The sequence below is a fragment of the Corvus moneduloides genome, chromosome 6 (assembly GCF_009650955.1).
Source record: "Corvus moneduloides isolate bCorMon1 chromosome 6, bCorMon1.pri, whole genome shotgun sequence".
Classification (NCBI taxonomy): domain Eukaryota; kingdom Metazoa; phylum Chordata; class Aves; order Passeriformes; family Corvidae; genus Corvus; species Corvus moneduloides.
The window spans coordinates 47,347,321-47,474,739 of record NC_045481.1 but is presented as its reverse complement, the minus strand read 5'-3'; the positions used below and the strand labels follow the sequence as shown (position 1 = coordinate 47,474,739).

Here is a 127,419-nt window from a genome sequence, read left to right as displayed (position 1 = left end):
CTCAGTATCAGAGACCATTTCAAGCCACATAGGACCTCTTGAAATCATCCAGTCCCATGTCCTGTTTGAAGAAGCGCCAGCTAAGAAGAGTTTGTTCTAGACCTTATCCATTCAGGTTTGGAATATCCCCAAGGATATCAATCCCACAACATCTGTGGGCTCCTACTCATGTGTTCCACAAGCCTTGAAATGACAGGCATCTTTTTTCCTAATCTCTAACAGAAATGGCTGTTTCTGGAAATTGTGTCCACTGCCAACCTTATCACTGTCCATCTCTGAATCAAACAGCCTGGCTTCCAGGCTCCTTTTGGGTACCTCTAACAGGTACAATGCTCACACAGCAATTTCAGTCTCAAATTTGGACTTTGACTGGGAAATGAGAGCAGTTCTTCCACATCAGCAAAGGAAAGCCAAATGCTAGAAGCTCAATGCAAAAGAATTCCTACCTGAAAGTTAGTGAAGTAACTGGGAGTCTTCCTATCACAGTCAATAAGCCTGGAGTTAAATCCGGGAAGTGGACAGATAGCACAGTGAGAGAAGGTTTGGAGATGCATTTTCTTAATGGCTTAAGGCAAACTGGTTTTAAAATTTGTCCCTGCATGCATGGATTGCGTATCAGATCCCTTTTTAATTCCTACTTGCAAAAGCAACAAATAAAAAAATTTCTCACAAAATTCTCATTTGGTACTCAAAGAATGCTTGGCATAAGTTGGAGAGGATATGGTATAATTTTTCATGAGTAATAAATGTTTAAGTCATGCTTGAAGTGCAAAATTCAATTCAACTTTAATTAGAGAGGCGTCACTAAAGCTCTTATTATGATTTTATAGGCCACAGAGGAGATCAGATCAAATTCTCGAGTTACGCTGAACAGGGCAGAAAAGGCAAAGAAGAGATCACACGCAGGACGATTCAGCTCATCCACACTCTGCTCTTTGTGTGTTACTATTATAATCTACCTGATCCAGAGACAACTACTTTTTAAGGATCCTTAGTAATGCTACTACACAGGAGGGCTTCAAAAGCATTGTTCCCTGGCCTACACCATGCCAGGGACTGAATCTTTGGGAGGAGCTAGGGCATGCTGAGCAAACTCTGCTCAGCATTAACCAAGTATGATCAGAAACCTTTCCAGCTGCAGCAGCATCAGCATTGCCATAGTCTAAAGCTGTTGGCATATGTCTCTATTTTTTCTTCCTCTCCTCAAAATAAAAAGGACACACCTGCAGAGCAAAACCAAAAATAATTGAGATGGTCCTCCAATGTGCAGAGTTGGAACCCCAGCAGCTGCTGTCAAGGGAAAGATATGGAAAATATATCACAATGCACTATCTGGATTGTTTGCTGAGATTGGGAGATAATATTTCTGTTTAAAAATGAAGAGCTGGGAGCACAGGGACACAGCTTCAGGTATGACATCTCTGGTGGCCCCCAGTACACGTGTGTTAGAGGGAAGTAAGGTTCCACCATTTTTTCTTTTCTTCTGCCACTTAAGGCAATAATTAATCTCTTAGCACTGGCTGAAGACACATGATTTTATGGGAAACACAAATCAAGACAGACACTACAGGTTTTAAAGGCTGACAGGATTACTTTTTTTTTTAAATATTAAATAATTTTATTTTGAAAAGATTTGCAGCAAAACGGCCATGTAGCCATGTCAAGTCCTGCAATAATTTTTGTTTACTTTTTTGCCTGTGTTGCAAGAATAGCTGGAATATAGGGGGAAAAGAAAAAAAAAGAAAAAGAAACCAGAGAAACATACAGTAAATCATAGAAAACAGCAGAAAAATTATGATACAGAAAATACACCGGTAGGTGTAACTGTGATCCAGTCAGGCCAGATATGATAAGAAACTATACCTTGGACAGGTCCCATTAAAAACAGACAGGTTCATGTTGCACAGGCCTATTCTGCAATTCTTGAGAAGTCAAGCAGCAAAGTTGGCTCTCCCTGGCTCCTGAGCTCTGACAACATGTAATAGGACAGGGGAAACAAAACAAAGATTGAAGGAAGGGAAAAATGAAGAAAAAAAAAGAGAAAAAGCCACACACTCTTTGCTATTGAAGCATTACAAGACACTACATTAAGAGGTGGAATTGTCCACAGGTAAAATCAGGGAATGACAGATTAAAATCTTTCCCTTTATGATAAGGGCAGACTCCTGGGAGCAGCAATAGTACCATAGCCACGGAGTCTAGAGAGCAAGGTGTGGAAGGGGATACAAATAACTTATTTTGCATATAGGTCCAACCTGCATGATTATGTCCACCATCTTGACCTTGAAGAAGCCATCTACAATAAGAAGACACTGAAGAGGCATTACCATACCAGGAAGGATGTTTCCTTTCAGTTATTCTTCTTTCTCATCATGTGCCTTTGCAGTTAAATGTTTGCTCAGTGGCAGAATTCCTAGCAAGTAAGTACTGACATCAAATGTAGATCAGGAAGGTTATTTCCACAAAGATTTACCTTGAAAGAAGGTGGCCCCCATGCCGGAGTTGCCTTGTCCCATTCCACACACAGAAGGAGGTATGCATGTTCTGCACATTTCCTTGGCAAACTACGATCTGCAAATTTTGCCACCAAAACAGGTGCTAAGGCACCTGATTTTATCAAGCACCAGAGCCAGGAGGAGAACTCAGTGCTTGGATCCATCTCACCCATCTAGATCCCCCCACAACTTACCACACTTCGTGGTGCCTTCCTTCTCCCACCACACATCCCATTTTCCTCTCATTTAAGTGCTGTGCTCCTACATCCCCTCTCTGTTGCTTAGATGAGAACCAGTTAGTTAAAGCAATGCACTGAAACAATTAGGCAACTTGCTCACCTAATCCAGGAGAGCTAGCTAGTAAAAGAGAACTACTGAAAACTTTGCAAACAGGCAGATATGTAAAAAAGATCAGTGTTTTTTACCCAATCTTTCTCCTCAGATCAGAGAGTACGGTTGTGAAATATATCAGAATTCTGTTTTCTTCTTTCCTTTCCTAAGTTTGTGTCTGAGGGCTTAATTTTTATTGGGATGGTGTTGCAAACAAGCCAGCCAGGGGCTTCAGAAAATGTCTCTATCCCTGATCCTTCGCGAGTGCAAACATTCTTCAGATGGTCTTTGGAAATTATCTGAAGCAAAGGGGCTCTAACTCTGATGTGGACATGGTTAAAAGCTGTAAGAAGCTCCCTGGGCTGGAATGGCACCTACAGGCTTAACGTATTTACATTAATCAAGATTCAATCAAAGGCTTATTGGCACTCTCAGTCTGTGTGCCTGCATTACAAATAGCAATACAGATTTCTGGGAAGGTTTAGTCAAGGCCTTAGCATAACTTGCAGCTACAGTACAAAAATACATAAACCATATAAGGTTACACAGTTCATTAAATGTTAGCAATATGCTTAAAACTAAAACTAAGGCATGCACTTTATATACAATTTTGATTGTCTCTAATCCATGTCAACACAGCTGTGCTACAGACCTCCTAAGTCACTGTTAGTAAGTCCATCTGCCTCACTGAACTGTGTCTACTTTTCAAATAATGGCAATTTCTTTAACATTTTATGATTCCTGACTGTGAAAACTGCCTCTTGCGTGAGCCCATGTCAAAATCTGACTAATGTTGCAAACTGTGTGGTGCAATGAGATTTTGTTGGCAGTTGGAGAAACATAAAAATGTTAAGACACTTTGCAAAAGTTTCACAAAGGAGTCACTGAATAAATCTTTTAATCTCAAGTAGCACGTACTTCATTACATCAGCATTTTTCAAGGAATGTTCCTATTGTCAATGAAAATTAGCTCCAAGAATCTGAAAGCAGGAGGACTTAACAAGGGAACCAGAATCCCAGAATTACGGCTTGTGTGTCAAGCAGTCTGTAAAAAACAGACTTCTGAAAAGCTGGCTCTTCCACTTTACAAACACAGGCCTTTACTACCCCAGTCAGACCAAAGCAGATAATCTTTACAGGAAGATTTCTGACAGATCTCAGTTAGAAAAATGTCATCATTCCCATCTGTTTTGCTGTGCATTACATCCACGGAAACTTCCCATCACTGGTGACAGGTACCTTAACTCCCAGGCCAGATTCCCTACACGCTCTACAAGAGTGAGTGTTTATAATGGTGCTCAGGTTTTTTGTCTTCTTCTCAACAGTAGCCACTATCCAAGTTATTGAGGAGATTTAACTATGCAAAAACTTTGAACAGCTGGTGATAAGTTGTTTCTGAGTAGAATGAACACAAATAACAGATTCCTAAATCAGAATAATTTTTCATAACTTAGTGACCGAAGAGCTATTTTTTTATCTCCCCTGACTTCATTCAAGTATTGTCATTTGCCTTCAGAATGGTCTGGCAAGTCTAAAATCAAACCTGGTTTTCCCAAGGATAGAGAAAAGCTGTAACAGAACATTGCATAGAAGCAGGTTGCAACTTGCCTTGTAGAAAAGTCAGCATTTCCCCCTAACAACAAATAATTCAGTCTTTAAATAATTCAGTAACATAAAACAAGAGGCCACATAGCTGCCACCTCTTAGAAGTACCCTTTATGTGGCAAACAAAACAACAAATCCAACCTATTTGCAGACTCAGCAATGGCTGTGGACGTTTGTTCTGCCTGATGTATGGGCCCTAGTCAGTGCTGTAAGTGTGCTCTCAGAGAAAGTCTGTTGCACATTTACCGTACGCATTTTGGACTTCATCTATTCCTTACAGGAAGCCTAGACGTTTATACCTTCAGCAGACATCTCAAATAAAATGAATAATATCTGCCCAGCTCACTGCTGAAATGAGAGAACCAAGAAAAGTGATGTGAGTGAGTCAGCAGCTATGGCTATTGCTCATATGTGGATATCAAGTATACGCCTGAGCCCCGGGTACCGCACGCATGGAGGGAGGTCTGTGTCTCTGTGCCACGTGCATGGTGGGCCGATCATTACTAAAAAGGCCTTTCTCCTTGCCAAGGACTGCCTTGCAGGGTGACAAAAGTTCTCTTGGTCTGAAGGCCAAGATGATGCTGCAAGAGCTTCACAGCTTGGCAGGAGGTATCATCAGACACAGAGCAACTGTGGGGAGAGGGTGTTTCAGTCACCCCTCCACTCTCTCCCCATTTCCTTGTTCTAAAGAGGAGGACTCCACTGCTTCACCCTTTCATGCAAAACAACTCCCCCCACCTGGCCCTCTACTTTTCTCCTTGGTAAAAGAGGGGCAGAGCAAGCAGAGCAGAGGCCCTCTTCTCTCCAGCACCCACCTGACTCACCAGCCAGGAGACATCCTACCCTTTGAGCTGTGCTGTGACCAGCCTTGTGCTCAGAGCAGGAGAGCAGAGGTACCTATTCACATGCTCCCTTTCTGGCACAGCTGTCAGACATGCCAACTCAGCCCTTCACTACATCTGCTTTGTTGCACCCTGATTTCTTCCCTGAGTGCACACAAAGACAAGCTAGACCATTAAAAAGGGATCATTCGGGGAATAAATTATTTAAATGTCCACCTCTCTTGTGCCCTTCTACTTTCTCTACCCTTCTCCCACAGGAATATAAATCCATCTGTAACTTCCCCTACCCTGACACTTCGGACACCCAAGGGAAACATCTCCTGGAAGATCCCACCCAGCATGACTGGGTGCTGGGACAACATTAAGCACCCAACTCCGTCACAAACCATAAAACCACCTCACCAAAAGGCTTTTGCAGTTCTCAGAAAGGGAACGTACTTGGAGTAACTGGAAAGACCTTGACCTGGATGCAATGGCCCAGTGGTACTGCTCAGGCTGGGATCAGAGAGAGGCAGAGGCAGTGCTCCAAGAGGACTGTGCTGCAAGCCAAGATACTCACTGAGACTTGGGACCTGTTTTAATTATTGTTTCATTTCTTTCACTGCTCAGGAACATGTAACAAGCTGAAATGTGCGTTGTGCCTGTAAACATTTACTTTCTTTCGGTCTTGTGCAATGCTATGTCTCATTCTCTTGGATGGTGCCTGGAATGCAGGAATAGCCATAACAGATCGGCTGAATGACTGTCGACTCAACCGTCCACCTCTGAAAGTGACCAGCACAAGCTGCTTTGAAGGAAGTCACTAGAAACCCCACATCAGGCACTTGTGGATTAAGTTGCCTCCAAGGGAAGTTTCTCCTTTCTGCCACGCGATTCGTGTTTGACTCATGCTCTAAAAAAATCAGGAAAATCTGCCTGCCCATCCAATAACTATTTTTTTCCCATGCCAATTCATGCACTCAGGGTGCTTTCCACTGGTGTGCCTGCCAGCTCCTTTTGGTGGAGCACGACACGGGGTTGTGCAGGTTAATCACGCCCCGTACGCAGAACCACGGACCTCGCACAGTCAGACACGTGGGGCTGCAGTTGCCGTAAGCCTGATGGCTCACAGACACAGAAATCTGAGTCAGTGTCGGCACACTCTCTGCAGATGCACTCTGGCCCTTTGTACTCACAGCCTGGGAGCACGAGGCGTTTGGGGATCCTGCCCCTCTTGCTTGCAGGAACAGTTGTTTTTGAGCGGTGCAAGAGAAGGGGCATGCACGCCATCAACAACTTGTGATCTTCCCCAGGCCTTTGGCAGAGAAATTATCTTGCAATTTGGCAAACCTCAGCAGATGCACAAGAGGCCGGCTGGGGCCACAGCAAAGAGTAGGCCAGTCCGGGAGCGCCAGCCTCCCCCAGCCCTCCGGCAGGACTGTCTGCCTCACACTGAAAAGGAAAAGAACCTTTGCCCCTTCTTCTGGGTCCGAAGGAGCATCTGCAGGACTGAAACCAATCAAAGCCAGCTGTGAAAAATGAAGGGGAGAAGGCAGGGAAACGCTGATTATTATGACTAGGAAAAACGCTATTAAAAAAAAGAAAGAAAAGGGAAAAACTGATCCCATATGGGAGGCAAATGAAATACAAATTCAAAACAGGCCATTACGCAGTGTCTCTCGTGAGGCTGCTGCACTGGGGGCTGCGTTCACGTGTGGAGATGCAGTGCCCCGGGACCTCTGGAGACATTCCTCCATTCTGCAGAAGGATTAGTGTTACCTTGGAGCACCCTGGGCTGTGACTGGCACGGGAATGTCGATTAGACAGCCCCTGCAGACTGACCACAGAGTTATTCAACTCCCCCGCAGACACACACATAGAGTAACCTCAGGTCCAACCATTCCACCAACCCTTGTCTGCCTCAGCTTCATATTCCAGGCAACTTTGCTGCTGGCTCCTTGCTCCTTTTGAGATGAGTTCTTCCCCTCCTCTACTCCCACGGGGTCAACCACACAGCTGCCCTTTTGTCACTCCTCTTCTCATTCCACACTTCCCCTTCCTCAGCAGATCATCTCCATCACCCGCTCCATCTGCCTACCCAACATGTGCCCTTCAAGCTGTTTCTGAGCTACAGCCAAGCCCCTGAAGCCAGGCTCTCAGGGGCAAAACGTCTTCACCAACAAGGAGGCTTTTGGGGTGCAGTCTAAGCTCAATCCCCTTTTACACTGCCAGGAGGGAGGGAAATGCCCACCCTGTACCAGCCATACTGTGAGGCTCATTTACAAATTTACTGGACCAAGGGGGCCAAAAGCCTGCTCTCTTTTTCTTCTCAGGTGTTTCTTCCACTGCTCCTGAAGCACAAGGAGATTCAGCACAATGGGGCTCATTTCTTTTGGTAGTAATGGTGACAATCATTCACCCACAGAAGAAAATCTGGAGAACAGAAACATGACTTCCCATATCTGTGGGCTGTGCTCCTCAGAGATAAGAGTCTCTAGATCTTGAGGGACAGATGGTTAAAGGGTGGGTTGCTCAGTCTGCCCTGCTCTTGTGATGCTGTCAAAGACGTAAAATATTTGGTACTTCTTTTTTTTTTCAAGAGGCTGCTGCTCCTAAGTGAGTCTCAGCATCTATTTAAAAGACAGAGTAATTTCTTGCATACTGAAATGGAGAGAAAACATACAAAAATGTGAACTTCAGAGTTCAAACCACAGAAAGAGAAATGAATCCCTTTAAGAAAATTCATATGAAACCCTCCCACTATAAGTCAATCTCACATTTTTGGAGTCCAGATCAGATGGAGTAAAATCCCTGTGTCTGCTAATACGAGAATAGGATGCACTTCAGCTATTCAGAGACACAGCTCTACAGACCTCCCCAAGCCTGGCTTCTTTGCCCACCCTGTGCCAGGGCCTGAGCAACATGGACCTGCTTTTTGAGAGCCATCTCTCTGGTGTCTGGATCTTGGGGAAAAGCAGGAAAAGAATGGGCCCTGAAAGCACTCTGTTTCTCAGTGCTAGAGTGCTCCACAACATACCCAGGGCCACAGCCAAAGACATTAGACCACAGTACTCCCAGATCCTACTCAAGAGTCTTCATAATTCCTCTTCTCAAGCCAAAAAAAACAGCAAGTAGAAAACAAATAACAGTGGGCAAGCATGAGTATTCGTCCCTTACTACAATGGCCTTAAGCAATCAGAGAGGTAGGGCTGATGAACCTTTAATTACTTGTGCAATAATGACCTCTGTTTCCAGCATTCCTTGGCAGGCAGGAAGTGGCTGGAGCAGTCAGGGACCTGTTATGCTCTCTTCTCCACGGGTTTGAAATTGATACGAAGGCCCCTCACCCAGCTGGTCACAAGTTTCAAGATACACTCCACACAGAGGTTGTTTATAGCTATTAAAAGCAGTGAAAAGAAAATACAAAATAAAACAGCTCTTTTACTGAGGAGTTGTTACTGAACAGCATGGCTCTATAGCTAAGGTGTTCAAAGGTCCCCTGTTATTTTTTCCAGATAGCTAAAAGAGTGAATTAAAAAAAAAACCAAAACAAATTATGAAACCAGCTTTCAACCTCAGTACATCAATATTTTGTGTGGTGTGTCATACTCAACCAAAGAGAGAAAGGAGGGGGCACTTTTCACTAAGGATGCCCAGATATTAGCCAGAAAGACAAGTGGGATCCACTGGAGAGTGATCACCACTACATAATTTCTATGACACAAAATGAAGGCAGAAAGAAATGTTATGGAATTGACGCAAGCTGAGCCAAATACAGTTCGGGAGTTGAGTTCACTTCCTGGTTCCCAGACCACAGAAATGAGCTTTCTTTTAGGGGCAGGGGGAAATCAAGACATTCACAACTGGCAGCTGAAGAATGCAGAAGGGTGCTCTACCTCCCCACAGGGCCTACCACACAACTGGATGTACTGTAGCTGAGACAACTGCCAAGCCTGATGTCTTTCCCAAGCTCCATCTCGGCTGGGATTCTGCAACACAACAGAGGCTGATCCAAAGGTCAGGAAAAGAAACCCTGCAAGAGGCAGCTCACAGACTATTTCATTTCTGAAATAAGTAAGTCTCTTCCTATCTCCATCTCCATCTGCTGGAGTCAGCTTGTGCCTTGACGCACGTGGCACCAACAACTTCCCAAAATTCTTGTTCTTTTAATATTACCATTAGCTCTCTGATATCCTGGTTACCCACAGAAACAGTCAGAGTGTGTCTGCATCCAGCAAAGTTCTTGGCCCTGGTATTTTGTGGCAAAGAATTGCACAACACTAATCTAACCCACTGTTGAGTGAAAACGTTTTATGTCAGTTCCTATCTTGCCTTCTTTTTTGTTTCTCTGACAGGCCCCATTCCCATATATCATAAAGGGAGGTACTTCTGCATAGTCCATCTCTAATTATGTTGCTTCTCATTGCTCCCTCTTCTAGAATTAGTATTTTACAGGCTTTTCAATGTCTTTTCACAAGGGGTCTTTCTCTCTACAGTCACTGCTGGCTCCTTAACTCCCCCTCCTCTTGGAGACAAAGTGGCCAAAACACCATGGAGTGTCCCAGTATTTAAGGGAATCTTTGCAACACAGAAAGATGTCCTGGGATTGCTGAGAAGCTTTTCCATCAATTAAAACAGGGAACATGGAGATAAAAGGAGTCAACTCCTTCTGTCAATTGAAACCTCTCTGTTCTGTGATGTATTAGGGCAATACAGAACTGACTTGGGTTAGAAAATAGCTGCTTTGAACACAAGACTGAGACTATAGGCAGACCCATCAGTCCCTGTCCTCTTTCACCAGCCAAAAAGGATAAGAAAACTCCAAATGGCTGAACACCAATTAGCTCCAAAGTCTGCTCCAGTGGAATTATCCATTGCTTTCGGTAGCCATTCCCTTGCCCTGCCTCACACTGCAGAACTCTGCCTGCCACGTGCCACTGCTCTCATTGCCCAGAACCCAGAATAATGCTCATGCAAAAAATACCCCCAGGGATGCGCCCACCTGTTAATCTAAAGACATTCACCCTGCTTGTGCAGCACCCTTAGTTTCTTTTCTAGTTATTTCAGCACCATAAGACGTGAAGAAGATCCAGCTGGACAAAGCTACCTCATCCACTGAGATGCCAGCAAGCAAAAGTAATACAGATCTCCACTTTCCCTCCTCTGTTGGATCTCCAGTCAGGTCACAATCACTATTAAGCCCATCTGGAGAAACTGAAGCATTCAGAAGTTCACTGAGTCATCAAAAGCAACAAAGAGCAGCTGCAGCGGGCTGCCACACAGCTCTGGAAAAGTCCCCTTCAAAATACTAAATCCCTGGAATGAAGGGCTGCCTTGCCTCATCCAATAGATTATTTTAATGGCATGTTCATGAATTCATCCCACACTTCATTCAGAAGAGTCAATAGGGAGGTGCTGGGAGAGAGGAGCACCATCTCCAGTTTTAAAGCAACCTACCAGGAGAGATCCCATGGGCAGAGTGGGGGACTCCACAGTGTTAGAGCTACTCAGAGTTTCAACATCAAGTCTTAGGGCATCTTTGGCTTCCTCACACTGACCCTGTAGAGATTTGCCTCATCAGCCCATAACAGCAGGACCCATCTTTGAAGTCCAGGGCCCAGCTACATCTGCACAAGCAGTAGCAGCATCAGGCCCAACATCAGGGCAGCATCAGGGCAAAGAAGCATGAGAAACAGTCCACCTCTGTTTCAAAAGGCTCGAAAGTTCCTTCTTCTCTTCCTCTAGCCCCTTCCATAAAAATGTTGCATGCAGAGCAGTGTCTCTTGGGTCCCTCATTCTCTTGAGCAGAGTAAACAGACCTCCCGTGCAGCGACAAATGAACAACAAACAGAGGGAGAAGAAGAAAAAAAAATCTTGCTGCCAACTCGAAGATTTTTTCTTGGCATGCTTAATTTAAAAAAAAAAAAAAAAATGTGCAAGCTATGCCCCAAGGGTGACCCTGCATAAAGGCAGCTCCAGTGTCTGCCATTTTCCCCTCAGATCACCACAGACACCCCATCCCTTCCTGTGCTCTTACCCTGATGCATACGCACACATACAGAGCCCTACAAATCCTGGCATCCAGACAGCTTTTTCTTTTTCAAGCATGCCAAAACAAGCTCAGCTCCTAAATCCCTTTTAGAATTTGGGCTTGTGTGGAAATGTGTTTGCCTCCATCCTATGTTTATTTTCTTTTGTTTTCAGGTTTGTTAGCCCAAGGGCAAATGTTGATCCTAGCACCAGTTTTGGGGTTGGATTTTGTTTTGGTTTTGGTTTTTTTTTTTTTTTGTATTTATCTTTCAATCAAGTGTTCCTCCTTGCAAGGATAAACAGGATGTTTAGAGACTTTGGGTATGATGACCAGTCTTTGACAGCTGTTGTGAGACACCACACACTGGGTTTGCCATGTGTGCAAGCGCTGGCACAGCTCAATCTGCAGCAGGCTCTCTTTGTGACCTAAGAAACCTTCAACAGCTCTGTGTTTTCAGTGCAGGCTCACAAGAAATGCACCACACAGACATGATCCAGAACAACTCCCTGGCTTCTCCCTCCATTTAGGAGCATAACACCTGCCCACCCCCCAGCCATTCCCTTTCTAGTCTGCTCATTTCAGTTGTTTAGCTACACTAAACTATGCTCTGCCTCTGAGAAATTTTTCTTTTCCAGGTGCATACAGACAGACAAGAATCAAAATACTTCTAAATCACAAATCAACAGAGGGAGTTTCCCAAGCCTTTTTTTAGGAACAGAAGTTTTCCAAGCCTTGAATCACTGACATTGGTCTGACTCCTAAAACAAGAACTTTGGAAAATGAAACACAGATAGCACTAAGGGCCAGATCCCAAGCAAGACCTACCTGACTAGAACACCATGTGTGACCTCTCCCACATCCCACTCACCACAGAAGAAAATACACCGCCTAATTCTGCACCGCGCAAATTCTCCAAAATCTTAATCACTTTTTATTTGCAGCATTTTCTAACAGTGGAAGGCAGGAAAGGTTAAGGGACCGATAATTAGTGCTGTAAGAGACTGATAATTAGTCCTGTTTTGTAATTAAAAGCAATTAGTTTCACACCAGGCCCTGATTACTGTGTTCTCAAGCCACAGAATAAGTGACTGTGATATATTTCCCAAATTCTGCAAGCTGGGTGTGTCTGCAACAGCAGCACACACTTTGATAAGCCATACTATACACAAAGAGCTAAATGCTGTCTAAACAGTCATAAATCACTTCAGAAGAAATGGCTCAAACCACTATGTCATCTTATCTAGTCTAAAACCTTTTGCATTTAAAGAAAATAATATTTACAGAAATTACCTCTCTTTTCTACAAACACATGATTCCTGAGCAGCTATGCTCAGTTTTTCCCATTACAACTACTTTGTGTAATTCACAGGACAAATGACAACATGTTGGTGACTTTCATGCCATTTGGGCCCAGCTTATTCAAGGAAAATGACTTGGTCCTGCAATGTTTCATGTTTCAAACTTGAATGTTTCAAGTTCAAGCCTTGAAATCTATTCCAGGTAACATTCAACCACAAGCTTCTGGCCTATGCACAGAAAGTACAGCATGAAATTTTATGGTGTGTGTCATTCAGGAGGTCAAAAGGGATTATCACAATATTCCTTTTTAGCCATGGTACCTACGAGCCTTGGCATAAAAACCGCCCTGGAAAGGCATTCTCAGACAACTGCTTTAAATTGGACTTTGAGCAATCCTTGAACTCTAGCTCAGGAGAAAGCAGCATTGTCAAGATAACGGTTTTACAGCTTTCAGTCCTCCCAGGAAAAATAGTGCTTGCTTTGTGTACCTTTCCCTGTTGCACGCACTGAGCAGACGTCCTCTACCCAACCCTCACCGCTCTCTGCGAGCCGTTCCACAAACACGCCGGGGCTGAAGAAGCAATAGTCTGTCCAACAACCCGAAAATTCAAATAAGTAAAATAGTTCTCCTGAAATAAAAACTCCAACTTTGATGTCATTGGGATAACCTGGAAGGAGCAGGAATTCCCCAGCCATGAAGACATTTTCCACAGCAAATCCACTTTGGATAAAGTAAACCAAATTTTCCTACTGCTTCATTCATTCAGCACTGCTAATGGCAGTGGGTCAAGAGTAGATCAAATCATTTAATACATGTTTCTGTCACCAGATGCATAATTTGGGGGTGCCAGTATGGGAGCAGGTGTCAGAAACTCTGGACTACCCATTCTCAGGCATGTTCAGCCATGACAGCCACGCATCTATGCTCCCTGTGCTTCACCTTTCCTTTGCCCAGAACAAGAATATTTGTTAAAGGGATTAGCACACACCTTTTCTGGAATCTACCACAAAGTTGTACTCACTTCTTTCCTGTAATTTAGCCTTTTCTCTTTTCTCTGACAAACAGGGAATGACGGCCAGGACTGCAAAACAGATGCCACCGGATGTGCAGGTCACACCTAAGCTTTAACACAGTGCTGTCCCTTGGGGGTCTGTACTGGGACCAATTCTGTTCAGCATCTTCATCAGTGACATAAACTGACCAAGTGCACCCATGGCAAGTTTGCAGACAAAACCAAGCTGAGAGATTCATTGACACACCTGAGGGACAGGATGCCATTCAGAGGGACCTGGACAAGATCAAGAAGTGGGCCCATGGGAACCTTGTGAGATTCAGCCAAGCCAGGTGCAAGGTCCTGAGCTGGGGCATGAAGATGACTAGAAGGATGGAACACCTCTCCTGTGAGGAATGGCTGAGAGAGTTGGGGTTGTTCAGCCTGGAGAAGACTCTGTGGAGACCTTATTGCAGTCTTCCAGTACTGAAAGGGGGCCTGTAGGAAAGATGGGGACAGATTTTTTAGCAGGCTCGGGTGCAATAGGACCAAGGATAACAGTTTGAAACTAAAAGAGGGTCAATGTAGATTAGATATGAGGAAGCAGATTTTTACATGTACAGTAAAACACTGGGACAGGTTTCCCAGAGAGATGGTAGACACCCCATTCCTAGAAACATTCAAGGACAGGTTGGACTGGGCTCTGAGCAACCTGATTTAGTTGAAGACGTCCCTGCTCATTGCAAGACTGATGGACTAGATGATTTTTAAAGGTCCCTTCCAATACAAACGATTCTATGATTCTATAATCTGGGTAACACAGAAGATAAAGCTACCACAGCTTTATGTCTAACCACTTACCAGCTGTGCTGCACCCTCTGAGGTCACATAGTAAGGCTCAGGTGATGACAAATGGTTACAAGACTCAGTAATTTTGTTATCTGCAGGAACCTGTCCCTAGTACCCACCAGAGCCCTACCTACAACACAAACCTCATTTCTAAGGTGTAATGTTAGGGGAGTCACTTAGATAGTCACCTCTGCACTGTCTCTGCAATTCATTTTGGTTTGTTTCAAAAAAAACCAGAAGCAACTGTGTGTTCCCTCTGAAGGGTCATGGTATTGCTGGGACAGCGCTCATCATAGCTGGATGGTATTGCTGGGATAGCACTCACTCAGCATAGCCAGATACCTTTCTCCACCAGCCCGGCCAGCGCATCCCACCGCACATCTGCCAGCTGTTCCAGCACTTCACTCTCTTTGGGGGGTTGCACACGTTCAGAGAGGAAAGAAACTGCGTTCAACATCTCCCCTGTACGTCAGAGAAAGCAGCAGCTGCAGAGCTGTGCACGCCAAGTGCAGGACGTGGCTCCTCCTGCACCTCAGTGAACATCACTCTTCAACCAAGTCATTACTCTGGTCCTTGGAGAAGTTATTCACGTGTATATCCACATCCTTGGCCCACAGGTATGGTCCCTGACATGGCCAAGGACAGCTCAACACCTCTGATAGCAGGGCTAGATGTGACTTCATAGGAGCTGCTGATCCTTTACATCACCCGAAACAAACATCAAGATCTGTTGATCTGTGCTGGAAGGAGCACAGTACATTGAACAAAACTCACAAAAAACTCTGAGTCCCTGTCCTAGTTTCAGAACTCATTTGCTGTACTGCTTTCCGGTACCTCTCATACAATCTGCGCTTTCATGTTAAAGAATCATCTCTGTTATCTTTTAGCCCACCTGTACATCTTGGGAGACGGGATTTGGGAAGCACTGAAGCACCAGATCGTATTAACCACTAGCACTTCCTCAGAAACACTGCTCAACAAGGGACTGGGAAAAACTCGAGATCTTTTTAATCCCACTTCCATGGCAATCGGGAGCATTAAAGCAAAATAATGTTGAGTCAGGGACTTGGACTTTTCTTTTTTTTTAACCTTACCTTAACTTCACAGGAACACTGTTTTAGAGGTAGCTGGTAACATCAAGGAATGAGTCCCTACCCAATAACAGTGGCTTGGAACTAGGTGATCTTTTAGGACCCTTCCAACTCAAACCTTTCTACATGATTACACAATTGCTCTCTTACACAGCTTGAGTATCTGCCAGAATTTGGTTACAGCAACTTCATACAGATACAGGTGTATTTGTATCTGTTTCCTCCCTTTTGTGCCACTCTAGACAGAAACCTGCCTTGAACATGAGCTAGGAATTAGTTGCCCATGGAGAAAACAGAGTAGCAATGCATGGTAGACCTACACAGGGGCTTTTGGTACTCACTAAGCCTAGAGCACATTTGGGACTGCAAATAAATTTCACTCATCTGGGGTCCTCAACATCAGTACAGAAGCTGGCAACTCCAACATGTCCTGACCATTAACAGGGAAGGCAGAGGTTGATGGTTAAATCTATCTTTACTGTTACACCTAACGCATCTAATGCTGCTTCATTCATCCAGAACTAACATACCTGACTGTTTGCTTGCTCAAGGCTGACCAACGAGTTAGGAAGACACATGGCAGCCCTAGGTGAGCCCTTTCTATCTTAACCACGGTGAAAAAGATGGAGTTACCTGCATTGGAGATAACCACAAAGGAAAGTGAAGAAAAAATACCAAACTCCATAATATTATATTGAAGGAACAAAGCCCAAGTTGCAATATAGGTCGTCTCCATACTTACCTGTGAGTTTGAGAAACAACTCCTTTAAAACAAAGGAGGGGTGAGGAGGAGGCTGTGTACAGCAGAGACCCTTGCACCCAAATTCAGTCACCCTACTTTAAAACTGCAGGCAGCTCCTGATTTAACCTGGAGTTTTACATGTCACTACAAAACTCCGGAAACGTTGCCTTTGCAGATACGCCAAACATATGAACTGTTTTCAGTGAAGTCAGTATTTTTCCACATCTACTATTGTAACTCTGCTGGCAGGCTGGGAGTAGCAAATCCTCCCTTATCTCCCTCCTCTCTAAGAGCATCTCTCTGTTAAAGTACCAGCTAACTTAGATCATACACGATCCCCCTTGGAAAGTGGACAAAGAGGGGGGTGTAAACAACAAACCACAGAAGGACGTGGACTGTTGTGCACAAGGGAAGTAGCAGGGAGAAAGAGGTGACTAATGAACAGAAGGGGGTACGTAAAATCCTACTTGGATTGACTCTCTGGAGAACAGCTGTTTCCTTGTAAACATCTTGCTAGCTGTCCAAACAAGAAGTTCAGACACAGAACAATAAAGGAGTGCACCCAGGTAGAAGCACTGAAGGCATGGGCTCATTCACTACCCTGCCAATTGCTCCAAGCGGCAGAACTCAAAAGCCAGGGAAACATTAGCGATACATTTAACCCTGAGTGTGCTGAGTTGTAGCAAACAGCCTGCAAAAATACCCTTCTCCATCTGTGAAGTCCTTCCCAGCCCTCCTTTTCCCCCACTATTTCTGACACAACAGCAGAGCACATTACTTGACTAAGGAAAAGAGGAAATATCCTCATCAGAGCAAGGAGAAACAGCCACAGAGCCAAGAAATGAAAACACTGAACGTGGCAGCCCAGGCAGCCTAAAAAAGTTCTACCAATGCCCTGGCATCAGCAACTTGGAAGTAGAGGGAGTTACACCAGAAAAACAGTCTTTTTATTAGTCCTCAGCACAAAACAGGCTACACTGGCAGGAGCATTTCCATGCCAATACAACTGTGTCCACACAGGACACTTGCCAGCACTGCAAGGTAGCTGAGGAGAGGGGAAGGAATACCAGCACAACCATGCCAGTAAACATTCCTACAGCAGGCTGGTCACAGAAGGCAGCTACCTGCACTGCACAACAGCAAGCAGAGACACACACCACCTTTGTCTGTTCCTTGATGCTTAAGGGGATCAAACACATACGTGCCCAGTCACAAATGTGTTCTATAAACCCTGTCCCCAAAATGCCACATGACTGTTACAAGAGTACAATAAGACCACGTGCATTTCTCCAGGAAAGGAGGGGTCACTGCAAGGAAGGCAATAGGATAAGCAGGACAGTAAGTGACAATAAGGGCACCCTACACCCTGAGCCTATAGCCCAGTTGTCTACACTTTCATGTTCACCTCTGACTAACCTATCTTGACTTCATACATTCTAGTCCATACAAACTGCACATATCCTGGGAAATCAAATCCTTCCTATTTCTACTCAAAACAACCCGCAGCAGCACGAAGAACGTAAACATAATGACACTCTCATAGTCAGAAATGACAACAAGGAATTCTACATTTTAGAAACAGTCCACAAGTTCACAGAAAAGACCTGGTGCAGTTAGATTTATTTTACCTTTTTATTTCTTCAGGGCCATTTTGTTGTAGTCAAGCACAAACAGCCAGAAAAAAGACATGCTAGCAAGGGCTGCACAAGACTAAACATTCAGTCATTACGAGAAGGGAAGAGTGCAAGTTGTGCTAATCAAAATCCCTCTGAGCCTAAAGAAAGGCAGCTGGCTTGTTGCATCAAAGTCCAAACCAATCAGGGACTCCACCTCGTCTGGGGTCACCTTCCTGCTTCTGCTTCTCTTTCTCCATATATTTATCCCTGAAGTCATCCAAAGAGCGAGTTTCTGGGTCTTGTTCTTTCTCTGGAAATAGGTTGGGAAACTGAAAGGTTTGTCCTTGGCCCTAAAGAGAAAACAAATGGTCAGAGAGACATTCCAGCCTTTCTGCAGTAGCTATGATGCATACACTTACAGTGAAAGACCACCCTGAATTTCCAGCTAGTGCAAAATGGTACCTCGTGACCTCCCAAAATCCCTTTCCACCCATGTCCCCAAGATACATGTACATCCCTTCTCCTCAAAAGCTAACTTTCAGCCTCTCCTCTTCTGTGTGCTACTTAAGATACTGACATGTTGGTTTTTTTTACAGATGAATGATCAGGAGATGGACATCTCTTCAAAGACTTTGAACCAGCTCAGAGATGTTGTGTGAGTCATACAGTAAAAACAAGATGAGCAAAATAAGGGATTTTGTTAAAGTAACAGCACCAGGGAATACACAGTGGAGCAGGCATTCATTATGTTAACACTCAGGATATGAGTAGTGGTTGTAGTTGTTTTGATCTCAGCTAAGGATAAGAGAGAGCCTAGCAGCTGTTATTGTAGGGTGTAATGTGGGAATACAGAATAACAGATATCAGAGGTCTCTTATCAACAGACATAAAGACTATGGTGTAAAACAATTACAGTGGGAACAATCTGTCTAATATATCACTAATGAGATTAAAGTGATTACATCTGCATCAGTCATTCTGCCTAACAGACAAGTCATTTTAGTGAAACATCATCATCAGATCTACGTCTCCCACTCGGAAAATAAACATTTGCTTGGTCTCTGGTTTTTATCTAACAGCAGGAAACCATTTTTCTGTGGAAATGTACTATTCTATTAACATTACCTACTTATTTTTAGTGGCGTTTGCTCTAAGCAGAGCTTCATTAAACTCAACAATATCAGCCCTTCCATTCTATATGGGACCTTGCATAATAAAACTTGTAACTGGTCACCCATAACTCTGAAATTACTCTCCAAAACACTTACAAACATTACCATGCATTAACTTCTTTGGCAGCTTTCTGCATACAGAAATCTCAAGAAAAGCATTTAACTGCTTCAGATGAAAACAGGTGGGTTTGGCTTTTTTTCAGATCAGTCAGTCTTTAAATTTATGCAGTAAATATAACCAAACAAGAGGCTCAGTTATGAAATGGTTCCACAAAGGACATGAAAGGAGCCTTCCCTGACATAACTACCTACACTGCATTTTGGGATCAGAAATATGACATAAATAAATCCAAGAGAACCATCACCACATCCCTGACCCAGCTGAATGTGTGCTATGTTTCATTTAATCATATACAGTCAACCTGGCAAATAACAGGTGTGAAAAAATCTAAACCTCATATGCTTTGGAGAGAAAAAAGCATGACTTATCCCAGATGAGATTATCCAGACTGGAATCTACAAAATACCAACTCTACACAGCAATGCTCCAGTTGTTTTTGTAGCGCATACTTCTTGGGGGTTTCCTAAGAGCCTGACCATACTACAAAAACAACAAGGGAGCTGCTGTGTACATTGCTTTTTCCTTGATTCTAGCCTGGATAAGCTCAACTGGAACATATCAAGGTTTTCCTTTCCACTGGTGTACTCTGGGGTTTCAGCTCTTTTGTACCTTATAATTACCAACAGGTATCCTTCTAACAGCTGTCCTTTGACAGCTAAAGCACAGTCCCATTTCGTGGCACAGAAAGAAACTGGCCTTACCAGGGTCCTTGAGCAAGCCCAAAGCTGCAGCCTACTAAACCTCTTCCTGTAGCAGGATCAGCAACAAGCACCCTTGAGGCCAAGCGCTGCCCAGGATTTTAGCACACTGAAGCATTTGGAAAAGAATTTGGTAGTATTACAAAAAATTGCTGTGTTTTAACTGTGCTGTGGGCAGGTCACTCAGCCCTGTGGTACCTACAGAACAGACAGGGCCCATACTAAAGACCTGCCTGCCCTGGAGAGGAAGCCATTTTAGTTAAACAAGTCAGAAAACAACTCGGGCTAACATGGTAGGCACACCACCTCCACTGAAAATCTGAGAACTATTTATACCGGTAACAGTGTAGTAAGGGACTGCTCTTGTTATCCAGCACTTTCATTCTGGTATGCTTCCAGGACCAATGCATTTCCCTTATTGGAGAATGAAGGAAAGCTGTCCCTAAAGCATACTAACAACATCCATGGTAATTCGCTAAGCATTGCAAAACAGTTATTATTTTAAAAAGAGGGAAGAAAACAAAAAAAGATACACACAGAGGCTGTAGCAAAACCAGACAAACCTTTAAGCTGTTTATCAAAGTGCTCACAGTTCCCATTTCAAGGCTGGTGAAAGTCAAATATTGAGCTGAAAATGTCAATCTGTATCTGGAGTCTTTTAATAAATCAAATCAGCACAGACAAGTTGGCTCTTTCCAGCTCTTGTTTTGTGAAGAAATTCTGATTTTGGCTGGCAGCCAAACACGATTTGAAACAGCCAAGACATTACACCCTGAGAACTGAAGGTTGATAAATCTTAAGTAACAATACTCTGCAGTAATACTGCACTGTAAGGCTCTGGAGTGATGAAAACTGTATGAAAAATAGCTGTTGTGCATGCTCAGTAGCTAGTTTTCAGAAGAAGCCTGTATCTTGGGTATTTCAAAATTTAAAAAATACCAAAAGGCATCAACTTACATAAAGGATTGTTAGGCTGTCCAGGCATATTTACACTCAGTGCATCTTCCACACAATGCCAGAGGCTACTGAGGTTCAAGCTCATATGCCAACTCCTCAAAAAAATGCCTACCAAAGGAACAGAGGGATTGTCACTCCTTTACACAGTGCTGCTTTTTCTTACACTTTTTCTTTGCAAAAGTTTTCCCTATTGCTATACAGCAACCATTTGACAACCATATGATAGATGCATCCTCAGAATGAAATCCTCATTGGAATAAAGCAAACGATTTTTACCAAGTTCATCAGGGTTTATCTGGTTTACAAACTGCTAGAACATGAAGTGCTGGCATATCCAACCGGAAAGGAAGATTCTGGCTTACTTGAAAACCTTGCATTTGTTAACCGATTTACCTTTTGCAAGCTATTTATCCTTTTAATTGCTGAATTACTGAAATTCTCATGAGCTGAAGTAACCTCTAAAAAGGCCAGAACTTGCTTCTACTTTAGGACTTCTGCCAGCATAATTACCTTAGAAGCACAGAGAAAGGGGGAGAAGATAACACCACTTTTCTACTCAACATAGCTGTGCTAAAAGAAAATCCTGTAAAAAAGACAAGACACTGGAAAAAAAGTAATTTTGCTCAGATAACTCAGTCTGTCTTGGAACTGGGTGGTGCACTGACAGCAAAAGATCTTTTTCATCAATGTGAAGTGATCCCCTAATACTCTGGAATTTGTTAGGATAAGCTCTACCACAATGTGCTCACCTCACTCTCAAGTGAAGCCTTATAATTCTAAAAACAAAAGATCAAAGACCCCCAAACAAAGCAAATCAGAGAGGTGGCATCGAACACCTAAAAAAATAAAGGCCACATGATGATTTTACACATTGCTCTTCTCAGTTTGGGGTCTTCCCAGAGACCTCCCTTTTTCCTACAAATTCTAAAGTTATGCACAAGTGAGATGCGTGGTCCAGTGCTCAGATAACAGAAACGGGACCCACTAAACTTCCACTCTTGCACAACTCTAATTCTCAATTCAGCATTACCTGAATGTAGAAGTGAGTTACATACAAGGCCTTATGAGGATTCATTTGTTAAATGCTAATAACATCCTTCACAATAAAAAGTGATCATAGCATCAAACATTTTTTTCCCTTTAGATTTCAAGCCTTCATCTTTAGAAAGGGTAAAAACACACCTTGTTCTTTGAGTCTGTCTAAGGAGTTATCACATGGAGTGGTACGAATTGCCTCCATTCATTTTAATGAGAGGTTAAGTGACCATAATTAGGCCTATGAAGTCAAGTGCTGGCCTTTCCACTGCTGAGCCTCATGTCAGAAAACTGCTGGGAGGATTATCCAGCACAAATTCACTTATACTTCTCTGACCTTTGCGTCCCCTGAAAAGTTTAGAAATGGAAGGTCAGCACAGATATTATTGTGCAGTAATGATGCAGCAAACACCGATCCTGTAAACAACTCTGAGATCTTCTGGTTATTTGAATAACTGAAGCACTTATTACTGTCCTTCAGAATTAGCAGAAAAGTGATGTTTATCGTATCACTAACTACAAAAATGTTGGACTCCCAAAAGCACGGGATTCAGTCCAGCAGTAGCAGCAAACGCAGCTAAGTTTAATAATCCAGTGCATTTGAACAATTCTCCTGCTATTGCAGTGGTAACATCTGATGGCAAACAAATGGCAAAACAGCACAGAAAGCAACTTCAAAAATCCTCTCAGGAACAACACTGCATATGGATCATCCAAGTTTCCTTGAATTCAAAAGACAACTGCTGTCACATCTGATGTGCAAATAGGTTAATTACTGTGCATGTACAGGATACTCTAAACGGGGGTTGAGGAGAAAGCATTTGCAAAAATGTTCCCACCAGTGCCATCATTCAAGCAGCTAAATAGGTGTTAGTCCTAACACTGACAAGGTCAGACTCCTTTTTACAGCCATCTCCACTAGATTTCTCAAAACAGGTTTAATTAAAAATAGGTCTAGAATCCAGAGGCTTGTCTACAGCTGTGCTCCCACGGGTACTAACACCTGTTAAGCTAAACCAGTGAGAACACTGAAGGAGGAGAAGGAGGGGATGTTGTTGTTTTTTTTTAATTTCCCTGCTGTTAATGCAACTGCAAAGTTTCCCACCGGCTTTCTTTTCTTCTTTTTTTTTCTTTTCGTTATGATAATTATAGCGGTATTGGAGTAAGGAGAAATGCTGCTGTATTACAGTTATTTTATCTAGTTTGCAAAGATATAAAACTTGGATTTAATTTTAAAAATAGAACAGTGTAGAAAAGTAGCATTTGATACACAGGGCCGTAAGTCTCTAACTTAAACCCTTCTCACTACATTCCAAAAGGGGGAAAAAGGCAAGCAGGCTCTGGAATGGCAAGATATTGTTGATCCACAGCCTTCTATGATTTGAGGTATTTTTTTAGTGTGAAAATATTATGCTTGGACACATCACATATTTGTCCAGTTACCGCCTGAGAATAAAGCAAACAGCTCTGAATCTCCAAGAAATAGTATTTGGAAAAGAAAGGACAACAATTCTTACATGTGGAACAGCTGGGGCACTAGTCTGACACCTAAGGGCATGTTGACTATGACTTCATATACCTTCCTCCTTTGAGACTCTTGCAGAAAGTCAATGGGTATGTGTGTTGCACAGGGAAACATAGGGTGATGCTTTATGAAGCAGGGAAACATAACCAGTCATGAGAATAAACTCAATTTCATTCAGGTAAACTGCACCACAGCCGCCACCAAGTCACACTGGAAAGAGCAATACTTCCACCTAGTGGGCAACAGAAAGATCAACCCAAGACCTTCCAAAAACACATCCATATTTTTCCAGTCATAAGCAGTTTTAACTTGAAACTGGATTAATGAGAGAAAACACAGCTGGTAAAAATGGTGGGAAAGCCCAGCTACTCTGACTCACAGCAGATGCAAACTAATTCTCATGAAAATAAGGATTTTACAGTGGTTAGCAAAGACTTTCCTAAATTAGGCAGATATTAACAATGGACTGCATGGGGCCTGTAATGGCCTGATCACACCATGAATGAGAACGAAGGCAAACCCTTTAGATTCAGAAATGACACTGGGTTTCTGGCTTCACCCACTGTTTAAAGTTGGTGTGAACACAGAGCTGGGAGCTCATTGTGTGAGACATCAGAGCCAGTGATGAAAAGCAACAAACAAAAGGAAAAAGAGAAAGGGGGAGGAATAAAGAAACCTAAATGTTAATGGAATTAACAGACCACAAAAACAATAGGAAAAAAAAGAGACCAGAGAGCAGGAATGAGGTGAGGAAAAAACACAGAGACCAAGCTTCACTGGCAAGAGTTTAGCAAATGGTCAGGATTCCCTCCCTTGACATGAAAAACACCACCAAAAACTGGTCCCCGACCCTGCTCATGGGAGAGATGGAAAACACGGCATTCCTCAAGAACTTATTATGGCAACTGCAGTATAAGGCAATAAGGGACTCTTGCTGTCCCACGTACTAAGAGCCCTCAGCCACAGTGTAGCAGGGCTCCATGCATCGCCCAGGGGACAAAACGGGAGGCTGGAGGAACGAACAAACTACTCCTGCCTCCAATACTAAGTTAGTTTAGGTAAATCTCCACACCTCTGCCAAGCAACCCTGAAGGTAATGGCTGCTATTCTAGGCTGAGAGGCTGAATGTGAAATAAATGCACAAAGGCACTGCCTTAAATGAGTGTCTTGCTGCAACACAGCAAAAGCATTCTGTTTGCCACTCCTTCCCCGAGTATACCAAAGCAGAGACTCTTCCTTGAAAAAGGAATGTGCGTTTTAGCCATCGTAATGTAAAATCCTCACAGAGATGAGGCTGCCTCTAACTTCAGCAGAATAAAACAAAGTTAGTCCTCATCTAAATACAACTGTTACTTCCTAGTAACATTACGCTGTTCTTTTAAATTAGGTAAGGGCTGTCTAGAAAAACACACCGTCCTCACTTTTCTTTCTATTCCCCTTCCCAGAAGGGGCTTAGGAAAAAAGCTTCAAAGCGTATTTAAACTTTGAAATATTAAAAATCAGATTTCCCATTGTTTTTGCCTCTTGAGTTTGACCCCAAGTCCATATGAAGTCTTAGCCAGTCTTTAAGATAACAGAGTGTTCCCCCAACACTGAATCCTTGTCCCAAGACAGATTTTGAGCTTATGGTGTTACAACCATAAATAGCATCTCTTTAACGTAATTTTGGTATGTGAAGGGTTTTTTTGTCACTGGTTGCACTTCTTTTTTGCATAAAGACAGGTAAGCCCAAGAGAAGTCTAAACTATAATGTGCTCCTGTTATGAAAGAAATTTCTAAGAACATGAAGCTCCTTTTCCACTGGGCAACCAATGTATGTTTCAGAGCCCAGTTCAGCCACAAAGCACGCTTGTTTAGACATGACTAAAGGCTCTCCAAGGAATAAGCCTTAGTCTTCTCTGAAATTCAAAGACCTTTAATAAGAAGTTCCCTGCCCTCACAATATATTCTTTCACTTACTGGACATTTCAGCAATCAACCACACAAGTCGTGAACCTTCCAGCACACAGAGTACAGGGTCAGCATGAAACTCTCTGGCAAAGCAGCACCCGATGACATCAGACCACAACCTACAGACAGACCTCAAACCAACATGGGGCTTGAAAAACTAACCATTTGCTTGAAATTCATCTTTAGACCAAGTCGTTTAAACCTCTTTACATTGTGGAATGTGTTAAAGAAACTGTCATTATTAGAGGATTGGCAGAAATACTCAGCCAACCAGGACAACTCACTGGCCATTACTTTCAGCTTGGCTGGTTAACAGTCCCTTTCTCTTCCCTCACAAGCATCCATGTTAACTCACCAGCTGTACATAGGCGACCTTGTAATCTGGCTTCTTCACTCTCTGATTCCTGTGATTCCTCTTGTTGTTTGCACCTGCAGAAATGAAGAGAATCCCACCTTTTACTTCCCAGGACTTCCAAGTTCTCCAAAGCAAGGCCAAACTGAAGAGGGGACTTGCTGAGTTCTGATTTATTGTTAAGAGAAATACTCTTCCTTCACTGCCAGCACAACACCACAGTTATTAAAACGTCCTGAAACTCTGGACAATGCTCTCCTCGTTTACAAGCAGAGAACCAAGGCACCACCAGCCTGCTGCCATCGTGCCTTCACGCCACACACAAAGTCTGCAAAGAAGCAAGGAGAAAAGTCTCCCAGGCAGGGGCCAGGGGTGATAAATTGTCCTCCCAACATCCAAAGCTTCAGGAAGACAAGGAGAAAATGACCACTAAACAGCCTTAAACTTGACAATTTTTACTATTCAGCTGATGAGCTGGATCTACTGTTTATACACCAGGAAATTATACTCCACATCCCAACAAACCAATGCACCTCAACCGTCTCCAAGGATGCTGGTCACAACTGAAGTGGGATGTACAACTTATCCACTTCAGATTAGGCAGACATTAAAGCTCTCAATTTATTAGGCATTCTAACCCTCTTTTATTCCTGACTATTCCTTTTATTCCCTTAAAATCAGCAGTGAGGGACAAAATGGTTATAAGGACAAGCATGAATATTTTTCAGTGCTGTTTGGAACTATATGTGTTTGGTATTTATGACTTAATTTAATTCTGTTTTTCACACAAGCATATTACAGATGATACTTCCAGGTTTTTTCTTCCTTTATAGGTTCTGAGTTTTACAACCTTATTTTGAAGCTTTTTCTTTCATCCTCCATTTTTCACTCCTACAGGTCTTTTTTCCTATTCTTTCTAAAATCATCCTTAACCTTACCATTATAAACACGTAAGTCCTTTCTTAGAGTCACTGCATGAAAAAATGAAAAACCCAGCTATCAAAGATGTCCTAAGCAAGTTACTCTCCACTCAATAATTACACTGCCTGGTGATCAAAAATGTAAATTAACATGAAAAAAAATGAAAAATATTCCTGACTGCACCCAAACTGCTGTCAGAGAAGCTCTGGGGAAGGAAGCATTCATAGGTAAAGGTGACATTATCTAAATTTGGCCTATTTCAGTTAGAAGTTCGTCCCTCTGCTCCAACGCAAGAGCTCAGCATAAGTTAAACTAGGAACGTTTTTCCTTTTTCTCTTGGGTTAGTTTTTTGTTGGGTTTTTGGTGGGTTTTGATGGGGATCTGGGCAGTTTGTTGTTGTTGTTGTTGTTTCGAGGGGTTGTACAAGAGAAAAAACAGAAGAGGAAATATTCAAGTCTGTAGCAGAAATCTGGTAACAACAGGTGATAAAAACCTGAAAACTTGTCAAGATGTTTTTCTGACACTATCTACTGGTCCAACAAAGTATTTTTCTTTGCTCTACAAACTTTGCCTATTGTTAGACCATAACACCTCCTGCAAGCTAATCTCAGCTCATTTTTTAAATGCAGGCTACAGCTGAAATTGTTTAATTACTACTTTCATTCAAACACGTGAAGCAGTTCCTTCTGAAGGGAGACACCCACTGGTCTTCAAGGAGAAACAGTACCAACTACAAAAGCACAAGCTAGAGAACTGTCAGGATGATTAGCCTTTTTAAATTCAGATTCTTCTTTTTAGAGTGAAACTTACACCATAATTTCATCAAAGCGTTCCAATATGAAGTGGTGTACATTCATTTGAAGGGATGAATAAACAACTAAGCTAACAGACATCACCAGCTAAGCACCTAGAAACACTGGAACCAAAGCCTGTTGAAATCTAACAGACTTTTTGAAAGGTAAAGTCTACTCTGTCTGTGCAGGGATGCTGTATTCATCCCTTTAGATTACTCTGCTGCACTTACCATACTGTATCCTGGTCCTCACAGCAGCTACTGGCACATTGTATATTCTTTCAAGGTAATTCCTGATATCCAATTTTGTCATTCTAGGCAATGAAAAATCATTTTGGGGAAAGAAAGAGAGAAAAAAAAAGTGTAAATATTTAAATATAATAAACTAGAGACTGTTTAATACCGTGGAATAAATGTCTTCTTGTTTTAACCAAGACAGATTTACTACATGGAAGTATAAACTCAGCCTAGACCACACACTGCTATAGCGATTTATGATCCATAAACTGCAACAATTGTCAAATATTTTATCCTCTGTAGCCTCAACATTCAAAATGCCAAGTATATGCTGTGTTCAGCAGGCTTTCTCACTGCCCAACCTGAGACACCTTTCTTTATTCTGAGTAGGAGCTGCTGATCTTACCAAAACCTCCTACAGGCTTGTGGGCTCTAATGGGTGCCAGCAGACTGGTCAGGCTGAAAGAGTCCTGACAAGTAACTGGATACCACCTTGCTTACTCTGGATCAAATTCATAAGCACTTCCTCCTTCCTTAGCCCGTCCCTGGGAAGGCTGAGCCTCACTAACACTCGGGGAGAGGAGCCACGCAAAGCTGGTCATTAAATCAATGCCCTCGCCGCCCTCTGCAAGGTCTCCCTGATGCAAAAGCCCCTTCCCTGTCCCGGCACACGGCCCTCCCAGCCCTCAGCCCACAAGCCCAGCTGCCGTGCCCGCACTCACTCCATGGAGACGCGGAACTGGACGGTGTCCTCGGGCTGGGGCACGCCGGGCCGCACCGCCAGCATGAAGAAGTTGGGACGGAAGATCCGCAGCTGCGGGCCGCCCCTCTGGAACAGCGGGTACCTGCGGGGACACGCCTCCGCTCACTGACCGGCCGGCCCCCCACCCCGCTGCCCCGACCGAGCCCCGCCGCACGCCGCCGGCCCCCATCCCAGCGCCCCGCCGCCCGCCCCGCTCACACGGCCCTCCTGCCGCCCGCCGCCATGGCCGAGCCCCGCGGAAGCGGCGGCGCCAGAGCGGCCCCGCCGGGGCGGCGGCGGCGGCTGCGCCCCCTGCTGGCGCGGAGGAGCGCGGCGCGGCAGTGTGAGGAGCGCGGGGAGGGGCGCAGGACGCGAAGGGGACACGGGGGGAGGAGGGACCCTCGGAGGAGCCGCGGGGTGCTGTGCCCAGCCCTGGTCTCCTCAGCACAGGAAAGACAAGGAGCTACCAGAGACGGTCCAGCAGAAGGTCATGCAGAGGAGGAGGGGTCTAGAGCATCCCTCTGAGGAGACACGGTGGGAGCTGGGCCTGTTTAGTCTGGAGATGAGGAGACTCACAGGGGATCCCATTATTGCAGACAAGTATCTCAAAGGAGGGTGCCAAGACTCTTTTCAGTGCTGCCCAGCGACAGGACAAGGAGCAATGGCCATAAACTAAAACACAAGAAGTTCCACCTCAGCATGAGGAAGAACATCTTTACACTGAGGGTGGCAGAGCACTGGAACAGGCCGGCTGGGGAGAATGTAGAATCTCACTCCCTGGAGATACTGAAACCCACCTGGACACATTCCTGTGTCACCTGCTCCGGGTGACTCTGCCTTGGCACGGGGGTTGGACCGAACAATCTCCAGAGGTCCCTTCCAACCCTAACAAGTCTGTGATTATGTGAAAATACCACCTCTGTGGGGTGCTGCAGTGCTGTTTGCCTTTGCTGGGGTCTTGTCCTGACTCTCCTCCTGTCCTCCACGCTGGTGAGACCCCAGCACAACAGGCACAGGGCTGTTGGATCAGGTCCAGAGGAGGCCACAGAGAGGCTGGAAGGGCTGGGACACCTCCCTTGTGAGGACAGGCAGAGAGCTGGGGTTGTGCAGCCAGGAGAAGGGCAGGCTGGGGGGAGACCTGATTGTGACCTTTCAGTATGTAAGGGGGCTTATAAGAAAGTCAGAGACTTTTTACCAAGGTATATTGTGACAGAACAAGAGGAAAATGTTGTAAACTGAGAGAGGGTAAGTTTAGATTATATGTTGGGAAGAAATTCTTTACTGTGAGGGTGTCGAGGCACTGGAACAGGTTGCCCAGAGAAGCTGTGGCTGCCGCATCTCTGGTGGTGTTCAAGGCCAGGCTGAATGGGGTTGTGAGGAACCTGGTCTAGTGAGAGGCATCCCTGCCCATGGCAGGGGAGTTGTAACTGGATAATCTTTATGGCCTCTTCATACCTAAACCACTCATGACTCCATGACACCTCAGCATATGCCAACAGAGAGCCGGAGTGGGCACACAGGGACAAGAAACAGAAGTTTGGAAACATGAGAGAGGCTCTGATGGACTTCTCCCCACCAGGGCAGTTCAAGGGTTGGCAAAGACAAGAGGCCTTACAGAACAGCTCACACCTCAAATTTAGTAACAGCCACTTATGCTTTGACATCTACACAATTAACCAAGTAATTCACACTTCAGTATTGGGCTTTAATATTGTATGCAGGCTAACGGCCTCAATAAATATTATAATGTAATATTTGAATGAATCATTCTCCATTGCACTTGTCTGCATGTAATAAAAGCAATGTGCTGAAAACTACCACTTCTGGAGATTTGTTCCTTTATTCCCGATTCTTTGATTCACTTCATCACTCGAACTTTGAAGTCAATTTCAACTACATTTGGCAGCCAGATTACGAGCTCTGTGAGAACAGTCGGCTACGATGGCTTAAAACAGGCCCCCAATCCTGAGTCTTTGCTGATGATACTGAGCCTATTCCCCATTGTAGAGACAGATCAAATTATATTAAGTAAGGGTTTGGACCAGCTCCCAAATCCTTGGAAAATGGGAATGCATTAAATAAAATACAAAACACCATTCCAGAGGGCTGACATTGGAGTAGGTACTGGTTGTGCTTTATTTACAAAATCCAGAGATTTGTACACAGCAATCTACAGGACAGCATAGGGCGGCTATCAGGAGGGTAAGGGACATGCTCAGCAGGAATTGAAGATGCCAGCAAGGAGTCAGCCCAGCTCCACAGGGAACCTGCTTCCCCTTGCCTGAGGAAGCCACCAGACCCCTCCAGGAAGAAAAGCAGCAGCAATAGCCAATCCAGGCTGATGCGATTTTTGTTATCATTGAGGCATGAGAACACAAGTGATCGGTGAAGGAGGAAAGAGGAGACCAGCAGGGGTTCAGCACACCACTAAAGGCCATGGTGCCTGGTTCTTTACTTCCAGCGCCCACCAACCTTGCCCTTGGCTCCTGCCTTCTTGCTGCTACAATGCAAAAGGAAAGAAAAACATGTCAGCATGATGGAAGCAGTGGGGGTCTGTGTCCACTCTGCATTTCTGACTCTTAGATTAGGTTTCAGCTGCTTTCACTTCTCGGATGTTGGGTACACCTGCCATTGACCACATCCTGAGAAAGATATTGTTGATATTGTGGAAAAACATTCCTCCTGGGGCTCTTAGTATGAAAGGCAGGATGTGCATGCCTGAAAGAGGTGGACCCTTCCAGGCTCCTGCATTATCAGGGTAGAAATCTAGGTGGTCTCCAAACTGACTGACAGGTCTGTGCAGCCACAGACTTGATGTTTTCTGAATACAAATCTGCTATGGTCTAGATTTTAGGATTTAGAGCTCTATCTAGAGAAATTTGCTCAGTATGAAAGAGCTCTGATCAAATTCCCCAGATGCTCTATTCAGTAGTGGAGGCAAAAAGCTGAACACTAATTTAAATACAACTAAGAATTGCTTTGCTCTAGCAAAGGCAGAGTGGCTGTTTATATCATGAGAGCACGAGCCTCCAAAACAATCCAAACAACTTTTTAGGCCTGCTCTCATATCAGTATCCCTGTCTTGCTCATGGTGTGTGGGAGCAGTCCAGCTATACTCCCCACTCAAAGCACCTGAGGCAAACTCTCTCCAAGAGTTCTTGCACACAGAAGGGCAATCCTACATGCAAGCCACTTACCTTCTGCCTGAGAAGCCTGAACTCAGAATGGGGCTCGGCAGGAAGTTAGTTGAGTTAGATTCTGCACTATTTCCCATTAGTAGCACCTTGGTTTGTGGGGCTTGGCAAACCCACAAACCCTTCAATCTCACACACACAAAATGATGAGGCTGCTTCTTGAACCAAAGCACGTGCAAAGCGGGGGCAGCTCTTTGACATGGCAGAGTGTGGGGTTGGGGACCAAGCACAAGGTGCTGCTGTCAACAGAGGCCTTTCTTCAGAACCACTGGTTCCTCCAGGGAGAAGAAAAACACGGGGACATCACATCTGGGGAGATTTTTGTTGTGCTGGCCCATGGATTGGTTCAAGAGCACCAGCCATATTTACAGAAGGATGTAGCACAGTGACAGACACACACACATAGTGGATACTTTACCTTTGACCAAGACAGGCTTGGTCTATTTGAAAAAATTGATGGTTTACATAAAAGAGAGCATGCACTTTCTGCTTATCTCAAACTAATCTCTATGTCCCTTTTGCCAGCCTTTCTGAAGGTTCAAAACCCAGTGTAGGAACTGCACAGCTCCTCAAACAAAGGCAGAGTCCTTTTATATCCACAAGCACCGGTGATGTTTGATGTTACACCTAACATTTATCATGTGCTTAAGGAGATTTAATAAAGTCTGAAGCAAAAGACTCATTTGATCCTTGTATAACACGCTGGCAGGCACTGCTTTGGAATGATACTGTCTAGTTTGGATAGAAATTTAAGCACACAGAAATCTCATTAGCTCTGGGCTTCTCAGAGCAACCTTTTCAAATGATGTCCTGAGAGAGTATCCTGTCTTTTGGGAGAACAAGCAGGCAGTGTGCCCTGTTGTGGGTGGTGTGGTAGTGCCCCACAAGAGCAGCAACACCCAGACAAACCATGGCATCCTCCTGCAGCTGCACATTCTGCTGAGGTTCATCAGCCTACAGCTCTGTACAGAAAATACCGTGGGAAGGTCAAGCCTTATGTTTGGCATCTACAGACTACCAAATCCCCAGTGTTACATTCATTTGATAAGTCAGGGTGTCCTGGGGAAGTGGGAAGGCAGTAACTGGTAACTGCTATCATCCAAAGATATCACCAAAGGCCACTGCTTCATTCCTGGCATGACTTTGCTAAATAGATACAGACGCACAGAGAAGATCAAACCTACCACTGGAGAGCTCTCCTCCCTAGCTTCCCTAAAGTTACTTCTCTGTGTGTGTTAGTTTTCTACATGTCCTAACCCTCAAGCTTTGTCTACCCCTGGTGTCTCATAAATTCATTAAAAATACCTAGAATAAAGATATTAGTCTCAAAAAAGTAATGAAATAGTCTTGTGGTGAAGAAAAGTCAGAGAGATGATGAGTGAAAAGAACTCACAATCCCATTACGTTAGTCTTGTTACACACCATTCCTCATGATCTTAGCAACCACTTGTTTATCCTTCATAAACAAGGGTTGTATTCCCTCAAGTATTCAAAGCACCTCAGACAGGTGCTTGAAAAACCCAAAAATAAGCAGAGGAAAATTTTGAAGATAGGGTGTGAAGAAACACAATTTTTTTCTTGTTAGGTGTTACATTCACTTCAGTTTGCCTTTCATTTTCTCAATGTGAGGCAGGATGGGAGTGGCCCTTCCATCTCTTGCCCCATTTCATTGCAACAAGAAAATGTCAGTGTTGAGGGTGAAGTGAGTCATTTGAACACTGAGAAGATATCCCCAAGCCAGGAGGTAGGAAGGGGATATAAATACTTACTGCTTCTGGGCCTGATCAATCCGGTTTCTGAGGGTGACAATCTGCAAACAACATATATGACCAGGGTTTTTAGAGACAAAGAAACCTTGTTCCCTCAAGGAGAGGGGAGTTTTACCTGCTGAAGTGCTCAAAACAGGTGCCTGTAGTAGGAATTAGTACTTCCTGTGAAATAAAATCTCACCCATGGTTGAAGGAGAGAAATGTTACTTCTTGGTAATAAATCTGCAAGCCACCTTCACATGTCAAGGGACAGAAGAGCTAGAATTTTATAACCCTTACTAGAAGAGTTTCTACACATTGAAATTAATCTCCTTTGAACTCACTTGTCAAACTGCAGGCAGGTGAACCTGAATGAGTGTCACCTTGGCCAACTGGAAAGCTCTTGGATGGCTCCAGCACTTGCATGTGTCAATCTCACCTTCTCACTCTTCCCTTACTCCTATACATCAGGAAGTGTGTAAGCCCACAGGTCTTCAGTGGTCTTTGGATGGGGACCTCAAGAATGGAAGATGGGTATCACATCCTCCTGGAGTACCTTCTGCTGGCTGGCAGAGTAGGAGGCAAGGAGCTTGTAGCATTCACCTCTTTCCCAGCCACTCATTTAATAAGAGAAGATGACCTGATGCATAGGAAAGCAAACACCTACCTTGCACAGGATAAACACCTTCTAGCCTTAGTAACTCAGTTTGGTCTTTAGGCCTGGGCTTGCTACTGAAATCCTGGGAGTCAGGTACTGGAAAAGCCTACAAAACACTAGGGTGTGATAGAGGGCCCTCTTTTGCCCCTTCATCTTCTCATTTGTAACTGAGTCAGGGTTCTGCTTAGTTTTCCTGGACTAAAGAAATGTCCTTGCCAAGATGTATGCTTTGCTTCTGCTTTTGGTGCAATTCAAAATTCTGCACTGACTCTGCCGGTCCAAGAACTGATGACCCAAATTTTGAATATTTAAAGTCGCACCTGACATTCCCAGCGTGCAAAAAAAGAAAAACAGAAGTCATACATTCTGGTTGTCCCAAGAACTGGTAATTCCTGGCTCACATCTTTCCATGGCAAACGGAAACAAAGTAAGAGACTGAAACATTACCAGGAACAGGACAACACAAGCAAGGAAAGATCAACAGATCACTTGCTTTTGTACTTACTCGTGGAAGTTTTAGTATTTGTCACAGAAGTTTAAATTGCTTTTTTCCAACCAAGTATTTTCCCCAAGTGTGGAGGAGAACCAGTTGTCTTCAGTGTGACCCAAGCACTTAAGACTTACCTTCAGTCATAACCTTATGATTGTGACTATGACACTCACTCCAATGAAGCACCAAAGAGCAACAGACACTAGAGCTAAAGAATGGCTCTACTTCTGTGTGTCCCACTTCCTTCCTTTGTCTCTCCCTTGCATCCTTGCTTGTGTCTCCTTCATTCTCTTTCCTATTTTCACTTACCTTTCTCCTCAATTTGTTCCTGCTATCATCTTCCCTTAATTCTTCCACTTTCCCCATCTTAGCTGTGCATTTTCCTTCTGCTTTGTTCATTCTTTGTACTTTCTCTCTGTGGTTTTCATTAGCAGGCACCCACCTCTTTGTTTATGCAGAGATTTCACTACCACAGCATGTATCCCTCCCCTGGCACTGCCTTATTTCCTGTTTTTCCACACCTACTTGATCTGTTATCCTTAAGCCAGCCCTCTCCAGCATTTTGGATCTCGTGCCACGAGGTGGAGAAGCTTCCCAAACCCCATACTATTCTCTATATGCTGTAGTCCAGGGTATTACATGTGTCCCTAAGCTTTTGCATATATCCCAGGTGCATCAGCGTGATGCCCCCATGCACATAATACCCGGTTTTGGGTACAGAGTTTTGGACAGGAAATTATTTTTGGGTGCTCTCAGTAGATTGCATGCTCATTTCTTTAACCAAATCCCTGCTGGACTCTTGACTCTTTTCCTAAATTAGCACTTTATATCTTTTCAAAGAATGGAAAGGGAGAGAAAAAGGAAGTGGATGGAGAGACACAAGATCCATTTTTCTCTTTTCTCTCTGCACTTGGAGCCAAGTGCCAGCTCTCATCTGGCACCTGGCTCTGACCATGCGGCAGGCTCATGCATTTGGTAGCCTTTGCTGCTGTTGTTACACAGGCAAGTTCATTGTACTTACAACTTGGAAAGCTCCTGCAGCCTGCAACGCATTGTTAAAATCTAAGAGAGATTGAGATAGTTACGTTGGTGTTGCTCACTCCCTGCCAGCATGTCTGTGTGATTGGGAATTAAAAGGAGAGCGAGACAGAGAGAGACCCAGTAGGATTTCTCAGCCACTAAAACCTAATGTGGGTGAGTGTAGCCCTGTCCAGTGACCGTGTGAAGGAAACATGTCCACTTTCTGTTACCATGTGACACTTCAGTCAGACGGCCCTGTCTGGAGACAGTTTTCAGTGACTCCAGAGAGCTCAGTCCACGGGTAATCTGTCTGGGATGGAATAAATTTACAACGTTCAAGTTTGAAATCAAAGATGGATCTAAAAATATTACTTTGCAATGGAGGTACATGAAATGAGAGTTACTGGATTTTCAGGCCACAGTTACCTATAGATAAACAAGAATGAACAATGTTTCTGGAGAGGGCAGGGAGTCCATTTCCCATTGGGATTGCCTTTCCATGGGGCACTGAAAACCTTAAAAGTGTTCTATTCAATTTTAGCCTAAAATGTGAAATCCAGTTCAAGTATGTATGGTAGGGGAATGCAGTTCCAAGCATCTTGCTGCTTAAGTATTGCAAAGGGTCGTTGGAGACCCAAATAATGTCACAACATGACTTTTGCCTGAGGAATCAGAGAGATTTTTACATTTTGGACCCTGTGCCACTAGCAAGATGGCCTCTCAACTCACCTCATATTTTTTCCTCTTGATCTGCTCTGTAAAGTCATACTTTTCAGTCTCCAGCTGATATAACCAGTCCCACAGCTCCTTAGCTTTGTCCCTGTGTGTTTATGCAGAAAGGAAGGCGGAAGAAACACATGACATCAGATATCTTCCATGGTTTTCACATCACTAATAATGAATTTTATTTAATGCTGTTCACACATCTTCCTGTAAACCCTCTCTGTTCCCTGAAAGCTACTCATCATTTTCAAGGTCACATTTTTCTCGGCCTCTCAGCTTCAAACCTTTTAGACTTGCAGTCTTGCATGTGTCACACATTAACATAATTCCTCTAATTTTCCCCCTAACTCTTAATGAAAGATAAGACTCCAGTGGAATCAGACAAGAAGGAAGGAGGACTCTGAAGGTCACACAGATAAGCAGAGCAGTTGCCATTGTGCAATCTCATCTGTGTCAGGGCTGAGGTGAGCCAACTTCATCTTTCAATCATGTGTAAACTCCAACATGTGCAGTCCAGACTATCATCTGATGACTGCTCTGCACTAGAGCACTTAGCTTCCAAACCTCCAGCCTTCATGGAGATCCATATTCATACCTTAGCAGCATTAACCCACCCCTAGGAATGCTACAGATACCAGTCTGTAAGATTGTTCAGCTAATCCCAGAGCTAGTCCTGGAAATGACTAATCCTAGTTAGCAGGAGAGGCTAACAGAGCTATGCCAGGAGCACAACTAGAGGGCTACCAAACCATTTCAGCACTTCCCTACATTCCCATCTCTCCTCCATTCTCCAGGTTAAGCAAAGGCACAACTTATAAGTCTCCCATGTTGAATTTCAAGGAAGACCCCCTCCTCTACCTCATTTTATCACCAGAGAAGGCTCCAGGACAGTAAAACCAAATACCAGTAGATTACATTCCATAAATTAGGATAAACATGTTACCTCAGCTTGTCTTCATTAAGGTGGTCAATGTTCAGGGGCTTGCGCCTCTCTGCCAGGACCTTCTTCTTCGTCTCTCTAGCTGTTTGCTTCTTTCCTCTTTTCTGGTCAGCCTATTTTCAGAATAACAATTAACATCAGACTGCAGAAATTAAGCCTGAATTAAGTGATTTCAGTGACAGAGCAAGTAAGACAAGTTGCTGGGGATCCAGAAGAAGGAAAGCTGGGCAGTTTTCTCTTGTAATGAAGACTGTTCCCAGTCAACCCCAGGGTTTAATGTTCTCATATTTCTTTCATTGATCCATGATTTTTACCTTAGCCAAATAACTGCTGTATGTTGCACCCATGGAGGACAGAGCCTTCTTCTTCTTCAGATCATCCTCAGCTTTTCTCTTGGCATCTTCTTCCTCTCTCCGTGCCTTTTCCTCCTGTGGAGGGAAAAACACAGAAGAGGTTACTCTAGGGGAAGAGTCCCAGTTTCCCCAGCAGCCAGTGCCAGGAATGTGACCAGAGAAGTACAGTGATGAGAATTAGCAACTCCTGTTTTCTGCCCTTGCTTTAAGAGGGTGGTCATTTCATCTTCAGACTGAGGCAGGCAGAACCAGTAGTTTTTTTCTGTCTCTAGAGAATCTCTCCGGTTTGATGCAGAGACAAGGAGAGGGAAGGAAAGACACTTACCGCAAGCCTTGCCTGACGCTCCTTCTCCTTCTCAGCCCGGATTCTCTGCTGCTCTGCTCTTTCAGCTCTGCGCTTCTCCTGCAGGGAGCAGTAGCAGAGGCATTGGACCATCATCATGGCTTTACCTGCCTCCACTGTTACGCCCCACTACCAAGAGCTTTGTTTCATAGAGCGTGAGTCACCTTCTCTCTTTCTAGAACATGCAGAAGGGTCTCTTGTACAACTCTCAGATATAAAACAAGGGGCTAAGAGAGGGGACAGATGGGGGGAGAAGCCATTTGATGATGACTTGAGCAGTCACTTCTGTAGGTGGCAGCACAGCTTTCTGTCAAAGTCTGACAGTGGACTAATGGTTTCAGCTTCTCATCTACAGGTGATCTCTCAATCTAGTACAGGGAAACAGCAGTACACGGACTTACAATCCTCTCCTTGAGAGCAACCAGCTCTTCCTCTTCCTTTCTTCTGGCTTCAAAGTGGCTGTCAATCAAGGCCTGCAGTTCGATCAGGTCTTTGTTCTGCCTTTTCTTTTGGATGTCCTAGAAGAGCAGAAAAATGCATTAAGTGCATATTGTTCTAGTATTATGTTCTGGACATTCCCAGCACCCTGCATACACAGAGAAACAAAAGTAGAAAGTGTCTGTAGATTTCCATGGAAATCTATGGATTAGCTTAAATGGCTCTTGGCAATCAGACACTCATTCAGGCAACAGTCAGGAGCCTAGAAGTGTAAAGAATCCAAATCTCCCATTCCCCTACACCGTATTTTATCCCTGGCTTTGCTTACACGCTTCTCATATACTTAGCTGCCTCCTCTTTGCTTTGTAATACAAATCTTACCTAGAAAATATTCCTGCATTTTGGGCAAAGCAAATATTTCTGTGGAGGTTTTCAACACCAGAATTTATTCATTTCTCTAGCCACTTTCTAGGAAAGTGTTTGGAACTCTACTTACTATTGTAATTTTAGCTAGTGTTTCTAAGCAACCGATGAGGGCCTGCAACTTTCAAGCCATTTGCAATAATGGGACAGAGGATCTGAGGTCCCTAAAACACTTACTTTCTCTTCCTTATATTAGCTTCAAAGATTCAAGGAGACAAACAAAAGAAATATATGATTTTAGCTTAGTGACATTATCAGTGAATGCATTCAGACAGTTTCAGGGAGCAGAGAGTAACCTTTTGCTGAAATCAAGTGGCAAATCAACCATACTTTTGTCTTTGACTTTACCCTCAGCAATATCCAATACAGGAGGAGTTATGTGGGCTTGAACTCATGTCTATTATCAGGTACAAAGGACAAACAAAGTCTCAGGAATACTTACATCAAAATCTACTTTCTCACCCTCTGGTATTTTAGGAGCAGTTAGTCTGCAGAGAGTCAAAAGCAAAACAAAAAGAAAAGAAAAATAAAGGATTTTCATCTGAAAGAATATGCAGCTTTTTAAATAGCCCATCCTGCCCTGCCCTCAGGAACCACGCTGACAAGGAGGAGTGTTGGTGGAGATAGAGAGGGGTGAAAGAGCACATCTGCAGAAAACAACTCCAGGAAAGTACTAAGGACCCCTGTCCTTCCTGGAAGCTCATGCAGGGCAGGGAGTTACCCCTAAAACCCCTTTTTATTCCCAAAGCCTATGGTCGTCCCCTACCACATGGAAAGATGTTGGTCTGTGAGTCTGTCTGTGCAGGGCTATACCCTCTATCCTGGGCAGCTGGCAGAGTGGCAAGGGAAGGTGCTGGGGCCCAGAGGCAGAAGGTCCATGGCAAACCTTAGTAAAGCTCGACTGAGCCCAGCCCAACATTTGCCACCTTTCCCACTGTCAGTGATCCTGGATGGAAAGGGCAGTTTCCCAGCCATGGCCTCCTAGAGAGGATTTCCTGTTGAGCTGCCTATATTTTGGGGTACTGTGAGACCTCTGCATCTCAGGCAGTCCACGAGTTGTCTGATTCTACCAGGAACAGGTCTTAAGGCCAGGCCAGTAACTCCTGCTAAGGCATCCTCTGAAGGAAGCAGACATCCTGGAAAGGTGTGCAGGAACAAACAGATGGATGTTGCATAAGGGAGAGTTGAATAAAGGCTTCTAGTGGCCATTTGCCCAACAGGGAATCTAAGGGCTTCTGCTAGATCAGGAAAAGGATCCCAGGGTTTTGAAACCCTTCCAGTCATACTTACTTTATTCTGGGCTTCTCCTCTGTATTTGGAAGGATGTAGCAAAACAGGAAAGGAAAAAGAGGAAGAAAGTTAAAACAACAGAGATCACGCCAGCTGCTAAAGTAAAAGGAGGGAAGGGAAATTTAATCTTAGGGGAAACATCCAGAGACACTGGTTAGATCTCAAGCACTTCCAAAAGAAATACACACACTCACACACCCTTTTTGCTTGCAGTGAATCTGTTTTTACTCTCGAAACAGAATTTGGCATAAAATAATCAAGAGACTGTATAAAAGTCCCAAACGTAGCATCTGGAAAGCAGTGGCTTTGTGTAAATGCAAAACTGTTTTTCTCAAACCATCCTGACCAAAGCTCTAAGGAGGCCAGCTGGGCTGGAGGGTAGAAGAAAACGATGCCTTTTTCAATCAGCACTTTTTTTGTTAAAGGTAAGTTGAATTCACAGTATTATATCTCAGTGATAATTACGCTTCACCAGTTTTGTTCAAATGCCTCACATGGAGGCCAGGAGGGGAAAACCTTTATGACACACATTTTCTCCAGGTTCATTGGCTTCCAAGACACGTTAGGGCACATGTCCCTGAGATACCTTGGTGCCATGGGGAAGATGCTTATTCTTCTGCACTGTGTGGTGCTCCTCAAACCCAGCTTGGAAAGGCCATCCTCTCTTAGCAAGCATCCTCTCCTGCTGAGGTACATGCAAAATTCCCACGGGCATTAAGGGGAATGATCTTTTCATTTCCAGGAGAGGCAAAATGCCCTGATAGGCAGGCTAAACCATCACAGAGACTGCCAACCTGGGCCCTCTAGCAGTCAGAACTGTTCTTTTGCAACAAGTGACCTTTCCCTGGCTCTCGGACATGTGCTGGTCTTATGAGTTACTTGCTTAACATTTGTGCTTGTGGTCAAGTCCCCTCCCTACTATTATTTTAAAACTTAAGCTATTAACTCCAGCGTAATGCCAGCGAGTTCAGTGCTGTTACTCTTACAAACAGAAATAAATTAAACCTGTGTGTTTATTCTGGCCCATTCTCTCAGAGCCCCAGGTTGACTTTCATAACCACACACTACATTTGAACTTTCAGGGATGCCGATGGATTCTGCGGTACAAGACTCTCCCTGGGTTGGCTCAGTGGGAGGAACTGAGGTTAAAAACCTCACAGCCTACTGAATCTGGTAAAAAAAAATTGTAAAGTACAAGTAAAAATAACCTCTTCAGTAGTGGGTGCAGCCCTGTTATCAGGTTCATAATATAGAAAGATATTATATTTTTTCAATGCTTATTTGCATCCAGCAGTTTTGGGATTGATGGTGAAAATTTAGAATAGCAAATAGAAAAAACTAGGAAAAAATAAAATGAAGTATTATAAGAGGGAAAAATAGCAAAAAACTTACACTGGAAAAAGATTTATTGAGGCAATCAGATGTAAGGGTGTTGGATAACAAAAAATTGAAAGAGTGGTTGGAAATGGATTATTGATATAATCAAGAGGAAAGATGTGAGAGATATGTAAAAAAAATCAGAAACCAACATTTCCTTTTTCTCACTCTTTCCCATACAAATTTCATTAATGACATTTTAGGGGGTAGACTTTTCTCATTTACTGCAAGAACACTGCCTGCCAAAATATCTCAGTTGAGGCCTCTAGATGCCAGAGCAATGCTATGAAAATAAACAGCATGTAATTACAAATGTGTTTTAGACTGCTCCACTATAAAGGAAGTCCCAAATCACTCCTGAAGAAAAATACCATTAGCCAACAGTGTGCTTCTGTATTTCTCCAGTTGTATTTTTATTTGTTTTGCTTTTCAAATAGCCAGTGAGCTTTTTAACATGTTAGCTTAAATTGCCTTTTACCTGGAGAGAGGAAAAGTGATTAACCAGTCTATCAGGTATGTTATACATACAGGATTCCCTTTCTTCATGACATACCCAGATAATTTTGACAGACATTCCTGTTTGGCTTAAATCTACCAGTTAGTAACATTTCAAAGGGGGGGGGGGGGGGGGAAGAGTAGATAGGAAATGACTGGTTTTGTTTGTTGACCTTGGTTGCCAGGATCGACACCTGTCTGTCAATAACTGAGGGAATTTGGTTTCAGCTGCCAACAAATCAGCACTCCAACAAACAATTGTAAAAATAAAAAGAAAAATTAAGGTTAGTTGTTCTTGAAATAAGAAACTGTAGTTAGAGTTCTTAAAGGTACCTCCAGAAAACCAGAAAAAGGGGTATTTTTTTAAAAAATAAACAGTAAAAAAATCTATCCTCTGCAGTGCATGACCCAGCCTTTGTTCCTACTGTATGAACCAAAAGCAGCCCAGGGATAGGATTTATTTTGAAATGCCCCTTCTTTCATGACACCAAGTCAAGGAACTGGGCCAAAATTTGTTGACAAGCAGGAATTGTCATAGCAAATTCCTGTTCCTAGGGCGGATTTTGACTGACATTCTGGTCATTCTGACTGTGAACCATGGGGCTGAGACAAAATCCCCACACACAACCCTGCCAAAAGATGGCAAGAGACACTGCAAATCCAAGTTCACTGCCCTGGTGATTAGAGAGTCTTTGAGTTTCTGGTTTCTGAAAGGCTTAGCACAGAGAGAGAATACACCACCAAAATACCACCACCCTTGCTTTCTCCTGCCCAATCTATGAGATATTCACACGGTGATCTCCTTCTCTGGGAATCCATCTTAACTGCCTTTATTTCACTCAGAAATCCCTAAATGCCCTCCCCCTTAATCCCACTTCTCAGAAGCAACATGTCTTACTCACACTGTGTCCTTGGGAAAAAAAGGAAATCAATATGCTATTAAAAATAAAAGAAAAGAATGGGAAAAAGGAAGATAGAGAGAGGCTCAGGAAGGTCCTCAGGGTATTTCCCTAAATTAAAAAAGAAGCCTGAAAAGTGAGCAAGAAAATTAAAACAAAAGAACAACAACTAAAAAAAAAAATCTACAAAAGCAAAATAAAACAAGGAAACACATAAAATGCAGGGTGTTTTCAAGACATTGGGCTTTGTCTTTTGAAGCAGCTGCCTGGGTGTTCTAGGGGCTGGGGCAGTCAGGAAGAACCCAGTTACTTCAACAGCTTCTAAAACTCCATGAGAACATTTCTATACATTTAAACTGGGTGAGGAGGGGGCTAAGTTATCTTATACAAGAGCAACACTGACCCTGCACACATTTAGATTTGGTCCTTTCAAATGAGTCTTGTCCCTACCTGTGTGCTCCAGCACCCACTCAACCACGTATTACAACCAGGCTGTATTTAGCTCCACCCATCTGAATAAATTTATTCACATATTTAATGTTTAGGACAATTTTAAGTGCATGGCTTAATCAGAAGTTTACATTTCTATAGATTCAGGCCTGGAGCCCATGACCTTCTAAGGCTGACTGAGGGATGCATGGCTATGCAGGGCTCAGCTCCATTTTCAAATACGCCACTACGATTTAAGAGATTCTTTCCTGATTTTTTGGGGGGATAGAGATGTTTTGCTGATGAGAGCTATGATACAACAGATTCTGGCTAAAAGACAAGTCCAGAGCAAGCTTCTAGAGCTTCATTTTCACCATCTACTATCCTAATGAGGATGTAGAGGCTTCTCAATACACTAATGACTCCCCAAGGGTGATTGGATATGCATAGTGATTCTTTGCAGCAGAGATGTTTTGGCCCAGTTCCTGAGTTTAAAATAAAGTGAGGAACAAAAACAGACACATAAAAGAGAGTGAGATGTTAGAAGGATGACTTTGTTGTCCTAAGATAACACTGAGCTACCATCATTGTATTCGCCTTCTTCATTGGCCATAGGTTGAAGGACAAAAGAAAAAGAGAAGAAGCACAGTAGTCAATCCACAACTGACACTGTTCTAAGAGCACCTGTCCCCACTCCTTCCCTGTTATGCTGGGAACCTTGGACTCTCCAGAGATGGAACAAGAAGAAAAAACACCTTTTTGGTGATTTGATGTGGCTGATATACAGCCCTTTCTCCATGTTCATCGAAATCCATCTAGAGAGATCATTTCCCTCCCATACTCTCTTTTCTCTTGAACAATGTCAGTGTTTTTGACAGTTTCCCCAGCACTGAAAGAGAAAAAGGATGAGGGCCTGTAGGTTCATAACATACCTTCCTCATGAGCTTCTTCTGCTGGTGTCATGGTGCAAGCAGTGATAGAAGGACAGGAAATAGGAAAGAAAAAACAGAACAGTTATTTAAAGCTCTTGGAATCCTGAGAAAGAGACCAGGGAATGCATGAAGGGGGAAAAAAATAAAGGAATTAGTGAACTAAAGCAGCGAGAAAAGGTATCTGGAGAGACTGTCAGGCCTTAAAAATTCTGTAATGTTAAAGTAGCAGTAAGCATGAAGGTTAAAGGAGAAGAGAGCTGCAAATTATCATTGTGGTTAATATTTGTTTCTCTTGTTTTCTTCTCTTCTACCAGCCCAGGACTCCTGTTCTCTCCCTCTCTCACACACAGACACACTTTCATGTTGCACCTAGGTGGAGTAATCAGAAGTTGTGTCACATACCTGGCTCATGAACTTCAGGTGTGAAGTGTCATGGAACAAGTTGCGATGGAAAACAAGAGAATGAGAACAAAAAATCTGTTATTTCACACTCCAAAAGAGCTTTTGAGCCAATGGGGAGGAGGGGCAGAGAGGAAAAGGCGAGGCAAGAATGAAGTTAAGAAGTAAACAGGTAAAATATTTACATTTGAAATAACACAAAAAGAGAAGTCACAGAACAGGAAAGGTGAAAGAGGCAGATTTATGATAATAGTGCAGTGCTTAAAAAACACTTCTAATCATCATATGATATAAAGCACAACCTGACAGCACAGTGTACCAAAGTTTACTTTGATTGGAAATATGCACATGAACATAGCCAGCACTCTCAGAGCACTATTGGACCCATCCTTTACTACAGCAGTATTTCAGCCATTTGAAATAAACACAGTGTGGTTCAGAAACCTGCTGAAATACCTGCCATAACTCATCATCAACGTTCAGCTAACTTCCAAAGAAGCTCAGTTCCCTTCTAGATCTATGGCTCAGGCCATTTTCTTCCTTGAAGACAACTTTGATGTCTATATAAATGTACTGCTGCTCTTCAAATCCATTTGCAATGTAAAATTACAAATGAATTACTTCAGAGGAAGAAAAGGTTCATTAGAAGTCTGTGCAGGTCTACATGTCATTCTTCTGGGTTTTGCCAAAGCGAGACTAGGTCAGCAATGTGAATTTGCAGGGCAGATTTTGCTTTTCAGCCATACACACACACCGCCAAATATTTTGCAAAGCAGGCATAAAAAACCCACAATCTCTCATGGTGTTTATATTCCCCATGTGGAATCAGTGGGGCAAATTCCACCCTGAAATCTGAAGTAAATCCTTCCCTATAGGAAGAAACATTCATTCTCGTTTCACAGGGCAGAATTTACACATTCCACAAGGAGACTTTTTGCTGAGATACCCCTTCACAATAGAATATGTGTGTTCCCCCAGTTTCTAGTGAAATTGTCATGCAAGGAGTAAGTCTCCTCCTCCTTACTGCTGATTACACTTTACTGAGAAAAAATATTAAACTAAAATAGAACCACCCCAAAGGCATGCAAGTTATAATCCATCCTTAACTGATAGGCTGTTATCCCCTATCACCTTGTATTCACTTCTCACACACACCATCCCAGCAGACAGACACCAGGGAGTTTAGAAGTTAAATCACATACCTGGAGGGGGGGCTTCATTTAGTAGGATGTGTCAGGGGAAAAACACAGGAAAGGAAGATAAAAGAATTAGAAATAAGTTATTCAGGAAGGGATCACCTCAAACTTTGGTAAGACTGGGTTGAAGAAGTATACTTTGCAGACCAAGTTATAGGGATAAACTGTTAATAAGAGTGGAAAATGAGTGTAATTACAGTGGGGTATGAAGTAGATAGGGAGGAGATGCCATAGAAACAACAGGTAAAGGGAATTTGAATGTTGATGATTTGCAACACTTTAAATCATGCAAATTTATAAACCATGGGCGAGTGTAGTAACACTGGTGATCCTTAAATCTGAAAGAAAACACACCCAATTTGAGAGTTTTACAAGCATTTAGTGTTATCTAGGTTTCAGCTGCCGTTTTAGCTGTCAGAGCTGCATGAGGATGCGAGAATTACTGAAGGAGGTACTGCTTTGGATGTATCCCTATGCATGCATTTGAAGCTTCACCATGTAAGAATCTCTGCTGGCAGATTGAGGACTTAGCTCTGCAGAACTGGCAATATTTGTGCACAGAGCTTGTCTCTGCTGCAAAGGACTAGAAACTGCTTGAGTTTGTGTGCCAGGATCCTGCTGCAATCCACTCTCTGCTATAAGCAGCTTGGGCTTCTGCAGCCCAGGTACCTGCTTTCTGCCAGGGCTGTGGGGTAGTCACATCCCTAAAAGTTTTCAGGGGCACTAAAAAAGTTTGTTCTTTTTAGATGGTGGTCCTTCAGTTATAAACAATATTTATACTTTTCTATAGGGAAAATCATTTTTAGGGAATTTCAAGAATGGATTGATTCTTCATGATTCTGGTATTCTTCAACATCTTCAAATTCCTATGTACAGGAACACTTCAGATTAATACATAGGAATTTAGATGTCACAAACATGAGCTTGGTTAGGTGGAAAGAGTCAACAAGGGAAAATGAAAGAATTAGAGCAGGAATCCCACAACAGCAACAACTGTGAACTTGTGCAGGCCAAAGCTGTGACTTAGAAGATGTGGCAGGCAAAGACAGCATTAATAACAGAAACTAAATAATCATGCAGTTACATGAAAAGCCGGGACAGCCTCCTTCTGACGTAAAAGTTTTTTGTCAAGCTCGTCATATTTACATTTTCTTTTGGTTTTTACGATGCTTTATGTTACTGAGGGAAAATAAAGCATGGGGAGGCTTTATTGTTTATCATATTATGTTAATAGCTTGTGTTTTGCACAAATTTCAAGCTCCTACATCTGTCAGTGCTAGAGAACCAGCTCTCAAGTTGTGAGTAGTTCAATAAATACCATGGAAAAGAGGTACAGAGGCAGGCAAAGCAACTGTGATGGAAGCAATGACCTTTAGCTTGTGCAAATCAAAGTCAGAAAAACCTTAGGTGCAGATTAAGAGACAAAAATGAATATGGTTAAAAAGAAAAGAGAAGGATGTGAAACAAGAAGCGATGAGAACAGGAGAGATATGAGAAGCAGTGAAGAGATGAATGCTGAAGTATTAAGTCATGTAAAAATCAATCAGCTTTCACCTCACTCCAGCCCTGGCAGAAGCATTGATCTGCTCTGGACTAAGAGGCTGGTCTCCCTCTGTGGACAGCAGAGGGAAGTAGCTGGGGTGGGAGGCTCTTGAGATGTGACTACTTTAATAAAGCTACTCCAAATGGCACAGAGTAATTTTCACAGACAGTTTAGAGGACACTGCAAGTTCCGTTTCTGTTTTTCCAGGTAATAAACACGATAACATTCCCATATGCGCTGTGAGGATGGCTCCGAGTCCAGTAAGTCTGTTATTACAGCTCATACATTGAGATGTTTGTCTACCAAAAATGTTACTACATTTTTCATGCAGCAGTTAGCTTCATCCTCATTATTACGCATCACAGAGTGATGAGGAAATTATGACTGGTCAAAGGTGTGAGGAAGCTGCAAGTTACAGTTTATCATTAATATTTGATTTTTATGTTTACTTCCACCATCTTTGAATTCCTGAGTATAATACTAGAGTTACTGTTAAAATTTTCCAACATAAATCATAGTTTCAATTAAATTTCAATATTTCAGAACTCACATAGATTTAGTTGAGATTGTGGTTAAAAAAATGTAGACGTTTCACAACCATAAAGGTTGCAGAGATATAAACATCTCTAGAACAAAACTTTTTCAGTTTTTGTCTTGTGGTAACTTCTCATTCCAGATTTGTTCTTGCATTACACTATATATACCCCACATTATCCATAAAGGCAACGCTTCAGAAGCATCTAAAATAAAATTTTCATTTCAAAATTTGGAAATCTTCCATTGAGGAGAGAGGAAAAAAAAAGTTGGAACAAAATGTTTTAGCTAAATAAAAACCATAATTTTCAGTAGCTGTCGAACAATGTGTTCCTCTTTTTTTTTTCTGGTTGGTTGAAAAGTTTCCATTTTGTCCCAATTCAGCACATGACCCAGTTGTGAAATTGCCAAATGGAATTGTATTTCCAGCACACAATAACCCTTCAGATTGACGCAGAGGAATTCAGAAGTCACATACCTGGTTCATGGACTTCTTTAAAAGGGAAGTAGCAGGGAAGGAGATGCAAAGAAAGATAAGAGAATTAGAGCAAGAAACAGAGGATAATTAAAAACCCTTACACTTTCCTTAGCCGAGGTGGTGGAGGGGGTGTTAAAGGCATAAAAACCATTAATAAGATTAAGTAATAAATAGAGGGCACATATGAATGTTAATTAGAATCGTGGAGAGGAAGGGTTGTTTGTACATAAAAGCTGCAGATTACTAACATATATATTCATAATGTTATAAATCAAGTGCCACTGGTAGCCTTTGGTTGACAAAAACATTACCTGTATTTAAAGCAAGTCCATTACCCATAGGTTTGAATGTGCAAAAAGGGTATAGACAACCTGCTCTTATTCATGTGCATAGAAATCCCAGGCACTGTGGAAATCAGTGGGCTCTGAGGAGCTGGCAGTGATTTCCCTGGCGCCCAGGATTTCACCACTGGTGTGTAGGGCTGCACACCGATGTGGGAGGATGAGTACGAGTATGTTATTGCTCTCCAACCTGCAGGACAAAGCACCCCATGGAAGCCTGGGTGGGCAAGCAGAGAGGGGCAGGCAGAAGGGCAGTTGAAAGGTAAATGGGTTGGGGCTGCCAGGCTGATGCTTTAATAAGCATGACCTTCTATTTTGCCAATCACACAGATTGCCTTACCAGATCTGGATTTTAATTCCGGTTACAAAATTGAGTAAAACTGCAACCCTGCCACCCCTGCTTTTGCATAATGGACATTAACCCAGAAAAATCCCAATAGTTACGGGAAAAGCACACACTGCATCTTTTCTCAAATATGCTCCAACCAAAATGATGCCACTTGGTCCAATCCTTACCCCAACAGTAAAAGTAGGTATGACACCATGTCACTTGTTGACACGCTCATGACTTCAGGTGCAAGTCTCCCCACATCTCCATACTCTGCTGCAAAAGGGAGTTCTGCTTCTGTGCAGTGGCAGGGGCATGAGGGAAGAGGTGCACCCAACTGAGGGACACAGCGTTGCCTCAGGACATGGCTGTCCCACCTCTAACCCCGGGACACGGCCAGAGGAAACGGTTTGGGGAACACTATCCTGTACCAGCTGGTGTCCATACGAATAGCCTGGCTAGAGACATCAGGTGCTGGGGAATACATGAGCAGGGCCCAGCCTGTGCCTCAGGCTTTGTTTTCAAACAGCAGTTAGTACTGATTACTCATCACACTGCTTATCCTACAAGAGCAAAGCAACCGTGCAGAGGATATTTTTTGCATCGGCTCATCTTCAACCACCTCCAGAATTCCTGCACGAGTTACTGCTCCAGACAAAAACAGAGGAATTCACAAGTCATGGCACATACCTTCCTCATGAGCTTTAGCGTGTGGGAAGAGTCACAGAGCAAAATGCAAAGGAAGATGAGAGCGTTAGAAACATCAGAACAACTTTTCACTTGGGCAAAATGGAGGGGGAAGGGAGCACTGAGAATATGTTGCAAGGAAATAAAATGAGTATGGATATGAAAAGCAGTACTGGAAGTGAGGGTGCAAATGGTCTGAGATATTAAAAACATAAAGCTGATTTAAGCGGCCGTATCAGATGATTTGTCTCATACAGCCATTCCTGCAGTCCTGCACAAAGCCAGGAGCAGCACGCTGTTTCATAGCACTGATGCTTGCCCATGTGGATTTGCAACCTGAGGCCAGCACGTTTTGGGTGGCTGCAAGTATTGCCATGAAACAGTGGCCTAGAAACTCCATTATATGAACAAGAAAACCATCTTTAATCATTTGCAAAGCTAAAGCATCAAATTTATCACCATTTGCTCTATACCCACAGGGTTTAAGCTGGAAAAAAGATGTGTGGAAAGGCTTTTGTAAGAACGTCAGCCAATCATGAGCATTTCTGCGTATAGTCTGGAGGCCAAATCCACCCCAAATGGTCCAAAATAAGCCTCCCGAGAAGACCCAGCCAATCTCAGAGTAAAAGTTTTTCAACGTTCATCCTTTTAAGAGGTTTACATTTCCCAGCAGTTTTCAAGGGTTTTTTCGTGCAACAATTACCACGTACATCAATGGTGCAGTCAATGTCAAGACAGAACACAAAGGCAGACAGTACAAAAACCAAAATGGTGGCAAGTTTTAGTCTGCATTAATATGCCTATTTGTAACTCCTGTTTCCTTTTGCCATCTTATGGTTTACTGGCTAAGCCAGAGCTTACTCTGAAAGACAGGAATCCAGGAGTCACATCACATACCTTCCTCATGAGCTTCTTCTTTAGGTGTGAAGAGCCACGGGACAGGATGCAAAGGAACATTAGGAGAAACACATTGTTACATGAGATAAAATAGGCTGAAAACCCTTTGTAGGCTGAAAAATCTGCTCAGAGGGAAAAGTTTTATCCCAGTAAAGGATGTGCTAATGGCCTGGAGATAAAAAGGATTTTGAGGCACATGTGGCTGGGAAACAACTTCACCACACGAAGGGAAGGGGCAAAAACATATCAAGAGGGAAAATCTCACAGTAAGCTCAAATATCATGTGCTGAAATTTCTCTCTATTTCCAGTTTTAGAGGAACAGCTCCTGCCCTTGCCCAGATGGGCTTTATGGTGAGCCCTGCACAGGGCAGGGGTGGCAGAGGGGCCGGGTTACCACTGAGCCGTGTCTGCCGGATCTTGCACTGAGATTATTCCTGTGTGTTAGCGAGCGGCAGAGCCAGTCACAGAGGGGAGGTGGAAAGCAAAGACAACAGAAGGAAAAAGGCAAACTGGTACTGCTCCTCTTACACCACCCTTGAGTCCCCACTACCACCACCAAGGAGACAGCAGGGAGCAGTTTGGAAGGTGATGGCACGTACCTGCCGGAGGAGCTTCATCAGGTGACATGTGGCAGGAAGCAAAAGCAATGAGATGGAAAATGAGAACAGTTAGACTAAAGAGTGTGTGAATGCAACAGAGGGTTTACGAAAAAAAAGCACAGGACACATGAAATAAAGAAACAGAGGAGGAGATGAAATGGAGACAGGTGACCAGAGCACGCACAGATACAAGAAATGTAAAACCGTCTGGACCTGGATGCTGTAAAAACTCTGCAAACTCAGAGTGGGTCTATCGTGGCACTATAAACAGCTTTAGCCCTGTTTAAAACATGCCCATAGCACAAAGCTTTGCAAATATGGAACCAACACACCCTTTGGCTCCTTGCACCTGGAGCACTGCATCCCAAACCTCTCGAGTGCAAAGGGTGAGTTTCTGTTCCAGCCCCCCTTCTGCCCTGTCTGTTCCGCCTTGCCAGTGCTGTGTGCAGTGTGGGGAGCCAGCTGGGGTTACTTACCAGCATCTACATGGTTATAATTCTGCAGTATTATGCATATTATATATCATATGATATATTATAGCTTATAAACTTATAATATATAAGATATATTACATATAATATGACATATTATAGCATATGTACTATATAACATAGGGCTAAGCATGTATTTTACCAGAGATGGATTTTGACTTCAAAATCCATCTGATCATGATCTGCCAAGCTATGTAGGAGAAACCAGTTGGCACCTGATAGAAAGCTTCCTAGCCAGACCCCAGTTATTCCATGGCACACAAGTACCCAGGGCTAAAAATCAGCCTCAGAGCATGTTGTGTCTTGGATAAAGGGATGGTATCCACATTTCCACTGCTGCTCCCTCCCCGAAACTGGAGCAGAGGTGTCTGCACAGATACACAAGGATATGGGGTACCCTCAGTGAAACTTGTGCAAGGGACAAGGAAAGCCCTCTTCCTGCAGATGGTTTGTCCCAGCATCTCTTGTCTCTTGCTTTCTTCTACCACCTTGCAAAATCGAGGTGCACATCAGCACCAAGCCCTCCTGCAGGAACCAGCACGGCCGAGATGCTGCTTCACCTACCTTCTTCCTGAGCCTCTTCTGTGGGTGGGAAACGTCACACAGCAAAAGAAATGGGAGGAGAAAATTAAAACAGGAAATACATTATTGGGACATTCCTGAGGTTTGCTAAGCTCCCAGGCCGTTATGGGTAAGAATACACAATGATGGAATTACAGGGTGAGAGAGAATTAAAAATAACATTTTTATGGGCACATTATGGGGTTATAAATGTTACTGAAATATGGGAATATGACCACAAGTGAAAACCACATAAAAAGGCATCCAATATCTTATTCTTTACTAGAGCTGGCTAAAATACCCTAAACCCAACTTTTAGTGAATTTATTTTAGTGAAAAATAAAATTGCTGCATTTCTTTTGCTTTACGTTTTTTTTCTCAAATGGTGAAAAAGTTTCACTAACATTTATCAATTTTTGAAATTTCAAACAAATTCATTCCTGAATTTTACCAGATGAATATAAATTTTGCAGGGGGTCTCCCTCCCTTGATAATATTCATTTTGACACCATTGTACTAAAAATAAGTCAAGCAGTTCAGTAAAAAAGGTAGAACAAAACATATATATATATATATGTTTGTTTTCATATACATATACTCATATACACACACATATATAAAAAATTATGTATGTATGTATATTATATTTTTTCTAATATATAGATGCATTTTCTTTCATATATATAAATGTTTTGGTTTGGCTTTTTTAAACAAATAAAACAGGCCAAATTTCCTACCAGCTCAATAAACAACATCAATGTCCACTATTGCATTGATGTCTGTGGCTCAAGACAGAGTCCTGGCCACTGGATGTGAACCATTTGCTCTGGATGTCTTCACACATATTCTCCCTCCACACTGAGAGGGAAGGAAAGCAGGAGCCATGTCACATACCTTCTTCCTGAGCTTCAGGTGGCAAGTGTCATGGAACAAGAAGCAACAGCAAGCAGGAAAATGAAAACAGAAAACTGTTAGAAACTGATGCTGGGGGGTGAGCTAAGGCCTGGAGAAAAATGGTGGTTAGAAAGTGATGGAGAAAAGTTATATGGAAAAGAAATGAATGACATCAGAAAGAAACACAAAGGTCAAGCAAAAGTATAGCGCAAGGAGGAGAGACCTCAGAGGAGTAAGTCATGCAGATTAAAAAAAAATTGAAAGTCACCTGCCTATTAATCTCATATCAGTCATTAAATACTTGAAAACAAAAAGTAGGCAGTTAGGGAAGAAAGGAGAAAGGCAAGAAATGCTTCTCCTTTAAGGAAGGCTTGTCTGCAGGAGCAACACCCTTTGCTTGCTCTTTTGACATTTGACAAGACATGAAGGATGGAGCATGAAGAACACTTTCCCCTTCCTGGCTCTACCACTCCACGCATGACCAGAGAGACAGATGATGACTGAAGGCATCTCTACAACCTATTTGGTGTCTCTTTTTTCTTTTTTTTGAGCTCTTGGTCCCTTCAGAAGCAATGCCAGGGAAATAGTGACTTAAGGATAATGTACCTTATAGCAGAAACTACCATTCTCAACATGGCCACAGTTGCACCTCTGTTCCCACCACCACTGATGAGAATTTGGCTGTTGCAGCAACTTGGAGGAATCCAGGGCCAAAAAAAAAAAAAAAAAAAAAGAAAAAAAAGCTGCTGTGTTTAAATCCCCAAAATGGATATCCCAAAAGGGACAACTCTCTGTCTCCGAGCTGGTTTCATAGCCTCCACATACAAATATTCTACCTCCAGTAAAGGGTTTTTCTTTCAACCCCTTAAAAGATGCCTTAGACACTAAGGGCAGATCCTGGGAGAAATTCCAAGAGTTTGGCCCTTAGCTCTGTTCCAGACACCTTGGGAAAATGAAGGATGACAACTGGCAGCTACACTTGCCTGAACTGAAACCAGTGTGTCAAAAATGTCCAGTAAAGACAGTGGTACATCTCCAAAAGCATCTTCTCCCTGCTGCCTACAAAAGGTGAAACAATTTGGGTGAGAAGGGTTTTTCATGCTCCATCTTTCCAGATCAGCACTCTGTCTCTCACAGCTTGTCAAATCCCATTTTGCCAGCTAAAGGCATGGTAAGAAACTTCATCTTTGCCAGTTGGTTCTCTGCCTTGCCTTTTCTATCCTCAGCAGTGCCCTGTCAGCTGCTCCTCAGGAGCTGGACAACGTGCTCTTCTTTTCAATTTCAAAATTTAAGCTCAGTCTGTGGACACTGCCAAAATGAGAATGGCAGGATTTCACCGATGCTATGTTATGTGCACTCTGCACCAGTCCCTGCCCTAAAATGTTCCAAGTTTGTGGGCAGGTTAGCCCCCAGCTTACATCATAACCATCCCCTCATACAAATACGCCATTTCACTGTAACATGAAGGCTCTGCACATCACAGCCCCAAAACACTTGACTGTTTTTTTGTTTTCCAACTGGTTTACTGATAAAGTCTTTCAGATCGCCTTTAGCAGCAAGCGCCAAAGAGAAGGGTGAAGTGTAGACAAAAGAAAAGCAGGACCAAGAACCAAAGAAAGATAAATTACGTTCCACTTTTTTTGTTACCTTCTTCTTCGTACTCCTCTGCATTGAAACGGGAGAGGGGGGGAAAAAAGCAGACAAATCAGCCATCAGCTTTGATACAACAGTAGAATGTTACCCACAGCAGAGCCCTCTGTGCTCAGAGGGATGCTGGGCAAGATGGTTTCTGAGAGGCCACTTGCAAATCAGCAAGTCAAATAACAGATTGAATGACTTTGAAAATAAAAAAGAGGAGTTATAAAAAGGGGAAGAAGATGATAAAGTATTGAATTTTTCCTTGGGCAACGGAAACGCAAGGTTACACGTGCATTAGAAGGGAAAACGTAGCAGAGAGTGCCTCTGAATATAAGAAAAGTTTCTATGCATATTGCTTATAAACATTGTGAGGATTTATGTTTTAAAACCAGAATATATGACACATACAAAAGCTTCAAAATAAATTGCCAGCAGATGGCAGTGCCCCTACAAAAACTAGCAGCATCCCCTCCCACCAGGGCATCAATTTGGGGCTAAAACCCCACAGGCTGCCCGCAGCACGAACACGGCCAGGGTGCTACAGGTAGTGTAAAAACACCAGAAGCTGGTGACAGTCAGACAGACAGAAGCACAAAAAAGAAGCTTCAGATTTGTCTAACCATACCAGCTGACACAGCCAGCAAGTGTTGCAGGCTTGCACAGAAGCAATTACAAACTGATTTAAGACTTACCCTCTCCTTGTTCCCTGTGAGAGAGGAAAAAAGGATATTGAAACCAGATAAGTATTTATCCCGCTCTGTACTGATGTCAAGCTTTAAACCATACACTGAAGCAACCCAATGCAATGTTGTTTAAAGTCTGTTGTTTTTTCTTTCCCCCATTTTCTCTGCTCTTCCAGGAGATACTTGGTTTTAAGAGTAGTAAAGTAACTGGGTTTGGGTTTATTTTAAATAGTGCTCCTGATTCTGAAGGCGTGTATGGATCCATATCCAGGAATAATCCTCCACGCCAGAGCTCTGACATGATACCCGCACACAAGCACTGCACAGGGGCTGATAAAAGTGGCCCTCAGTCCCAGTGTGCCAGGCAACCCAGCCTGCAGCCAATGGCCCACAGCAACCCAGATGTGCTACAGCCTCCCCGAACCCTAGGGCTGTCTAACAAAATCTGGCATAAAACAGGTGCTGCTCAATGTTCATCCCGTGCCTGTAGCAACACAGGTCTCGTGGTCTGCTCCCATTCCTTGCCCGCACTTGCCAGCTTCTCCTGCTCTACCATCCCCTTGCATGAAACCCAAGTCCCACAGCAACCCTGGGGCCACATCCTAGAAGAAAGACATGTTAGTTAGGGATTGCCTGAAAAAGGTGCCAAATTACATCCTCAGAAAAAATATTTAAGAGCTGGACAGAATGATACAAGTTGAGTTGAACTTGAGAGAGCTAAGTGATCACTGTAGGTCTGTCCATGATTCCTCTGATCCCATGACTGCCCTAAATCTGCCTTCTGTACCTTCTGATGCAAAAGTGTCAAATGATCCCATTAGGTTTGGCCATATTACTCTAGATTTTTCCACTTTTCCACTGCGCTGTGGATTTTATTTCCCCTCCTCCAGGTGCAGTGCCACAACCATGGAGGGCAGGCTGAGCTGAGTGGAGGTGTTTAGGAGATGTCCTGTGTTGGACACAAGGGGTCTTTGACCCTCTAAGTCAAGATGTCCCTTTTCCACTAGCTCAGGGGGCTTCAGGCTGAGCAGAGAGCAGCAAACTGCAGGGGTGCCCTCGCTCTGCTGTGTGGAGCTAAGCTGGGCAGATAAACACACAGACAACTTTCTCTCTACTTACACTTCCTCGGTATCAGACATGTTGGCAATTAGTTGCTAGACAAAAGAGAAGGAGAAGAAAAGGAAAACAAAACAAACAAAACAAACAAACAAAAATAGGAAAAAAAAAAAAAAAAAAAAAAGAAAAAAGGTATTATTAGTGAGTGCACCTCATAAAAAATACCAAGGCAGAAGCAGATGGATTGACATTTGAGGACAAAAAAAGCCAAGCACCTGCTTTCCCACACAGCAACCAGTTCCCCACCAACACTGACGTTTTGGGAGAAGCACAAACCTTTGCCAGCCATGTCAGAGGACAAGGGGAGAGGAGGAGAAAAAGATCATCTGGAAAGACATATCCCATCAACTCAGCTGCTTCCCATAGGCAGACCCAGGAGCTGCCTAGTCCTGGCTTTAAATTACAAAATCCCCAGAGCTCAGGGAGACGGGCAAGGCCAGGGTGTCCTCCCACACCCATCTGACATTTCCATCGCTCCAGCGAGATTAGAGGAATTTCTCCTTCTTTCATGCTACCACAGGTGGGAAGGTGCCAGCTCCAAAGCTGCATTCAGAGTTACAAAAATAACTGGAACTACCAGTATACCTAGAGATAATTTGTCAGCACCCAAAAGTGTGTCTGGTTTATACAACTGATGAGTGAGCGAACAATAATTGTTTTATTAGTTTAAGATGAAAACCAGCCACATGCCTAGTTAGGCAGTTCACACTGATATAACCATTTCTATGTAATGCAACACACTCTGGCTTTCCTAAAAGCATCAGCTGCCCTGAGGCCGGGGGAGAAGATGAGGAAAGGCCCCTGAAAATTTCTCCAAATCCACAGCAGATCCTAAATTAGAAAGCCAGACTTCTCCTTGCTGGCCCAAACCCCAACTTTCATGACTTCATTATTCAGCTGATATATGAGAGATGTCTTGAAGGAGCAGGTGGGCTGACTTAAGTTCAGAAGGAACAACTGCAGCTCAGCAGCTTTCTATTTCAGAGGAAGGCAGTAATCCCACAGGCTCCAACCCTGCCCTATAAGGGATTCTCTCCATTCCCCAGCAATGACCTTGGGCACCATACATTAACATCAACAGGATTTAAAACCCCCATGTTGCAAGGAGAGATAAACAGCCAATGTTTTTTTCTTCTAGTTCCTCATTTATTCTCTTTCTGAAATTCAGCATTGCCCTGGAAGTAGTGCCAGCAGTGGCTGTGTTATGACCTGACCTGAGGTGCTGGATGGGAGGGGTAATCTACTGGCAGGACACGTGAGATTTGGGTTCAGTGGTCTCTTGGTCCTAGGCTGCTTTTAACTTTGTAGCTGTGGCTGCCCACTCCTTGAGTACAACAGCCATCCCAAGGAGTACTTTGGGGACTCTAGTCCTACCAGGCAGGGGGAGTGGGGGGAATTTTGTATTTGGGAGGAATTTCAGCTTTCAAATGAGTTTTCTGCTCACCAATTCATACTGCTCTTCTGTTAACTACTTGAATGCTACAACACTGCTGGTCTCTCTCCCCTGGTCTTTTCAGTCTAGATTTCATAAAAGAAATGATGAAGACTTCCATTTGCTATCTGCTCAGTGGCAAGCATGTTAGCAGTCTCATTTCAGCCTTCAGAAATAATTCAAGCTATTAGTAATAATGCTTGACAGTATGTTGGTTTATGCAACAGGACAGCAGAGCTCCTCCAGGCAAAAGCCTGTGGAGGGAACCTGCCTAACACCCAGCTGTTGACTTCTTCCAAAATACATGTTCTGTAAAGACTCAGGGCAATGGCCAATCCTCCCATGGATTAAGCCTTTATAAATACAGCTTTCCTTCTTCCCAAGGTGGAGGATTTAAAAAAATACGAGGACTTTTTAAAGGCTGTGGGCTAAACTCCTCTCTCATTCCAGTAAGAAGAAGAGTAATACCACTAAGAGAACCCTCTGTGTGCAGACAGAGAGGGAGCGTCTGTTCAGTGCAGGGCAGGCACGTAGCGCAGCGCACGCTGTTCTTTCCAAGGCAATTGAAGTCAACGGGAGTCTTTGCAATCAGGCTTTCCATTAGCAGTTATTGGAATGAGCTCATCTAGTCTCCAATTTAGCTCTAAGGACATCTTGCTGAGGGTTGTCACATTGGCTGTTCCCCTACCCCCTTCCATATTTGTTAATCCAAGCGCTGCAAATGCGAATGGGATTTTGCATGGCATCTGTCCGTGTGCTATAAAAGCGGAGCGAGAATGCCAGCATCCCTGACACTGTAAGACCCCAGCCCTGAGGGGATTTCTTGGCCCCAGATAAAATGAACTAATAACAAGTGTATTGGCAGACTCTGTACAAAGATGAGCCAGACGCAGGAACCCCACAGGAGAGGGCAGGGGGGACAAAAAAATCCAGGAGAAGATCACAGATTTCAGCCTTGCAAGGGCCAAACAATCAACCAGGTTTGGTCCCTCTGTCAAGAAAAGCTGGTATTTAAGGCAGCAGCTGACTGCCACTGCCTCTGACTGGAAAGGTAAAAAGGTTTAGCTTCAAGAAGAACAAGGTGTCTGCCCACTTCATGGCATTCAAAAGCCATCTGGTCCCTTAAAGCCAAGGGCAAAATGCAGACTGTCATAGCTACAGCCACCCAGGACAAGAAAGGTTCTTTGATGCCCAGCACTATCCACATAGCTAACTCTGTCATCAAAGCAGCCAGCAAAATTGGACTATATTTACATCCAAAAGGCAATAAAGAAAGCAATCTGTTAAGAGCGGCAGTTTTTGCAGTTAGGATTAAGTTTGCCCCAAGGCAATGGAAAGTCTCCAGCTGGCTCGGGATTACCCTTCGGTGGAAATTACTGTACACACAGCAAATGCAGCCCAGGATTAAGGCTGTTAGCACCTTCAGGCAATAATTGGGCTTTGTTTGCATAGTGGCAGAAAAATGGATTCTGGTCTTGACTGAGGTTTAAGGATGTAATAAAATCAATTAGTTAATACTGCCCACCCTTTGGAAGGAAATCAAAACACATGGCAAAGTTTCACCAGACAGAAAACTTCCTGCCTGCTCTCACCCTGTAAAGGTGAAAGAAAAGGTTATTTTCTGCTTTTCGTTCAAGCCAAGCAGGTCACTGGAAGGACAAATACACCAATCCTCAGCCCCAGGTGGGCAGGAATACCACATCCCTTTTGGCCCCAAATGCTCCTGGCCTCAGCTGAAAGAGCAGAGCCAGCACATCCCAAGAAGCCTCTTAGCAGCTGAGAATGCACCCGGGAGGGGGAATGGGCTGCCTTGCACCTCCAGGCCACCCCTGGAAATAACCCACCCATCAATCATCCCCTCCCAAGCCAGGCCATACAAGGTAGGCAAGGTAGCAAGAGCCGTACGGAAAGGAGGCAGGACAAAAGGGGCCATGCATGGGCTGTGGGACCTGGCAGGGACAGCTCTCAGGTAAGGACTGGGGCTGTGATCCACCAAGCACCACATGGCCACTATTTCCCAGCAGTAGCTGCTGCAAACCCACTGCATGGATTTTTCAATATACGTACACATCATATTAAACGATACGTGTATTATCTATATCTATTAATATATTAGTAAATATATGAACATATGCATATGTTTCTCTCCAACACTGAAACAGAGTAGCAGGACTCAAGCACTGCTGCAGGGTCCACTAACACAGAGCAAAATCCCAAATCCCTGTCCCAAAACGTATGCTTTATCCTTGTCTTCAGGGTGGTATCAGCTGTCTGATCCCTGCAAGGGGTTTTCTAGGGATATCAAGGCTGAGACAGAGGACAAAAAGCCAATGGCTACACTTAGCTTATATCCCCTGCCTTTCCTTGGTCTAAGAATCACCAAGGTAGGAACAGACCAACAAGATGATCCAGTCCAACTGTCCATGCGGCACTACCACTGTAACCCCTGAACCACTCAACCCTATCACCCAGGTGCCTCTCGAACATCTCTTGGGGACCCTACCACCTCCCTGGGTCTTGCCCCAGCAATTGCCTACAGCCTCACTGGAGCTCCCCCACAGCAGCAGCACAGCTCTCACCCAAATTGCTGGCACCAGAGTCACCTGTACTGGTGTCCCTCCTGCCCTTGTAGGATACCCACCACCTGAGAGCAAGAAGCTGATCCAAGAAACATAAATACAGTCATGGAATACTTCCCACTCCCACAGAAAATGAGAAAATTGTGAGAGAAATTCCCTGTGTGAGTGGAGGGGCAGGAGGAGAGGGGTAAATTCAGAGTGGTGATGGGATGCTCCCCATATTCATGACTTCAGACTCCTTCACTTCGCTGGCCTGACCATGAAAAACTCACAATTTTCTTCTTCCTGTGGGAGGGGGCAGTTTTCCAGGACCACATTTTATTTTCCCAGATCTCCCTCTAGACCTACAGCCTCCTCACCCACCAGAAGCTGCCTGATGGTCCTGCCCTTCATACCTCCTGCCTCAGCCATCCCTTTCTCTGGGTGACAGGGGAGGGAAGGTCAGCACTTTTCTCCTGCTGCTGAGTGCCTCTAGAGATCACACTTAATTTCCAGCCCCACATGTTGGTTTGGAAGGATTTATTGTCCCACTACTAATCCTTGAGAGTTCACAGCACCCAAACCTCTGTGGGTGACGTGAGACTTGTGAGATGCCCAACTAAAGCCAGGAAGAAGTGCCTTTTCCTTAGAATCCTGCGTCAGATCCCAGATCCTGTGGACCCCAACCCTCCCCTGGTGCTTCTCCATTCAAACCAAGGCTCATTCCTTCCACAGTGTTGCCCCCCAGCAGCACCCCTTGCCAGAGATCCCACTTACCCGGGAGGAGTGGAGAGAAGCACCAGGGTCCCTGTCAGAGGGGACGGGCAGGCTGGGATCTGCAGGCGTCCCAAGGTGATGCAGCTCTCAACTTATAGTGACATTTGATCGTCTGGAAGAGCCGATTGGCCCCAGACTCCCTGAGCTGGGCAGGGAAGGGAAGGGAAGGGAGCTGGGATGAGGCGGGGAGGGGATGAGATGGAGGGGGAAGGAAGGGAAGGGGAAAAAAAAGGTCATACCATGTATAGGAGCAGCTGTAGGAATTGCACAGATGATGCTAAGATGGGAGGGACATGTTTGGAGAAAAAAAAACCTCCAGGGCTTATGTTTCTATATTTACAACCAGGCAGGCAGGCAGGGCTCAAAGAGGGGTATCTGAGGCAAAGGCACTTCAGAAACAAATTAGGGGGGCCCATAGCTCCATGGTGCATGATCACTGCTAAAAACCTGGTTGTGGCACCCTGGATCTCACAGTCTCAACACACAGCAGCAACTTCCACTCTCCCCTCTGGGCAGGGGCTCTTCCCAGCCGCCCCTCCACATGCAAAGGGTTTTGGCTGTGCTGCAGGGCAAGAGCTTGGGGAAGGCCTGTGGACCTCCCATGTCGAAAGCTCTTTGAAACCAGCAGTCACAGACACATGAGAAAGCAGAGGCACTTAGCACACGTGTTGCCTCAAGTGTGTCTGTGCTCGAGGGCTGTGTGGCACACACCCACCTCTCAGAGACTGCCAGGGCTCTGCCACGCACCAGGGCTTGAGGGGACCTGGAACAAAAAGAAAGAGAGGAGGAACACAGCAAAAGAGTTTATAAGCCTTTCTTAGCATGATATGAAAGCATTATTTAAATAAGGACTTCTTAGGGAGGGCAGCTGCAGGTGGCTGGAGCCTGGGTGCCTGGAGTGGTTTTGCTGCCAGAGCACTCTGCACAGTTGCATGACTACTCCAGCAGGGGATTGCAGTGCCTCACACAATCCTCTGGTTCACGGTTTCCATTTCACTAAATATCCCAGGCTTCAGCTTCCCATTCCCTTCCTCCCTCCCACCCCCCCCCCCCCTTGGCAGGGCTCCCCAGCAACACAGCATGTGGCCTCCTGCGGGCCTGGCAGCTCCAGCATCCCCTTCCTCCCCGCCTGTAGGAGAACTTCAGGAACTGTGGGGCAGCCGGTATTTTTGGCTCGGGTCACAGATTGATTCCTGCCCACTCTTTCCCTGCTGCTTGCAAGAAAGGGTCCCCATCTGAGGATGCAGAGTTAAGCTTTTAAAGCCGTGGAGTGGGAGCACAGTGCTGCAGCCTCCCAGTCACCAGGTAACACGCACGAGCTAAAAATCTCCTGTCCAGCTTGTCTTTTCCAGCTGTCCGGCAGCTTATCCCCTCGCCTCTCTCCTGCAACCCCCCTCTAGCCAATGCTTTTGTCGCTTGTCGGGGGGAGGGGGACAGTGCATCCATCCTCAGCACCCTGGCTTCATGTGGGAGTTTGCTGGATGGGGGAGATGGGTGGGCACCCCGTGCTGCTGAGGAGAGCAGCAGCTGCATGGGAACACATGGCCAGACCTGGTATCATCACCTCCACTCCCCCTGCAGCTCTGCCCAAAGCACTAACACAGCAAACCGGCTTGCACGCTGTGCTTTCGGAACCACCAAGCGTTTTTGCTCTCTTCCACTGGCTCCTTTCCCTCAAGCTCTCCACCAGCTGGGCAAGCCTCCAAGAAATACCATATTTGCCCAAACCAGCAGCAGAGTGGGGATGCATGGGAGGAGAGGGATCCAGCTGTTTCTTTCATGTTTGCGGTGGGCCCAGTTTGGCAGTGGCATTCACCAGCCTCCTGTGCCCAGCTGCCAGCTATGGACTGTCCCTGCTGCCCATGGGGCACCACAACTCAGGCCTGTCATGCCAAGGAGTGGATCAATCCCTTCAAAAGAAAGTGTGTGTGTGCAAGTGCATGTGAAGCCTGGGCTTACAGCATGGTGCTTCCCAGCAGATGCGGGCCCGAACGCTCCCACGGGCCCATCTGCTGCCAGCCATGTGGCAGGAGCAGCGTGAGCACGTTGCAGGGCTGCAGAGCCTGCCCCAGAGTGGGGCCACTTGTGCACACTGGCAGGGGAGTGCTTGCATCACTCAGATTTCACTCTAAGCATCTTGACAAACGTGAGGTTGGTACAAGTGATGAGAGGGACAGGTAATCAGACTTCTCTGCTGCAGCTCCATTTTCAAATAGATGAGAAGCAAACATTGCTGCCTGCAGTATCCTCTCAGTTCCTGCACTCAGCTCAGTTCCTGGACAGTCAGACAAGTGCTCCAGACAATATCCATCTTTAGATCATGTGTCATGGCCATGCTGTGTCTTCCCCACCACCACACCCTGGGAGCATGGCCTTTCTGCTTAGTACTGTCCCAAAGGACATCTGTACATGCTATGGGCTGCCTCTGTCAGAGCACTCATGTCCATGTCATGCATCTTATTTCCAGTCCCAGCACTATCTGAATCCCTCTTCCTATGGGACTGAGGGTACCTTCTCCAGCCCCCAGTAAAGAGGGCTTGTCTGATGCACACATCTTACATTTGCTCTGCTGTCAGCTGGTTCACAACCAAGGCTCATTCCTCACAGCCCAGTTTATGTTTGTCCTTTCTTGCCTTTGTGGGTCTCTTTATCCACTTCAGCATATAACTATAGGCCTCTTCAATATTTGTTTCGTACCTTAGCTGCAGACCCTGTGCTTTTCACACATTCTATGTCAAGTCCTTACTTCATCTCTTGATTCCATCACATAGCAGTTTCATTCACAACCTGCCACATTTTCCTCATCAGCTTTGTCTCTTGTTACTGTAGACTCTCCTGCTCTAGGATATATATTTTGTGCTGTCTTGACATCATCTCTTCTTCCTGCACCAGCAGCAAGGTTACTGGGGCTCTCCTTTGAGCTGCCACAGTGCAGCCTTGCCGGCCTAGAGAGTGAGCAAACCACCACCAAGTACCTCACACTCCCTACTGATCACAGAGACCAGATATGGGAGAGATGATCCCAGCTGTGCCTGCACAGCTACCAAAAGCTACCCAAATTCATAAGGTGAGGGTACAGCAAGCACCTGTTGTGGCAGAAGCCCCTCTCTCCCACCAGCTGCCAGGTTAGGAGACAGCACCAAGGCCAAAGAACACAGGGGCAGGTCACAGATATGAACCAGGGTCTCAAACCACAGAAAGTCCATCTGCCAGCAGACCTCAACCCAGAGCCTGGCATGCTTTTACTGTGACAGCATCTCCACCTGGGAGAGGGAACAGCAAACCAGTGTCTCTCCTTGAACAGGAACTAGAGGCTGGGGCAGAGATCGAGACAAGTTTCCATAGGTAGCCTGGCCCAACGCTGCATTTCTTCTTGGTAGGCAGGAGCACCCAGACTGGCTATTTGAGGAATTTATTGTGTTGCTGGGCCACTTGCAGGGAAGCTGTAATCAGTTCTTCTCATCTTTTCTGGCTTTTGGTTGACCTATTTCAGCAGCCAGTGCACTCAGGGTAGATGCCTTTACACACAGTACACACACATTAGCCCTGATAACTTTACAAACTGCATAAAGATGGGCACTTTGGTCAAATGCTTGTGTGTGTGTTTTGCTTGGGTTTGGTTTTTTTTAAATATCTTTTCCCTGTGCTCATTGCACACCAGTCAGCAGGCAGCATTTTCAGGATCATTGCCTACATGGCTGTTTAATACTCAGCCAGCGAGCTGAAAAAGCACTGGAAAAGTTCATCTGAAAACCTCTACTACCCTGGAAGTCTGAAATCCTACATGTTCATAAAAGACTACAGAGTTTTTAAATAAAATCAGCTACATCCTTCCCATAAAACTGGCACTCTTTCACAGCCCAGGAGAGATCCAATTTCTGAGATAAAGCAATACCTATCCCTATCCACCCATTACTCTCCAGCACTGAACAAACAGGTTTACTTCCAAAGCAGACTTTGCTCTGGCCCACAAGTTGGGCAAGAAGACTTCCTGAGGCCCTTCCTCACCCAGACTTGCCCACAACTCTGCACTTAGACCTTCATGGCAGAGCTACAGAGGAACTTTCACTGACACCTTCTGTCATTCAAAAATGGTTAAGTTATCCAAAGTGAATTTAGTTATGAGGAAAATGTGTTTTACTTGATTTCACAGTCTGAATGATTCTTCATATCCCCTCCTCTCCAGAGTCATGTTTGAATGCTTTCAAAACAACATTTTTTACTCTTTTGCATGATACAGATATTTTGGTTTTGGCATGTTTGTCTGCTTCTACAGATATCAGCCTCGAAATAATTGAAAGTATCCAGAAAAATGTATTAAGCTGACTGGGAAAGTGTGGGGATGTGTTTTTCTGTTTTGTGACATTCCGTTATAAACCTTTTACCATGATTCAGGGCAGAGGGGAAATGGGAACCACAAAAAGCCATTTAAGAAGGTAAATTTTTATACAGCTCTTCTACATCCTTTCTTCTCTTCATCCCACCCCAGAGAAAAGGATTCTGCAGGGGGGTTTAATCAGCAGTTCAAGGTTAGAGTAGATGCCCTATGTTCATTGAACACTCTTTCCAAGTTAATTGAAGTAGCTGTCAATAAAAAGGCAGATCAGATAGTGGGTAAGTAAGTCCATTCAGAGAAAGGACAGAAAATAAATATATATAATTAATTATTTTCTGTTCCTGGGCAAAATCCAATGACCTGTTTTATGCAGCCAGTCAAGAAGAGATCAGAATAGCCTTAAGCTTTATAACCAGCTCCTCTAAGTATCAGCAGACCACTCACTGTCATTTTACTGGTGATAACAGGATCCTGGGGAATCTGAAACAACCCAAAGGGGCCAAGCAAAATCCATCTTTCCTCCCTGGCTCCTCTAATACCACCCACTTGGCCCTTGGGCTCAGGATCTCTGTCCTTGGTTGCCTCTCGTTTCCCCAGAAGTGACCTGGTACAGTGTTTGCCATGCCCAGTGATGCACCTCTTGCAGCAGTCCCTCAGATACAGGCAGGGCAAACACATGCCAAGCTGTGGGTTCACCTACCTGAATCTTGGAAAGTGGCTGGGGAACCTCAAGGTGCCAACACCTTCTCCTAGTGGTGGCTTCATGAAATCACAAATGTTCAGAGGCATAAAAAGGAGAATAAAAGGCAACAAACAAGCATTCTCTTATTAATGACCACATTACCTACGTACACCTCCATTTACCTTCCTGGTGCTGCTGTTCTCCTCCTTGCATCTGGTGGGAGGGAGAACCAGCACTTCCATGGAGGTCTCTACTGTGTCACCCCTTTTGTGAAACTTAGTTGGTAGAAATATCTGCCTGTCTTATCCCATCTTAGCCTGTAAGAACAGAAACTCTACATCTTTGGTAAGAAATAGAAGGGGATCTGAACACTCCCTTCTTCAGTGTGTGCCAACACAAGCCAGCCCTTTGCATCATTCACACAGAGCATGCTGCAAATACATGCATTAGGCTGGTGTGGTCTTGGTGGTGACTGTGGCACAGCAGGGTACAAGGTGTCCTTGGGCCTTTCTAAAATCTGTTGAAGTATTCTTATCCCATCATGTGAGGTTTCTTTTCCTAAGTTTCTAGTTGGGTTGGCCCTGGTTGTTATTGCCTGGGGTTTTTTTTTTCCAGCAACATCTTCAGTATTGGGGACACACAAAGTCACTAGCACTCCTAAAAGACAAGTTCTGAGACATTGAAGTTGTCAGTCAAAGAGGAATTAATTGCATTAGGGTATTTGTATGAAGGATCAAGCACCTACCCCAAATCCCTCCAAAAGTCTGCACTGCAATAAGGAGCAGCGTGTCCTGCAGAGCCAGGCAGGATCTCGCCAGTCATCAGGCAGAGAGGGAGAAAGCAAATGGAGAGCTCGCCTCTGGCACCTACCCCAAAACACCAGCATATACCTCCCTTACCACAAGAACAGTGTCATCAGGTGGACCAGATCCCTGATGGATGCAGGAGGAGCTTTGCTACCTTGATCCAGGACAGAGTAACTCAAAGTCAGGTTAGAGAGGAGTCAACGAGCAACAAAGCTTAGCAGGGAGAAGCAGAAGGTAATTGCCTTCAGAGCTGGCTTTGTGGCATAGCTCACCAGCATCTCCAAAGCCATATGAAACAGGCCAAGCTTAATCTGGGTGTAAAGCTGCTTTGTAGACCTCCAGGAAACTGCTCTCACATGCCCCCATCTTCCTGGGGGCATGTTTACCCCCCAGCTACCATAGCATTCACACTTAAAGGCTCCTGAGAGGCTGTGAGAAAGCAGAACCCGAAATGTCAGCTAGAAAAAGGGACGAAATGCCCCAAGGCCGAGAGGCAGTAAACACCTGCATGGTGCCTGGGCAGCTCACAGGTTGCCCAGAACAAAGGCAGGCCTTGGTGCCATCCTTACCAGCTCACTTGAGCAGTCTTGGCCAAGATCTTCAAGTCAAACTGCACATAAACCCCTCAATCAAAATTCACCAAACTAATCAACTCCAAACCCCTCAGCTCCCAGCACAGCATTTTCTACCCTTGCATCCTCCGCACACAGCATGTCCCTCGCCAGGAACAAGTCAACACAGAGCCAGAGCTTGCTCTCTTCCTCTCTCGGGAAGGTAACGATCAAAGCACAGCTCCAAACTTGCATTTTGCAACCCTGACTTTTGCAAAACAGTAAATCTTACCAGCCAACTTGAAAAGCCTCCAACTGGTTTCATCGCCTGGAGCTACTCTGCTAGAATAGCTGTCCTGGCAGCATCACCATCCTCTGCCCTTCACCTCCCCAGCACTTGAGATGCCGAACTTTGCAGGGCCAAAGCTGGGAACACGCAACGGTGTTACTCGATAGCCCCTCTTCACGCTAATTTTAGGTGATGGAACTTTTTATGCTTTTAAAAAAGTCCCTTCATTTATTTTTGAGAAACCTCTTGTAGTTAGTGGCTACTATAAACACTGTTCCATCTGATGTTTTGAACTTACCTACAGGGCTCTAGAAGTCACAAGAAACCAGCACCTGACATGATCTCAAAGGAACAATCACCCGTTAATTTTGTAAACCAGCCTGAGTAACATGATCCACCCAACACACAAATGATTTCAGATGGAAACAAATTACACATCAGTAAGTAATGCAGTTCTTGTTTTTTTCAGTTAATATTGATTTCTGATTTTTGTGATAGACTGTTCCGCCATCACTCATTTGTTTGCTCTGGGACATGCCCTTGCTGCATCTGCTTTAGACAACTAAGGCACAATCCCTGTGGGATTCAGGAGGTCCTGGTTGGACACCCTAGATCTAGCCTAGATGTCTCTCCAAAGATAAGGGATCAGGTTTGGCCATCCAAGATATGGGCTGGGTCTCATCCTCATGCTATTTACACCTAAATAGCTGAGACAGGTTGGCAGTGAGGATGATGACTGAGCAACAGGACAGGAGTCAGGACCAATGCCTGAAGCTGCTGTTTTGTGTCCCCAGAGGAGGTGAGCAAGGCAGGAGACCAGTCAAGGTGCTCACAGCAAGCACTCACAGTCACTCCACGACCTTGGGGAAGACCCACCTACCCAGCCAAGCACCTCTGACTGAATAATTACACTTGCACTTTGCTGCTCTGATACCTTAAAGTGCTCACGTGTATAACCCCAGTGGTACCCTCCCCTTACTTTTCCTCAACCTTTCCCCATTCTTCCCATCATTCTCACAAGTCCCAAGTCCATGACACTTTTTGCTATTTATTTAATGCCTGCCTTTAGCACTGCTAAACCACTATTTCTGAGGAAGAGATGAAACACCTTTCTGAAAATTTCTGATCTAAATCAAATTATTCTACTGCAAAACCCTCAGGGGACTCCATGCAAAATCCCAGGGAAAGCACCTGTCTTTTCTCATCATCAGGATCCTTGCAATGGGTCCATTTCTGAAGTAAATCATAGCTCCAACTGCACTTTTGCCAATGTGAAATACGTTTTTTTTCCTCTTACCCTGCTTATATACAGATATATATGTGTGTGTACATATATATATATAAAATACAGCATCAGGGAAAGTGTCTTGAGCTGGCAAGGAATTACCAACAGACCAGCCTCAGAACCTTGTTCAGCAGCGTCTCAGCTGCCACCTCAGTATTTATAGCCACCCTGCTCTTTGAGCTTGTTTATTTTCCTTCCCAAAGGTGGTGGTGGCAGGAGGCAAACCTCTGACATTCAGGCTCAGGTGTCCCCAAGGATGACCTTTCCTTCAAAGAGCAGAAGCTGCAAACACATTTCAAGGAACAAAGTCATTTGGAAACTCTAGACTCTTGTGTCCAGTGCAGAGGAGGCCCAGCGCAGAGCTGTGAGCAAGGGCTGAGCAGAGATCTGTTAATTAGCATGCACACATATACATTAGGATGGATGTAAAAATGAGTCTATCATTACTTTATACCTGGAAAGAACCAGATGAAGTCCAGCCCCCAGTCTCGAGGCAGAACAAGTGCTACATGAAGACATAACACTCAAAACAGAGTCAAGTTTTTCATTATTTAAGTTTCCCCCAAGTTTAAATAATGCTGTTTTATGGCACTGCAATGGTCATGGACCACATTTTTCAATCCCATCTTGCATACACTCATGTAGAATCATCTGTTAAACCCTGTTGGTGAAAAAGCAGCCCTGAAGCCTGCCACAGAAAGACAAGCAGCACACTTCAGTATCACCGGAACCCCCAAAGATTTATTTCAGAGTCGATGCTGCTAAAATGATGTTTCCCCTTCTGCATAATCTAGGCAAGATGAGTAAAGAAGAAATTGTAGTGAAGCAACGCGTCAAGGTATGCCCCCAGTTCAGAGCACTGACAGCCCACACAGAGGTTCCCAGTCCCTCTTTTTGGACACTGCCAACAGGATGGTAATTTGGGGAAGCATGGCAGCATAGGGGATGCAGGCAGCCAGCAGATACAGGGACCAGGAAAGCATCACTCCTCTCCACCAGGCTTTGAGAGCAAGACTAATCCTGCAAGACTCACTCAGTGTGACAGTTTGTCCTTATTATGCTCAAAATGCAGCAGTCTCAGGAGAAGACAGAGCTAAGGTCTCATAGCAAAAGCCTCTGAGATGCCAGTGCTGCAAAAACCACAGTGCTGTGAAAAATGAACAAAGACAGGAAGCAGTCAGCTACTGACTAACACCAGGCCAGTCACTGCTGCAGAGTGGCACCAGCCTGCTCTCCTTCACTCACAAAATCAGCCCCACGTCCCTAGAGTTCCCTGCTGAGGGAAGAGATGAGCCTCCATTCCCCTCATCCCCTCCTAGCATTGCCCAAGATGCACATCCAGCGTATCTGGGCTGCAGCATCCCTTCTTTTCTTGTTGGGGAGGTTTCACCCTTCTGGTAACCCCACTGCCACTCCCACCACCTTGTGCACACCCACCATGTTACTTTGGGAGGAGAAACAGCACATCATAAAGCCAGTTTAGCTGGGGAAACACTTCCCCTGGCAAACATAAGTACCTTGTAAAGAGCTGCACGCACTTGCTCCGAGACAGTTCTTCCCCTTGTTCCTGACTACCACTAGAGAGCTCTGGTCTCCCACAACCTTCTCACTTCTCTGCTGTGACCAGATCCTGAATTACAGCACTTGTTTATTGAAACCACATCTAGGTCCCTGTGGGCTTTAAGTGGAGAAAATACACTCTGCAAATTAACCCTCCTTAGAGAAGGAATCTCACACAAACTGCCTTTGGGCCTTCTCTGCCCTCTCAAAATTGGCAGGGCACAGGAATAGTAACTGGAGAAGTTTTCAGCCATCATTTCCACCCACCCAGATACAGAACTGTGTTGAAAAATTGGTGCAACCAGTTTGCACACATGCAAAGTAGTGCTGTTTTCACCTCAAGCCAGAACATCTCCGTGCACCACACTGCTCCTGCTCCAGCCTCACTTGAAAATCCCAGCACAGCAGAGGAAGGGCTGAAGGGAGGAAAATGGAGCCATGCTGCTCAGTGCTTTGAAGAACACAGGACTCCTTCAATTCCTACCTCTCAGAAGCACAGGATGGAGAGAACAAAGGTACCAATCAGCAGAAAGATAAGAGCAAGAAGCTACATTGGAATTATCTCCTTCCTTACCTATGCTTTCCTGAAGTGTTAGGATAGCAGAAACTCTTCATCGTCTCTACACCATAAAAGTGTTATTACTTGGAAGGTCACCCCCATAAAAAGGTTTTCCATAAAAAGGTAGATGGAGTCATCAGCTCATTTGTGTGCTGGGTTCCAGGACAGACAGCTATACTGACCTTATCAAAGCTGGATTAGCAGTATACAGAGGAAATTTTTTTTTCCTTTTTTTTTTTTTTATAGCTGACATCACCAGTGATTTTGGTTGAAGCCCATGATGTTGCTCAACTCTATTACCTGGGGAGCTAAGCTCTGTGCTTCTCCTAGCTGATCACTCCCCAGGAAGTCTCTGCAGGCTGCACCCAAGCACTACTCCTTCCCCTTTTAGAGGCAATTACCCCCAATGAAAAATGCAACAAAATAACAAGGATCTAAATGGGGCAGGCACACAGAAAGCCCCTTTCCTTTTCTTCTTGTCACTCAGACTGATGCTTCTCTTCCACCTCACGTTCAAGCAGAGAGCTTCAAGGTCTTGGAAGACAGCTTTGCTGCAGAGACTCCTACATGAACAAAATTCTCAGAGTTGCCATCATTACAACATCTTCTTCAAATTTTATTAAATGCTTACAAAAAAAAAAATCTGGGGGCAGAAAGTTTTAAGCAGAAAGCACACTGATGCAGGAGGAGAAACAAGCTGCCCTCCCTCCAGGAGGGTAGAAACAAGTTGCAAATTATGTTGACAAGGGAGTAAGGTAGGAATGAGACTTTAAAGAGGGGCTGGGGGACATGTTAACACCATGAAATATGAAGACATGGGAGAGTTCAGAAACAACCCTAGAAGCTGATTTGCAGACCTCAGGCCCAAGGCCAGAAATGCCACTCTTGGGACTCAGTTTCCTCAAGTTCACAGCAAGCCTTGGTCTCCACAAACAATTCACTGGGATGCCATTTCACCAAGATAGCTTCCAGCACAAGAGCAGCACCCACTTCCCAGATAGCCTGCTCAGCTTCAGGAGCACAGCTGGCAAGTGATCAAGATGCCACCACATCTGACTTTTAGAAGTGTTTCAGTCACTGGCACTGGAGCCCACAGGTTAGAGAATAAGCAAATCACTCTCCCAGAGAGGGGAGATAATACCAGTGGTCAGCACTCCTCACCTGAGAAAGGAAACCTCCAATCCATCTTAGGCAGAGGAAGGCAGCAGCTATTTGAAACAAAGCTGCTATTGTCCTGCTGAGACAGAAAAGTGGCAGAAACATCTTGGCATGGGTACATAACTGTGATTAAAGAATGATCTGGGAACTAAAGGAAAAAAAAGGACTAAGTTGAATGCAATTTGATGTACACAGAGACCAGTAGATGGAAGTCCCTCAAAGCAGATGATGTAGAGGCACAGAGGCTGCATCATAAACAGGGGAAGACTTTACCCACAGCTGGCACCAACAGGGTGACAAGTAGTCCTTGCACTCTCATCACACTCTCCTTGCAGTCTTCTCACACTCAGGACCTGCCCACTGCCCTCCTTTCGAACACCAATTCTTCTACCAGATTTTTGTTGAGCTCTCTCGCTGCCACCACCCAGCCACCAAGGGCCACAAAAGGAGGAATTCTTAATCACATAACAAAACCCTTGCCTGCTGAGCAGGGCAGCAGATCCCTCTCTTCCAACACTTAAGGGGAGGGAACAGAGATACAGCCTCTCATCTCCACACCAGAGAGACACTTAAGAAAAAAAAAAAAAAAAAAAAAGCCAAAGAGTCACATAGAAAGTTATGATGAGTTTTGCCAGCTGATCGAGTTCCTTTCATCCATCTGGAGGCAGTGTGGGGTGTTGCTCAAACCCCAAGAGGAGTCAGGCTGTACCCAAAGCAGACTAACAGCAGTCAGGAGAAGAGAAACATCCTTCAATTATCTTCTGTGAAGCAGAGGAAATAGTGGCATGGAGCGTTGCATCGAGCCAGGACCAAGCTCAGCTGCAAGACAAGAAAACACAAGGTTATAGATACCATTTGGCCTCTCATGAGCAATACCCCAGGCTATACAGAAGCTATATCTTCTCTAGCAATTACAGGTGGGTTTCTCCCACCCATTTTCACAAAGCCCTGTGAATCAGGCCACCCGTAAGCCTTTGGCATAAATGAGCCATGCTCATGGCAGAGGAGATGCCAAGGGCTGCACACCCAGCAGAGGTCACGGCTGCACTCCTGCCACGCTGTCTGCCACCCCAAGAAGGAGATTAGCAGGCTTCCTCCCAAGCCCAAGAAAGCCACTAAAGCAGAGAGTGTTCCCACAGCCCCTGGCAGCCGCAGCTCTGTTTGGGACCATCTGCAGCGGTGTTGGGTTCCTGCAGCTCTCCATCTGCTCCACGCACGACAGCTGGTGCAGCCCAGGGACTCCAGCACACAAATGACTTTTCCATCACTTGATAAATGACTCCTGCATGCTGACACTCTCCCCACTATTCCTGATTTGGGGCTGATTGCAAATGGAGCCAAGTCAGGGGAACAGTTGGGGTCCAAGAGTAGGTGAGCACCCATCCACCCATGGGAACTCAACCAGCAGCAGGCAAACTTAACCCTTTGAAAGCCTCCTGACTTCTAGGTTCAGTTCCTTCTAGCCTACCACCAACCCACACAAGTTTCTCAGGCAGTGCTTCCCTTGTTGTCCCTGGGTTTTCAGCTCCAGCCTTTCCCCTAGCAATAAAGCAAGTCTGTCCCTTTACTTTTGCTTCATTAGGTGGCAAAGGGGAAGACAAATATTCCCTGTTGCAGAATTTCTCCTGAGCACACAAAGTTCTGAAGGAGACTCAAAACAAAGCCAGGCATGACAGGGAAGACAAATAAATTAACAGCTGATTTCCTTTTGCTGTCTCTTAGCATCTCACTGCTCTATTAGTCAAGCACACAGATTCCAATACAGTCACATGCCATGGAAGTTAGCGCCCATAAGGTCTCCAACACCCATAGCACAGCACGTTTCAAGTCAGATGGGATGCTGAGAGAGCAGCAAGAGTCATTTTAAGAGCACAGACTATTGTAAGGGACAACAAATCTTGAGGCTATACAGCATGAAGCAGCCTCTGACTTTGGGAGCAGAGGGATTTTCCTGGTGTGTGCATACTAAACTTTCCACTCTGAGCCCCCATGCCCTCCTCAGTAGCATCTGGCAGTTTGTAGCAAATCCCAGGCAAGATCCTTCTCTGACTCATGTGGGAAGCTGCATTTTTCTGGAGTGCAGCAGTCCATAGGACAAGGAAAACACTCCAAGAGCTGATGAGCAGTTGGGAAGTTCACTGCCCTGCCTCTTTAGTATTCCCAACACAAGCCTGAAGCAGGTCAACCTTATAAATCAGGTTTACCAGTGCTGCTGGACCATAGCTCATCTTGTAGTACAGGCTGTCCATGGGACCACATTAAACAGGAACAGGTTAAGTCATTCCACAATAAATCCTACCATCAGATGTAGGTATTTGCTCACTCTTCAGGAGATTTTTTTTTTTTAAAAGGCACAAAAAAACCCACAAGCAAGTACCAATTTCTACACAGAGTCAGAGTAGTGTCACACAAAAATACCTACATGTCCCTCCAAACTGAGAGATTTTGGCTTTCTGACCCAGAAGAATCTAAAATACCCATGAGGCTGGGGAGGAAAGCAGGTATGTGAAAAAGGAATGGGCAGGCTCTCAGCCTTTTTTGGGACACTGCAGTCTTGCTTTTAAGAGTAGATCCTGGAACAAAGCAAATCCTAATCACGGCCTTGTGCCTAAGGAATGAAGCTGATAAGACACTGGGAATGCCCAACAGTTGTCACCCCCAGCTGACACAAATCCCCTCCAAGCCCCCTCACAGAAACAGCAGGTCTCTCATGCCTACAGCTAAAGTAAATCATAGAATGATAGAATAGCTTGAATGGGACCTTTAGTTGAAAGGGACCTTTAAAGGTCATCTAATCCAACACCCATGCAATAAGCAAGGACATCTGCAACTAAATCAGGCTGCTCAGACCCCATCCAGCCTGACCTTGAATGTTTCCAGGGACAGGGCATGCACCACCTCTCTGGGAAACGTGTCCCAGTGTTTCACCACCCTCATCATAAAAAGAGACTTCCTCCTTATATCTAGTGTGAATCTACCCTCTTAGTTTAAAAGCTTTACCCTTTGTCCTATTGCAACACACCCTACTGAAATGCCTTTCCCCATCTTTCTTACAAGCCCTCTTTACATATTAAAAGGCCACAATAAAGTCTCACCAGAGCCTTCTCTTCTCCAGGATGAAGAACCCTAACTCTCTCAAGCCTGTCCTCATAGAAGTGTTCCATCCCTCTGATCATTTTTGTGGTCCTCCTCAGGACTTGCTCCAACAGATCCATGTCTTTCTGGTACTGAGTGCACCACTTGCTAGACACTGCCTATACCTTGCCCACCACAGCCTCTGCTCTGGAGGGCAGCTCATCTACCATGGTGAGGGCTTGACCTTGAAGCTTTTGATTTCAACATGGCACTTCTTCAGTGCTTTTATTTGCTGCTGCTTTTAAAAAATAAAAGTCATCCTTCTCGCCCCATCCCCAACCAGTTTTGGCAGACACACCACCTGCTTGCTGGGTAGGGATCACCTTCCCAGCCCAGTGCTGACAGCAGCACTGCAAGCCCAAAGCCAGCACTGGGCACTCAAGCACAAATAGCTGTTCTGCACTTTTCAGAGTTCTATTCAGGATAGTTTCCCGAACAGTAGGTATCATGTTACACACCCACATTAAGCAGGCTAGGAGCCACGAAGAACAGAACACAGCACATGAAATAAACAGCCCCCCTGGGCAAGCCTGGCATCATCACCCTGCCCTCCTCTTCCTTGTTTCAGGATGCTCAGTTGCACCCAGCACCAGGGATTAAGGGGCTCAGTGATTTATGCCTCATTTCATAGCAAAACTCAGCAACTCTGTGCTGAGCAGGATCCAGGATAGAGTCAGATTTCCTTCCTGGGGCTGCCAGAGTCATTGCAGGTCAGAGGCTGTTCAGTGCTCCCCAGCTTGCTTAGGAAGAGAAAGGAGAGAACAGACTAGTTTAATCCTTCTATCCCCAACACAGACCCTTAGCTCCACTGTGCTCACCTGAACAGTGGTCACTGAGCTCCACTGACCAGCACTCAGGAGAAAGGAGGCGGTGATGAGTTAGCAACAAACAGCAGGAAAAGCAGCCATGCACCCCTGCAGGAGCAGCCCAGTGCTGGCCAAAGGGCTGCAGATGCCATTGGAGCTAAGACCTGACCCAGAGCACAAGCCATTTCTCCTTCACTCAAGAATGAGTGATAAAGGCAAGACAGTGGCAAAGCTTCCCAAAGGAAAGAGAAAATTTGGTTTTATCTTGGAGGAAAATGTTGTCCCTGTGCTTCATGCAGCAAGAAGAGACCAGCCAGAGTCAGTGCTGTGACAAAGCACTTCCTCACTGATAAACAGAGCTTTTGAGAAGCCCTGCATTTCACAGGGGTGTCTTCATGCCAGCTGAAATCGATCAGCCAGTGTTGACTTTGATTCAAATGACATGTAGTTTATGGCTGTTCTGTTGTATGTAACATTGTATCAGAGTGTTAATAACCGAAATTTGGAAAGCCATGAAACATTCCTGCTTTTTGCCTCTGGAGATGTTTCAAAGCTTCAAAATTTCAAACCCACTTTGTTTCCCTTGACATTTCCTTCCAAATCCCATTAGGACTTGCCAAGACATGAACGTCTGGGGTTCCCAGGAGCTCTCCCTGTGCTAATGCCAGGAGCGGGAGGGCTCCAGGTTTGGCAATACAGCTTCCCCCCAGGACGTTTCTTGCCCTGCCACACCCACCCTCAAGACCAGCTGAGGTTACCTCAGGAGAGTAACAAAGCCAAGACTGATGCTCTTCTCCCACAGTATTGACTCCATATTCGTAGCTTTTAGAGAGAGGAAGAGGAGGACCTGTGTATAAATATTTCCGAATCCTGCCCAGGGCTAAGCCCACACCACCTCTAAACTTGGGTCTTTTCTTGCAGGAAATGACAATGCTGATAACAGTATCATCCTCCACCCAGCCTGTTCCCATCCACCACCCCCTTTCTCCCCCTCCCACCCTACCAAAGCCCAGGAAGGACAACGTGCGGCTGCAGCGGCTGCTGAAGAAGGCAGCCAGGAAGAACGCCATCCTCACCTCAGAGCAGGGCAAGGCCTTCCGCTCCAGCCTTTCGCCTGTGAACGAAGCCAGCCCCGACCAAGAGCGTGCTGAGAGCGCTGCCCCAGCAGAGGCCCCTGAAACCACAGCACCCCCCTCTGACCCCCTGCCAACCCCCCTCTCCATCAGGCCCGTCAACCACCGCGCCCCCTCCCCCTTCCGAAAGGGGAAGCCTTTCGCACTGAAGGTCACCGAGCAGCGGCGCATCGCTGAACATGTCAAGCTCACAACCTCCTCGGCCATGCCCCTGCTACAGAAGCCAGGACCTCCTGAGACTCCACAGCAGCCTGAAGGCATGGGGTCCCACCTTCCCTCTCCATCCAACCCTTCAGTATCTGTTTTCCCCCAGCCTTCTTCCAGTACACCCAGTAAAGAAGGGGCACCAGATGTTACCTATGCCACCAAGGTGAACACTTACTTCCACAGTGTCAAGCCACCCAGGGCTAAGATTCCCACACCAAACCCGACCCAAGGAACTGTCAGCCACGAGGACAAAAGGCCTACTTCCCCAGCACCTCAAACAAGGAGCTCTGAACCATCTCCAGAGCAGACACCCACCTCACTTAAAGACAGCAAGAACACTCCCCCCTTGCTGGAACCTTCCCTCCTTCCTGCTGCAGAGGCAGAGCCTCCTGATCAAGCTCTCAAGCCTGTTCCTACTGAGAAGCCCAGCACCTCTGATGCCCACACCAATAAGCCTACAACCCATGGAAGCGATGCCGAAATAGCTGGATCAGAGACAGCTCCTGAATTACCCAAGAAAGACAAAGACATGCTAAAACCATCAACATCCAGCACTCCCTGGAGGCAAGCACACCCAGCAACTCCAGCACAAGCTGATGGGACCGGGTCCACCTCCCCAGACACCAAGGCAGAACATGGCACCGAACCCCAGCTGACCCCCAGCTTACCCAGCACCAGCTGTCCTCCCAAGGCTGAGCCAGCACCATCATCAGGAGAAGCAGCAAGACCTCCTGGAACCGGTGCCAGTGGCTGGCATCGCCTCAGGAAGCACTTGATGGTGCAACCAGAAGCAACCAACTTCCCAGAGTCCAAGCCAGAAAAGCTGGAACAGGAGGAAGGGAATAAAGAGGACACTGCTAAAGCAGTCATCAAGCAAGACTGCATGCTGGTTAAATCAAAAGCCATGAGAATGTGGGATGCCATTTTATACCAGGTGACACTCACTAAGCAGAGGAAGCAGCAAGCAGAAGAGAAGAAGGCACAGAAGGAAGAAAGAGTCTTTCTTCCCCGCCGCTTACCCATCCTTCTACACAAGCCACGTTTTGATGCCCGGAAACTGAAGGAGCTGGCTGCCAAACCCATGACAAAGATCAGCACTGTGTTTGAGGTGAGCCGCTTCCGACCCAGCGTGGCCAAGGAGCACACCAAGAGCTTCAACAGAACGGCATCAGGATGGTCAGTCAACTGAAGCCAGGCAGCTCCACGCCTCAAGGTTCCTACAGGGCACCAAGCAAGAGGGCACCTATGACCGAGTTTACTGCCCAGTGGAGCCAAGTGTAAGGGAAAAAAGGAAATTAAATAAATCCCCTCCAAGCCAGCAGCCCCATGCTGCAGGTTTAGGGGTTACTCTCCATATGTTTAAAAGCTTAAATGCGTAACTACCACATCCACAGGTCACAGGAAAACAAACAGGAACCTGTTTTAAGAAGAGTCAGCAACAATCACTGGACACAGTAACAGGGTGAAGGAAGGGGAGGCACACAGTGAAAAGGACGAGTTGCCTACAGAAAGAAAGACCAGTTTAGAGGAGGATAATGGAATCTGATTTTTTTTTGTTGCATTTATCTAAGACAGAGATAGATGCTAGAAACAGCAGCAGTTGCAGATGAGAGGAAGGAATCTGGGTTGCTCCACATCTCCAGGGAGTCTTAGACACCAAACTTGAAAAGGATACATATAATCCTTTTTATCTTCTCTACTCAAAGTGTACCCACACCCATTTGCTGAGAACAAAATGGAAACTCATTCTTTCACCCAAGGTACACACAAGAGACAGCAGAAGACATCCTGCTCTCACCAAGCAATTCCTGCCTAACAAAACAGTCATCATTTGACATCCTCCTAGGCCAGTCTACTAAATATAATAATGCACAGAAGAATAGGTTTTTTTCACTAGTCAAGTTCTGTTACGTATTTTACCACATTTTCTCCACAACAGCTGATGGTTAATGTTTCCATGATAACCAACAAGACCCTGCTTTACCATGTGGGTATCCAACTCTGTATTTAACAAGGTGCTGGTTTCTGAGGGGTTCTGCTAACCATATGTAGTCTCATTTTCAGGGTGAACATCATGACAGTTGCATACCTGCTTGTCCCTGATGTCCTGAAAAAAGGCTATTTAAAGGAAAATCCCCAACTCTGCCCATCCACAGGGACAGCTGTGCTTTCCAGTACTACAGTCACCCTTTGCAACTCCACTGGCCAGCAGGCCTGTGAGCATGAAAGCTGGGAGATCAGTTATTTCTGTTTCACAAGGGACTCGGTCATATGCTGGGGTGTTCCTATACAGCTAATATAAGATTGCTGTGTTTAGTCCAAATAGAGTATAAAGAGCTGTGTACAGAGATTCCTTTTTCATGTGCAGAGGATATGGAACTGACCAATATTTCCTCAAGCCAAACTGCAAGCAGACTTAGAAACAAAGCAAAGAGCCCCTTTTGCCTTTTTGAAGTTTTCCTATTTCACAGTGATGCTATAAGAGCAGTTCAGTTAACAAACCTTCACTTAAGTTTTCACTTTGCCAGTCTTATCTCTATTTTGTAACCCCTTCCCTACCCAAAGGGCAAAAAACAAGTAGGAAGAATAACCCAATTATCTAAAGTGGGGATTTCTTCAAACCCCCAGTTTTCAAAGAAAAAGATAAGAAGAGGTTAGAAATGTGCCAGTAACCACAAGTGGATCCTAGGTAAGCCTCTGCAGGATAATTTAACATTGCTGCAAGACAAGGCTACAGAGAAAGATCCACGCAGCAGCACAAACAAAAATTTAAAGAGTGCAGTGTAAAACACGTAATGCAGATAAAGGCAACCTTTATCACAGAGTGATAAATGGCACCTTGCTGCAGCATGGCCAGATGGATGCCTCTGCACAAAGGCCTGTATGCACAAGAGCCACAGTACTGGCATGAAGCAGAACAGCCAATGTCGATGACATTTGGAAGGCTAAGGGAAATCTGGCCAGAGAAGGTGGTTTAAGCAGCACTTGTGCTTTAAAACAGCTTTTGTCCTGCAGCAAGGACAACCACCCAGAGCAAATCAGCACTCTCACCCTAAGGCTTAGCTTTTGCATCTGCTAGGCTTCCAGTGAGGCTGCATCCACACCCCAGCCCCACTACACATGGATCAAGGATGCAGAAATGCCACTGGGGAGAGCAATTGCCATAAGCAGAAGGAAGGAGACAGAGGAAGGCAGGTCTGGGTGCATGGTTTAACACTTTTACCCCATAAGCAAAGGGCAGAGGCACACAGCAAGCATGGCAAGTCCTGCAGAGACAGACCCTGACATCAGAGTATCACAAAGGGGAGGACATATCCCTGTAAGCAACAGATTTCCACCAAAGGCTGTGCACTGGAAGTCACTGCAGTGTGTTCCAGCCTGAGCTGCTGTGCTGAGACAGAGAAGGGGAATGCTACGGGGCACAGAGTTTGGTTATTTTTCAATGCCAAACAGCATCAAGCAGTTGCTAAGACCCCAAACTGATACTTACAGAAAAACTCTTGCTCCATGGCCTGCAGTGAGGTCCTGCAGCTCAGGAAGTGAGGGGAGGAGAGAAAACCACACCTGTGTTTAAGCAACTAGAAAGCTGGTAAGGTGGTGTAAAGCAAGTGACAGAGGTGAGCCAGAAGGGTTTGGGAGCAAAAAGGCCATGACAGTGATCCAGTAGCAGGGAAAAAGGATGCATGTAACTCAGATGTGAGGAGGAGCTGGGGAGCAGGGAGCTCACAGCATACAAAACAGACAGCAAAGAACCTAAGAACAGAAACAAGCCAAGCTCCCTCAGCTGTCACAGCCATTTTGCTATTTACAGTAAAAAAAAAAAACCCAATACCTCCGTGTGAACAAACCCATAAGGTAACAGTGTTGTGCTATGGCTGCCTGGAGTGCTGGATGGATCCTAGAGGACATCCTGTGACATCCTGCCTTTCAAGAAAGGATGCTGGACAAAGACCAGAGCCAAAGGCACTTTCATCTGAGCTGCTTAGAGAAACTCAGGTAGGGCAAACAAAACCTGCTGACAACCTAACAAAACCTGTTTGCTGTAGAGAACTGAAGCTCAGTAGGTTCCCACCTGGTGCACTGAAACAGACTTCAGGAAAAAGAGGAGATTGATCAAAGGGGAAACCTTATAATAGGTTTCTTGAAGTGACAGGCAGAGAAGCAAGTTGAGGATACAAGTTCTGTGGGCTAAAAACATAGCTTTGGGCAGTCTTGGGCTTGTACTGCTGCCCATCTCCAAGCAGCATTCAAAAGGGCATCTTCTCTAAATGGGCACTACAAAAGGAAAAAAACAAGCCTAAACAAACACAACAATATGCAACACTGAGAAACCAGCTCCTTAAGGGTGGGGGGGAGGGAGGGGAAAGAAGGAACACAGGCCCCTGAAGTATTCAGAAACAAAAGGTGTTTTGTAGCAGGCAGAGCTATTTTAACCTTGGCAATGAAATAAAGCTTCTTTTTTATAGTAGGAAAAAAAGAGAATGAGCTTGTTTTCACCCTCAACTTCCTCTCTACTCATTGTGCCAGATGCTGCCCAGTTGGATCCAACCAGTTATCTCCTCCCTCTACACCATTCCTCCTTATTGCCACAACCCTCTACTGTCATCCACTCAAGATAACACCAGGATATCTATGAGCATAAATGCAACAGGAGCATGAGATCCAAAGACCATTCCAAGAGAGCACAGAGACAGCAACCCAGCTCTGCCTTCCCCTTGCTGCACATCAGAGAACAGTCCTTTCTGCTCTGTTGGTCTACCCAGTACAGCAGATATTCACATCCTTCCTGCTACAACCTTATTATAGACTGCTTCCAAGAGGTTACCAAAGTCATTAGACATTTTCTCCCTGATTAATTCAGTAAATCTGGGAATTAAACCCCAGAAACATTTGAATTTCAGAAGTACATCAGCCCCCACGCTCAGCCAGAATGACCTTCAGCTATCTACTCCTTGCAATTTAAGAGAGCATAAGGAAAGACAGAAGAAGAGACTGTTCCTTTGAGCTAGCTAAGGCAAACACATCTTCACCCAAACAGCAGCAGCTCAGGGACTTGCCCTGCAGACTAACAGAGGTATCCTGCTTCCTAGCAGGATCAGAAAGGCAGAGACCAAAACAACCCCTGCTGGGTACCCATTCCGTTCCAGCCCAGAGAGTCAGGCCCAGAAGCAAGGCTCCAGCTGTTCCCATACAGCACCTTCCAACTCACCCAAAGTGCTGCTGGCAGAAACAACCCCAGCATCCTGCCAGAACAGCCCAGGAGTTTGATACACGGTGCAGAGTCATATCCCACCTACCTGGTTAATGAGTTCTCCAGACATACTATTGCTCTGCAGCATCGTCTATCAACACCTTCTTGTACTGGCCATGGCCTGTTGCAACAAACTTATACTTTTTGCCAGAAGGAGTGGACTGAACAGGAGAGAAAGGAAGAGCCAAAGTCAGCATTTTTCTCTGTTAAATAGGCAGTCAAAAATCAAATAACTGAAGCCAGAGGAGCACACGATGCAGTCACCTTTAATCCCAGGGAGCTTGGACACAGCCTGTTCTGTACTACCTTCCTGCCCCCTTCACACAAACTCTCTGCACAGATCCATCACCACTTTCTACAAGCACAAGGTAACACAAGCAGAACAGGATATGCAATAGGAAAGAAGATGCAATGCAGGCATTGTGAGGGAGGGCTCATGTAAGAGCCCAGACCCCCAAGCCAGGGTTGTTTTTATCCATGGTAAGAGACTGCGTGATTCACCAGATACTGGCAGTTTCAACACAGGAACTGACAAGATACTTTCCTCTTCCTCTCCCAGCCTAGACAGGTCAAGCAGTAGCTGCTTGCTGCATTTTAGAAGACGTTTCTACAAACATTCCCACAAAACCCCAGATCCATCTGCAAGTGATACTGTCTTAGGTTCAGTTCCACTTAGTTTTGCATGTTTTGTTTACTCTCAGTGCTAAAAAGCATAACAAGAGCAAAATTACCCAAATTTGCAGTTTGATTTGAGCCTAGAAGGCTGGGACTCCCAGCTCATGGGCTGAGAACAACATGCTACTCAAGAGACCTTTCAGAATAACTGGATATAAAAGTAATTTTGCCCCCATTTTCACTAGAGCTGAACCAATAGCAGCTCACTGTTAGGAAGAGCTCTGAAGTATGCAACTGCATTGATAGATACAGGCAGCCCTTGTCCCTGCAGAACATCTTCTCAATACTTCCAACCCAGCCACCAGCTCTTTTCTTTCTCAGCAGAACAAGTGCTCTCACACCCACAGGCACTAACTCACCTTGATACTGCTCTCAGGCTTGGGACTGCCCTTCTGTTCCCAAAGGCTTCTTTTACTCACAATGTCTCCGGCCACGATATCCTGAGAAAATGATGCTCTCATTACTCTTTACTGTCAATGCTGCTGAACGTGTCTTTGTTCACATCCATTTCCAACCCACACATCTGACCTCCTTTTTTTTATTTATAATATCACATCATCTGACCTATAACAGCTGCAGCTAAAATCCATGACTGTGAAAATGTCTTCCTGTTCCCAGTATGTCCTATGTTTTCTTATCACTCTTCCACAAGAGTCTGAATTAGCTCCAAGATGTTTATTTTCTTAAGTTCATTAACTATTTAGGACATGTAAACATCAAGGCTTCTCTACTGTAAAGAATTCTGCTCTCATAAACACAGATTTGCAACCAACTTGTTACAGAACCAGCTTCGCCCACAACAACCAGAAAGTGAAATCACTGAGAGCAATATATAACATTCTCTGCATTTTCCAAGTTTACAAGATTTTTCACTTTGGTACTAGATGCAACTTCATGCTTGACAACTGGAGCTCAGCCCAAGCCCCTGCAGGAGACACATGCATTCTCCCCACCAGCTGATTTTATTCCCATTTCAAATCAGAGCCTCAACCAGCATCACAGAGGTTTTCCTAAATGTACCACCAAGGAACAGTGGGGGACCCTACCAAAAAAAATTGAATCTCCAATGTACAAAACCTTACAACATGTTGGAAGATCTCTAGTATAGAAACCTTTGGAGCTTGTAGGCCCAACAAACAAGATGTACCAACAGGATAAACAAGGACAATGCACATTGTGCCCCTGCCTCCAGCACAAGCAAGGCAAGTCCTCCAAGGGGCCGTACCTTACAGGGCGAGGGCTTCATGACAGATTGAGCTGTGACCTCCCCAGTCTCCCAGAGGCTTTTTGTGCTGGCCACCATCATGCTCGTGGTGGGAAGGTCAAGAGAGGGCTGCCGGACAGGTTTTGGAGCCTTTGTGGAGGTCTGGAAAATAAATGGAGACAGTTCACCATCAGAGTGTGTCTCTTGTTAATTTTTAACCCCTGTAATTGGAAGGTCCTTGGAGATAAGGGGTTGTAAAAGGAGACTTGTAGAGTCCTACTAGTTCCTGTCAGATACCCTCACTCTTTAAGCAGAGAACATGAAAAAACAAGCATGGGACAGCTTCCTAAAGAAACCTACTTTATGCTGTGGAGGGAGCTACAGACAGGAGCAAGGAGTGCTCCCACCCAAGGGAAGACAATTTAGCTGTCATCTCCCAGATGGTAAGGCTAAGAGGCATGCTGAGAGAGCAACATCGGCAAAGAGGGCTCTTGGGAGGGTGGGGGCAGAGACAACACAGCAACTCACCTCAATAGCCTGTGTGTACTGCTCCAGCCTGTCATCAATCTTCGACACAGGGAGAGGAGGCTGACTCTTCTTTATGCTGTTACTGCAGAACAGAGAGGAGGATTAAGGTGTTCCCCCAGTGCCTCAGGCAGAAGGGAGGACTTTGAGGGCCACAGGCAGCCTGCCACTCCTGCCCCTCCCCACAGCAGGACCTGCTGACAATCTCCACCTGCAGCAAGTGACCTGCTTTACCCTGAGGCCAACCCTAGAAATACCTTTTCTGTATTGAGCGGTTCAGCGACTCGGTTCTGTCTGTGATCTGAATGGAGGAGAAAGAAGACAAAGATATAACTTTTGTCCAGGGACCTCAGATGGATGCAGGTCACCTTAGCTGACCCTTTCTTGGCCCTGACCCCTCATCCATATTTTGGTTAGAAATGCCTCACTCGGCCCCCATGTTCCCCTACTGATCAGAGAGACAGTGAGCATTCCCTTTCCTCCTCCTTTCCAAGCAGGGGAAGAGAATCCCAACCAATTTCAGGGGCAAACCAACAACGTGTAAATTGACTGACAGCTGAAACACCAACCAAGACCATTTTCTCTACTCCCTCTGCTGAAGGAGAAGGTCTCTCTCAGACCCTTGGCTTCCTAACCAGACACAAAAGGGGAAATGGCAAGTACAGAAAGACGAGGGGGAAAACTAGAGGCCACATCTGCAGAAGAGAAGCCAAGCATGGGAGCAGCATAGGCATGAGTTAGGTCAACTTATCCACGCCAGAGAAGCACACAGACAGGGTAAATCAGCACATGGAGCCACCTGCAAGGCAGCTCTTCATGTCAAGCCATCAGGAAAGAGTTTTGCACCAGAGGCTCCTGTGCAATAACTCTTTGGCCAAGACAGGAAGGCAAGCAAACACTGCACAACCACTGTAGGAAAGGAATGCTGAAACGTTGCTAAACCTCGCAACTCTTTCATGCCCCAGAAAACAAGCATACAGAGAGAAAATTCACCTTGAAGCCAAAGGGGAGGCTTTCTTAACACCAGCTCCCACAGAGTCAAGGAGCAGCAACCAAGTAAAAAGGAGCCTTCTCCCCCTGTAAAACTGCTGCCTGTGCCACAGGAAACATCACCTACCAAGTTAGCAGATAAAAAACAGCACTAAATGATCCTTTAAGAAGCTTTCAGGATGCCAGTGCTAAATTTTAGCTAAACAGAAGACAAGACAGTGTCACATAGAGGACACATTTGCCAGCTGTGCCCAAGAGCACGAGGCCCATTAGAGAACAACCAAACAGTGCAACCCTGGCTAATAGAGATGACCTGGGGAGAGTCACTCTGCAGGGTCCCCCCACAGCAGCATGGCAGCAGCCCATCAGCCAGCTCTGTCTGCCGGGCAGGCTGTCTGCCTGCTGTCAGCTCACTCCTTTGCTTGGTGCTGCAGGAGCTGCTGCTTGCCTCTGAGCCATGACTTCAGAGGCTGGGCTGACCACCTTGCTCATTGATGGGCAGGCTGGTACCTCACAGGGCACAGCACCAACCTGAAAGAGGAATCTGGTAGATTTTTGCCTCAGCTTCTCAGCCACAAGTACATGTCAATAGGAAAAAGCCTTGCCAACCCTGCCAGGGAGATGGTGTGCAGGTGCAAACCACACAGAAGCACTTCTGAAACGTCATAAATGAGCACCAGGTTAAATTGGGACTAGAAAAAGCTGTAAGTGGCAATGTATCTCAGCATAACAGTCTAGGTAGGAACAAACTTCCACTCTGCTATTTGGAGCACCCCCCCCCCCCCCACCCCTGGCACTTCCTTGCAGTGAGAATTGTGCACTTCCCTGGTCCCAAGCACTTTCTGAAGGTCAGAAGAAATTTTGCTCACTCAGCCAGCCTCAAAACTCAGGGCTCACAAGCAGCCTAGGACAAAACAGGACTGGTACAAGACTTCCCCCTTGCCTCCATACACCCCTATTTCAGCCCTGAGGCCACACTGGCCCTCTGAGCCCCAAACAGCCCATCACCCTACAACCCAACATCAGCCTGCCCCAAATGTGTACCCGGCCTCCACCAACCACATCTGGCAGGGGAACACACCACCAACTGCAGACACTTTTGTCTTTCCACTACAAGCAGGGTTTCTGCTGAGCTTCCTGTGCCAAAACACCTTCTTGGTGGCCAGTGTGTTTAGTTCTCAGTGTTCACAGAGCCTGGCTAGCTGGGGTGTAAATATCATCCTCCCTTTGGAAAGATTCCAAGCCCAGATTTTTCCCAAACAGCTTTACATCCAGTTTAGTGTGCAGGTGAGCTCTGACATCACTGTTATGAAACAGAAAGACTATTTCTAAACCTTTCCCTGGGCTAATCCTAGCAGCAGCAGTTAAGCTGAAGTCAAGAAGCTATGTGTGTTTTGGGGTTGTAAAGACAGAAGTTTCAGCACATAAAAGTTGCTGAAAGCATTTTCTGCATTTTCCCACCAGTCCCACTTCAGGAATATGCTCTGGCTACCCCCACCACACTTTTCAAGCCTGGCATTAGCACAGAGCCTGCATCCGAACCCACCCTGTCTCCTCTCTTTTAATTTGACTATAAAAAGGATTCTCCATTAAGAGTGAAAATCTGATGGCTGTAGATGATGAAACCTTCCTCTTGCCATCTATTTACCAATGCAAAAGGAAGTACTCATACAATCATCCCCCGTCAGGAAATACTGAGTAAGCAGCAAATAGCACAAAACTAAATGCAAAAAAAAGGAAAGATAGCACTAACAGCAGATTAACAGGCTACACAGACTCCTCACCATTTCCCTCACTGCTACAATCAAAAAGCTTAGGGCTTAAAAAGACAAAAAAAACACCCATTCAGTACAGAATCACTTATCCATATCTACTGTATTCAAGAACACACGTGCAGAACTGAGGATTTGTAGTAAATGCAAAACAAGTCACAAGGTGCAGTTCAGGTGGCATTAGTAATGGAAGTTTCACAAGAGCATCAATGCAGACAGACGTGATTGAGAAGGACACAATGCTTCAGAGATCAGGAATCCCCGTTTGTTTAAACAACTTAAGTCATTCATTTTGTTCTCAGTAAGATAGGGAAATGCCACTGTTTCAGTGATTGGGGTTTTTTCCCTTTGGAAGGGAAATTTCATTAGGTTCTTGTGTAGTCTTTAACAAAATTCACAATTTGAAAGCACAGGTATCTCAGTATTACAATACTCCCTGGAGTCATCACTGAACTTTGGAATTTTAGAGGGATTGCTACAGCTTCCAACAGCTCAAGAAGGCAAAGTAGGAGGAGAGGGGGTTGACAGCCATGAAAGACAAGGCAAGTGGCTCAAGCGGTTTGTCTCAGCTTGTAGCAGAAGGGATAATGGGATTGACACCCCACATTGCTGTAAGCCCTGGATAATCTTTCCTCATCATTAGTAGGGTGTTGTGATGGTTGCCATGCATCCAGAGGGGCCCCAGGAACACAAACCTTTGTGGAGCACACTGCAGTGTGGTCAGAGCACAGCTCCTCCTCTTCCAGGCTGGCAACACTTGGGGCCTTCTGGCGTTTCTCTGGTGTTTCTTCTTCTTTCTCCCCATCATTTCTCCTTCTCTTCTTTTCCTGAGTCCAGAAAAGGAACAAGCCAGGAAGTGAGTTGGTCAAATTGCTTATTATGCAACAACAGTGATTTTTCCCGTCTCCCAGGCTTCCTGCTTTACACTAAATAAACACAAAAGCACAGAAACTTTGAGTTTAACATTATCTAATTTGGAAACATTCAGGAAGAAGCTCATAGGTCATTTGGAAGGGAGGGCAGAAATCAGAAATTCTGACGGTTCAAGATTCCCAAATGGTATGAAAAGGGGTCCTTGCATCAGTTACAAAGATCTCTTACCACAACTGAGGTAGGAAAACATTGATTTCTCATTTAGAGGCCAAAAGGAGAGAGAGAGAAGCTGTCTTTAGAATAAAGGGTTGGAAAGAGTAATACGCAGTTCAAACGCAAAAATCTTACCAGGCCCAGACAGTCAAAATCCATTTACAACGAATGATATTTGAAGCTTAGCCCCCTAACTTGCACACCATTTGAATTCCAGCTTTGTCTCTCTCTCTCTCCTCCCTTAACCAGGAATTATCAGAACAGAAAAAAACCTCAGCTGGGAGCAATGCAAGGCTCAGAGATCTATCAAGACAAGGTGCTCCAAAGGTGTGATAAAGGCTGGGGAGAGAAAAACAAGCAATATAATTCAGATTTGAGTTCTCCTGTAAAGCTACTCAGTGCCCACCAAGCCACAGAGAATTAACACTTTCCTCCTCAATATGGCAGGGACATGGTGAAGCCACCACAAACTCTGGAAGCAAACACACCACCCTCACAGATGGGCAGAGGCTGCCTGCAGTGACCACGAGAAGGCACAGCACACAGGCAAGGGTGGCACCAGCCCCAGGTTACACCATGAAAGCACATCTAATGTCTATGTAGGCTCAACTTCCAGCAGCAATGGTAAGCTAAGACATGGGAGAGCAGCCTCCAGCATCAGCTCTCCCACCCATCCTCTGGAAAGCAGGTCAGCTCTTCCTGATCCCACCTCTTGCTCAGCTTGTTCCCCCTCCTCCTGCTCTTGGGCCTCTTCTTCCTTCTGGCACAGCCTCTCCTCCTCTCTGATAACCATGTTCTCCTCCGGGCTTTCTTGATCCAGCTGGATCTGCTCCAGTTTGACTTCAGCTTCCCTCACACCACTGTCCTCTTCTCCGTATGACTGTCTTGGAGACCTAGAGGTGGGGGGAGAGATCAAAGAAGAAAAATACAGTTATGAGCCTACAGACACCATGAGGTACCTCAGACCTCTAGAAATCCAATTTTATCACTCCCTGAGCCTACAGCTTGCTGGGTATTCCACACCAGGGCTCATAGCCAGTTCTAGGCACCCAGTTGTAACAGCAGTCACACCTCACTCCCCCACTTCAAATGTCCAAGACCCAGCTCAACTAAGAGCTGTGGCAGAGCTGAAGGTATCTGCACATTACCAGCATCGTGATGGGCAAGACCCACAGGAAAGCAGAGAAGAGCCCTCTGCTCAAACCCCTGGCAGAGAGGGCACTGCTACCATGGTGTGATGCTGGCTCAATTCCCTGCCTGGTCACAGCTAAAATCCCAGGTGAACCAGCACATCCTGCAGTCCTGTGCACAAGCACAAATCTGATGCTGCCCCCACAGTTCCCAGCATCAATTCAACGTGGGGAACCAAACACAGCCCTTCTCTGCCTAAACTCATCCTCTTTGTTAACAGAGTCTCTTGCTGGAGGAGGATCCAACCAACAACACATGAACATGCTTCTCAAGCTGAAACGAAACTCTAGGGCAAGGCTGCAGAGCCACTCCCCTGGAATCTTTTCATGCACGAAGCACAGTGCTTCACAAGCAACCCTGTATTGACACCAGATCCCAAGCCTTAGTTTTGCCCACTGGAAAAAATTACACTTCTACTCACATCACTTATCGCATAGGCCAGCAAAACAAAGGAGCTCCAAAGCAGATGGGGTCATCCCTTGGCTTAAGGGTTTAAAAAACCACAATGGGTTTGTTGCAAGAGAATTGCTCCAGGTCTCCGAGGCTGCAAGAGGAGACCCAGGAGTATGCTTATGCAATCAGCTTTACAAAAGCAGAGCAGCCCATGCCTTTGGGCACTGGGAGGACAGAACCCAAGAACTCTCACTGGCTCACAGCCACACACCAAGCTGCTATTGCCATCTTACTTTCCCCAGCCAAAAGACAGCTTTCTCCTCCCACCCAGTTCTTAGAAAATTGCCTGGCTTGAGAGAGCAGGGCTAGAGAGCTGGCTAGCAGGCAGCTGCCAAAGGGCAAGGCTGCCTGACTCATTGCTTCTCCCTCAGCAGCCAGCACCAAAGCACAAAAACAAGTTCCAACAAGACCTTTCCACCCACCTCTCTGCTGCTGGGAAGGCAGCTCACAGGTCAGCCTCCATCCAGCCCTCCATATTGGCCACACGGGGAAAAACATGATGTATATGCTGGCTCACTTGACTTGTTTCTCATCATCCTCTCACAAGAGCAAACAGGCTCTGAAGGCCCAGAAGGCCAGCAGCTCTCCACCAGGATGCCAGCAGTACCTCCAGCTCAAGTGCAAGCTCATATTAAAAATTAAGGCCAGCAAACACATTGCAGCCTATAGGACACCTTTCGCAGCACAGCAATTTTGTATGGGACAGAGCTAGGCTGGCACAGCTTCACCTTCTTGCACACAGCTGACAGCGCTGATCTCCCACCTCAAAGAGGAGAGCCAGAACCACAAAGAAAACGTGCCTTAGCACCAAGGCCCTCAGGGGATGCAGGATCTGGTTTAGGTCCATCCAACAGAGAGCAGCTGTCTCCATTCACCCTTTCACAGCCACCACTTAAATCCCAGGCTTTGCTCCATCTTCAGTTAAGGAGAGAGTGGAGTTGGGAAATCCTGACCACAGCACAGGGCATTGCAGGCAGACACACAACCCACCTGTGCTCACACCACACTCCAAGCTCGTCCTCTGGATGAAACAGGTCCCCAAGAGCAAAGCTGCTGAAAGGACTTTATAGGGCACAACTTCCTGCTAGGAAGCAAGCCCACAGTCTAAGCCCCTTCAGCTCCCTCTCCCAACCAGTCTCTAGCCAAGTAGCCTTTCAGCTACAGCTCCTGCTTTTAAAGCACCACCTCTCACTGATGGGCTTCACCTGCCACGAACACCTCCCCTGTTCAGCACCTTCCCCTCCAGCTACAGGATAAAGACAAGCATCACACAAAAACCCACGGAGAAATACCTGGAGAGGATAACGTTAATTCTAACTAATTCTCTTTTGAAGGCCAAGGAGGGAATAGCAGTAGCCTTTCTTTCCAGAAAAGCTCTTTGTAAAGGGGGCTGGAATAAGAGGCAGCAAACTGAAAAGCAGATGATTTCTAATTGCTCCCACAGATGTTGTAATCATGTTATGCTGGACCTTGGAGATACTTAGGCAGTGCTTATGGGGTCAGGGCTGCAAAGGTACAGCTTGCAGTGTGGTTTAGCCACAATGTTTGGAGAAAAGTAACAAAACTTTGAGCTCTTTTTATTTATTTAGCAGTAAATATTAATCTTAAGCATTTTTTTCAGTCATAGAATAGTTTGGGTTGGAAAGGACCTTTAAAGGTCATCTAGTCCAATCCCTCTGAAATAAGCAGGGACTTTTTCAATTAGATCAGGTTTCTCAGAGCCCTGTCCAACTTGACCTTGAATGTTTCCAGGGAAGGGACATCCACCACCTCTCTGTGCAAAGAATTCTTCAGGGTAAAGAAAAGGCTACAGCAAAAATTCCCTCCAAAATCAAGCTGCCAAGACAGCTGAGTCACAGAGTTCATGTGCAGGTAGATGGTGTCCAAGGGAAGTGGTTAAGGCAGGAGTTTGGTTTCGTTCAGCAAGGGAGGAGTGACGGGAGATGGGGACTAAACAGCTGGCACACAAGCACCTCTCAGGGCTCTTTGCTGCCTGTTTTTCCCTGCTCAAAGAGGAGTCAGGCACAAGGTGGGCTGGGGCCATAACACCCACTATGCTGACATGAGCCAGGAAGCAGCAATAACTTAGAACAGCTTTTTAGGCTGGCCTGGATTATGTTAGAGACCATTTCAGCCCCTGCAGCAGCTCAGGTGGCTTAAATCTGCTGTTGTCACTCCTCCAAACCCAGGCATCCTGGCAGGCTGCCATTGCTTGGAGCACAAAGCTCAATCCAAACATCCCCAAAGCTTGGGGCCATCCCTGGGCCATTCCTCCCTGCTAGCCCAAATGGCAGGCGGAGAGCATCTGTCCCACGGGTGCAGGGCCTGCTCTGCCCTGCTGATGTTCCGGCCTCTGGCCTCACTCTTACACGTGCTAGACTTGACCCGGTTTGGTCACCCCTCCTCAGAGACAGTTCCTTTGCTGGGGATGTGGGTACCCCTCCCCTTGGTTCATCTGTGTCCTACCCACCTCTGCTTGCGCTGCTCGAGCTTCTGGGACCAGTCACTGAACCCCTCATCTTCCTCCAGCTCCGAAGTCCCAGATGGCTTGAAGTCATAGCTGAAACACAGCAAGAAGGAAAATTGGCATGAGAGGCATGCAAAAAGGCCTAAACCTGGCCTGAAAGAGCCACAGTCCTTCTCTCCTTCCAGTTATTCCATTTATTCTTCTTTGGGTGAGCTGCACTGTTGAAGACAGCCAAGGCAAAATCATTTCAGTATCTGTGGCTCTGGTCACAAATGTGTGCTCAGGCTAACAGGAAAGCTCCCAGGGAGCAAGGGAGACTAGCTGAATGCTGTTGGAAAACTGGTTGCTTCCCTGTGTCCCTCTGCAAACACAACCCCAGGAGAAGCATGAAGCCAGCACAGCTTCATCATCAGCACGTCAGCTGATGTTGTCCATCCCTCTGGCTCCAAGCACACTCCTGTCTTTCCTGCAAACCCTCTGTTCTCCAGACTATTTCTGGTTTTCTTTAGTGGGGGCAAGGGATAACAGGAGGTTCACTCTGTCCCTTTGGACCAAGGAAATGCAAGGGTGGGTTTGAACTAAGGGGAGTGACATGGATAGGATCAGTCCCAGCAGGAGAAGAGCCAGAGGAAGGAGGAGGCAGTATTTACACAAGAGAGAATGAAGCTTTTCAGGAGATTAATAGCCAGGGCTGACCCTGGCTGCATGAGCAAGCCCAGGTGGCTGTCAGCAGCTCTAAACTAAACCAGGGAATGGCCAGAGAGGAAGAAATATCCTTCTGATTGAGCCTGGCCCAGCAAGCTTAGGCAGCATGGAGCAGGGACCAAAACCCTTAATTTTAGGAGTTGTTCTTGTCATAAGTACTCAAATTTAGGCAAGGCTGATAGTCCTGTGGGGTCAGCAGGGTGGCTGCGCCCATGCCAGCAGGACTGAAGCCTGCAAGCTGGGTTACTGGGGCTGCTGCACACTGCTCTGGGCCTGCGGCTGCTCACTGCACCTCCCAGCAAAGCAGAGACCAGAGATCTCATCTGCTGTTTTAAACACCTTTTCAAATTATTTCCTAGCCCCCACGTGAAGGGGGGTTTGGAAAAGCTAATGGCCATTATTACTTTCCAGACCTTCTGTTTGCTTTTAGAGCAGATTGCAGAGGTTTTGTCTGCGGAATATCACCGTGTGTATTTCCACAAAAGATTGTGAACGTGTTTTGCAATGCTTTTATAATAAAAAAAAAGTCCTGAATAATTTTGGCTGTATCTCGAAAAAAAAAAGATCTTTTAATGGAAAAAGAATAGGTTTTCATAAATAACTTTTTCTATTTTTCCAGTAAAATGAAGATATTGCTTCTCTCTGACAATAACCCCAAATCCTGCCACCACTTTTCTATAGTGCTCAATAGATTCAAAATAAGTTGAACACATAAATAGTGGTAAGACTGAGGTCTTTGAGACAAGGATTTGGCAATTCGGAGTGCAGACTAGTTTTTGTGCTAGCCCCAGTGTTGCACAGCATCTGGGCTGCTGAACCATGGACATGGGAAGGCTGCAATAGGATGTGGCGTGGGATCCTGGGGATGTCATCCTATCCCTTCTCCAGATGTTTCCTCTTTGACAGCACATAGCTCAGCATCTCCATAAATGCCTCCTGAGCTATTTCCATTTAGGACCTGCCCCATTAAAGCACAATTTTAACCCCTGAAGCTGTGAACTGCACCAGCTCAGGGGCTGCTTCATGCTTCCCAGTGCCAGGGCAGCATCCTCTGAGGGAGAAGTGGGAGGCCCAGCCAGGATAGGTGATTGCTTGCACCGTGATCTGCCTGGGGTTTTGCATCACATCCTCAGGCACGTCTGTCTTTGCATGTATCAGGAAACTCCATTATTTTCGGTGTAGGATGACTCCCAAGTTGAAATTTAACCAGGCACTGAACCCACTGGCAGTGGGGACTCTCTGCCAGAGCCCAGCCTGTCCCAAGCTGTCCCAGTGTAAACTCTCAGGGCAGTAAAACCCCCAGCCTCCAGCCAAGAGAAAGATCAAAGCAGGACTTCTGGGGTTTTCTGCCCAAACAAGAAAACACATTATTTGCTAGTGTGCGCTACATCCCCCAGCCCAAACCTATTAGAGAACTTCCCCATCTTCCCCAAACCACCCCAAACAACAGCGACACACACTCAGTGGCTGCAGGAGGGGTTTGCTGCAAGTGCAAGTGCTGCAAGTTTGCTGAAAGTGTGTTGCTGAAGGACTTATCCGCGGGTATTTCTTACTGGTTCTCCTGTGCCAGAGCCGCGCTCTCCGAGCAGGAGACGGTGCCGTTCAAGCCCTCTTCTGCCTGGGACCGCAGCTGCTTCTCCCGCTCCCGCCGCCGCCGCTCTCTCGCCGCCTCCTCCTCATCTTCCACGCTCCACTGCGCTGTCAGCCTGCCAAGCCAGAGGGAAAACCCATCTTTAATGCCATCAGGCAGTCCTGTGAAAGCTGGTAACAATCCTCTGAGGTGTCTGGGCTACCCCCAGCAAGCAGGAGCCTTCTTCAGAGGAGTGCTCCCACCATGAGCAGTGATCCTCAAAGCGGCATCCTCACCTCCATCCGCACAGCTCCGCAGTGGGACTGACCAATGGGCAAGGATAAGGTGGGACATAGGGACTGGGAGAGGGCTGCAGGAGAGCCTGCAAGTCTCTAGAAGGAAGACGTGGTACATACCCCCTTCCTCCCGGACCAGCCACCTTCCTGTGGGCTGAAGCCCACTGGAAAGCAGCATTCCCTGCAAAAATGGCTTTGTAACCCAGGAAGGGTTTGCAAATGATCCTGCAATGCTGCAAGATTTCTGAAGGGTTTGTAAAGGGTCTTGCAGTGCTGCAAGGTACCTAACACCCGCTTCTCAAGCTCTGGCCCAAGGAAGGCAGGATCTGTACCCTGGGGGTGAGTTTCCTCGGGCAGTTGAGCTGCTCCTGCCTGACCAGGAGCCAAGGAAACAGTGGCAGAGGGCAGCACCTGTGTCCTGCTCTGCCCTGCCTGGCTTCCTTCCACCCCTGCAGAGACGAAAAACCTGCCCTGGCTTCTCCCAGACATCTCCACTGCTGGATAATCATGCCTCTGTCAGCAGAACAGCCTCTTGCATCCCCAAGGAAGCGATAAGGCGGATGCCGCATTCCTTCTCTGGTGATAACACCAGTCCAGTCGCTCCCCACGTGGGATCAGCTCCTGTGGCACTGGTGGCACCAGCTGAGATTGAGGCAGAAGGGGGCACACCATGGGGTGGCCACCACTCACCCAAAGGGCCTGTGATGGCAGCTGGAGCTGGGCAGGTCTGACTCGCGGTACCCAGGGCTGATGCTGGGGCAGATGCCTCCTCACTCCACTCACCCCTGGCTCAGCCAGGTCCAAAACAGTCCTCAAAGGCTGCTTCCCCAGGCCTTTTCAAGCCGATTTACAGAAATGTTTTTCAGGAAAGCACACACATGGGAGCTGGGGAGTCAATCTCCCACCAGCAGCAGGATCCAGCCCAACCTGCATTTCCCCCCACCAGGCACACCCTGAGAACTGCAGTCCTCTTAGGATGAACCTGCCCAATGGGAGATACAGTGCAACATCACTCAGATTGGAAAGGAAAATGGGGAAAAAACCCAAACAGAAATGCCTTAGCTGAGACTTATTTCAGCCCATTTTGAGTGAACAAGGGGCAGGTTTCAGCTGGCCCCAGGAGTGCCACTCTGCCAACCTGCTTGGCTTTGCCCACAGTCTGGCCTGTGAACCACGTGAGAGGGCCTCACTTCACCATGAGTCTCATCATAAAGCTCTTTTCTTTTGAGGTTCATGACAGATATGCCCCTCTCCCAGCAATGGGGGGGGAAAGCCCATTGGAATTAATTGATGAAAAATGTAGCCTTTCTCTTTACATTGTGAACCTTGTTAGCCTTTCCAGGGAAGATTCACTCAGAGCCTACTGTACTCTGCAGTGCCCACAGGACTGTTGAGCTTAACCCCAGTAGCATCCCTTTGCACAGTGGTCCCACCATCACCCTGTCAGGAAGCTGGGGATGAGCCCAAATCACTGCCCTCCCAAACTCCCACCTGCCCCAAAGCAGCAAAGCCAGGTTGTGAGACCAAAGAGGGAAGGTCACCCATCCCTGCTGTGCCCACAGAGGAGCAGGGAACAAAGCAGACCCCAGGACTAGCCCAAGAGAATGCTCCACTGCTCTGTAGTTATTGCCTGCCTTAGTTTGGGTGGGGTCTTCTTGCAAGCACCAAATTCAGCTCTTCCCCTTTTTACCCCCTCATTGCCCCTGGCCACCTTGGTCTCCATGAGGAACAAAGCAGACCCAGACCACAGCCTGGGCTCCCCTCCTCCCTTCCCTACTCATCCCACACTCCTATTTATTATTTTTCCTCAGGTTCCCATAGAAACCCTTGTCTGTGGACCTGGCAGGAAGCCACCATGTTGTTGTTTTTTTTTTTTTTTTTTTTTAATATATAAATGAAGTCATTCATTAAACTCTGCCATGATCTCCCTCCCTTGTGCGACAGCCCCAGATAGTCTCCAATTCAGAAAGGCTCTTAACCCCCTCTCGCCCATATCACCCCAGTTACAAGAATCAAAGTCCACATTTATGCCAGAACAACTTAGATTTCAATTAAAATCTTTCACCCCCTCCTCCAGTTCCTTGGGAAGCTGCTGCAGAGGCAGTGCTGCACCAACACCCCCAGCTTGGCCAGGGTGCTCTAGTGAGCCTGGAGGGGGGGTCCCCTTCTGAACCACACGAGCTTTCCACACTGTGAGAGCAACACTGGTTGGCAGCCCTCTCCCTTTCCCAGTTGGATGTGACTAACTCTCTCCCCATGACCTCACCGGCTCGCTATTCTGTCCCTGCATCCTCTGAACAGGCTGAGGACAGAGCCGGGGGCGACCGTTTTGGGGAGAAGGATTTTTCTGCAAAAGCGGAGAAATAACTTTCCCAGCTCCTTTTGCCACAGAGCAATCCAGCTTTGTCACAGAGCAATTCCAGCTTCCAGGTCACCCGCTGCTGTGCTGGGACGTGGCTCAAACACTCTGAGCATCCTGGGGGGGCTGCAATGCTGGGAACACCATGCCTCCGCTCAGCAGTAAGGGCTGCAGATAAAGCCCCCACAGATTCAAAAATACCAGCACCCTCCAGCAAACAGCTAAACCCAGTTTATTTTCAGATTCTGAGCTCTCTGTCATGCTCAAACAGGCTGGTAGGGGAGCGAGGTTTAATAAGTGATGCGCTGGGGTTCAATAATCACACTGACAAGCAGAGAAAAAAGGACGATTACTTTTTGACTGACCTAGCAGCACAAATATTTGTCTTTCGTGAAAAACAAACAAAACAAAATGAAGCAAAAAAACACAAGCAAATGAGAAACTAAGCCTTGCCAAAGTCCTTGTGTTTGGGTCAGCTACAGGGGTTTGTTGGACCACAGACAAAATGTGCCATTTCAATTTGGACAAGCACAAGTGTGAGCAGGGGGTCAGCTGTTAAACTGCCTTTCGAAGCAAAAAGGTGGAAAGATTTAATTTCCAAATGGTTCCATTTACTAAAACGGGGCCATGGTCTCCCATTTGCTCTAATTGTTCACAACCACATTCAGTAACTCCACATGCTCAGCCCACAGTGCTATTTCACAACCATCTTTCCCAATTCTAGAAATAATTACCCAGTGCTTCAGGATCAGGCTGATCCCACGTATCTTCACCTCCAGCCAGCATTGTTCCAGGCTGGTCCCAGGCTGGGGATATTTGGGGAAGAAGCAGACTCATAGCTGCCTGTGGGACCAAGAGTTCTCAACTTCATTTCACCCATCACAGGATAGGGAGATGGAAAGCAAGACTCGAAGCTTGAGGAGCTGCAAGATGAGCTACAGCGTGCTACGCTCCTGCATCCAACCACGTGCCTTTATAAAATCCCTCTACAGAGGGATTTTCATGCAATGTGAAAGGAAATTCACTCCCTTACACAAACTTTAGTGGGACTGGAGAAGGGAGGAGAAAAGGTAGAGAGACCTCAGTGGCCCCAGCAGCCCAGAGCTGTGGCAAGACTTGCTCCAGCAGGAGCTCATCACAGGGCGGGGTCATTTCTCTTACACGGTCCCTACATCTCTACCAACACCTTTTGGAGGTCCTGGTTGAGCCAAAAACACTTTGTGGAAGGGGCTTCTCTCTTCCTGGGGACATCCTGCAGGTGTAAGGATGAGCTGAAAGCACCTTGGTTCAGCTGTGCCCACAGACACTGCCTGCCAAGCATTTGGGATGCTTGGACTTCTGCTCTGACTGGGGCCAGCTGCCTGTTTCAGATCCAGCTCTTGACCTCACCTCCCTCTGGACCCCCAGCCAAGGGAGGGGTTTTATTTCTGTGTGTGCTACAAAACACCTCTTCCTGCAGAACAGCAACACAGGTACCCACACTCTGCGTGCCCTGCTCCACATGGCCACAAACGCCCTCTCCAGACAAGCCAGCATGGCTGGGAAGGTCACGTTTCCTTTGGGTAATTCCTCACTGGCACTTGAGAAGATTTTAATATTCAGGCAAGGGAAATTTCTGGCACCAGATGAGCTGTGTTTAAGGGAAACTCTGCAGACTCGAGGAGTCTTTTGCATGGTTGATGGCTCAAAGGAAGCTTTGCTGGCCCAAACCCAACCTTCAGCACTAAAGCTAATTCCAGAAAAGAAAATCAAATGCCTCCCAGAGGCTTTGGGCTTCACAGACCTGCACCAGAAAAACTCAGGAACCCTCTACCAGCACACTGGACATTCCTGGCTCCTGCGCTCACCGGGATATGAGGCCAGGAGTGTGGTGGCTTTGGTTGCTGCCTCTGTTGGGTAGGTTGCCCCTGCAAAGCCAGGATACAAGAGGGAAGAGGTTTTGGGAACAGGATTTAGGAGGAGCCATGTGAAACCCCAGGAGACACATTGCCGCACCACCTGTGAAAAACCCAGCGTCCACCACAGCTGGAAATACCCCCTGGAAGCCATGGGGCTGCATGAATTAGAGAAGAACTGGGAAGGGCAGCCCTGCCTCCACTGGCAGCCATCCCATTGCTGCTCTGTTGAGGTCTAGGGAAAGGGAAATGCCAGAAACCAATACAAGGGACCTTCCCCTTCCATGGAACCCACTGCAGCCTGCATTGCCCTGTCACAGGGCCAGATACAACATCAGTGCAGAATACGGCCTAGGACTGTCAACAAGTTCATCTGCTGCCGAGCAGAGCTGCCAGGCTTTATTTCATATTGCATTTATCACACATTTATAAAGGGCCCTGACTGCTGGCAGGAGACATGCAGCTCACCCTGCCACACGCAGGGGAAGACGACACCCTCAGAAGGCTGCAACTCCCTCGCCCACTTGACCTTCTGCCAAAAAATTAATCACGTATTAATTTAATGCATATAATGGCTGTGTGTGACTGAGTCGAGTACGCTGAAATACGCAGATAATGCCTCCACTCATGCCATTCAGGACCACTGGTGTCAGGCCACCGCTGAAGTCATGGGTTTCCATGGCTTAGGAGTAACGTGGCTGGATAGCAAAGATTACGGCAGGGTCATCATCCCACTGAATAAGGAAGAGCGTGTGGATAGCGGTATGATACAGGGAGACTGGGAAAAGACATAAAATCAAGAATTATTATGTCACAGCCTGAAGTTTATTTCAGCCTTGCCTCAGGAGAGTTATTCTAGCTCTGAAACGGCAGCATGTCAGTCAAAGGCAGCCAGAGATACTCCACAAGCCTCTCCCTCCCATACATTCATGTAATTCCTCAGATGCATTACTCTGTTCAGAGTCCAGGCTACAGAGTTTGAACAAGAAGGGGGGCAGGGGGAGAGGAAAAAAATGCATCTGTGTGCTTCACCCTCAGCCTTTTTCTCATACCAAGCTTCCCCACCCCACACGTAGCTGTGCAGTTTCAGCCACATCTCCCCATTTCTCCCATAAATCATGGGTCACCTTCAGGATGGGAACAGCAGGGTAGAGCTGCTTCACACCCAGGAGTGGCCGTAGAGCCCATCCCCACCTCCCACTGGAACTGGGGGTGTGGAAAGGCAGCACGTATGGGGTGGTAAGGACACACCAAGGCATCTGAACAGAGTATGATACAGCCCAAACTTTCATCAAGCAGAAACAGAAGGAAAGCCACATTCAGCATGGCAGAGACCTATCTCCCTTTTAGAAATAAAAGCAACTCTTCTTTTTTTCAACAGATCTTGGATTTCCTCCGCAAAAGCACATCCTGTTTCTGCCCAGAGAAGGATGTGCAGATGGTGTAGCCATGCACCACAAGTGCCACATGTAAGACTCTTGTCTAGTTTAGCCTTCATTAAACCCCCTGCAACGATTGACCTGTCACTGTGGCATGACAGGCAGAGAAAGCCCCAAGATGGTAATTTACTGCTTCCACAAGCAAAACAAGACACACTTGAGAAAGCTGGTGGCAAATGGTAGGAGCAGACCCTGGAGGAGGGACGCAGGCAGGGCTGGTCCTTCATCATGAGCTGCGTGTGTCCCCTCCTGTCACTCACAGGGCAGCGGCTCCAACAAGGTACATGGAATGCCCCGTGCTTCCAGACACCATAAGGTGATGCACAACCACTCAGAGAGGCATGAGGCAACCAGTGGAAACAACTGTTTCTTTTTATTATTATTGATTTTAATCATAGCAGACAGAATCCAAACGAACCCCTTCCAAGATGATGAATTGCACCCTCAGGACCATGGGTCCTTAGCACACAGATAGGCTGGTGCAATAAGGTATTAACATCACCGGTCAGGAATTTGGCAGGGGGGAGGAAAGGGCTGGAGCCCGAGCCCTGGCAGCACTCCACTGCATTCAGTAGGTGTGAGAAATCAGTGCTGTGTACAACCTCGAATCGTGGCTCATTCTCACGGTGTCTCCATCTCAACGCTAAGGTTCAAGGAATTGGAGGGTTTTTTCTAAAGGGCAGGAAGTCTGGGCTCTGTTTTTGCAAGGGAGAAGCATGTCAGAGGAGAAAATAGACTTGTCAAAGAGACGCAGATTGCCTTACCCAGCTTTTGTGTTTTATTTTTCTCTTCTTTCAGCGGCAAGCAAGCCTCCACAGCCTCTCTGCCTTGGCCAGTCAGCCAGCATCCTTCTTGACACACTCGTGCTGGAAAGAAGTCTGAGCCTAGAAAGGTGAGCAATCACCTTACCCCTGCTTCAAACTGGGATTAAGAGCAAGATTTGTATCAGCGTGGTGCTTCTTACAGCACAGCTGGCTTGGCCTTCACTTGGCAGCCCCTGGGGTGAGGCGGTCCCCCCAGCAGCAGCAGGGGGTTTGCTGGCCGAGGAGGCAGCAGGGAGGCCGTGAGAATGTGCTGCTCCACTCCCTGGGAGCGCTGAGGCTCTCTGCGTTCATGGAACACGCTGCTCCCCTCCCTGGGAGCGCTGAGGCTCTCTGCGTTCATGGAACGCGCTGCTCCCCTCCCTGGGAGCGCTGAGGCTCTCTGCGTTCGTGGCCACCGCTGACGAGCTGTGCTGCAGCAGGAATCAGAGCCAGCAGCGAGCCCTCAGTCCCTGCTGCGCTAAGGCACAGCACCTTCATCAGGAAAAAGTCTTTGCCCCAAGATACTGATCCCACAACCCTGTGTTTGAGGGCCTGGCACCTAAGCTTCTTGCTGTGCAACAGAGGCACTTGGCTGCCCCAGTTGCCCTTTGCCCTCCACGGAGCTGAGGGATGGTGCTGCTACTATTTCATGCCTGTTTGATGCTCCATCAAAGAGTTAGAAATGGAAGGAGAAGGAGAAAAATAGATCTGGAAGCTGAAAATTAGTTTTTAGACACCATCCCAGCTGCAAAGCCTCAGGCCTCAGCTTCTCCATCCAGTGCCCCTTCTAGCTGAACCACGCTCAGATACACATGGTGGTCCTTCTCCACACCATCAGAGGATGCCAATAACCTGTGGCTGCAGCCCTCAGGGGCTCAAAGGCCCACTACAGCTTCCCAAAATTTCCATGGGCTCAAAGTTCAGGCCCTGAACATCCAATTGCTTGAGAGCAGGTAAAATTCTGAGTCAGGCCAGGCTAAAGGCAAACAAAACCCATGCACTGGTTTCTGGGAAAGGTCACTGGTAGGTGGAGTTCTGACAAAACAAACCCCAGGGCTGGAAAAATCTGGGAATGGATCCACAGAGTACTCAGAGGGGCCAGGTGAGATGCTTCAGCTGGAAAGATAGGATGAGCTGCTATCCTTGGACTGAAAGCTGAGGGTGGGCACCCCACAAGGCACTCAGGGAGGGACTTACCCACCACACCCTGGCTTAGCCCTTACCCTCACCCTGCCCCACAGCTCAGCTGGGCTGCAAATCCCCAGGTTCCTCCTGGCTTGCAAAATATGGTGGAATCATTCTGCAAGCAGCTGGCACCACAGAAGCCACCCTGGGATGTGGAAATCCCCCAGGCATGCCATCAGACTGGCCCAAAGGGCTCTCCTGGACACTCCTCCCTGCCAGCAGCCTCTGCTCATGTCTCCCTTCCCATCCGCCCTCCATCTGTGGGGTCTGCAAAGGTGTCCATCAGTTCTGCCCTGGCCACGATGAGGGGACACAGAGGGATAAAGAAAATGAAGACCACTAATAAAAACATCAAAATAGGGAAGATTCAAGAAGAGGAGCACCATAGGCTATTTATGACACATTGAGGCAGCATTGCAAAGCATGAATCACACTGATGAAGGCCACTGTCCCCATGCAGGTATCCTTCCCTCCTCCTCCCACGCAGGAGCTCTGCTACTGGCTCATTCCTACATGTTTCAGTTTCCCCATCTTCCCCATAAAGAGCTGCCCCACATCTTCACAGCAAGAATTCCTCGCTCCCTACACCTATCCAAGAGCCAGGGAGTTGAAGCAAAGTGGTGCTGCAATAGCCCCTGGAGGCAGTAGCTATCTCCCAGGCAACAAACTGTGCCCAGACCACGTCCTGGCATCAACCACACACTCCCCCACCCCACAGAAAATGTTCTTCCCCTTCTAAACACCATCCAGCCCTCCCAAGTGCTTCAAGCTCCTTGTTCCCAGCTCAGCACTCAGGAGGTCAAGACAGAAACACTGGAGTAGCGTCTTCCCTGCTGAGACACATCCTGGCAAGCTTTGGGAAACATCGAGTGCAGGCAGAAAGGAAGGCATCCTGCAGAGCTGGGCACAGTCCCCATATTCTGATCAAACTAAATATTACACTCTTGACACACACCAAAATTCAAGGAGTCCAGGGAATTTTAAAGCTACCCCTAGTGCTGAGGAACTCTTAAGCATCACCAAGAGCATTGCTTGAACATGTTTTAAGGAGAAAGAAGAGGCCCTGCAGCTGCTTCATGGGCGCCAGGACATGAATGCTGGCATCAGCTGGAGGTGGCAAGCATCTCATCACATATAGCAGGCCAAAACACAAATGCAAGATTCATTTCATATCTCACATTTTGGCTTCCCATGTTAATGACTTCACAGAAGATAACAAAGCAAAAATCCCATCCTACAGAGTAAATAATTAGCTCTATCCCATGATCAAATTTTCTGACTTGTTTTCTTCCCCTGAGCTTTTCCATCCTCAAGATTCAGCCCCCTTTTCCCACAGCATTATTTGCACTTCAGGCTCTATGGCACTGCAAAGACATAATTAGAGACACTGGTTTATTTGTTGCTTGTGCAGCAACCATGCTCTGGAGCCCCTGTTCTGGACCAGGTCCCTGTTGTGCTGGGAGGCACAGGGTGTTGGAGCGTGTAAGAACACTGTCCTTTTTCCCCAAGAACAAATCACAGCTCTCTTCCTAACGGCACCCCAGATTCACCCACATGCTGGATAAAAACCAAACCAGCTGAGACAAGAGAGGTAGTGCTTCCAGCTCACATCCATCTGCATGCACGCTTCCCCCCACAGCTGCACGCCCCAGCCAGGCACCCACAGCCCAGCGATGGGGACACAACTGCAGCAAGCCACCACAGCACTCCGTGGGAGCAGTGTCAACCAAGAGGCCCAATAATCCAGTTCCAAGGAGCAGCACAGCTGCTTCACAGAGAGGCTGATTTGTAGGTTAATTAAACAGCCATATTCTTTTGTGAAACACTTGAGGCTCGATAAACAGAGGGAGAGTAAAATTCCAGCAGGAGCAGATAATGAACTGAATGAATCGACATGACAGGTGCTGGATCCCTATCTTATTTATAGGAATTCATTAGAAGGATAAGGAGAAAGAGATCGTGATAACAAGATAAAGCAGCTCATGTTTGGAGAGGACTTTAAAAAAATACAAAGTCTTGTGGGCGTGTGAGGGATCATCACTGTAAACGTGCTACAAAGGGAGAAATATTTCCCCAGTGATATCCTGATAGAGAAACTATGCTGGACGAGGGGAGTGCCTGGGCACACGGGGCAAAGCAGGGAAGGTAGATAGCCCTGAAATTGTCCATTCTTCTCATACCTTTCCCAGGTAATTACTCAGCCACTCGTGCTCTGCAGTTGCAAGACCTAACCCTGGGCTCTTTCCAGCCTCCAGCTTTTCAGATGTAAAAGGAACGTCCCTGCCTGCACCTTCTGCAAAGCCACTGAGGAAGAAGGAGGGCTAATTTTTCCAGTTCACCTCCTGGCTGGGCAGAGGTGAAAGATGGTTCCCAAAGTGCTGGCTCAGTGCTTGGGCCTCCGTGTGTCTCCAACACGTCCTAGTGCTCCCAAGCACACCAAACCACTCCAGAGCACGGTGTGCACTAAGCCTGTCAGCAGTCAGTGGAAAAGCCATTTCATGTAAATCTGACTCCTGGAACTGATGTTTGGGTGATGCTTCGCCCATGGGCCCCTTTGTCTGAAATGATGGGGTTTTGTATCAAGCACAAGGCAGGATGCTTAAAGCAATGGGAGTCAGCTCTTGAACCCAAAATCCACAGGACTTACACTGGTTTCAGCTCAGGAACCCTTAACCCAGCTGTTGGACAGCTGGCAAGCAGCTCCCGCAGCTGAGCAATGCTCAGAGAAGGTAATTCCCTGGTTGTCCCTGCTGATGCCCTGCAGCAGGAGCAGCCAGGTAAATCCTGACACAACACTGATATCCCCAGGGCTCATGAATATGGCTCTGAGCAGCTGTTTTCACTTGTGTGCTCCAGGTCTCCAAAGCACCCGGACACACCAGAAGAGCCCAGGACCTACACAGCATAACCACTCTGTTGCAGTCACCTTGGGACAGAAAAAAGCAGAGCACAGCAATCTTGACATCAACATATCTTCAAGCCAGGAGCCTCAAGCCATTCACTAAGGAAGCTCCTTCCTCCAGATGAGGTGGCAGGGCTTGCAGAGCCAGCCCCGTGGCTGATCTCAGGATCTCTGGGAGAAACTGCTCCAGGAGAGAACTACAATTGCAAAACAGGCTATGGTGTGTATGGAACATATCCTGCCTGTTCTGCTGTTGAATCCTGTGAACATGAGTGAGGCTTTTTGTGTGTAAACCATGGAAATCCCTCACACCCCACTCCATTCCTCATCTGTAAGCAGTTCTGTAAAATACAGCCACAAAGCTAAACCTCAATCAGGTTAAGTGTAATAACCCCACTGAGGAAAAATGTTACCTTGTAAAAAAGCCCCTTCGGACTCTCTGGGACAGCAGGAGGAACTTGGAGATGCCATTCAGAACAGGAAAACACCCTGGTTTAGGCTGTACTGAGGACAGTTCTTTGGACACCCCTTTACTGTGTATGAAGCACATGTGCTTGCCCTTGCTCCCCCCATCTGTCACCCTGCAAAATAAATTGCCACCCAGCTGTAAGCAGGCAATTCCCACCCCAGTTCATTTGCCTGGCCCTCCTCTGTACCAGCTGGCCCCAAATCAGAGCTTGTCCCTGCCTTCTGCACACCCACAGAGGTTTCCCTACCCCTTGCGAGCCCCTGACAAAGCCCTGTTCTGAAACAGGGATATGTAACTGAGATCCCAGTCCCCCTGGGCTGAGACCAGGGAATGGGTCCAACAGGCCAAACAAAAGATGAACAGAGAGGAGTCAGCTTCTCCTGCTCACTTCCCACCCCAGGAGCCTGTGCAACCAGTCAGAGCTTTTCTGCCGACTTCCCTGGGCCCAGAAGGGGAGAGAGTGGCAGGGACTGGATGGGCTGCAGGCACGCATTTCCCTTCCAAGGCAAGGAACTTATTTGAGAGATGAGGTTTAGAGGCTGCATTATCAACCAAGGAGACCCCAAATTGACTGGAAAATACATGGTGAAATAAACCCCACCATGACATCCTCCACCTCTCAGCTGCAGACCAGCAGACACAGCTGGCAAGGGAGCCAAGAGGCACCCAAGACGCAAAATGTGAGTCCAGCACTCCCTAATTCCATCTCTCACCCATCCAGCTGCTCAATTAAATATGAAGAGGTGAGAAGTGCCTCTCTTCAGCCCAGTCAGAGCCATCAGCATGGCACACCACCATCATCCAGAGATGGATCCCAGAGACTCATGGAGGGAAGCAGCAACTTCAGCCCTCAGGGAAGAGCACAGTGACCGCATGGCCGGGAATCCCAAAGCCAGGAGACAATGTAGCCATCCTCCCCGGCTCAGCGCCGGCTGACAAACGGGAATAAACCCAACCGAGCCATCCACCTCCCTGCCCTGGCAATTATACTCTGAGGGAAAGGTTCAAAGCACTATTGTGATCAATTAAATCGAAAAAAAGAGCAGTGTCAGCTTGCAGCCCTGGGAGGATCCAGCCCTTTACTGATCTCTGAATTAAAAACGCACATCACAGCGTGCACAACGTACAGTTCCTGCGGGGAAAAAAGAAAAACCCTTTTTCTAGGCAGAAGCGTTCAGCACTCAGGAGACACAAAAAGCCACGTACTGAGCCTCTCCTTGCAGGGAGAGGGGAAACCAGCGGCTCAGGTGAGTGTCACAGTACAGTTGTGCTCAGTTATTTCAGTTGTGAGCTCCTGGAAAAGCCATCAGTAAGTTCAAATCTGCTTTTCTCATACAGCTTTTGGGGAGAAGAGGGAGGGTTATCTATTATCCTTCCTTCCAATGCATCAGATCTGCTGGAAAACCAAGGTAAGGACGAAATCCAGCCGATTTAAAGGGACACGAAGACGGTCGGTCTGAAACACACGCTCCCTTTCCCCCCTCGGCGTCCCCCACCGCGCCCCTCGGCGCGGGCACATCCAGCCGGAGCCGGGAGCGGATCCCCGCGGGCAGGTGGGCGCTCACCTGATGAGGTTCTGCAGGCCCTGCTTGCTGGAGTTCCTCCTCAGGATCGCGCTGGTCATGGTGGCCGAGCCGCGGCGGGCAGGGTCCCGCAGCCGCCCCCTCCCCAGCGCCGCAGGCAGCCGCCCGGCACTGCGCGCTCCCGCGGCCCCCTCTCCGCCTTCAGGAAGTTCTGCAGCTGGTTTCCTTTTGTTTCTGCTAGCCCCCCCTGCTCCACACCCCCGGCTTGTCTCCTCCACCTCTACCTCCTCCTCCTCCTCCCCCTCTGCCTCGTGGAAGTGTCACGGGAGAATCTCTGGGAGCGCAGCCGCCGGCGGGCCCCGCAGCACAAAGCCCGGCGCTCCCCACTCCCCTGCGAGGGGGATTCTGTCCTGGCTTTAACTCTCTTCTCTCTCTCCTTCATCTTCGCCAGCCCCCTCATCCTCTCCCCCCTCTCCCCCCCCCCCTCGCCCCCCCGCCTTTCTTTTTTCTGTTTTTTCCCACCTTTAACACTGTTTTTCTGATTATACACAAAGCAAGCAGGGAGCAGAAATCCAGGTTGGCAACTTGCACTCGACGGGCTGTTAATCACTCCCGCTCCATTCACAGCAGAAGTCTTGCATGAAGGTCTCGCCTCCAAACAGTCCCCACACGTCCGAAGGTGAGCCAAGAGTCAGATTAACATGAAAGGGGCTTTGCACTGGGAAATGCCACACCAGAGAATAATGTTCTCCTGGGATGGAGATAGCAGCTGGATTTTGGGGGAAGCCACAGAGCTGCAGCCTCAGGCAGGCAAGCAGCCTACACCCTGCTTCTGCTCTCAAACATTCCCCCTCACCTGCCCAAGTCACCAACTTGCTCATGTCTCAGTTTTCTTAGCCATCAAATTGGGCAAGAGGAAAAAAATCTGGCTAAATACGGCTTGCCTCCATGAAACACTGATATTTCAGGGGATTAAAGAAGTGTGTGAGTGTTTGATGAAGGACTAAGATTGCCACCTGCTAAAACAAAATGCCCATCTGCCACATATTCAGATGGTTGTTCTTTGTGCTACCTCCTCATGGGAATAGTCTTGGGAAGAAAAAACAAAAGAGTCTTTTTCCCTAACCTGCATCTCTTTGTCCACGTGCTTTTGGGGTGAAAAGAGATCCTTCACCATGCCAAACCAACAGGTGCCTGGACTTGTACCTAGCAAGTTCCAGGCCTGCCATATACTTGCACATTATGGTGCTCATGGCACAGCCTGCCCGTGTTCCCCAAGGTAAGTGGGAATATTCCTCTGGCTCTCTCCGAAATGGGAGCAGTTAGGATGGAACCATTCTGCTGAGACCCTCACCTTCCTTCTGCTTTCGGTCCCTCTCATCTCATTTACACATTTCCTTTCAATCACTTCTGCAGAAATGTTTCTTGATGCCTGGTAAGCTGAAATGGGGAAGTTGCCCGTGAAATACACCAAGAAATCTCAATTAAAAAAAAGGAAGTGCCTGCCCTCCTTTCCACTGTCTCTTCATTTCAAAACAGCTTGGTTTTTTTCCCTGCAGGTATTTACTAAGCATCACCTAAGTGATTATGAACAACAAAAACCACAAAGCACAGACATTGATGCCACCCTCACTCTGTGGGCTGCTTAGATGATATCACGCTGCATATTTTTCTTTCTAAATTCAGTGAGAAGATGCAACAGATCCACCACAAAAGATCTCTGTTGCTAAAAAAGAGCTTGTCCCAGCCCTGCAAGTGCTTGCAGGAGTAATTAGGTTTAAGCATGTGAACATTCCTATTGACCTCACCACAGTTGGCCAGAGTTGAAATGAAGTGAGCACCTACAGGGTTTTCTTTTTGGAGAGAATCGGCCCAAACCTGCCACTGACTCCCATGGTCCGAGCCAGGCAAGGATGCAACTTGAAGGAGCCCTGGCAGGCAGAGATGTAGCTCACAGCCATGGGCCAGCAGCAACTTGGGGTTGGGTGAAATCACTGCAAGCACTCTTCGTTCAGGCAGAGATTCCAGATAATCCGCAGGGAGCTGAGGAGGGGCAAGGAAGAATGCAGCCACTGTCACCAGGAGAAGGCAGGAGCCTACTGGAGGCAAAGGGACGCTGCTACCTATCAGAGGTGAGATTCTCTGTGTAAATGGGCAGAGGGAAAAGCTGTTAATTCCCCCAGCAAGAGAGCCTTGGCTTCACGCTGGGTTTGACTCCCGGAGGATGCCAGCATGAGCTCCTCATCTTGAAAGCACTTGGCAGACTTCCACCTCAGTTCCAGGACTGATTGCCTCTCAGAGATGGGGCTTTCCATGAACAGGGCTGACAGAAACCGTGCTTGGATGATGAAATGCAGGACCGGAGAGAGGTCATGACATTAGCTCTTACTGGTCTGAGGTGCTAAGATAATTTGGCAACACCAGAAGTGAAGCAGTGAGGAAGGGTGTCCCTTAACTGCGATAGGCAGCAGGCTGAGCTCTGTGTTGCTCCCAGGGAGAGAAATTTCTGGTACTGAACTCTGCCTGGAAAAATCTTTCAAGGTGGCTGGGTCACTCGACCTCTGGGGAAGGCTTCCTGCCTTTCTCCCTGGCTTTCATCTTTGAGAAAGATATTAAATATGACAAGAAAACTCATTCTTCCTCCAACATCAGCAGGGTCTGGCAGGACCACAGGAGAGGAGAGCATAGCAGGACCCCCAGCTTGCAAGAAGGGAGGGAACTGTGCACTAAGTGACACATGGACAGAGTCCCTATCCCCATCTCTGTGGGGCAGGGAGCGTTTAAACCCGCTATTCAAAACCACAAAAGATGTGCCCACAGAGAAAGAGCAGTGCAGGAGAAATCCCACACCATAGCTTTAGAGTGCAGAGGCGCCTTGGGTCCCCTCTCCTCTCCTGCCTCTCACTGCCACGTGCATCAGTGTGAATCATACCCTGTATCTAGGAACAGTAAGGTCAGCATCAGTCCCACAGCTGCTCGGATCCTTTCACAGAAACAAACCCTCTGCTCCCACCAGGAAGTGGGTAGGAGTACAGTGGACACAGGAAGAAAAACAAAGAATTAATTCATCTGTTATTTTTTGGCACAGTTTAAGATAGAAGAACCACCATAAATCTCTGCAGCAAAACACCACCCCACTACAGGACCTGGGGCACCAGCCAACCCTGAGTGGCACTGGAGTTTTCCCAGCAGCAGGGAAAGTAGAGGAGGTGAGATGCTGGGAGAGAGAGTGGGTCTGCCTCCGTCACTGTGGGAAGGAGGGCTGGAGTCCCAGAGAGATAGGGCTGCACCAGTTCCCGTTAATTACACAATCATTCTGCTATGTAGGACTAGTTGCAAAATCAGTTGAAGGCTCACACATGGTCAAGAGGGAAAAAAAAAAGAACAAAAATACTCTAGTCCTGCTAGTGAGGAAATACAACTCCAGCATTTCTCTCCAATACTGTTGGGATGTAAACCAGCATCAGCATAAGCCCCAAAGCACAGTCACTGCGAGGGCCAGTCCTTTACAAGTGCCACCATCTGCCAGCATGGTTTCCAGAGGTCCATGCCCGCATGTCAGTGGTGGATCCCACCCCGAGAAGATGTTCTCATCACAGGGACAGCCTCACATCTTCAGCAAGGACTAAAAGCCCTATCTCAGCTGGAGATCCTGTGCCTCCACCAGCAGCCTCCTAGGACAATGAGTAGATGGGGGAGCATCCCTGGTTTGCATCTTTCCCTCTGCCATCCCAAACCTCTCTCCCTATCCCAACATCCCACCAGCCTCTCTTCACCAGGCCCATGTATCCACCACTTTGAAACCAGCCTGGCAGGCCTCAGCATTTGCCCAGCCCCCCGAGAGGCCCACTTCAGGGAAAAGGGCCCACCATTGGTACATCAGCTGCATAGATGGTGTGGTTTACACACTGGCCTGAGGGGTAGGGTTTGGCCGCCTCACCTCCACCCCAAATTCCCACTTAACTCAGTCCAGCTTACTCTGCCAGCACTCACTTTTGGGCAGCCAAATACAGAGACCAAGACAGGCAGTCAAGAGATAATCCCAAGGAAACAGCAGGACTAGCAGCCAAAAGCAGCACATTGTCTCCTTCCCACCAGAACAGCTCTTCACAAGCACCAAAGTGTGCTGCCAGGAGGGCAGGGCGCCTCACCTCTGCAATTAGCTCAGGGTGCAGGGCAAGGAGTCCAGTCCAGTGATGCTCCCCGGCAAGCCTTCCTCTGTCCTGGCCATGAGTCAGGAGAGGATATTCCCAAGCCAATACACGACCCCAGGGGTGTTCAGGGAGGGGGGGCTGTAGGCGGGAGCTGTCTTGGCTCAGAGGTGTTGCCAGGCCCACGCGCTCAGAGGAGCACCATGAAAAGCATGTGTAATTGTGGGTCTAAACAGCCAACAAACACTGTGTCATACTAAGTCTGAAATATTTGGCATGGGATCAATGCTGACTTTCTTCCTATGATATCCAAAGAGGCAGAAATGAGAGGGAATCAGAAGCTGGATCTAGAAGGAGCATCCTTCTTCCTCTGCCCCACTGCTACCCCTCACCCTCACACAGAATGGAAAAGGGACACTCCCTGGGGAACTTAAACCTAAAAAACCAAGATAATAAATAATAGTAATAAACCTAAAATATATAATAATATAATAATAAACCTAATAATAATAAACCTAAAATCCCAAGAGTTTGCTTCACTTACCAGTGAGAGGGGAGGCTTACAAGCCTTGTAAGAGAAGATGCTTTTGCTCCAGGGGTGATACACACAAGGACAAAGGATGGATTTAAAGAACAGGGGAAGGAGAGAAGCATTAATGGGGCAGCCCAGCACAGTTAAAGGAGATCTGAGCCCCCGTTGCACCAAGGGCTGTGCAAACAGCAAGAAACCATGGTGACCCACTGCAGTGAGCCACCATCCGGGTTTCCCAGACCAGGGCCAAGGCCAAGTGACTCAGCCAAGCCCTGGAGGAGTGCTGCTGGTCCAGCATGTCGAGCCAGCATCATTACTGATACTGTGCACTGCTATCTATATATTTTGTTAAATCAACAAAGCCATTGGGAAAGAGACAGGAAGACAAAACAATGGCTGCAGATAAGATACTCCCAACCCACACAGGAGGGTCATTACAGGACAAGAGGAGAACTATTGGCCCCGAGGAGACAGGCTCCATCTCTTAGGGATGCTTGTCTACCGCAAGGCCAAGAAGCAGGACAAAGGACTCCAGCCAGGATGGATAAGATATAGGCAGCTGCTGCCAAGGGGTTGTCTTCCCCCAGCAGACACTGTAGGAAAAGTCTGAAAAAAGGCCTTTTTATAGCATATTGCTTCGTCATGAGTCTCTGCTCACCAAGGTTTGGAAAGCTGCTGAATGAATTTGAATTTTGAATGTCTGTTTAAAATAAATAGAGTGGTCTGTGACTAGGTGGATTAGATGGACACTGGGCAGCTGAAGACACTTCAGACATCTTCCACGTTGGGTATAAGAGGTGCACAACCAGTAACAGAGGCACCACCTTCCTTCCCAGGTGGCATCTGTGTGGTGTATTTAAGCATCGCCCAAAGCCATGCAGCACGTTTTGTGGATGGGCGTGTAGGTGAGTTCCACTGCACGAGCGCAGCCCCGCGTTGAGCCTTGCTGCTCAGCTGACCACACAGCTTTCAAGAAGTAAAATACAGCTTCTGCCCAATATAAACTTATTAGCTCATCTGCAGCTGGCTCCAGGCTCTGATGCAGCACCGTGTTGTGCAACACAAGCAGTTTTAGCAACCATTAATCTCTGCTTTACACTGCTGGGCTGTTACTCCAGCTGGGGTCAGGGGAGACTAAATGGATAAGAAGGAACTCCCAAGCGCCATGTGGCAGTTCCTGCGTCCCTCACTTCAAGTTGCTCCTTGTCCCAGGGAAAGGCATCTAATATCGGCTTGCCCATATCCATCCATGCTTGCCTCGCGAAGCTGGGCAAAAGACAGGAGCTGTTCTGAAAGGGCTCACAAAAGTATCTTCATGTATCCAAAAAGCTTGAAGACGCGTGGCTTCGTCAAGGGGGAAGACAGCCATTAATGCTCCAAAGCGAGGCCCAAAAAAAAGCTCAGAGGAGCCTCTCTGCACACAGGGCAGCTACTGCTGTATGCAAGAAGATGGCAACTGGAATGGAGAAGCAGCAGAAGAGACAAATGCCAGCTCCAGGAAGAAGTCCCACCAGAGCAGGGGTGCGCAGCCTGTGTATCACAGTAGTCTGCCCTTCAAGACAGCTCAGCTTGGGCACAAGGCTGTCAGCTCCTGTTATGGGAAGCTACGTGGCAACTGCAAGGAAGCACTTATTTTAAGAGGAAATTATAATTGTCATCCATTTTACTGGGGGAGAACCCTGCCCCTCCCAAATAGTTGGCAGCCGTGATTGTTTGGGGTCTGTCAATAGTTCCGGGTTTGTCAATGCTAATGGCTCCAAAGCAAGCTTGCACTGGAAAGGAAACTGCTTCTGCAGCAGAAAAGCACAAGCATGCACAAGCACAGGAGAAGAGATCATATTTTCCAAACTATCTGGCAAGGACTTGATAAAAGGCACTGCACAAACTGTCTACTCAGCTGCAGCAAGCAACAGATACCTAGAGCTGGGAGAGAGGCTTCCTTGGTAATGCAGAATGAATCCTTAACAACAAAATCTGTTTTCAAAATGAGCACGTAAGCAAAAGAACCGAAGACCTCCAGCTGATGCAAACTGGCAGAGCTTTCTTTATGGCAGGCAGAGGGATGGTGCTGACATACACTGGCAAAAGCATTTGGGCCTACATGTCTGTGCAATAGCAAGAGAAATCCAAATAAACTGAGCTCCAACTAACTCAAGTCTTGCACTTCTCAGATCAGTTGCCTGCAGATTGCCCCAAGTTTTCAGACCACTGGATGCAAGTCACCAATAAAGCCAGTAGAAGCCCAGTGACTGCCATTTCCAGCTGGGTTGGCTCGTGTATCTTCCTCTTTACCCATGTATTCCTTGGACAGTTACCACATGCACCAGGCTGCTAGGAACCACCACTGCTTATGTGAGACGGGCTGAACCCAAATCGTTCCTGGGTTTGACACTCCCCCGTATGACGGAAGATGGAGCTCTGCTGCCAGCCCCAGCAGCCCATCCCAGGAGGGACTTGTTTAAAGTAGCAAATAACAGAAGATACTCTGTCCTGCCCTGCTGCAAGTTCTTCTGCAGACAAAGAGGGCTGCAGGAGTGGAGCCCCCAGAAAGCCACTGGAGACCTGCCCGTGAGGAAGACAACTCTGAGTGCCGAAACCTGGGATTAAGACACTTCAACGGCTGCCTCTCACATCTGGTGTGTGTTAGGATGGATACACTGACAAGGAAAATATCCATGGGCTCCAAGTGGGCTGGTTAACCCACTCATGGCTGAGCCTCTGTGGAACATGTGGACAGGCCGAGGACTGCCAGATACCTGGCCAAGCCTCAGGAGAGCTGGGCTCAAATCTCACTAGTGGACTGTGCTTCCTAGATGATACTGGGAAACCAGGAAGCAATTCAGGTGCCTAAACATGGGTGTCAAGCAGGGGATGCCTTGGGTTACCTGAGACAGCTGCCAAGGCCTGGCAGATGTCACACAGGTCCATTAGGAAACCACCTCTTCTGGGTACCAAACCCACAGTGGGCAAGTTCTACAGTCAGGGCATCCCTTCCCCTTCTTAAACATCTCAACCTCAGATGTCTGACCTCGCAGTAGAGATAACCTGTCCTCTTTCCCTGAGGCAGGAGGCCACGGGCATAGCCACAGAGCACCCAGCATGGCAACACCGTGGGTGCTCCTGTAGTACTGATCATACCAAATCCATGCCAGGCAGGACAGCTGCTTTCCCAGAATGTGCAACACCTCCTAGGACATATCTTTTGACCCATACCAGATGGCCATGATCCAGAACATGACCTGGGTAAAGAGGCCATACAAATACACCCCTGTGTCTTCCTTTCCTTGACATACATCCCCAAGGTTTCTCATCCTGAAAGGCTTAAGAACAGAACCACAGCATGAAGATCCATTCCTCGTGCATTTGGCTTCAAAGGATGCCAAAGCACCTCCTCAGTAATCCCCAAAGACTCAGCCTGATGAGGAGTTTATTGGGCTCATATTAAGGGAACAGGAACTGCAGCTACAGGAGGTCCAAGCTGCTGTGCAAGCTGGGGGAGCAGGGCCCTCCCTCACCTGTTCTGGGGGAGCAGGGCCCTCCCTCACCTGTTCCAGGTGAGCAGGCACCATCCCTCCCAGGCAGGTTTGCAAAGCTGGACTGTGCCAGGAGGGCTGCATGGGAAGGATGAAGTGAGAGCACCAAATCCTTCTGATGTTCCCTGTGAGCCCCTGAGCACCACTGCAGGTTTGCAGTCAGCCAGAGCCAGATTACACTTTCAGGAGTCTGGTGGTCATACCAAGGCCTCCTGGAGCCTGAGCAACAACTTTATTTGGGCCAGCAGTCCCGCCCCCCTCAAAGAAAAAGCTGTTCCCAACAAAAACATGGCACTGACGAGCACCTCCTGGCCAGGTGGTCTGTCCAGATGTGAGTCAGTGTCCTGACAGAGGCAGCAGCCAGGCTGGATGAGTGCCTAGCTGGGAGCAAGCCCAGCTCTGGGGAGAGCACCAGAGCAGCAAGGAGTCAGCTCAGCCCCCAGGCAGACCCCACAGTTGGGCGTGTGGGTCACAGGGGTGACAGATGCAAAGGGGGATGCAGGCAGAGCATCAGTCAAGGCTGGATTAGCGAGGTCAGTGAGGGTCAGAGCAGAGGGGCCCAGGATCCCCAGGGCATGCCAGGGTTAAGCACTTCCCTTCTGCACAGCCAGCCCTTCCAGTTATCTCTAGGTTTTCAGATTTGGGGAAAAGCCCTAAACCCTCTGAAGTAAGTTCACCTCACAAAATCCAGGGGCAAGGGATTCCCACAAGCTTCAGAGCCAGACTTCACATCAAGAGTTTTAAGAAAGCCAGCCTTCCAGCCAGCAGAGAGTCTTTAGTGTTTTCAAAAGAAAAGTGCAATTCAAATGAAGGCTGCTGGGCAATCCCTTGCTTTAACACACACTCCTCCAAACCCATAGCTTTACATAGCAAAATAAGCTCGGAGGCAAGGCGAGGCAAGCCAGGCTTAATTTATTTTTTTTTCCCCAAGGAGAAAAGGACAGTGAAGGCACCTGATACCTCCTATAATTAGAGACAGTTCTTTATCCCTAATGCCACTGCCAGAGCACCTATATCCAATTTGGAAACCATAAGTATAACCCGGCTTCATTAAATAATCCATCTGGGCCTCCCCTGTTAATTTCCCTACTATTTTTCCACTTTAATGAGCCCAGCTGGGTCAAACTGTGACCAGTCACTCCTGAGCAGGGATCAGCCATCCCTCCATTCTACTCCCAAGGAATCTGGTGTACTGAGGGGTCCAAAAACTCTCCAAGTATCAGCTTTCCCAAACAACCTCCTTCCAACCATGGGTATACTTAGCAACAGCAGCCATTTCAGCAAAGACCCTTGAGGCTCCTCTAAGGATCTGGAGAATTCAAGACAGCTGGGGATGGACATGGCAAGGAAAAGCCTGGGGCTTGCTGGCACAGCAGAGCCTCCCCCCAGGCAGTGACCATACATGGGCTGCCAAGGGCTCCCTGCCCTGCAGCTCATGGGGAGGGAAGACCCAGGAGGAAGGAGACAGGGGAAAAGCCAATCTGCCTCCCAGGTACAGATATCCTGCAGAGCACAGCCGAAGGGATGTGCACGGCTATGGGGGTAGGAACTAAAGGCAGGGGTTACCTGAAGCCTCCAGAGCTTTATGGAGAGAGCTCTGAGTAACAGACCTTGTGCATACTGGGTTCCCAAGCCCTGGGCATCAAGGGAGGACAAGCTAAGCAGCCACCTCCCCAGAGCTCCCCCCAGCTTCTCACTTATTTGGGAAGGCTCACACCACAGCAGTTTCCCATATAGCAAGTCCAGTTCATGGAAGAGAGCATAACACTGGTCTGGTTTACACAGTGTTACACCAGCATCAGCAGGACTTTGCCAGTATGTCCCAATTTGTATGAGGGAACAGAGTAGGCTATGTTCAAATTAAGATTTCTAGGACATTTTCTAATGCAAGCTCCTCTTCTATATACACTGGGCACAGTTAAATAGACAAAGTTCATTGTTTAAGGACACACAGCACTGATATTTTTCTCCTGCCATCTCCCACTGTGCATTACACCCAGGAGCCTTGGGATTCACTTTCCTGGCAGCTCCATCACAAGATTGTTGCTCTGACATCCATCATGCTTTAGGCTGTCCTTAGAACCTTATCCTGCCTCCATCCATCCATGGGTCAGCTTGAAAAGAGCTTTTTCGTCCAGGAGAGGATGATCAGGAAGATAAGCTAGCCACAGGATGAGAAAAGGTAGACCCAAAACAGCAAGTAAGCACTTCCTTCCTTCATTTTGGGAGTGGAAATCACCAGAGTCTAGCAAACGTTTAAACAGCACAAGGAAAAGCAAGAGAAGTTTAGAGCTGCACATGAAACTATTATACAAATTGTAAGGGAAAGTTATTCTTCATATTTTTAAAACAAAGAGGAACTCATTTCTGCTCACTATTTTTGCCATCAAGTTTCATATTTCATTAAGATTCTAGAACACAGCTAGAGAGGAAGGGATGCGCCACCCTGCTGTCAGTGTTCACACCCTTTTTAAACAAGGCTGTAAGGGTCTGGGTGCAACAGAACAGACTCCTCCAGACAGCCTTTTATTTAGCTGAAACTCCAGCAGGAAACAGAAAAGGGAACAAGCTCACCCAGCCCCACCAGCAGACCCCACCGGTGGCCCTGCCTGCACCAAGGTACCTGCACTTACTGCAGAAAGAGGGGAGCAGGAAGGTTTGCTTGCCTTGGGCCAAACACAGCACCTTGCTGCTCGAGGTGAGCTGAGCCTGCAACAGAGACACAGCCAGGCAGGGACAATGCTGGGAATCACATCGATCCCGGTGCTGAGGAAAGCCTTGTGCTCCCCCAGCAGCCAAGGCTTCCCCTTTGTTTCAGCAGCGAGTCATGCATAGAGCCTTCCAGCACCTTTTGAAGCTTCCAGTCAAATCTTCAGCCAAGGCTAATTGCTGTCAGGTGTCAGCCGAAGCACTTACTGCCACCACTGATGACAGGAGATGACACACCTTTCTCCTCTCATTGTCACTCAAGGGGCTTTTTTTCCTGTCAACATTAGCTTCGCTGGCTCTCAGAAGCCTTCGGGAGAAATGCTAATGCAAGCTTTGAAGCTGGAGGTGAAAAATCAGGCAACCTCCTAAGCTCCCTGGATGCTCAGCCTGAACCCAGTCCAAATCTTCCATACTTCTGGGTGATGCACTTTTGCTGAGCTTATCTGTCTGCCTCCACCACAGACAGATGTGGTCTCTGCTACTGATCTGTATTCTTTTAGCCCCCATGGAAAGTTGTCTGTATTCGAGTGGAGAGATCCCAAATTTTACAGTCTCTGCTGATAAAGCAATAAAGCAGAGCAGAAGCACAGGGAGATATATAACTTTACAGCAGCCAGCCTGAAACATTGCCAGGTAAATTCAGCTGGAGACATAGGGGATGCAGCAAGAAATCAGACGTGCCCAGCAAGGAGAGGAGGCAGCTGATCTTCACGTTAGAGAGGTCTTTAGACATGGGGCTGATTTCGGCCACAGAGCAGCTCCAGGTCACCAGACCCCTCACTTGAGCTTGCCTGCTTCTGGAGCTGGCGTTCCCCACTCGATCAACCCCCTCCCAAGGGCTTTGAAGTTCAAAGGGGATGAGACCTTTAGAAAATCTAACTCTCCTCCTAGCTGGAGAAGCTTGTCAAAAGCCTGACAGAACATCTGACCCACTCCAGCCTCGTGGTTCATCATTGTTCTGGTTGCACATCCTCCTTTCCCACCATGCCCTCCCAGTTTCCCAGCTTCCCGGTATCCCGGGACTGGAAGGCAGCTATGTTGTCCCCAGGCCTTACCTCTCATTCTCCCCAGGGGATTCATCTCCCACTTGGCTCACTCCTTCTGCACCCTCCTGGCAGCCCTCCGAGTCTGACATCTTCTCCCCTGGCTGGCACGGTGGCCGCACGCACAGCTCCAGCACCAGGGTGCTGCCACTGTTTCACTTTTCCTGTGCTCAGCAGAAGTGAGCTGTGCCGGAAACTTCATGGGCTGAGGGTTTGGGGGGATGGGAGACGGCAGAAGGAAGGTGAATTTGGGGCTTTTTTTTGTTTTGTTCTTTTTCTAAAAACCGTTGAGACTGATTTAAGATTTTACTTGTCGACAGCTAGAAATTTGGAAGTGCTGGGCTAACCCAAAAGAAAAGTGGGTGGCATGGACATTCCCACCATGGCAGGGAGAGGAGTGACCCACTGCCCCCCCAGCTGCCCATGCCACTCTGGTGACAGCCATCATCTCTAAAACCACAGCACCCTACACCGTACCAGTTCCAGGGTGCTGCTGCAGGTGCTGCCAAGGTTGTCCTGACTTTGCACCTCCCAAATCCCACTGGAGCCAAAGGGTCTGCTTCTGCCCTGCAGATGCCACTCCTCTCCCCCCTTCCGAGCTCTTCCCCACAATGTCCTGCTGATGAGGTTCTGCAACACCTCCTGGGTCTTGGACTGTTATCTCTGTCTCTTCACCACTGGGGAAGGGCATGAGCATCTGCAGCTTTGGAGGGGACCAACAGCAGAGAGGTCCCCTATCCCCTCAGCACAGCCCCTGCCAAAGCTTCCCCATCCCCTCCAGGACTCCCACAGTGAGGAAGTCTCTGCAGGCACCATGGCATGAGTCGGGGTCTGGCCACCTAGGCAGACAACATCCACCTCTCCCACCAAAGCTTTATTTACATCACTGCTGCCACGATGCAGCTCTTTGCAAAACTAGAGAGAAATGGCACCCAGTCAGCGCCCCTGAGCCCAGCGGGGCAGCGGGGACACCAGGGAGAGGAGGGCAGGTGTGGAGACACAGGTGCTTAGGACTCGCCAGCCTCGAACATCTTCTTTCTGCCCTCCATGCCAGACTTCTCCTCAATGTTCTTCCTCCAGTCACCGACATCGCGGAGATCCTTCTCCTGGGGGAGGGATGGTTGCGTTGGTGCGAGTGGTGCCCCCCAGGGTAAGAACCCATCCAGCCTGGGCCCCACACCAGCCCACCCGTGGAAACCCCCACGTCAGCTAGAGGAACACAGTTCCACCCATGCTATACATCTTTTTGAGCTGCACCCTCCTGTTTCAACATCATGGGTGCCAGAGGAGGAAATACTGAGCAAGAAGAAGAACATTATGGAGAAAGAGTCATTCTCAACCCTGTCTATCATACAGGAAAGTGTGAGCCCTGAAGGGTGGGGGCCAACTCCTGTTAGGGAAAAAGGGAAGAGGGAAGGATACCTTCTCAGTGTCCTCCTTCTTCACTTGCTTCAGGTTGGCTCGGAGGTCCATGCAGACCTTGTGCTTGGAGCCCAGCAGGGCCCGCAGCATCGCGTCAGCAGACATGCGCACCCTGCGCAGCGGCGGCCGCTTGAACTTGCCACGCAGGTCAAAGAGTTTCTGGCTCAAGTCTTCCAGCTGGGGTGGATGAAATGGGCATGGGGGGCAGAGAGAGAGCAGGGCATAGGTTTCATGAGGCATGAGGAACAGGCTGGAGACTACCCTGAAGGATGGCTCCAGGGTAAACTCACCTCCTTGGTAGTCTTCTGTAGCTTCACCTCTGTGTCATACCTCTCTTCATCCACTGACTCTATCTTGGCATGAAGCTTTTTGCACAGCTCCTGGGAGGAAAGCAGAGAGGGATGTTGACTGCTAGGACCCACACACACAATACCACTCTCCTGACTGCTCTGGCTCTGAAAGCCCTCAGTCCAGAAGACTAGAGGGGATTGAGGTGAAGAATGGCTTGTCAGCCAGCTCCTAATCTCCGTGCTACTGCCTCAACATTTAAAACACATATTTCCTGCCAGCCAGATCCCTTTTTTTTGTAGAGAGACCCCATCTGCCTCTCAAGCCAGCTGCAGGTCCATCTGGCTCCAGGGCAACACAGGTGAGAATAGGGTCAAGATGGGAAGGATGGGAAGGCTGGTCTAGATCCAACGGGCTGACTGATGAAGTCAAATCTTTTCTGCTCTAGCATTGAGGGGGTTAAAGAAGCCTTTACCTGAAGTTCCTGCATGGATCCTGGGAGCGACAGAGGAGGGCAATGTTCTGCCAGGTAGTTTTGCTTTTCCACTTCTTTAGCAGCTGCTTCTTTTTCTATTTCAGTGGCAGCCAGCTGGAGCATAGCACTCTGGAAGGCAGCAGGAGAAGGGTCAGCACTGGGAGGAGGCAAGGAAGGAGGGCAGGGGGGTCGTCAGGGGAGTGGGAGTCCTGATGGAGAGGCAGCTTGGGGAGTTCCCATCAATACCACCATTTCCAAGCAAGGGACATGGTGGAGACCCAGTAAGTGGGGTGGGGGGGCCCCCACATTGTGCATTGTGGCCTCTTCTAGTAGGGAGAGTGCTGAGAGCTGGCTGGCTTGGGATGGAAGATGAGAAGGTCGGGACACACATCACATAGCCACAGCAGTGCCACGTACCTTCAGGTGCTGCCGACGGGCAGTGGCTGCCCTCCTCCTTTTCTGCAAGTGGAAGAAACAAGAGAAAAGCAGGTTATCAGGCCCCCATTCCCCTTTCCATTGCCCTTCCCCATGCAATGCCACAGTCCACCAAGGACCTGCAAGATGGCTCCAGCCACGATGGACAGCTTGACATACAGTTGGTCCCCAAACCAGCAGCACTCAAGGAAGAGGCTCCCTGCTGAACCCAGATTTGCCAGCCTCAGGTAGCTAAAACCTACAAAGTCCCTCAGGAAGAGATAACAAGGGTGTGATGAGCTTGAAAATATATATATAGAATATGACTTCAAACTTGTCTTCTTGGGACTTTTAGCCTTTTCTCTAACTTCCTCTTCACTCAGATGTGTTTTATTTTGTGCTCAAGCTAATGACCCCCATGTCCCTGGGCACTCAGGAGCTGTGGGATGTCTTTCTGAGCAGTCCAAGGCACGTGTCCTTCTGACATTCTGGTGACAAGGACAGCCAGACAGGTGAAAACATGAAAGCTGTGTAATTTCTTGAAGCTGAAAAGACCCAGCACAAGTGATACTGAAGCAGGGGCTCATCACAGATGGAGGACAGACACAACCACAGGCTGCCCTTCTGTACTTGTCATGCTGGACCAGGGCTCCTATTTATAAAAAACCCACAACTTCTGCATTTCAGCTGTTTCCTGAGCATTTCACCCAGAAGACAGGGCACGTCTGAGTTGGGCTAGCCCAGGGGAAACACATCTGATATGCTGAGGGGCGGGGAGTAGAAAGCAGCACTTGGGTGTGGGTCTGTGCTGCATAGAGGAGGAAGTAGATAAGGATGTGCAGAGTGAAATGTAACAAAATATGACATGTCTTGCATATGCAAATGGTGCCAAGGCCCTCCTGACAGGGCTGGAGGGCTCTGCAGAGAAAAGGCACCATGCTCAGAGATGCAGCACACCATTAACCATCAGGTAATCAGATTCCTTGAGGGCTGTTAGTCCAGGGCTTATTCTCCATCTGAAAACTGGTACCTTAGCAAAGAGTGTCCTCCCAGCCTTTTCTGGGAGGTCTGGGTTTGATGGGGAGTAAAAGAATGTGTTGGATATCAGCACCATTTTGTGGTGTTTCTATGTGTCCCTGACATCCTCTTTTCCCTCAGTGAGAGCAAGCTGGAGCTTGTGGTGTTTCAGACATATGGGGAGATGCCAAGCAGAAATGAAGGATGGAGCAATTTGCTAAGAGGAAATGTGGAGTGACAAAGCCACGAACAATCCTCCCACACCTTCCCCTGCATTTTTCCAGGCGCCCCCAGCCCCACCTGGCTCTGCCAGAAGCCGGGGAAAACTTGCTAAGAATGCAACCTCCACCCTGCTCACACTCCCCTGGATCCAGATCTCCTTGGAATGGCTTTTAGAAGTGATTTTTCAGTGCTCAGTGTGTAGAAAATGAAGGGGTAGACGTGGGGAAGGAGGAGAGGATGGGATGCTAGGCCAAGGGCGGGATGGTGGATGGATGATGGAGGAGAGGTGGCTCTGGACCACTGCCTTCCCAGCACCATCTCGTGGCCGGCTGGAGAAGCAGGAATGGAGGAAAAAAAGCATCTAACTCCAAGCCAGGAGACAAAAAAAAGCCTTTCAAAAGGGATTTTTCTTCTCCTTCACGTGTTTGCCAGGAGGAGTCAGCAAGAAAATAACGATGAGCCATTCCTCCCACACACACCCCCAGCAGCTGATTTTCCTAGGAAGGAACAGTGAAACCAGGACTGCTGCCATGAGCATCGCTAAAGGGAAAACCCCAGCAAAACACACTTACCTCTTCACTGTTCAGGAAAAGCAGATGGACAAGGAAAGGAAGGAAGAGAATGGGGAAAGAGGAAAAAAAGGCAGTTAGTTAGCATCCTAACTGAAAACAAGCAGAAGAATTTTAACAAGCATAAAAAGTTGATGGTTGAACAAAAGTTTTTAAATGCCAACAATATATTGGAGACAGAAAAACGGGAACTTACTCAGACATCTTGGTTTAGATGGTTGTGAGCCTGAAATGAAAACCAAGAAAAAAAGTTCATAACTATTCATGCTGGTGGTCACTTTCTTGGGTTTAAAAACAAAGGAAGGCTCCTCTAGAAAATAAAATGAGGAACAGGTCTGTTCTCATTTCCCAACTTCACCAATTTTTCATCATATAGGGAACTAGGCTGCAGTTTGTAGACAAGAGGCAAACATTTCCTCATAGCAACACAAACCTTAGCATCAAGGGACTTCTGGAAAAGACCAGGTGGGGCTGAGCCAGAAAAAGAGAGATCTGTGACAGTGATTCCTGCAGGTATGCTTCTTGTTTGACCCCCAGAAAACCATTTTATTCAATGAAGAAAGAAAAGGTAAAAGCTATTTTCAGTTTACTGCTTTACTTTGCCATTCAACCTTACTTCACTTCATAAACAAGAAATATCTCAAAGCCTGCAAAGGGTTGGCAGTGACCCCAGGTGACAAGGAAGGACTTCAGAGGGTGCTGCTGCCAGTGTATGCACACATTCTGTGGGACAGGGGAGCCTGTTGCAGCAACCTCAGCACAGGTGATGTAGAGCAGGGTTGGAAATTGTGGTTGAGTTGATACAGGCACAAAAAAAAAAATCCCCAGACAATTCCTTGCATTTGCTTTAAGTGGAAAATTTACACGTACAACGCAGCTTATTAGGGAAGAGATGGAAGAGCACCTTTCCTTTGCTGTAAATGATTTCCACACAGATAGAATTTTGCTTCTCTAGCAGAGCAATATCTGCTGCTTGCATCTCCCAAGCCAGTCCTCTGCAGGGCAGACAAGGCCCCCAAAAGCAGCCGTCTGCAGACCTGGGAGGCTCCTGACGGAGGGGAAGCATTAACGGGGGCTCATGCCCGAGGCAGGAGGCGCGGCTTGCAGGGCCAAGGAAACATTATCCTGGAAAATGTGCAGGCCCATCACATTACTTCAGAGAGGAGGGGGGGAAAGTGCTTCTAAAAATGGCCAGGGAGCTGCAGAAGGAGCTGCAGCTGTCTCCTGGGACGGCAGCCTCTCCCCGGTGCCAGCCCCCGTGACTCAGGGAGGTCGGAGCGATGCGCAGCACAAGCCGCCGCAGGTGGCGGAGCTGCAGCCGGGGCGGCCGAGGAACGCCGGCTATTTTTACTGCCATCCCTGCCCCGCAAGCACACGCTCCCGCTTCGGCCGCAGCGACGCCGGGCAACCAAGGGGACAACGCCGGGCTGCAGCTCGCTGCCCGCGACGTGGGCTTGAATCACCTGTTCTGCCGGGAGGACACCATAAATTTGGATGTCGGTGCCTGTCCAAGGGTGTTTTTGGGGAGGAAGGCACTGCAAGGGTCGGGTAGGGAACTGGAGGAAGGGGTGTAAGCAGGGAGCGTAGCCCAGTCACAGCAGGCAAGGATCCTGAATCCCATGGCCCTGGGGAGGTCAGCGTTAGGCTTCACTTGCCCTCGCCACTCAAACTGAGAGCAGAACCAGCCAAGGGAGGGGAAAGCATGAAATCAAAAGGAAAAAAGCTCACTGGAAGAGACAGAGGGAACCTTTCCAGTGCACAGACCCTCTCTGACAAGCAAAGGATGGAGGAAGTTTTATTAGCACCCCTGTTTCTCCCAGCAGGCCACCCCCACCTGGTATTTATCTCCCGAATACTCAGGTAAGCAAATCTGCTCCCCCATCACTCCCTAAGAGCAAGCTGGGTCATTAAGAGATATGCAAAAAGGCTCACCCAAGTTTGGAGGAGAAAATCAGAGTCGTGCTGGCTGGACAGGATGGACAGACGAGCCTCAGGCAGCTGGCTGAGTAAGGAGGTATAAAAGGGCTTCTCGGGTGGCTCAGCAGAAAATCCACCTTCTCTTTAAGGGCATGGAGACCTTCTCAGACCAATGATGTGCAAGAGTCCCCTGTGCACCTCCCTTGGCTAGGGCAGGCCAGGCCAGCAGGAGAACAGGAGAGGGCAGCCCCCAGGGAAGGAGGGGTGGGGAGGAGGAGAACATCTTCTACCCGTGGGGTCTGGAGGAGCTGGGGAGGTGTTTTTCCTCAGAAGTGCCAAGGAGGGAGCCTTCCTCTCCCTCCTCCTGCCACCAACCAGTCACAATAGATACGGCTTCGAATCTCTGGGGAGCCCAGGCTCCCTGCACACAGCCATCCATCTGCAAGGCCTCTAATTAAAATTTCCCCTTGGATACACAGAGTGGCTTATCCATGGACAAGGACATGATTCAATTTGCCTCCAAGGGCTTGGGAACAGCTCTGCCCTTCAGGAAGGAAGGAAGAGAGGAAAGAGCTTGCACC

The 127,419-nt window shown here is 46.8% G+C and overlaps 5 protein-coding genes and 1 long non-coding RNA gene across 56 annotated transcripts; 2 read left to right on the top strand and 4 right to left on the bottom strand.

Moving 5' to 3' along the window:
• Positions 1–17,858: 17,858 nt before the first annotated feature.
• MRPL23 (mitochondrial ribosomal protein L23) lies at positions 17,859–28,672 on the bottom strand. The gene is made up of 5 exons (XM_032112934.1): positions 28,594–28,672; positions 28,355–28,477; positions 27,627–27,709; positions 25,685–25,758; positions 17,859–18,221 (listed from the first exon to the last, which is right to left on the bottom strand). The coding sequence occupies exons 1-5, from the start codon at positions 28,617–28,619 to the stop codon at positions 18,057–18,059; spliced, it is 471 nt and encodes a 156-aa protein (XP_031968825.1). The 5' UTR covers positions 28,620–28,672; the 3' UTR covers positions 17,859–18,056.
• A 1,809-nt stretch (positions 28,673–30,481) lies between these two features.
• TNNT3 (troponin T3, fast skeletal type) lies at positions 30,482–61,432 on the bottom strand. Of its 50 annotated transcripts, XM_032111277.1 has the most exons (21): positions 61,280–61,432; positions 56,516–56,550; positions 55,406–55,419; positions 54,723–54,740; positions 52,185–52,202; positions 50,530–50,547; positions 48,277–48,291; positions 46,024–46,059; positions 45,728–45,739; positions 44,529–44,540; positions 44,127–44,147; positions 43,777–43,794; positions 39,995–40,013; positions 39,147–39,192; positions 38,245–38,361; positions 37,826–37,903; positions 37,462–37,575; positions 37,151–37,260; positions 36,214–36,304; positions 33,338–33,378; positions 30,482–30,874 (listed from the first exon to the last, which is right to left on the bottom strand). In XM_032111277.1, the coding sequence occupies exons 2-21, from the start codon at positions 56,533–56,535 to the stop codon at positions 30,826–30,828; spliced, it is 867 nt and encodes a 288-aa protein (XP_031967168.1). In that variant the 5' UTR covers positions 56,536–56,550; positions 61,280–61,432; the 3' UTR covers positions 30,482–30,825. The 50 variants fall into 50 exon arrangements, with proteins under 50 accessions (XP_031967168.1, XP_031967170.1, XP_031967169.1 ...); XM_032111279.1 differs by lacking the exon at positions 50,530–50,547 and having other exon boundaries at positions 61,280–61,421; XM_032111278.1 differs by lacking the exon at positions 43,777–43,794 and having other exon boundaries at positions 61,280–61,420.
• Positions 61,433–62,355: 923 nt separating this feature from the next.
• Positions 62,356–83,164, top strand: LOC116445119 (cell surface glycoprotein 1-like). The gene is made up of 3 exons (XM_032111274.1): positions 62,356–62,584; positions 68,248–68,383; positions 77,368–83,164. The coding sequence occupies exons 2-3, from the start codon at positions 68,363–68,365 to the stop codon at positions 78,973–78,975; spliced, it is 1,629 nt and encodes a 542-aa protein (XP_031967165.1). The 5' UTR covers positions 62,356–62,584; positions 68,248–68,362; the 3' UTR covers positions 78,976–83,164.
• On the bottom strand, positions 71,934–120,672 carry LSP1 (lymphocyte specific protein 1). 2 transcript variants are annotated; one of them, XM_032111275.1, is made up of 11 exons: positions 120,527–120,672; positions 95,659–95,811; positions 93,404–93,493; positions 89,999–90,182; positions 88,899–89,030; positions 85,699–85,742; positions 85,445–85,526; positions 84,938–85,078; positions 84,072–84,152; positions 83,084–83,198; positions 71,934–73,324 (listed from the first exon to the last, which is right to left on the bottom strand). In XM_032111275.1, the coding sequence occupies exons 1-10, from the start codon at positions 120,604–120,606 to the stop codon at positions 83,109–83,111; spliced, it is 1,077 nt and encodes a 358-aa protein (XP_031967166.1). In that variant the 5' UTR covers positions 120,607–120,672; the 3' UTR covers positions 71,934–73,324; positions 83,084–83,108. The 2 variants fall into 2 exon arrangements, with proteins under 2 accessions (XP_031967166.1, XP_031967167.1); XM_032111276.1 differs by lacking the exon at positions 120,527–120,672 and adding an exon at positions 108,589–108,752.
• Positions 107,407–111,455, top strand: LOC116445125. The gene is made up of 3 exons (XR_004240660.1): positions 107,407–108,270; positions 108,362–108,432; positions 109,101–111,455. It is a non-coding gene; the product is annotated as an uncharacterized LOC116445125 (long non-coding RNA).
• A 682-nt stretch (positions 120,673–121,354) lies between the features above and the next one.
• TNNI2 (troponin I2, fast skeletal type) lies at positions 121,355–126,958 on the bottom strand. The gene is made up of 8 exons (XM_032111331.1): positions 126,854–126,958; positions 125,118–125,147; positions 124,925–124,931; positions 123,117–123,158; positions 122,700–122,828; positions 122,227–122,316; positions 121,937–122,113; positions 121,355–121,620 (listed from the first exon to the last, which is right to left on the bottom strand). Exons 2-8 carry the CDS (start codon positions 125,123–125,125, stop codon positions 121,522–121,524), a joined length of 552 nt encoding a protein of 183 aa, XP_031967222.1. The 5' UTR covers positions 125,126–125,147; positions 126,854–126,958; the 3' UTR covers positions 121,355–121,521.
• Positions 126,959–127,419: the final 461 nt, after the last annotated feature.

Bases quoted from the DNA above. Each gene is read 5' to 3' on its own strand.
- MRPL23 (XM_032112934.1), bottom strand. From the start codon at position 28,619: ATGGCGGCGGGCGGCAGGAGGGCCGT. The intron at 25,759-27,626 runs GTAAGTGCAGCA...TCATTTCTGCAG, and splicing joins GAGGACCAGGATACAGTATG to GTGCAAACAACAAGAGGAAT. The intron at 18,222-25,684 runs GTGAGTTAACAT...TTTTCTCTTTAG, and splicing joins AGGTCGCCTATGTACAGCTG to GGCCAAGGACAAACCTTTCA.
- TNNT3 (XM_032111277.1), bottom strand. From the start codon at position 56,535: ATGTCTGATACCGAGGAAGT. The intron at 37,261-37,461 runs GTAAAAATCATG...TTCTGAAAATAG, and splicing joins ACAGCAGTTATTTGGCTAAG to GCTGACCAGAAAAGAGGAAA. The intron at 36,305-37,150 runs GTAACATGTTTA...ATAAACACACAG, and splicing joins CTTAATGAAGACAAGCTGAG to GGACAAAGCTAAGGAGCTGT.
- LOC116445119 (XM_032111274.1), top strand. From the start codon at position 68,363: ATGGAAACAAATTACACATCA. The intron at 68,384-77,367 runs GTAAGTAATGCA...CTTTTCTTGCAG, and splicing joins TGGAAACAAATTACACATCA to GAAATGACAATGCTGATAAC.
- LSP1 (XM_032111275.1), bottom strand. From the start codon at position 120,606: ATGTCAGACTCGGAGGGCTGCCAGGAGGGTGCAGAAGGAGTGAGCCAA. The intron at 90,183-93,403 runs GTGGGTAGGACA...CCCCACCTCTAG, and splicing joins CTCGAGCAGCGCAAGCAGAG to GTCTCCAAGACAGTCATACG. The intron at 85,079-85,444 runs GTGAGTTGCTGT...TTTATTTTCCAG, and splicing joins AGTACACACAGGCTATTGAG to ACCTCCACAAAGGCTCCAAA.
- TNNI2 (XM_032111331.1), bottom strand. The intron at 122,829-123,116 runs GTACGTGGCACT...GCTGCCTTCCAG, and splicing joins CCCGTCGGCAGCACCTGAAG to AGTGCTATGCTCCAGCTGGC. The intron at 121,621-121,936 runs GTATCCTTCCCT...TCCCTCCCCCAG, and splicing joins AGAAGGAGGACACTGAGAAG to GAGAAGGATCTCCGCGATGT.